The sequence below is a fragment of the Rana temporaria genome, chromosome 4, assembly GCF_905171775.1.
Source record: "Rana temporaria chromosome 4, aRanTem1.1, whole genome shotgun sequence".
Taxonomy (NCBI): domain Eukaryota; kingdom Metazoa; phylum Chordata; class Amphibia; order Anura; family Ranidae; genus Rana; species Rana temporaria.
The window spans coordinates 213,095,435-213,239,613 of NC_053492.1; positions in this window are offsets into that span (position 1 = coordinate 213,095,435).

Below are 144,179 nucleotides of genomic sequence, written 5' to 3' on the forward strand. Positions count from 1 at the left end.
ACAGTAAGAATCACTCCCTTAGGTCACACTTAACCCCTTCAGCACCCCCTACAGGTTAACCCCTTCACTGCCAGTGTCATTTTCACAGCAACAGTGCATTTTTATAGCACTGATCGCTGTAAAAATTACAATGGTCCCAAAATATTGTCAAAAGTGTCCGATGTGTCCACCATAATGTCGCAGTCACGATAAAAATCGCTGATTGCCACCATTACTAGTAAAAAAATTTTTTTATAAAAATGCCATAAAACTATGCCCTATTTTGTAGACGCTATAACTTTTGCGCAAACCATTCAATAAACGCTTATTGTGTTTATTGAATAAGTATTGGCCTAAACTGGGCGAAAAAAATATTTTTTTATATATTTTTGGGGGATATTTATTATAGCAAAAAGTAAAAAATATTGCATTTTTTTTTCAAAATTGTTGCTGTATTTTTGTTTATAGCGCAAAAAATAAAAACCACAGAGGTGATCAAATACCACCAAAAGAAAGCTCTATTTGTGGGAAAAAAAGGACGTCAATTTTGTTTGGTCTCCACGTCGCACGACCGCGCAATTGTCAGTTAAAGCGACGCAGTGCCAAATTGCAAAAAGGGGCCTGGTCCTTTAGCAACAAAATGGTCCAGGTCTTAAGTGGTTAAAACATTACTCACAAACGTAGCACCTAAGCAGAGCGGGCTCAGGATGCATAGAAACGACAAGATGCTCGCGGGATGACGTAGCCACTGCTATTTATAAAAGCGGGGCCAGAGGACATCGCCAGGGACTCTGGCAAAGATCACAAGAGTCCTCAGCACATGGATGAAGATAGTGATTTATTAGTGTTCGATGAATCCTTGAAGTTTTTTATACAGTATATTGAAAAACTATACTATCATTTTTTGTAGTTCTCATCACATTTGAAAAAAAACAAAGGGTCAGATTCACAAAAGAGATATGACGGCGTATCTCCTGATACGCCGTCGTATCTCTGTTTCTATCTATGCGACTGATTCATAGAATCAGTTAAGCATAGATATCCCTAAGATCCGACAGGTGTAATTGTTTTACACTGTCGGATCTTAGGATGCAGTACCGCGGCCACCACTGGGGGGGGTTTGCGTCGTAAACCAGCGTCGGGTATGCAAATTAGGAGTTACGGCGATTCCCCACGGATTTTCGCGTTCGCTACGTCACCGCTAGTCTAGTTTCCCGTCGCAAAGTTAGTCGTCGTTTTGGGTGCCCTAACTTTACACAGTGATCGTATTGCTATATAAAGAATGGCCGTCATTCCCGCGTCGAAATTTAAAAATGAACGTCGTTTGCGTAAGCCGTCCGGGAATACGGAATTATGCTACGCGCGTCGCCGTTCGAAAAAATGACGTCACTGCGCGCAAAGCACACCGGGAATTGCAAAACGGAGCATGCGCAGTAGGTCCGGCGCGGGAGCGCGCCTAATTTAAATGGCACACGCCCATTTAAATTACGCGGGCTTACGCCGGAGGCTGCCAGCGTAGTTTTCATCGCAAGTGCTTTGTGAATCAGGCTCTTGCGATGAAAACTTGCGGCGGTGTAACGTATCTACGATACATTACGCCGCCGTGATTCTACGTGAATCTGGCCCAAAGAACTTTGGGTGAGATTAACCAAAGGTAAAGTAGGTATGCTCAAATATGCTAAATAGTCTCCGTTTACTTCTTTATTTGCAGTAACTTTTGTAAAATATACTCACAAGAGAGAAAATTCACTTGCAATGTAACTGTAGATTTCCTGCAACTAATAAATAAGGAACACAATGGAAGTATAGAGAGAAGAAGCAATGTACAAATCCTTGAAAGTTTCATGTATGACTCAATCTTAAAAATGTATTTTTTATGGTATTGGAATAAATGTGCAGCAAAATGACATAATAATAGCTAGCAGTGGTTGGAATTGTTGCATCACTAGCTAACATAGCACAGGGTACAACTAGTATTAAGTTATGAGCCCATTGATATGGATGGACTGCGAGGAGATAGTGTCTTCTGCCTGCATTCAGTGGTCCAAGGTCAATGTTAATGAAATTCAGATTATGTTTGCTGACAAACAGAAAATGACAGTTTAATCAAATACTGTATGCAGGGATGGCTGTCAATTATATTACTGCTGACTTACTGTACCTGTCAGGCTATTATGTAAATCAATTCTCTTACCTGCATAGTATAAACACACACTATATCCTAGTGTTATCAACTTAAAAGTTTCTGTTCTGCTTCAGATTCATCTACTCAAAGTTTGTAGCAAAGTGAACAGTGAATTTAAAGTTTTGAAACATATTTTTATATGGGATAAAACACATTGGGGGAATTTTGTTTACAATGCAGACAGAATCCGGAGCAGCTGTGTATGGCAATCAGCTTCTATTGTCAGCTTAAGTTAAAACAGTTGTAAGGGCAAAGTTTTTTTTTACATAAACCAGATGTTTTACCCAGCTGCTCTGTGCAAGGATACTGCACAGAGCGGCCCCTTACCTCCTATTCTGGGGTACCCTGACAATGCTTCCTGTTGCCCATCCTCTCCATCTGCCCCCATATGAAGTAAATTTCTATGGTGGCACACATGCAGATGCACTCTCAAGCTGGGCTGTGTGGGTTTATAGACACACACAGTGTGGGTTGACCACTCCCCCTGTCCCCTCTTCACTGGATTTGACTGAAAGCAGCGAGAGCTAAGGGTTCCCATTGCTCTCTACCAAGCTTGTGAGAGAGGGAATAAGATTTACTTATGGGCTCAGTGCTGGATCAAAACAAGACTCAGGCAAGTATTTGGGAAGTATGGGGGGGGCAGCTACTGAAAGGTTATGCATTAGGCCAGGGGTGTCAAACTCAATTTCATCGTGGGCCGCATCAGCATTATGATTGCCCTCAAAAGGGCCGGTTGTATCTGTAAGATCAGATGTCCAGCGCATTCCCTCCCCATATATTAGATGTCAAGAGCCCCCCACCATCAGAAGTTGAGTCCCCCACTCTCTCTTACATCACAGTGCACCCCCTTTCCTTATGCTGCTGCTTGGAAGAAGCTGGATGCATTGCTTGAAAGCAGAAAGTAAGGGTCTGGAGGAAAACCAGAGGAGGTCATTTTGCTTAGGGCCCCAGGGAGGCCAGTATGGGCACTGACGCCCCCCCCACCCTGTCACACACACACACACCATCACATAGGGGGCTTCTGAGCCCCCCTATGTGATAGAATGCTCGTGCAAAGCAAGGGGCGGGTGTATTACTGTTATCTCTTGTAAGGGGCAGATCTGCAAGGGGCTGGTTTATTACTGTTATATGGTGTACATCCATAATACATGTTTAAATGCATCCCCTGTAGCCATTCTGTGGCGAAGGGGTTAAGACATAAGCATAATAACAATATACTCTGACAAGTAGTGAAAACGCCCATCAACATTTTTATCATCTCTGTCCATCATTTTAAAATTTGCCCTCTTCTGTAGCCATATAACAGTAATAAACCCGCTCCTTGCAGATCCGCCCCTAGCACAAGATAACAGTAATACACCCACCCCTTGCTCTGCGTGAGCATCGGGAGCGTGCCACTGCATCGTGGTCATTTTGCAGGCACCCTGTAACAGGTGACTCACAGTTATTCATCTCTGGCTAACTTCGGAGGCTCCGTTGTGGTTCGTACTGCACAAGCACTGCGCCTGCGCAGTACAGGGGGGGTTATTATCCGCTGGGGGAACTTTTTCGGCAGGACACCGCCCAGGACGACAGGATTTTTTCACCCCCCTGTTGCCATGGCGCCGCCCCTGCACCCACTGCCGCCCCAAGGCCTGGTCTTGGTGGCCTTGTCAGGAATCCGGCCCTGTGTGTCCTAAAGAATCCTAAAAGTCTATGTGTACATGGACATATAGGCTTTTATGTAGTTGAGTTTAGGGGCTTTAGCAAAAAAAGCCTCTAAATCTTAGTTTAAAAGCTGTAGTGTACATGAAGCCAAGAAGTAGAACTAAAGCCCTGCAATAAAAAAAAAGCTGATAGGAATTCAAGTTTTTTGTCTCTTTCTCCTGGGTCCCAGCAGTTTTATTGTTTCGATGTACATTGCACAAGGCAAATTTTCGCTTTTTTTGGCATTCTGACACACACACACACAGTGTACCTAGGTTCTGCATTAACATACCCCTGCAATTATAACAACATGCACAACTCAGCTGCCTTAATGCAAAACATTGGGTCCTAAAATGCGTGAAGGCAGATGTAAATTGCCCAAGAATAAGACTTTTTTTTTTTAAATAAAATCCAAGGGAGCAGATAAATCTATGTCAGATTTAAGCATTTAAATTCATAGATATAAAACATACCTAATGCCAGCTACAATTCCAGCAGGCATGACTTTCTTTGATTGATTGTACCTCAGACCCATTATTACACTAAGGCCCCGTACAGGCGACCGAACATGTCTGCTGAAACAGGTTCACGGACCAGTTTCAGCAGACATGTTCAGTCGTCTGTACAGCCGAGCGGACAGGATTCCAGCATGTTCGGTCATCTGTACAGACCTATCGTACATGTCCGAGCGGCCGCCATCCCTCGCATGCGTCGGATGACTTTGACGCATGCGTGGAAGCATTGAACTGGCAGGGCCGCGCACGTCACCGCGTCATCGTCGCGGCGACGGCGCGGCCTCGTCGCCGCGTATCGAGTACGCGCGGATTTCTGTATGATGGTGTGTACAGCCATCACACAGAAATCTCCGGGCAGACATGTACGCTGAAAACGGTCCGGCGGACCGTTTTCATCGTACATGTTTGCCCGTGTGTACAAGGCCTTAGAGAAACTGCAGCAACTATGAAAATAAAATACAATATATAGAATCAGTAATTAGACCATGCAATACACATCATCAACTAACTTAAACTAACCTGGAACTTAAAGTAAATCTGTCACTTTGCCCATTAAGAAAACATTGCCAGTTTTTTTTGATAGTCCAATCTCTCAATCACATATACCTATTAATCAAATGGCAGCCCGTTCACCTGTCTGAGCCCTGAGTCTAATCTCTTTGTAAGCTCCATGTCCTCCTGTGGTATAGCTCACAAGGTCGATGACCTTCCTCACAAGACGATGGGATAGATTTAATAAAACTGGAGCACTCAGAATCTGGTGCAGCTAAGCATGGTAGCCAATCGGCTTCGAACTTCAGGTTATTCAACTGAGCTTTAAAAAAAAAACTTGGAAGCTGATTGGTTGCTATGCAGAGCTACATCAGATGTTACACTCTTCGGTTTTAGTAAATAACCCCCATTGTCCTGTTGACTGGCAATGGAAACCCTTCTATTTATCTCTTCACCTGTTATTCCTGTGACTGCTAAAAATGTTGGAATCGTGATTACTTTCTGTTTCTTGAATAGTTGTTCTCAGGACAAATACAGGGAAAGGGTCCCCCCAGGACAGATACAGCAATAAAACCAGACATGGATTTAAAAAGCCTGTTCACACTAGATGCAATGTCGGAAAGTGTGTTCTTGTGGGACTGCCCACACTGCATTCCAATCGCATTGCCCTTGCGATCTGGGGGTGGGATCAGTGCAAAATTAACAGCATCCCAAACACAGGTCGCAAATGTGTGCATTTAACAACTTAAGACCCGGACCTTTATGCAGGTAAAGGACCTGGCCAGTTTTTGCGAATCGGCACTGCGTCGCTTTAACTAACAATTGCGCGGTCGTGCGATGTGGCTCCCAAACAAAATTGGCGCCTTTTTTTTCCCCACAAATAGAGCTTTCTTTTGGTGGTATTTGATCACCTCTGCGGGTTTTTTTTTTTGCGCTATAAACAAAAATAGAGCGACAATTTTGAAAAAAAAACAATATTTTTTACTTTTTGCTATAATAAACACCCCCAAAAAAAGATGTAAAAAAACATATTTTTTTCTCAGTTTAGGCCGATACGTATTCTTCTACCTATTTTTGGTAAAAAAAAAAACGCAATAAGCGTTTATCGATTGGTTTGCACAAAATTAATAGCGTTTATAAAATAGGGGATAGTTTTATGGCATTTTTATTAATAATTTTTTTTTACCACTAATGGCGGCGATCTGCGATTTTTTTCGTGACCTCGACATTATGGCGGACACATTGGACAATTTTGACACATTTTTGGGACAATTGTCATTTTCACAGTAAAAAATGCTATAAAAATGCATTGTTTACTGTGAAAATGACAATTGCAGTTTGGGAGTTAACCACTAGGGGGCGCTGAAGGGGTTAAGTGTGACCTAATTTGTGTTTCTAACTGTAGCGGGGAACACACGATCAATGAAGCTGCCACTGTGAAGAACGGGGAAGCTGTATTTACACACAGCTCTCCCCATTCTTCAGCTCCGGGGAGCGATCGCGGGACTCCAGCGGCGATTGGGTCCGCGGGTCCCGCGACCGCAGTCACGGGGAGCTGGGCACTTAAAGAGGACGTACAGGTACGTGCTTGTGCCCAGCCGTGCCATTCTGCCGACGTATATCTGCAGGAGGCTGTCTTTAAGTGGTTAAAAAAAATGGTGCAGTGCATTTTAAAAATGGTGCAGTGCACTGCAATTTCAGTCCATTCAAAATTAATAGGGCTGAAATCGCACTGCACAGAACTGCATGTGAATCGCACAGGAACTGCATAGTGTGAATGGACCCTAACATTTCCCCACTGCAGCCAAAACTAGGCAAAGGGTTTATACAAGGGGGGGCTAATAAATATTGAGCCTTAACCAGAAAATTGAGCTAGGAAGCTGTAATTTGCAGGGTGTACTGGCCAATACAACAATCAACTACCTATTTTAGCTTATATTTATTGAACATGGCAGCACCTCCAGAAAAATTCAATGTGGAAGAGCATGGGACCATAATTAAATTTTCTATTTCTCCAAGGGAATGGTGCGAAGCAGATCCATGATGGAATGTCACAAACTTTGGGTGACAGTGGCCCATCAGATGCAACAGTTATACGTTGGGTTGTCAATTTTAAAACTGCCCATTCCGGTGTTGAAAGTGAGAAACCCTGTTTCTGTCTCTGTGCCTGCAAATGTGAAAGCCATCCATGACATGATCATGGAGGACAGTCGAATATCAGCCAAATGTATTGCTACATATCTGGGAATATCAAGTGAAAGAGTTGGTGCCATTATCCACAACGACTTAAAGGAACACTAAAGGTTTGTTTTTTATTAGATCAATTGATTGCTGTAAGCTAGAGCATTTAAATATCACTTGCCTCGTTTTTCCTTTTGACCTCCAAAATACAGTAATCCAGGTTTGAAAATGCCATTTCCTGTCTCTCCTCTTCTTGCTTTCCACCAGCATCTGAGCCGTTTTGCATGGTGGAAAGCAAAATGTGCTCACCCCCTCCCTATGACTACAGCCCTGCGTGAAGATGCTCTCTTGTCCCTCACAGGCATGGAGGCCAGGCCCGGACTGGCCATAGGGCACACCGGGCATATGCCCGGTCGGCCGCAGCTGCCAGGGCCACATGTCAATTTCGGGTCTGACTGACTTCATGGGCAGCTGCTAGAGCCGGCCCTGCTCACCCGCTCCCGGCCTCTCTTCAGCCGGCTCTGCAGGGAGGGCCGCATCCATGTTCTTCTGGCCGGGGTCCCCAGTCGTCGTCCCCGCCAGAAGCCAAAGCATCTAGGCTGCTCCGTGGGTGGGGGCCGCTCAGCCGGCATCAACACGGCCAGCTCCGCGGCCGTCCGACTGATTATTCAGATTAGGGGGGGGGGGGGGGCGGAAAGGAAGGGGTCAGGTGACCATGAAGGGGGAGGAGCTGCCTGGAGGAATCCCCTTCTGCCTGGTGTATCTGCAGCCACTGGCACCAGGGCCTAGAGAAGACTGCTAAAAAGTAAGTAACGCCAGCCAGCCTGCCTGTTTGCAAAAAATTATGGTTTACACCTGCATTTACACAGCATGATAAGAGCATGCTTTGGTCTGGTCAGTGGTCTCTTTTACACAGTAAAAAAGAGTGATGCTAAACTCAGGTAGTTCAGCATCACTCTTTACTGTGTAAAAGAGACCATTGACCAGACCAAAGCATGCTCTTATCATGCTGTGTAAATGCAGGTGTAAACCATTGTGTGAGAGGGACATTTCTTGGGCCCAAAAGGTGCATTTAAAGTGTATGTATGATTTTTTTTTGTGTGTGTGTTTGTAATGTGGTATGTTTAGTACTGGTTGGCTGGGTAAGTGCAGTGTTAACAAAAAATCATATATAAACTTTAAATGCATGACACCTTTTGGATTGTTTTAGACCCCTTTCACACTGAGGCGCTTTGCAGGCGCTATAACGCTAAAAATAGTGCCTGTAAAGCTCCCTGATAGAGCCACTTTATTTACTCCAGTGTGAAAGCCCCTAGGGCTTTCACACTGGAGTGGTGCGCTGGCAGGATGTTAAAAAAACGTCCTGCAAGCAGCATCTTTGTAGCAAAATGAATGGACAGTATGGCCATACCGTGGCACTTTGCAGATGGATTTAACCCTTTTTCGGCTGCTAGCGGGGGGTTAAAAGCGGCCCGCTAGCGGCCGAATACTTCTGCAAAAATTACGGTAAAGCGCCGCTAAAAATAGCGGCGCTTTACCGTCACCGCCCCCGTGTGAAAGGGGCCTTATATATAGATTTGGGTAATATATTTTTAATGTGCCCTAAAATGAACTATTAACTGTTAACGACACTCCACAATCGGTTTACAAAACGCAGCACAGTTTATCGAATCGCATGGGTGTGAACACCCATGTAATCTGATTCTGGTGTGGACAATAAAGGGTCCTGCACCAGTGTGGTTTGAATGCAGTACGATTTGAGCCATACAAATCCATGGCTCAAATCGCACCCCAGAGACACCACATGTAATTCGCACAGGAATGTTGAGCAATTCCTGTGCGAATTACATGTGGTGTCTCACACCACAGTAGTGTGAACCCGGGCTGAGGCCTTAAAGCCAGCTGCAGCATTCCCCTTGGCAGGAGTGAGCTCAGGTGTGTTTGGATCCTAGTCTGAACTATCCTGAGCTTTTTAGCCAGCATAGCCCAGCAGCCGCACATATACACTCCTCTTGTATATGTACAGCTGCAGACCTGATTTTCAGGGCAAAAAAGTGCGCGGTATACGCCGATAAATACAGTATATATAAAAAAAATGGGCTGCTCAGCCTAAAATGCCCGGGCCTATTATTTGTCCCAGTCCGGGCCTGATGGAGGCTAATCCTAATGGGAACTGTAGTTCCCATTAGGCCGTGATGTAGCAAGAATGAATGCGCACCGCAAACCAGGAAGTTAGTGAGAATAACGATTCAGGAGTGCTGGAGGTGAATAAAACAGCTCCATTTCAACAGGTATCAAACTAGTTATAATGCAAAACATTACTTTTTACTTTATCAGCTACTGTCAGACTTTAATTTAAGAGGAAAATATTTTTGTCTTTACAACCCCTTTAAGCCCCATACACACGGTCACACTTTTTGCCAACCAACTTCAAAATCTGCAAGTTTTCTAATTTGTCGGACCGTGTGTACGCTCCATCGGACCAACTTTTTCGGGTTTCATCCGACAAAAAGTTGGGTCTGCAAACGGACCAACTTTTCAGCAACAAAAGTCCGATGGTGCCTTGTCTGACCGTGTGTACAGCAAGCCAACCAACTTTTGTACAAAGTGCAAATACGCATGCCCCCTCCCGCTCCTCCGGCATAACAACTGATCGGCTTTTAGCCGCATCGGTTGTTATGTCTGTAAAGCCGATCACCGGCTCTAAAAAACAGTACCGGGATGATGCCTGCAGCTGCAGGCATTATCCCAGTATAACCCCCGAAAGCCGAGGACGCATATATGCGTTCGCTCAGCGTGAAAGTGTTAAGCTTTGAAAATCAAAGATAGAAGCAGATTGGTTGGCATGCACATCTGTTCTATATTCTGGCTGATCGAGTATTGATAATTTCCCCTTATTGTGTGGCGCTCAGCATATAAGATATTAATATTAAAAGTGAATAGATGAATCTGGGTTGCTGCAGTGTTTGTAATAGCAGGGCACAGCCAAAACACCAAAAAGGAATGAATCAGATATAAGGTTAAGAACAGTGCTTGCCATCATCATTTGCACTTTTTATGACAAACACCGTTCTTAACTTTATTTCAGATTTTTTTTTTTATTCTTGTTAGTTTTTTTTTTTTTTTAAATAGGGGTGTATTTATCAATAACTCGCTGATTAAATTTGTCCAGTGAAAATAAAAGTAATTTTGCCCAAGCAAAATTTTATGAGATTTACCCAGCAATTTCTGGTAAGATTCATCTTATTTATTATATGACAATAGCTGGGTAAATCTTGTAAGTTTAAATCTTGTCAGGAAAAATTCTTGATACTACAGTAGCAGCAGCAGTGGCGTACTTAAAGCTGAGTTCCACCTAAAAGTGGGTATGGCTTTTTCTTACTCTACGCTACTGTTGCTACTGAAGTCTGGGAATCATGTTGCTGCATCTGATAACTAAGTTTGGCTAGATCCAGGGCTGGACTGGGACAGAAATTTGGCCCTGGACTTCATCCAGACTGGCACACTTTGACAGGTCTCTCCCATTGCGGCCGGACAAATCCCCCCCCCGGCCACCCAAGCCCCCTCTCCCCCTTCACTAGCCACTAGCCGTTCTACTTTATTAGAGTAGAACGGTTGGTACTGGTACTCTTATAGGCAGTACCAGTGGGAAAGCTAGACATTATTTCACCCGGGGCAAAGAATCAGTTCAGTGCCCCCCCTTATGGGACAAGATTAGGCAGAAGGGAGAAACTCCCAGGCCATAGGTGTCGAGTCAGCTGTCTGTCCCCTCCCACATGCTCCTCTGTCGACATCCCTGCTCCTCTAGTCCTCCCCCTGCTTCTTTGTTCCCCACCAGGTGAGCGCTGCAGGGAGGGAGAGGAGGTGAGCACTGTGGGAAGGGAGAGACAGAGGAGCGGAGGGGGGTGGCGGTCCATTGTCACTGAAGCCGGCCCACTGAGCCATCGGCCCACCGGGAAACTCCCTGTAGTCCCAGTGGCCAGTCCATCCCTGGCTAGATCTATACTCAGTCTTGGCCCCTGTGCACTGATTACTTCTGGCCCCTGCACTCTGTGTGTTACGTACTCTTGAGATCCACACATTCTGCATTACATACTCCTGAGCTCTACACTTTGTGTGTTAGCATTCCTAAGCCCTGCACCCTTTGTGTTTTCTCTCAGGATTACACACTCCTGACCCCTGCAATCTGGGCAGTATACATTTCTGACCCCTATACTTTCCATGTTATGTACTCTTGTGTCTAGTCACGTCTGTGGCTGACTATTGTTTATTTTTGTAAATTTGTGTTAATATTTTTTTGTAATAAATTGTTACATTTTATAAACTTATTGTCTCGTATCTGGGTGCCACAACAGTCCAATCACTACTGGCGAACAGGGTCTTATGTTGGAGTGACCCTAATGCATCTCCTTCCTCCTTTCCAATTTCAGAATTTAGGATGATGGCACCCACACCTATACTCCGACGGAGACTCTTTACCACATGATCAGCTGTGTCCAATCACGGCTGATCACAATGTAAACAGGAAAAGCCGGTAATCGGATTTTCCTCACTCGAGTCTGTAAGATGCGAGTAGAGGAGAGCCGATCGGCTGCTCCTTGGACAGGGGGGGTTTGTGCTGATCGATTAGTGCCGGTTTGTGCCGCCTATCCGTGTCCATCCATGCCGCCTATCCGTGCCCATCCATGCCACCTATCCATGCCCATCCGTGCCGCCTATCAGTGCCGCATAGTGCCCATCAGTGCCGCCTTATCAGTGCCCGTCAGTGCAGTACCATCAGTGACCATCAGTGAAGAAGAAAACATACTTATTACAATGTTTTATTACAGAAACAAAAAAAATACTTTTTTTTTTCAAAATTTTCGGTCATTTTTTTTTGCAGAAAATAAAAATCCAAGAGGTGATCAAATACCACCAAAAGAAAGCTCTATTTGTGGGAACAAAATGATAACAATTTAGTTTGGGTACAGTGTAGCATGACCGCGCAATTGTCATTCAAAGTGCAACAGCACTGAAAGCTAAAAATTGGTCTGGGCGGGAAGGTGTATAAGTGCCCTGTATGGAGGTGGTTAAATATGGAGTCAATCTATTAATGTCTATTCATATACTAAACTAAACATCTAACACATGTTTCCAAAGTAAAAAAAAAGTTTATTTTTTTATTTTTTTTAAATATATATATGTAATTTTATATTTAAAAATATATATTTTACAACAACCAAAAATATAAAGCAAAACCACAGGCTCAGAGCATTTCCAAAACTTCCCCTGATGAAAACAGTATGGATGTATGAAAGAGCATACTCGCCAGACCAATCGGTTAACTTTTGATTGAGCTTTAATCTGGATAGAGAAAAGGCCTGTGGATGTAGTGTATCTAGATTTATTCAAAGCTTTTGACACAGACAGTACCCCATCAAACCTTAAAGTGATTGGAGATCAGAAGGTGTTTTATCTTCATGCATTCTACAGTATGTACTGTATGAAGATAAAACGCCTTCTGTGTGAAGCAGCTCCTCTGAGCCCCCCTAATACTTATCTGTGCCCCCTCTAGATCTAAAAAAGTTGCATGAGACACTCGGCTGGCCAGGACTCCCCTCCTTATTGGTTGAGACAGCAGCGTGGCACCATTGGCTCCCGCTGCTGTCAATCAAAATCAGTTAGTCAATGAGGAGAGAAAGGGGGCAGGGCCAGGCGTGTCTGAATGGACACAGGGAGCTGTGGCTCAGTTTGGGTGCCCCCATAGCAAGTTGCTTGCTGTGGAGGCACTCACCAGAAGGGAGGGGCCAGGAGAGCCGAAGAGGGACCCAAGAAGAGGAGGATCCAAGCTCCTCTGGGCAAATCCACTGCACAGAGCAGGGCAGTATGACATGTTTATTATTTTTACCTAAAAAAAAGAGACTTTACAATCACTTGAATTCATAAAATGAGGTCTGTTGACATTAACAGTGTATGTACCTGGAGAGAAAACTGGTACATGAGCCTGATCAAAGGGTGGAGATAAATAGCATCTTTGGAATGGTATGGATTTCTTAGTGCAGTACCACAATGCGCTATCTGTTTAATTGGTTCATAAATGACATAGAGGCTGCTATGAATAGCTCAAACTCATTTTTTGCGTTACTTTAAAAAAAAATCATATATATAATTTTTTTTATAGGTACCTAGCAACGTGAGAAAATCAACTGCAAGTTATAAAATCCGGGACGCATGCTCTTCTTTTTGAGATGTATTAAAAGAAGAAGAATGGTCAGCGATCTCTGAGCTTTTCCTACAATGCTGCAATTTTCCTAACTGTCTTAGAGCAATTAATGTGAAGCACATCAGGATCATGAAGCCAATGGGTCGCTAATTCAATTACAAAAAAAATTGTCATTTGTTTAATGACAGTGGCTGATGCTAACTATTGTTTTTATTATGTCGATATTGGGGTCTATGGCAGCAACTCCAATTCTAGCATTTTTAGCCACTCATTATTTGGCCAGTTGTTGAGTACGGATAGACTGGACCTTCCGGGAAAGAGCCCACTCCTGGGAACAAATGGCCTGAGTGTATTTGTGGGGGATGAAGCATTTGCCTTGAGTGATCATCTGCTACAGCCATATTCTGGGCACAATTTTACTGTACATAAACAAGTTTTTAACTATAGGCTAACAAGAGCACAACAAGTTGTGGAATGTGTGTTCGGATCTTGTCGAACAAATGGCAGTTTCTGCAAAAACCAATTGTCCTCAATATGCAAAACGCAATCTGTTCTGTGAAAGCTGCTTGTTCTCTGAACAATTTTGTTAGGCAACGGGATAAATTTCAGTTTGAGGACTCATTACAACATACTATGGAAAGAGCTCATTAGATTGGAGTTTCGAGGAACCAGACAAGGTATACACGTCAGGGACATGTACACTTCCTACTTCATGTCTCCAGCAGGACAGGTTCCATGGTAGCTTAAGGGCATCGATAAAATGTACATTTTGACAAAAAAAGATTTAGCATATGTTATGGGTTATTAAATCATATTCCAAGCTGTGTTGAATAATTAAAATTTTTTTTATTTTTTACTGTATGTATATGTAGCTTTACTTCATCTTTACAATATCTATTCCAAAGACTGCAGAGACCATAAACATATATGCACAAAAACAGAAATGTAAGTTTGGGGCGAATGGACACGTACTTCAGAAGGATAATCATCACACTGAGGTAAGTTGAACCTAACACCAAAGAACCGCCTAATTAATGTTTGTAAATGTAGAGTTACAAATCGAATAAACACAAATAAACATGTTTAGAAGGACCAATAACAACTTTTTTTTTTTTTTTTTAACAAAACTTTACAAAACATTTTTTATAAAGAACCCATAAATGAAATATTTATTTAAAAAAAAATCTTATTTTTTTTAACAAAGGAACAAAAGCTCCAAATTATTTTTTCTTCACAGAACTTTAGCATAAAATCAGCCAAAAAATAGAATATTTTGCATAAAAACATTTTTTGTTTTAGAACAGCATCTAGTGGGTGGTGGCTGCACACTGTTGTACCTCTTTAGTGACTTATAAATAGGAGTAATAGTACAGCAAAGCAGTTTCCCACTGAAGAACAGATGGTGGGTGAATTTTGTTTGATGAAATGATTTTGTTTGATGAAATGAATCTTGTTTGAGCCAACTTTCAACAGACGAATCTTGTTTGAGCCAGATTTCTAAAGGCGAAATTTGTTTAAAAATTTGTAAACTGTGTTTGAAAAGTGAATCTTGAAAATAATAATAAAATGTACCCCATAGAAATATTTTTTTCTATGTCCACCATAAAATTTCATTTTAGACAGGATAAAAAAAATGACAAATTTTCTAAAATTCTAATGTTTTGTGATTGGGCATTCTCACTTATGATAATATGATATGAGAGATCTAGCCAAAAATGTGTACTGAAAAGAGAACAAAAACAATCAACTTTGTAAAAAATCTCTATAGACTGACAAATCAGATGACTTTTGTCTCATGCCACTATGACTTGTCCATGTGTGAAGACTCTTTAAATTTTAATATGTTTTGTTGTTATATGCCCTAATCCTGTGGCGCTTAATTAAAGAATTTTCTCTTATGGAGCCAGCATCATTTTTTTTGCCATCACTGAAGAGAACAGAGTAGCTGCAATAAAACTAATCTAATTGGTATTATAAAATAACAATTATAAAATGAAATTATGAAATGATAAAAAATGCAGTTGACAGTTTCAAGTTCACGCTGAAATGAATGTGTATTTCAGTAAATGAAGGAACACAACATGTTTATGTGAAATAAGATTGTCAAGAAGACTGATTTATGATCCAGAAAATGCAGCTGTCTCATTATTTCCATCACACTAATACATGTGCAATAAAATAGCATTTTTGATGTAACAAGAAGATATGATTATTTGGATGAGCAACCAGGACAATATTTGACAAAACACTAACATGAACTGAACAGTGTTAAACAATGTCAAACTAGCCTGATCACTGCCCTATATGAAAATCAGAGAGCCATATCAGACAACAAGTCCACATATGTGCTTTTCCTATTGTTTATGAATGAATATGTGTAAAATTGCTTTAATGGTGAAGAGACTTTATATGCTGCACAGCTGCTCTAGTTTTCAAAAAGCTGGATTGCCTTTATTTACCGTTGCTGTTCCCTACTATTACCACTAGTGGAAGTATATTGCTAATTAAAGCGGTATTAGTTGTAAAAGCTAATGTTTTTTTGTTTTGTTTTTTACCTTAAAGTGTTACTAAACCCAGGGCCCTGCATTTACTATATTTAGTCTCCCACAGAACATGGAAATGAAATTATTTTAGTAAATCTAAACTGCAAAAAAAAAAAAAAAAAATGTAGCAATACACACCAAACTGAGCATGTGCAGACTGACTCCAAAGGCTCTGTCTTACCCGAACCTGTTCTGGAGTCAGTGGAAGAAGAGGAGGATCAGCGAAGACAGAATCAAACAGACTTTTTACACAATGCACAGGGTTAACCCCTTAGGTTCCACAGTGTGTATAGAAAAGAAAATAAACCGCCATCACCCAATGGGGTGATGGCAGTGTGCCACTCGGTACGCCCGAGTGGCACACTGCCATCACCCCATTGGACTACTCGATACTACATGGGTTACCTGCATGCCGCTGGCCAGAGATGCAGGTTTAAGGCCTTTTTTTATGCTGCAAAATGTGAGTGTATTTCTTAACCATTTTGTATAAATAAAACGTTTTTAAATGATTTTACACTATCGAGGCATCTCTCTTTTATGCACATGTGACCATTTCCATTGGAGCTATTGCTGGAGGATCTGAGCTGAATCGCCTTCCTCTTTCTCCAAGCCCAGCCGTTTGCTGATTGCTAAATTGCTACATGCTGTATTTGGTCTCCTCTCACCCAGGGACCATTTCCATCTGGTAAGCAGACTTGCATATGCGTGTGGTGGAGGTCTTCAGCTGTATGTCACATCAGTGTTAACCACTATTTTCCTAAACCATTGGGATCTGACTGCACCTGGGTGGATGTCACTTTGTCTTCTTTTTGGACTTTAATAGATGAAAATTAGTTTTTGGGGAATCCTGGTTGCCCTTTTAGGTTGGACTACAGGGGCGTGTTGTGTTCAAGGACATTCATCAAGTTTTTCCTCTACTCACTGTGGACTGTTTTTTTGCACTGTTTTTTTCATTATTTATTAATACATTTGCATTTTTCACATACTTAGGCTTCATGTCTAATATTCATTGATCATCAGCGTGGTTTATTTTCTTTACACCATTATTCTGTTTATATGACACAGGTTAACCGCAGCTTTATTTGTTTATATTGGTTTGCATTGTCACATGCACGTGTGATTTATTTTATGTTCAACACTTTATGTAGATTAGCGCAATTTTACCACTTTTTTCCAATTTCCACAGTGTGTATAACAAGCATGATTTACTGCATTTACAGACTGATTTTACTGTTGTGGGTTTAGTAACACTTTAACCACTTGCCTACTGCTCGCATTTTACCAATGCACCTGTACCGTTGGCAAATGCACAGGGCTTGGTACAGAGGAAACAATCAGATATTTAGTAAAAAGCAGCACATACGGTATTACACACATCAACACTTGTTAGGTACACACTTAACCCCTTGATTACCCAGAGATGGTAACCCCTTATCACTGATCACTGCATTAGTGTCACTGGTGATGTCAGTGTCAGTTAGGCCCCTTTCAGACTGGGGCGGGAGCTGCGGTGGCGGTATAACGCCGCTAAAAATAGTGGCGCTATACCGCCGGAATTGCCGCGGGTATCAGCCGCTAGCGGTGCGGTATTAACCCCCGCTAGCGGCCGATAAAGAGTTAATATCGCCCGCAATGCGCCTCTATAGAGGCGCATTGCGGGCGGTATTGCCGCGGTTCCCATTGTTTTCAATGGGAAGGAGCAGTGAAGGAGCGGTATACATGCCGCTCCTCTCACCGCTCCAAAGATGCTGCTGACAGGAGATTTTTTTGTCTCCCGCCAGCGCATCGCCTCAGTGTGAAAGCCCTCGGGCTTTCACATTGAGTCTGCAGTGCAGGAGTTTTTCAGGCGGGATAGCAGCGCTATTTTTAGCGCTTTACCGCCTGAAAAACTCCTCAATGTGAAAGGGGCCTTAGTGTACCCCCCAGCCAGCATCAGTTAGTGTCAGATTTCCCACCCCACTATCACAGTCCCACTTTAAGTTGCTGTTTGTCGCCATTACTAGTATGAAAAAAATAAAAATAAACAGTATAGGATATATATATATATTATAGTTTGTAGATGCTATAACGTTCACACAAACCACTCAAAATACACTTACTGGGTTTTTTGTTTACCAAACACATGTTGCAGCTAACATTTTGGCCTAAGTTTATGAAGAAATTCTATTTTTGTATTTTTTTATTGGATACATTTTATAGCAGAAAGTAAAAAAATGTCCAAAATGTTCAGCCTTTTTTTTTTTTCATTTATATAACAAAAAAACAGTAGAAGAAAGAAAGTCACCGCTCCAGGTGGGTCTACTATACGTAGGGTTGCCACCTCATCCCTTTAAAAAGGAACACATCTGAATTACACAGGTTCTGAGGCTAATTTAATGCAGATAAGGCACCAAGTGAGTTTAATTACCACCTTAATCAGCCACAGAACCTGTGTAATTCAGATGTGTTCCTTTTTAAAGGGATGAGGTGGCAACCCTAACTATACGGTCACACACTGTTACAGGATTCCAAGGGTGCTGGCGGTGCACTAGGCAAGCACTCCAAAAACCGTACAGGTTGTCTTTTATTAAATGAACAGCAGATACATCACCAGATCAAAACAACAGGAACAGGGGAACAGCCGACGTTTCGCACAAAATCAGTGCTTATTCATGGCAAAAATGTCCAAAATGTTCAGCCTTTTTTTTTTTCATTTATATAACAAAAAAACAGTGGTGATCTAATACCACCAAACGAAAGCCCTATTTGTGTGAAAAAGGGATATAAATTTCATTTGGGTACACTGTTTCATGATGGCCCAATTACCAGTTAAAGTAGTGCAGTGCTAAATAGCAAAAAAAAAACTTCCGGGGGTGAAGTGGTCAATACATTTTCTGCATTAAGGTAAAAAAACCTTTTAGGTTCAGCTCCCCCCCAGCCAGGGGCGGACTGACAACTCATTGGGCCACCGGGCAATAGGAGATTATAGGGCCCCCGGGCAATAGGAGATTATGGGGGCCCCAGGCAATAGAATATGGGGCCACACAGTATACACACACACACACATACAGTATACACACACAGTATACACACACAGTGTACACACACACACACTGAAAAGGTACTGCAGAGGCGGGGCAGCTATAATCTTGGGATTTAAAAAAAAAATACAGATTTTTACATACTGTCTCTGGTTTTATTGAGGCTGGCAACCCTGATGGGGCCCCCCAGTGGTATGGGGCCCTCAGGCAGTGCCCGAGTGCCCGAATGTGTGTAGCACTACCCCCGGAGGAGCTGCTGGTTGTTTTGGGTGACACATTTACCTCGTGGCTCTTCCGAATTCCTAGGGGTAAATTGTGCATATAGCAGTAGTAAAGGAATGTCTGCAACAAGTGTCTTTTGCTGTGCTCTTTATTACCCAGCCGGGTAAAAACAATAAAACTTGTGGTGAGGAAAGTAAAGTTAAAGGAAGAAAGGAGAATAGCAAATTCAGGCGTAGCAATAGGGAAACAGTCCTGCTCCCAGGCGTAACACTTCTCTGCGCCACTCCTGCTTGAGTGGGAATAGCGTACCCGGACAGGCCTCTCTCACTGACCTGGCAGCCAGAGTATCGCTCGAACCTTTGAGAAAAAGTCTCTGCCACAGACCCTTCTGGAATGGACTTCAGGGAGACACCTCTGCCACAGGCCCTCTCTGGTTGCAAATACGGAGGTAATCCTCCTTGGTAGAATAACGCATGTATCTCCTTCTTAACGTCGCCCAGGTACCGACTGACAGGTGATCAATCCCTCAGTGTCTGGCTACCTTGATCCCTGGTGGTTTGTCGAAATCCTTTTGGATCGCCAGCCTCTCATTGGCGCTCTTCAGACAGACTCCCCACCAAACAGCTATACCGCTTGGGATCCTCAAAAGTGGGAACCCAGTCGATCACTGGGTCCCCGTCGCTGCTCAAATGTTCCGGACCAACATGGTCCCGAAACCAGGAACACTGTGTGGCACGCACGCCCCTGCCAGATAGGCCAATACCCCAGGGCGCCGTGATGTGGTCACCCTAAAGGTGGGTGCCACACTGGACGAAGAAGACCCAGAACCAATGGCGTCTGCCTCATAAATACACTCCCCCAGCATGCACAGCGAGGCTCAACCCTCCTGATTGGCTGCTGGGGAAGAGCACCCAAACCTTGACTCCACTGCTGCCATCTACTGCACTGGGGTTGGAAGAACACCCCAGTACAACAGAATGAGCCCACAGCACAGGCAAGCTGAGACAGAGACCCAATTTAAACATTTTAACCAGATCAGAGTTTAACTACACTCTGATCTCCCTCTAAATTTAAATAGCACCGGTACTTTGAAGTAACCAGGCGCTACATGTGATAAAGGTTTTACATAAATTAATAAAAGCTGGCCATTGTAAGCACACCTGTCAGTGGTAAATGGTTTGTATCAACCCTCTAACTGCTACCTTTTGCTGGACAGAAAAATGAATGCAGCCACTACATTTAACCACTTAAGACCCGGACCAAAATGCGATTCGGCACTGCGTCGCTTTAACTGACAATTGCGCGGTCGTGCGACATGGCTCCCAAACAAGATTGGCGTACTTTTTTTTCCACAAATAGAGCTTTCTTTTGGTGGTATTTGATTACCTCTGCGTTTTTTATTTTTTGCGCTATAAAAAAAAATAAAGCGACAATTTTGAAAAAAATGCAATATTTTAAACTTTTTGCTATAATAAACATCCCCCAAAAATATATATATATAAAAAAAAAAAATTCCTCAGTTTAGGCCGATACGTATTCTTCTACCTATTTTTGGTAAAAAAAAATCACAATAAGCGTTTATCGGTTGGTTTGCGCAAAATTTATAGCGTTAACAAAATAGGGGATAGTTTTATTGCATTTTTATTAATTTTTATTTTTTTACTACTAATGGCGGCGATCATCGATTTTTTTCGTGACTGCAACATTATGGCGGACACTCCGGACAATTTTGACACATTTTTGGGACCATTGTAATTTTCACAGCAAAAAATGCATTTAAAATGCATTGTTTATTGTGAAAATGACAGTTGCAGTTTGGGAGTTAACCACAAGGGGGCGCTGATAGGGTTATGTGTTCCCTGAAGTGTGTTTACAACTGTAGGGGGGTGTGGCTGTAGGAGTGACGTTATCGATTGTGTCCCTCTATAAAACTGATCACATGATCGATGACGCCGCCACATTGAAGAACAGGGAAGCCGTGTTTACACGCGGCTCTCCCCGATCTTCAGCTCCGGGGACCGATCGCGAGACTCCAGCGGCGATCGGGTCCGCGGGTCCCGCGGTCCCGGAGCTACAGACCGGGTCTGTACGTACATGTGCCCAGCCGTGCCATTCTGCCGACGTATATGTGCAGGAGGCGGTCCTTAAGTGGTTAAGGATATTCAAAAAAGTCGCCCTTGGGACTTTAAATGAGGTGGTCACAGTTTGCCACTGAGTAACAAAAATAGTAACAGTATAAATTTTTATTAAAATAGATGTACATACATGAATAATACAGCATAATAGCTCAGCCAATGGAAATGAATAGAACATGGATTTGCACATAATAAAGAGTAATTAAAATAGATACAAACGTTATACAAATGCACGCATCAGAGAACCCGATGCACGTTTTGCGAGATCATTGCTCGCTCATCAGGGGTGGATGCGGATGGGATGTATCTAAATAGATAAAGAGATGTGTCACAGCAGGGCCGTCTTTACCGCAGGGCAAATGGGGCAGGTGCCCTGGGCCCTGTCACTGTTGGGGGCCCAAAGCATCCCCCTTTGAAAAAAAAAAAAAAAAAAAAAAATTATTTTTTTTTTTTTTTTTTTTAGGGGTCCGGAGGCCCCCCGGGGCCCGGAGGACCCCAGGGCCCCAGATGGCAACCCCCCTTTTTTTTATTTATTTTTAAATAAAAAAAAAATTATATATTTTTATTAAAGGGACAATTTTTTAATATATTTTTATTTTATTTTTTATTAAAGGGCCAATTTTTTTTTAGAGGTCTGGGGGTCCCCAGGGGCCCATTGTTCCCCAGGGCCCCGGATGACAACCCCCCTTTTTTTATTAAAAAAAATCTTTTTATATATATATATATATATATATATATATATATATATATATATATATATATATATATATATATAAATGTTTGTTATTATTATTATAGGACCCAGAGGTCCCCGGGGCCCCGGATGGCAACCCCCTTTTTTTTATAAAAAACATTTTTTTTATATATTTTATTTCTTTTTTTTCTTTTTATATATATATATATATATATATATTTATTTATTTATTTATTTATTTTTATTAAAGGGCTCAGAGGTCCCCATGTGGCAAACACCCTTTATCTTTTTTATAAATGTTTATTTTTTTATTTTTGTTTATATATTTTTTTATTTATTTTTTATTTAAGGGCCCAGAGGTCCCCAGGGCCCTGGATGGCAACCCCCCCTTTTTTTTTATAAATGTTTCTTTATATATATTTTTTTTATTAAAGGGCCCAGAGGTCCCGGATGGCAACCCCCTTTTTTTTGTAATTTATTTTTATTAAAAAAAACATATTAAAGGGCCCAGAGGTCCCCAGGGCCCCAGATGGCAATGGCAACCCCCTTTTTAAAATATATTTTTTATTTCTTTTTTATTTTTATTAAAAGGGCCCAGAGGTCCCCAGGGCCCCGGATGGCTACACCCCTTTTTTATATATATTTTTCTTTATTTCTTTCTTTATTTCTTTTTTTGTAAAGGGCCCCCCGCTTCTAAATTTGCGGCAGCCCCCCCCCCCTGCTTCTCAATTTCAGGCGGCAGCACCCCCCATCCCGGTTCTCTGCTCCAGGGGGCCCATGCCTGAAGCTGTGTAAGTGGCCCCATAATTCCTGATGGCGGCCCTGCCGCCCGTTAAGCCCCTGTGCTGCCCACAAATCAGGCTGAAAATCATCAGCGACACGCAGCCAGTGACAGTACTGCTTCCCTTCCCAGTGTTTTAAAATGTACAGCACCCCTGGCTTCCCTTTAGACGCGCACTTCTCCCTTCCTGCCACTGGGTGCTGCTTGCATATAAAAGTGAATTAGAATATGATTTTATAACATCCCCAGTTTGCTCTTCCTGAGGCTGACTTCTTCATGTCCTGCTCCTCAAGTTATGTCACAGTTTGCTAATCTATATTGTAAATAGAAGTTTTCTGTAGAGTGTGCCCAAAGTCTTTATAATATTTGATGATTCACTGCAGGTCTGGTCAGTGTTTTAAAAAGTTCCTCTATTTTACACATGGCATGGCATGGGGTCACAGCACTGTCTGTCCATTCTGCTTTAGCACCATGGGACCCCATGCCATGCCATGTGTAAAATAGAGGAACTCTTTAAATCACAGACCAGACCTGCAGTCCAGGCTGAGTAAAGCCTCAGAGCACATGACATTACTGTCTGTATTTAACTGCTTGATGGGCTTTTTTTGGGCCTGGCTGGTTCACATGTATGTGTTTTGGCGGCCCACATTTGCGCAGGCACAGCAGCCCATTCATTTGAATGGGCCGCCATGCCTGCATTTCCTGCAAAGAAAAGCGCATGCCTCATGTAATAGGCTGCGCACACGGCACGCCTATGCCCATCAAGCACTGAAATACAGCACTGTCTGTCCATTATGCTGTCTGCTGTGACTTATCTGCAGTTCCCGCACTGTCAAACTTGCTGCATTTTTAGATGTTTAGGTCACGCTTTTAAAAACACAGTGCGTTTGTGTGTGCAAGAACTGCAGGTAAGTAGCATGGTGCAAGAACTGCAGGTAAGTAGCATGGTGCAAAAGCAGAATGGATTTCAAGGCAACTGTATTTTTAAAATGCTGAATGCACCTTTTTTCTGCAGGAAACGAAGGCATGGCAGCCCATTCAAATCAATGAGCTGCTGTACCTGCACAAATAAGGACCGCCAAAACATACATGTGAACCAGCCAGGCCCAAAATAAGCTGGAGGGGGGCCCAAAAAAAATGTTTGCCCTGGGCCCAAACCATATTAAAGACGGCCCTGGGTGGTAAATGCAAGAACAATGGCAGAATGGGCCAGAACAAACTGGCCCAATACTTACCAATGAACAAAACCAGTGTCTACCAGTGAACCCCCAAATGGACGGTAGCAGCCAAAGTGTGGCACGGGAGCTGAGGGGGAGAAAACAGACACAGATACCCCCAGGGAGGACGCCAGGCGGCAGACATGGCATGGGTGAAGGTGAATGGCCCTAATTGTCTCAGTATAAATACATTTTCCTGGCCAGTCCTCCCGTCAGCACATCATGGGTTAATCCCCTCCTCCGGTCCACCAGTACCACCTTCTTTTAGCTAATAAGTAGGGGGCCCCTCCTCCCAGTCCTTGTTCCTTTTTTTTTGGTCGGACGATCAGATCACCTAAGACTCTTCCAGACAATCAAGCTACGAATGAAGAGGAAGGAAGAAAACCCCCCTGCCGAACCATCCCCACCCAGGTTCAGCCTCTCCTCGGGTTGGAAGGTCCAGAAGTAATAAAGGTATGCCCCTTTATGACACTGGACGCTCAGGTGCATGAGCTGCGGGCATTTTTAGCTTATAGGAAGCTTACTGTAATCATAGAGGCTGTGGTGTGATTCCTGTCCTCTGCTAGGACATGCTGTGGCTCCTTCTCCTTACTCAGATCTGAGCTCCGTAGGAGCGCGCCGCCCCTCCTTCCTCTACTTTGTTAGTCGGCGGTGACTTCACAGGGGGGCGGGGCCGGGGGCGCGCCGTGGGCGTGCCCAAATCGACTTTAAAAGACTCTCCAGGACAGGAGGCTCAGTGCGGTCTGCCACTGTCTGGGAGAGGAAGCACTAGGTAAGCCTCCAGCTGAGGAGGATTGTGTGACATTGTGTCAGCGCTGCACTATGCTTTAAAGTACCTTTTATGTTTTTCATTTGTCTAATAGGGCTTGCATCCTCGGTTTCTAAACACCTGCTGCCACTGTGGATTTTTTCCCTTCTCTTTTAAGGTAAAAAAGAGGAGGTTGTAACAGTAATTTTGGGGTGCAAAAAAAAATAAAAAATTAAATAAATAAATAATAAAAAAATAAATACAAAATTAGGTATCAATTGCTACACCGCCTGATGTGCGTATCCTGCTTCTTTACACAGCATGAGCTCACCACAGCCTCAGGATGCACCAAAGTCACCGGACAGGTAGGAGGGGTCAACGGGGGCCACAACGTAAAAGAGTGCAATACCAAGAGCTAAAGGTAGTGGCCCAGATTCAAGAAGCAATTGCGCCCGTGTAAACATTAGTTACACGGCGCAATTGCTTACTTGCTCCGGTGTAATGAGTGCTCCTGATTCAGGAACCTCGTTACACCGACTGCAGCCTAAAATCTGCGCGGCATAAGGCTCTTATGCCTCGCAGATTTTAGGCTGCATTCTTGCGTGTGCCGCTAGGGGGCGCTCCCATTGTGATCAGCGTGTAGTATGCAAATTGCATACTACCAACTGATTCACAAACTTGCGCGGGCCCCGCGCAAGCCAGGTATGGAGTTTCCGTACTGCAACTTTAGCGCAAGGCTGCCCCTTCTAATAGTAGGGGCAGCCAATGCTAAAGTATAGCCGCCGCTCCCGCGACGTGAAATTTGAATTTCACATCGTTTGCGTAAGTGATTCGTGAATGGCGCTGGATGCCATTCACGTTCATTTTGAAGCAAATGACGTCCTTGCAACGTCATTTGCCGCAATGCACGTCGGGAAAGTTTCCCGACGGAGCATGCGCTGTACGCTCGGCGCGGGAGCGCGCCTAATTTAAATGATTCCCGCCCCCGGCGGGATCATTTACATTGCGCGCGCTTACGCCGGGCAATTTTGACGGCGCGCCCTCGCAATTTACAGAGCTACTGCTCCGTGATTCAAGGGCACAGGGCAAAATCGTTGCCCTGCTCCCCCGCAAATATCGCGCAAATGTACTTGAATCTGGGCCAGTGTTTCTTGGTTGTCTTTTTAGGAGCAGAAGCCCTAAGATAAGACAGGAACGGAGAAAAAAGTCCCACCACCGCTCAAAATCTCCGCAAGCGTCTGGCTCTTGGGCAACGCATAAGTCCCATTCTAGTCCAGCACGCAAATCCAGTCACTCTGCGACTGTAGCAGAGCCAAATGCATCAAGACCTCGTCCAGACGATGGTCTTTGTTGGGCATGTTCGGCACCATCCAAACCTGGCAAACTTCTATGCACTGGCTGCATTAAGGACGTGGCTACAGACAGGGAAGCAGAGGCAAGAAGAATTAGAGACTATATTCAAGACGCAGTGGCAGAGGGTATTCAGTCAGCCGCAGCCACCAAAACACCTAGAAGATCCAAAGTTAGTAGCGCCAATCAATCAGTGCGCGACGAATCACCTGCCCGGGAGACGCTATCACTAGGCTCATCGGTCTCTGAAGAGCCCTCAGAATATTTATTTGAATTTCAATATATTGAGAATGGTTCGAGGAGGAATGGGAAAAGCCGGAAAAGAGGGCAAACGTACAGAATCGCTTCTCAAGGTTGTACCCTTTTAAAGCCCCAGAAGCAGACCTTTGGGACTCCCCATTGGGCATAGATGCGGCCTTACAGCGCCTGGCCTGACAGGTCGCGTTGCCATTGCAAGATTCCACAACCTTCAAAGACCCAATGGACAGACGTGCAGACACAGACCTAAAAAAATGTCTACTCAGCTGCAGGTGCCGCGTGCCGCCCGGCTATTGCCCTGACCTCAGTCTCCAGAGCACTCAAGGTTTGGACCACGAGAACCCAAGCAGCCCTAAAAGCAGATACAGGGTCAGAATCAGTCATACAGACAATGGAGGAATTCGGAGGGCCCTCTGGTTGCGACATTGGGGAGCAGACAGCACCTCAAAACTGAGTCTCTGCAATATTCCGTTTAATGGCAATGTTTTGTTCGGAACGACCCTAGAAGAATCTATTAGTCGAGCTACAGGGGGAAAGTCGGGTCTAATGCCACAGAGACCTAGGAAGACACAGCAGGCCACCCGGCCAGCCCAACCAGACTACAAAAGGGCATATGACGCCAGGTCATACAGGCCAGGACGGGAATATACAAGGCCCTACTGGAAAAATCCACAAAATTATTTTCTGCGCAAGGTAAAGTCTAGAGTGGCACAGACCGCGAAAAGACCAGAAAAATCTTTTTGACGGGTTAACCGCCCATCCCCCCCAGGTGGGCACCAGGTTAATGTCCTTCTGGGAAGTATGGGCGGAAGAAGTCAAGGACCAGTGGGTCCGCAAGATGGTCAGATACGGTTACAAAATATCCTTTCAGAAGAAACCACCCAATACGGTGGTCCACACAAAATGGCCGACAGATCAGAGGAAACGGAACTGCTTGCAAGAATATTTAGACGGCTTACAGCAAAAGAATGCAATTTCGCCGGTACCCCTATCCCAACAAGGAAAAGGGGTATACTCTCCAATCTTTCTAGTTCCCAAAGCATCGGGGGATCTCAGACCAGTTCTGGACCTGAGAATTCTAAACCACTTCATAGAACCCAAGACGTTCAAGATGGAGTCTGTATTTACAATCTTCTCTGTGAGAGCCACCAAAGATATCTAAGATTCTTGGTAGGGGAAGATCACTTCCAGTTCAGGTGTCTGCCGTTCGGCATCAGCACAACTCCGCAAGTGTTTTCCAAAATCTTACTAGCCGTTATTGCCGTCATTCGCCTGAAAGGCATAAAAATATTTCACTACTTAGACGACATCCTGGTAGTAGCACGTTCGAGCGGAGAACTGGCGTCTCAACGCGAGATGGTTCTAGAAATCCTATCAAAATTTGGCTGGATCATCAACAGGCAAAAGAGCCAATTGATTCCCTCACAACAGATGGAATATCTGGGACTGTTTTTCAATACAAACAGAGGCCTTGTCCTCTTACCCGAACGAAAGAAGGCAGAATTGGTAGCCTGCGTCAGCAGCGTGATGAAGTCAACATCGCTAACGGCAATAGATTGTATGACCCTACTCGGGATGTTTACTGCAGCAAGCCCAACCATTCCTTGGGCAAGGTTCCACACAAGAGCCTTCCAGGCAACCTTCCTGAACCAATGGGACGGTACCTCTCTCCACCAGAGGATTCTCATACCAAGCCGGATTCGAAAGAACCTAGCTTGGTGGAAGTCATCAGAGAACCTGTCGCGGGGCATGCCTCTCAGCCCCGGGGACTGGGTTCCGATAACTTCGGGTGCCGGTCTCCGGGGCTGGGGTGCTCACTGCCTCAACAGGCAGGTGCAAGGAGTTTGGAGCAAGACGGAATCCCGACACTCCAACCTTTTGGAGCTGCAAGCAGCATATATGGCCCTGCAGGCCTTCGAGAAACTAGTACAGGGAGCTCGAGTCAAACTAATGTTAGACAACAAGACAGAAGTAGCATATATAGCCAGACAGGGCGGAACCAAAAGCTTGCCACTTCTGCAGGTGGCAACCAAAATATTTGTGTGGGCCGAAGCACATCTGGAAGCCCTAACAGCAGCCTACATTCCGGGCAGCCAGAATTCCATCGCGGATCATCTGAGTCGGGAGTTCCCCGACAAGAACGAATAGGCCTTGAACAAGAAGTTCCTAGAACCAATCTTTTCTGAGTGGGGGACACCCTCAGTGGATCTAATGGCGACCCGAGTCAATACAAAGACACCCCAATTTGTGTCCAGGTTCCGTTGCAACAAAGCCTTGACCCAAGATGCCTTCTCCATTCCATGGGATTTTCCCCTAGTTTACATCTTTCCGCCAGTGCCGCTAGTAATGAGGACTTTGTTAAAGATTGCGAGGGAAAAGGTTAATACAATAATAATTCTACCCTTTTGGCCGCAGAGGCCATGGTTCCCTCTACTCCTACACATGGCGTCTGCTCCCCCAAGACGTCTGCCGCTAAAGAGAGATCTCCTATGGCAGTGCCAATGGGTTCACCCCAGCCCGAACAGGTTGCAACTGACGGCCTGGCTGCTGAAGCAACCAGACTCCAGGCACAAGGCATTTCAAAGGAAGTAATCTCAACACTGTTAAAGTCTAGAAAGGCCTCGACCAATGTCACCTACAACAGGATCTGGGCAAAGTTTACAACTTTTGCGTTACAGAAAAATTTTGCTTCGGTGGATCCGAATGTGGCACAAGTACTGGACTTTTTGCAATCTGCTCTAAACAAAGGCTTAGCCTATAGTACATTGAAGGTACAAATTTCAGCTTGGTTGTGTTTTAAAGGATACAGGTGGGCAGACGAACCACTGGTAAAACAATTCTTAAAAGCGACCATGAAAATTAATCCTCCAAGGAAGTCTCTATTTCCGGCCTGGGAATTAGGCACAGTGCTAAGAGCACTGCTTCTACATCCTTTTGTACCGGCAGAATCTTGTCCATTCTGGTTTCTAACACTTAAACAGTTTTTTCTCACCGCCGTAACATCGGCAAGAAGGGTATCCGAGCTAGCGGCCCTGTCCAGTAAGGAACAGTACTGTATCATCCTTCCAGACAAAGTAATTCTGAGGCCTTCACCAATAGCAACGCCCAAGGTAGTTTCAAAATTTCACCTTAACTGGGAGGCAGTGCTACCCAGCTTTACATTACCTCCTAGGCAAGAAGAAAAACTGGACCTCAGACCTCTGGACATGGTCAACCTTTTCTCAATTTACCTGCACCCTTCTCAACAAGTGCGCAAAACAGATTCCCTTTTCATCTTACCATCTGGGCCTAAAAAAGGACAAGCCGCTTCAACAAGAATAATCTCGACCTGGATCACCAAAGTAATAAAGCTCATGTACGAGAAACAAGGGCTGACGCCTCCTCAGGCAACTAGAGCTCACTCTACCAGAGGGGTGGCAGCCTCCTGGGCAGCATTTGCCAAAATACCAGTTGAGGAAATATGCAAGACGGCCAGTTGGAGTTCCTGCAAGACCTTCGCAAAGCATTACAATCTAGACGTGACGGCATCTAAGGTGTCTAGTTTCGGAAATGCCGTGGTATGGGCACCTTTTCAGGCAAAATAAAGAAAGATTCACTTAAGCAGCATTTATAGTTGTCGTCCGAGTCTTATATACATTTTCCTGCCCTAGGGTGCTAAATTAAATCCCATGATGTGCTGACGAGAGGACTGGCCAGGAAAACGGAAAATTGTTGTTCTTGCCTCGGGATTTTCCTTTCCTGGCCTGTCCTCACATCAGCACAGCCTTTCCCTCCCTATAGTCTGTCGTCCGCCAAATTAGTGGAACAAGGACTGGGAGGAGGGGCCCCCTACTTATTAGCTAAAAGAAGGTGGCACTGGTGGACCGGAGGAGGGGATTAACCCATGATGCGCTGACGTGAGGACAGGCCAGGAAAGGAAAATTACCGAAGGCAAGAACAACAATTTTCCGTTTTCCCCACCCTAGCACTCACCTGGTGCTTCATCTGCATTCCCTGCACTTTCTTTGTTCATTTTAACAAAGGTTTTTTTTTCCTTTTTTCACACTATATGGATTGATTTCCCAGACAAACACAATCAGCTAGATTCACAGTAGATACGTCGTCGTAACTCTGAATCTAAGCCGTCGTACATTTAAGTGTATTCTCAAATTGAGATACACTTAAATGTAGCTAAGATACGACTGCCTGCGCCGTCGTATCTTAGCTGTCTAGTTCTGCTGGCCGCTAGGGGCGTGAACGCTGATTTACGCCTAGAATGCGTAAATCAGCGAGATACGCCTATTCACAAACGTACGCTTGCCCGTTGCAGTAAAGATACGCCTTTTACGTAAGGCGTTTTCAGGCGTAAAGTTAGTCGAACAAATAGCTGGCCTAGCCAATGTTAAGTATGGACGTCGTTCCCGCGTCGAATTTTGAAAATTTTACGTTGTTTGCGTAAGTCGTCCGTGAATGGGGCTGGACGTAATTTCCGTTCACGTCGAAACCAATACGTCCTTGCGGTGTACTTTGGAGCAATGCACACTGGGATATGTCCACGGGAGGCGCTTGCGCCGTTCATTAAAAACGCCAATCACGTTGGGTCAGGGTTTATTTACATAAAACATAGTTAGTAAGGTTTGATATACATACTCATGCCAGAGCATACATGCTCTCATACAAAAATATAATTATACTATATAACTTGGCATTTATCTTACTAATTTTGGCAAATCATTGAGACACATACATTTATGTTTACAGCTGATATCTATCAAGTCACATACTGAGACAATTAGGACCATTCACCTTCACCCATGCCATGTCTGTCGCCTGGCGTCCTCCCTGGGGGTATCTGTGTCTGTTTTCTCCCCCTCGGCTCCCGTGCCACACTTTGGCTGCTGCCGTCCATTTGGGGGTTTAGCAATGGAGACACTGGTTTCATTCATTGGTAAGTATTGGGCCAGTTTGTTCTGGCCCATTCTGCCATTGTTCTTGCATTTACCACTGTGACACATCTCTTTATCTATTTAGATACATCCCATCCGCATCCACCCCTGATGAGCGAGCAATGATCTTGCAAAACCTGCGTCGGGTTCTCTGATGTGTGTATTTGTATATACTGCATTTTATAACGTTTGTATCAATTCTAATTACTCTTTATTATGTGCAAATCCATTGGCTGAGCCATTCTGCTGTATTATTCAAGTATGTACATCTATTATAATAAAAATGTATACTGTTACTATTTTTATTACTCAGTGGTAAACTGTGACCACCTCATTTAAAGTCCCAAGGGCGACTCTTTTTCTTCATATGCATACAGAGATGGAGGTGGATCACCGGTGACTGCAGACCTTTTATTTTTATTCCTACATTTAAGGATAGGTAAACTGCAATATACTACTTTTGTTTGGTTTTTAGATTTAGATATGTTTTAAGAATATGCAATACAAGGCCAAGATCAAGGAAACAGTCAAAAACAACTACAGCAAGACACATGCAGTCACCAAAAATCAATGGAGAATGCTTACTTCCTTGGAGAGATCAATATGACATTTCCCAAGAGGTCTGGTTACAAAGGTTAGGTAAATTCAGTCACATTCCCCTGCCTAACCTTGTTTAGTTTTTATTTACTACACGCTTCCCAACTAGGTCAGTAATTTCTGCAGAGCAAATATTAATCAATGCAAATAAAAGCATTAGGTGAAAGTGCAGTGAATCTGTGACAGATGTGACATGAGGCTAATGGATAAGTGTCCAAGTCAGAATTTAAGTTGAAAACCTGGGAAACAATCCAAAAGTTGTTAAATTTAAGGGGCTAATATGAAAACAGCACTGATAATACTGTATGGGTAAATGAGAATGATTTATCACCACTTATAAATAAATCTAAGTATTTGTATAGAACCAACACATTTCACAGCATTCCAGCTGTATTGATGGGGCTTAACCCCCCTGACGGTAAACCCGAGCGTGACTCGGGGGTTGGTTTTCAATGCTAAAATCGGTATCCCCGAGTCACGCTCGGGGTGGACGTGCAGCGGCGCGGCTTACCTTTCGCTGGATCCACAGGCAAATTACTCACCTTGTCCCTGGATCCAGCGATGCCACCCCGCTGTGTGAGCGAGCGGGACCTCCTCGCTCGATTCACAGTCCCCGTGTGCCGCCGATCTCCGTTCCCTGCGACATTACGACGCACGGGAGCGGAGAACGGCGCCAAATTCAAAAAAGTAAACAAACACTTTACATACAGTATACTGTAATCTTATAGATTACAGTACTGTATGTAAAAAATACACACCCCCCTTGTCCCTAGTGGTCTTCCCAGTGTCCTGCATGTACTTTTATAAAAAAAAAAAATGTCATTTCTGCCTAAAAACTGTAGATTGTCCAAAAGTGTCCCTTTATGTCAAAAATGGTTTTAGATCAGCTAGAAAACAGCGATAATAAATTATAATCACTTGCAGAAATGTGCGATAGCGATTTGTGGGGAAATTCGTCATAAAAAAAAAATAATAATGACAGCGACAATTCTGCAACTGAGCAAATTTCAGTGATTTTGAGTTGATTACATTATTGAATAATTTTTATTATAATTATATTATTATTTGTTATAATTATTTATAATTATTTATTATATTATAATTTATAATTTTGTTTTAAAAAAAAAATCATACCCGGGATGCCTACAAGACTCTTGCTTGGTCAGATTTAAGTGAGTTATTTCTAAAAATTACAGGCCTACAGTATAAAACGCCAAATTTCCTTGCAAAATAATTGTACCGCTTTTGGTACGTAATTCCAGACAGAATCATACCGCCAGGGAGGTTAAGAAAACCCAAGGTACTCCTGGACACTTTGCAGAGTGAAAAGACGATCGGTCTTTAGGCGATCCCTGAAAACATTTATTTTCAGAGAAACCTACCTGCCTCCACCCAATGTACACACGATCAGAAAATCGTACAAAAAATACCGCTTTTGAAGCGATCGTACAATAATCTGATCGTTAGTACAGAGCTCTTGAGAGCCGATCAGGACAGTTTATCTGATATTATTTGATCGGACATGCACGAAAAAAAAATATGTACGATGCCAGATCGTTTAATCAGTACAGCTGTCGTTCGAAAATGCAATACAAATGCATTACAACTCATGACATCACGTCTAAATTTTTATCGTACGCAAATTTTCCTGACTTTAGTAAACTCAATCAGCAGACATCCCAACCTGCAAAAACTCATTTCAGGGAGGTTTCAAACTCATTTCAGGGAGGTGAAGCTTTGCGCCATTGCCGACCACCCCCCTCCCCCAATAAAGTGCAGCCTTACCAGTGCCCATGAAATGCAGCCTGATCACACAGGGGCTGGGCTGGTGGTCCTGGGGTCTGACTGCTGGGGCCAAGGTTCTGGCTGCTAGGGTCTGGCTGCTGGAGCTGGGCTGCTGGTCCTGGGGTCTGGCTGCTGGAGCTGGGCTGCTGGTCCTGGAGTCTGGCTACTGGGGTCAAGCGTCTGGCTGCTGGGGTCAAGGGTCCGGCTGCTGGAGCTGGGGTCTGGCTGCTGGGGCCTGGGGTCTGGCTGCTGGGGCCAGGGGTCTGGCTGCTGGGGCCTGGAGCCTGGGGTCTGGCTGCAATGGGGCTGGTGAGGCATCCTAGTCAGAGAATTCAGTACAGATCCCCCTCCCGCAGTACAAACCCTTTTCCTCAGTGCAGACCCCCTCCCGCAGTGCAGACCCCTCTCTCGCAGTGCAGACCCCTCTCTCGCAGTGCAGACCCCTCTCCTGCAGTGCAGACCCCTCTCTCGCAGTGCAGAATAGACCCCCCCACCATCAGCATAGACCCCCTCAGCATATACACCCCCTCCATCAGTATAGACCCCCAGTGAAGACCCCCCTCCCATAGCGCCCCCAGCATATGTCCATGTACAAATACAGTACACTGTTCAGACCTCAGAACAGCGCGGGATATGCACAGCGGCGTGGCCCTCCACGGACTCCCTCCTCCTGTGTACAGTAGTGTGGGAAGAGCTGCAGTGCAGAGGGCTGGAGGGGCGGGGCACCGATCTTAGCCGAGAGCCAAGGGAAACTTTCGGAGAGGGAGAGACACAGATCAGTGGGTGTGCGGATAGTGCGATGCCGCTGCCCACAGGTGTCACCCCTCGCACCCCCCACCCCTTTATAACAACGCCACTGCCTCTACCCACCCCCCCTTTTTCCCTACTGAATTGCCCGGGCCGTGTCCATGCAGCAGTCAAAGCAGACTGGGGACAGCAGTATGGGGTGTCCCCCTCTCTGCCTCAGCTCACAGCGCCTTACATCCGTCTGTCAATCAGCCACAGACAGAGCGGCCGTACTCCATTCGGCCGTTCGGGCTACTCTCTCTGTCGATGGCTGAGTGACAGGCACAGCCCTCCACTCACGGGTGTCCGGCAGCCCGGCTCGCGGGAGACTTGAGATGTCTGCATCAGATTCGATCTGAGATTAGCATGCAGAAAAAAAATGTACGATCCTTCATCCGATAATCTCATCGGGTGTACCAGGCATAACACCTGTACTTTAATTTTCTTCCTCGGCTCATCCCCCACAGTTGTCACCTTTTGTATCACTTGGCCCTCCCTTCTAGATTGTAAGCTCTAATGAGCAGGTCCCTCTGATTCCTCCTTTATTGAGTTGTATTGTAACTGTACTTTCTGCCATCACGTGGTAAAACATTGCACAAACTGTTGGTGCTATATAAATCATGTATAATAATAATAGGAAATTTAAAAAAAGGTGCCACAATCTACAGCATATAGTAGGTGTAGTCAACTATGAGTGTGGTTTAAGCAGATATTCTCAATTCCACCTTCTTGACACAAGGGAAGTGGTTCATCCAAGCAGACATGCCTGATTTTAAGTGAAAATTTGGTTGTTGGTAGCCAACAAAGATTTTACTATCAGATTAGAAAGGGGTTCAAAGTAAGTGTTTAAAGCATAAATCCACTTTTCTTAAGAAAATGTTTTTTCTCTCTGGGAGATCTATGTACATTGCAAGGATTTTAACAAACTTTGTTGCAGATTCCTACCTTTTGTTATTCTAAATAAATCACTGTTTGTTTCTCTGTGCTGAGGCTGAGTGAGTCTAATGGGAAAGGTTTCATAATTATCAACCAGCTGCTGCAGCTGCAGGGCTCTAATAAGCAAAACTGCAGGGTCTGCATGCCTATTGGGTGATGCCAAAAATCTGTATCTGTATCTGGGAAAATCAGTGAGCCAATTACACAAGCAAGAAATTATGTTTCTGTGCACATTCGGGGTTATTTACGAAAGGCAAATCCACTTTGCACTACAAGTGCAAAGTGCACTTGAAATTGCACTGAAGGGGCACTTGGAAGTGCAGTCGCTGTAAATCTGAGGGGAAGCTCTGAAATGAGGGGAAGCTCTGCTGATTTTATTATCCGATCATGTGCAAGCTAAAATGCTGTTTTTTATTTTCCTTGCATGTCCCCCTTGGATCTACAGCGACTGCACTTTCAAGTGCAATTTCAGTGCAATTTCAAGGGCACTTTGCACTTGTAGTGCAAAGTGGATTTTCCTTTAGTAAATAACCCCCATTGTGTACAGAACACCTCCATGCAGCCATATTGCATTTTATGGAAAATTAAAGAGCTGCAGATTGAAAAGGAAAGGTAATTTTTAATAACATTCAATTACCATATGACTTGTGACGCAATTCTATACGCAATAATATTTTTTCTTTATTTGCAATTTTTTTCCCATGAAAGTGGAGTTACCCTTTAAGTTTTAGAATACATTACTGCATGATGCAATAGCGGCAACATAACGAAAGAGTATCAAACAAAAGGTGTGCAAATACTTAATGTTAATATTCATTAGGAAGCAGGCTCAGCCTGAGTAGAAAAGCCTGTCACCTGTCAGAATGTTATAAAGAAGGGCCTTTGCTACCTTTGTGGACACAGATGCCTCTCTGCAGAGGTCTAACACATACCCTGCTGAGTTGTCGCTCCATTCAGCTCCATTTGCTAATTAGAAAGTTATAGATCTTTTTCAGCAGGGTGAGGATTTTAGAACCCAGTGGCGGCTGGTGCTCAAGATTTTGGGGGTGGCTGCTTACCCCCCTGTGGGAGACAGATGGGAAGGTTGCAATCAGAGGCCTCCTTACCTTAGGAGGCAAATTACAAGACTCCAGGGTAGGGCTCCTGCTCCTCGCTGCTACTCCTCGCTCCGGGGCCGTTGCTTCTTCTCCCTTTTCCTGACACTGGCCGGGAGTCCCCACCCTTTTTTGAAGCCAATTAGAGCCTCAGGTTTTAATCATGTGCTTAAAAAAAACCTCTATTAAAATCCATTCATCCGGCACCCTGCATGTAGATTAGGAGCCGAGCGCATAGATTAGGGGGGCGGCGCCCCTGCACCCCATATTGACGGGCCGCCACTGGTGGGACCTATGCAGTGGGTACACCGCTTCCTCACAGAGAAGCAAAGATCCTTCATTACAGCATGCTAGCAAGGGACAGGCTTTTCTGCTCAGGCTGTGGCTGTTTTCTAAAGAAAACAAACTTTACACACCTTATGTTTTGATGCACCTGAAATGTATTAGTACTAAAAGTTTAAATTGTGCTTTAAATGATAATATGGGAATATATAGACCCAGGGAAGTTGCACTTGAAGCCATGAAAACATTTCACCACCAGTCTGACAATACAATGCAAAGGTCTGACAAAGTTATACAAAGATTTGAGACAGTTCTTTACTCAAAATACAGGCATGTTTATATTGGCGCAGTGTTACAAAGGGCAGACTGTATGAATCAAACTCCTTGTAAATGTGTCATATTCTGTCTCTTTGCTCCTTTTTTTATTGCCTCGCTGTTTGGCATAGACTTGTATGCTTTTATCACCTAGGTGTGCAGGATTGTACACAAAGCAAACATCCCTGGTTCTGAACAAATCTCATTATCTCAAAGAGAAAACATGGTGAATTAACCCCACATGGATGGGAATTTCTGAAAGTGGTCATGGCCACTAACATAAAACATAAAACTAAATAAAATAGGCCAGATCAAGACACAAACACTTTTAATAATAGTGTGGGGCTGTGATATTTAGTCACTGCTACTGTATATACAGAAGGAAAATAAGTACTGAACACATCACCATTTTTCTAGGTAAATATATTTCTAAAGATGCTATTGACATGAAATTTTCACCACATCTCGGTAACAACTAATGCAATCAATACATATAAAAAAACCAATACATTTTAGAAATGATGTGTAATAAAATGGAATGGTACAGGAAAAAAGCATTGAACACCTGAAGAAAGGAAATTGCAAAAAGGCATGGAAAGCCAAGACACCAGCTGAAATCTATCAGTAATTAGAAAGCAACCTGCCCCTTGTCAGTGCAAATTAATATCAGCTGGTTCAACCCCAACTTAAAGCTATAAAAAGGTGTCCCGCGCCCGCATATGAAAACGGTGTTCAAATTACACATGTGAGGTATCGCCGCAATCATCAGAGCGAGAGCAATAATTCTAGCACTAGACCTCCTCTGTAACTCTAACCTGGTAACCGTAAAAAAAGTTTAAATCATCGCCTATGGAGATTTTTAGGTACTGTAGTTTGTCGCCATTCCACGAGTGCGTGCAATTATAAAGCGTGACATGCTTGGTATCTATTTACTTGGCGTAACATCATCTTTCACATTATACAAAAAAATTGGGATAACTTTACTTTTTCATTTTTTTTTAATTCATGAAAGTTAATTTTTCCCAAAAAGTTGCGTTTAAAACGCTGCCGCACGAATACCGTGTGACATAAAATATTGCAACAATTGCCATTTTATTCTCTAGATTCTCTGCTAAAAATATATATATATATATAATGTTTGGGGGTTCTAAGTAATTTTCTAGCAAAAAATACGGATTTTAACTTGTAAACATCAAATGTCAGAAATAGGCTTAGGCATGAAAGGGTTAAATAGATTTTAGTTAGCATGTTCCATACTTTTTCCCTACATCCTTCAATTTTATCACACAACTTTATTTCGGAACTATTTGTTTTGGTTTCTTTGTAAATATGGATTGCTTGGGTTGTTACTGACATGTAGTGAAAATTGCATGTCAATAGCACCTTTATATTTACCTAGAAAAATGGTAATGTGTTCAATACTTATTTTACCTGATCTATTTAAGGGACTATATAGAAGGAAAAAAGGCTGTTCACTTTGTAAGTGAAGTTGCGCTTTGCAAAATACAACTTCCCTTGCAAAGTGAACAACCTATTTGCCCATAGTAAATTAACTCCATAGTAACTAGCTGGAGATCGATTGATAGATAGATATGTAGATAGATAGAAAGAAAAAAATCAATAAATGTTTGGCCACATGTAGATAGAAAGACAGATAGATATCAAAATAAAACAAATAAATGTTTGGCTGCAAATAGGTAGATAGATAGATAGATATGAAAAAAAAAGTAATACATGCTTGGCCACAACTAGATAGATAGATAGATAGATAGATAGATAGATAGATAGATAGATAGATAGATAGATAGATAGATAGATAGATAGATAGATAGATAGACAGACAGATAGATAGGTAGATATTAGCATATTTTCAAACCAACACTGGCTTTTAAAGCTTTTGTGGGGCTACAAGTATCAGACTGCTATAATTTGTGTACCTATCAATACGATTGCATTTTAGTAAAGCAAAACTTTTGGGAATGTGTTAACTCCTATATGGCGACAGCTAGGAATCATAAATAACTCATTGTCCCCACACACAGCCCCAGCATATAAATGACTTTACAACAAGCCTGCTTCTTGGCAAGAGATTTGTGTTCACTCTCATTCTCCACTAGCTCTTGCATATCAGATCAGACAGAGAAAGACAATCACAGAAGTAAAAATCATGTGCCCATTTGTACCTAGCTTCCTTTGCCACAATGCACTGTGCTTTTTCTATGCTAGGGCATATGACTATTTTCCCTGCTCACTGTTTGTCAATTAGTGTGCACTGCATTACTAAAGAGCAAGAAGAGCACAGAAATATAGGGTTTCACCCATGGGCGTAGGAACCGGGGGGGATGGGGGGGACACATTCCCCCCAGGAAATAATGCGGCGGGGACAGGTATGGTAAAATCCCCCCCAGGTTCAGGGCCGGATTCCGACTTCCATATTAATCCCGGGACAATACAGTGAAACTCACCCCACCTCCGCCTCTACCTGATATTCTACTGGATATTGGTTGCTACAGCCGCCCGGCGTGTAGCAACCAGTGACGTCATGGATGCGACTCCCTGCTCAGCACTCAAAGCGGAGGAGGAGTTAACTTCCTCCTCCTCCGCGCCAAGTGCTCTCCACCATGCTGCATCTCCTCATCCATCGTCTGGCAAGTGCATCTGGGCTGTCAGTGGGGGCCCCACTCACGGCATCCCACACAGGAATCTATGCTGCTTCACTTCCGTCTCCACTGGGCACCTGAGTCTGACTGACCCTTCACAGCACGAGCAGCAGACACCAGCGATGTTCCTGATCACACTGCACAGTGAGTGTTATTGTAGTAGGGGGGGGGGGGGGGGGCCCTGCCAGCCTCTGCCCACACCAAGGAGTTTTAGGAGTTTTTGGTGTGGACCTGTCTGTTTGATGGATGAGCCTGTGCCTCCTTGTCAGTTACTTTCTTTATCTCCCCCCTCCCTAACCTGCCAGCTTGGAATGCTCCGCGGTGGCCGTGCTAGAAGAATCATAAATCACTGTGAGGGGAGCATGAACGAGTGCTCAGGAGGGAGGGAGGGGGGGGGGGAATGTACAGCTGTCAGTGTGTTTGTACATGTCTACTGCCTATGTGTGCTACACTGAGACACAAAACTGGCTGTGTGCAAAGAGACTGCTCACCCAATCACAGCATGTCACTGTACACAGAGAGACAGCCCCTGACCTAGAGACCAGCCCCCCTCCTTCACCCACTACTGTGTATGGCAATATCCCTGTTTTAGAAACCTACCCCCCTGTTCTTTTATTGTCTTCTGTCCCTCTACCAAGTAACTATCATAGTTCTAATCCCTGATCGATAAGCATAGTCCCTAATGTATGGAGGGGTTCCATGTTATAGACAGTCCATTAAAGAAACAGTCCTTATTATCCACTTGCTCTCCGAAAGATTTACCCCTCCTTAATGACTAGGCCATTTTTTGCAAAACGTCACTGCGTTATTTTAACTGACAATTGCACAGTCATGCGACACTGTAACCAAACAAAATTGGTGTCTTTTTTCCCCCCCACAAATAGAGCTTTCTTTTGGTGGTATTTGATCATCTCTGCGGTTTTAATTTTTTGCGCTATAAACAAAAAAAGACCAACAATTTTAAAAATGTGTGTGTATATGTATGTGTGTATATATATATATATATATATATATATATATATATATATATATATATATATATATATATATATATATACTTTTTTTTTTTTTTTTTTTCTGCTATAAAACATCCAATAAAAAAATCGCCAATACGTATTCTGCTACATATTCTTGGTAACAAAAATCCCAATAAGCGTATATTGATTGGTTTGCGCCTATATGGTTATAGCGTCTACATGGAACATTTATGGAATTTTTATTTATTTTTCTTCTACTCATAATGGTGGCAAATAGCAACGTATAGCGGGACTGTGATGTTGCAGTGGACAAATTGGACACTCTGCATCTGGTGACAAGCTCAGGGTTCCCACTGATTCTGCATTATGGTGAGTTCAACTATTTCATTATATATTACAATGTAGTAACAGAAATAATGTGATTTGATCATCCTGACACCATATCAAGCATGGTGTCAGGATGAATAAAGTGCTAACACCAGCCATTAACCCAACAAATCACCCGCTGCCAAATTCCCCATCAACTCCAGAGACTACATTCCACCTCGCACGCCACCACCCAACCGCCAGTTGCCTCCACCCCCTCGGTCATTGGAAAAAGTTTGTTCCACGAAACAGGTCCCTCAAGAAGGGGGGGGGGAGTGGTGTCCCTGAATGGCAGTTTGGAAATGTGGTCACCCTAAGCGCGGAGGTAACAGGGGGGGTGAAAAATCCTCTCTACTGTCACTTGTAAATACAGATGCGCTGCTGTATTTACAAGTGACAGCGATCTCCTCCCGATGGCCGTTTAGAACCCTCTATGCTCTACAAAACACATTCGGGGTTATTTATGAAAGGCAAATTCGCAAACAACTCCCAGTTTACTGAATAAGAATATACCTGGCGAGTAAAAAAGCTGTCCCCCCCAGATTTGTAAGGGTTCCTACACCCATGGTTTCACCACATAACACTGGTGTGTTGGTGAAGGAGGATGTTAGGGCACCATAGCATTAGCAGTTTATCCATGGCACTCATACAGATACTTGTGGCATGCCGCATGTGCCTGCTGAAGATGCAGAGGATTAGCAATGCCATTGCAGTGTTCTACAGAGTACCGAAATCCACATCAGTCTTGTCATCTGGATAAGCTTACATTCTAAGATCACTTAAATACACACACATTTGAGGCCCAGTCCAGTCAGAAATAGTCCAACTTAGTATGTGGGAGCAACCAGCAGAGAAAAAAATTAGAAAATAAACACACTCCATGCAGATAGTTCCCTGGCTAAACTAAGGGCTCAGGGCTGCAAGACTCCAGTATACTGGCCAATCCTCTATGCTGCCCCTAATATTATTAAGGCTGGGTGCACACTTTTCCACTGTGGTATGTTGTGGTAATACTTGTTAGCGCACCACACCAGAGGAGTGTAATCCCTGCCTTAGTATTTGCATTTAATTGCCTAAATAGTAGATAATATGTCTCCACTCACTCCATCTTCTTCTTTCAATTACTGGTGGCAGTGCAGTTCCACAATTCAGCAACTCCTTGCAGTACCAGCAATGTCTTATCATTATTTAATTAGGGATGTTTGTACACAAGCATGCTTATTAAATTAGGCACAGAGCAATGATGAGTGCAGTGAGCCATAGCAAGCAATTAGATTTCAATTTAGTGTTGCCACGTCGGTAAAATATGACTTCTGATTGGCCGATATAGGTTATGGATTTGCATGGGATCATTGATCTTTTCTCAGCTTTCTTAATTTTGTCCATTAATGTAACTATTTAAAGCTGAACACCGGGCAAAAATAAAAGGCATCATTTAATCCAGGTCTGTATATATTTGAATAAAATTAAATCTACTTTTACAAAAAATGATCATAAATACCTTAATCTGACATGATATTGGACTCCTATATTCAACTGTCAATGAGACTAGAGTCAGAGGTCAAACAGGGGGCCACTGTATACAAGAATGCTTACAAGGATGACCTCAACAATGTGTTGCTACTTCTAAAATCCCAACTTGCTTCAATACTTACCTTTAATTCTACACAGTACTTCTTCCGCCTAAGAAGTCCTCAGACTTCCAGGTTGAGTAATATAAGATTCCATTCAACCTGGAAGACTAAGGGAAGATTTTGAGTGCAGAGCATCATGGGTCCCTTTCCTGAGCACAAAACCCTGCACTTACAGTGTTGGGGTGAGGAGCGCTCATGTCACTCTCTGCATCATCCATGACTGCCCATGGTCATAAGAAAACAAAAGAAAAAGAAGATCCAACATATCATGTGACTGGCCAGAACATATGAGAAAAAGGTATGTAAAAGACAAGCTAAACATATTGCTGGGAATGTAGGGGCACTTCAGGGAGGTTCGAGGGCACTGAGGTTTTGATCTGATTGTCCGATCTCAAGCTGAGTGGGTTCTATGCTAGGTTATTTTTTATAATAGGCAAAATAAACTCTGTACTAAGTGTAAAGGGAAAAGTGTAAATGAACAAGATAGGAACAGCTGCAATCAAAAATGTCAGAATACAAAATATATACCACATAAATTAAATAAGTTACGCTAATTCCTTAAATTTCATCAATTTACTCCCATAAACAAAATCATATAGGGTAAAATAATGATAACAATTCAAAAACTCACACAAAGGGGGCGTGGTCTAGCCGGGACTGAAGATGGTGGCTTAGTTTGACAGCTCCCGTTGCTGCGGACCTGAATAAGCGAAATAGAGCGTCGGTAAGCTGATTTTGGTTCAAAAAAAGACTGGATCGGGAATCGGTATATACCGGAGCACACATTGTCAAATTAGCGGAAAGATCCGATAGGAATTGACTGTTTGGAAGCCCCTAGTTGTACCGCTCCGGTGCTACATTGCCTAATATGATGGAGACCATGAAGGGGTTAACGCATCACCAATCTGGTCCTGAGGGGACATTATCCCTTAATGTTGATGACAATACCGGGGCTGTAAATGATCTATCACAAAGACCCAACTTGAGCGACCTCCATTCAGTTGCGGAGGACATAAAAAAAACTTTAGCTGCAGCCATAGCTGAGCTTAGTATCGATGTACGCGCAGTTACAGCGCGAGTATCAGAGGTGGAAAAAACAACTGCGCAACAGAGCGCAGTGATGAGACATGTTAACCGCAAAGTGGATGCTCATACCTTGCACCTCAGAGACCTCCACCGTCAAGTGGAGAATTTGGAAAACCATAGTAGACGTCACAATCTGAGAGTTAGGGGTTTACCAGAAGCAGTAGAAAATGATCAATTAACTCATGCGATCACTGGCATATTCAACAACCTTCTGGGTCGCCCCCCCTTGACTGTAGTCAAAATGGACAGAATACACAGAGCCCTTAGACCCAAAGGCAGAGCTAATGACCCACCGAGGGATGTAATTTGCTGTCTGAGTGACTATCAACTCAAAGAAGAGGTATTAAGGAATGCAAAACTCAGGATGAAATGTATGTTTGAAGGCGCATTGATTCAAATCTTCCAGGACCTTTCTCACATAACACTCCAGCATAGAAGAGATCTGAAGCCCCTTCTGGAAGCCCTGCGCAGCAGGAATATAATTTATCGCTGGAAATTTCCATTTGGTTTGTTAGCCACTAATCAGGGCCATTCAGCCCTATTGAGAGTGCCTGAGGATTTGCGTCCCTTTTGCATTGCGATGGATATCCCCTACATGGATGTACCTGACTGGTATGCTGATTTTAGGTTTAAATCTACTAAAAAAGACAGTATGCATGAGGATTCAATGGATGCGGCTCCCACAAGATTTAGAAGACGTCGTTCACAATCTGCGGACAGACTGCCCATCTCCTCTAAGGATCCACCCTCCGATCTCCATTCACCAGCCTCATCACGCTACAGAAAAGCTAGAAGAGAATACTGAGGACTTTCTGTTGTTTATTTTTTCCTTCATTTTTATTGTTTTGCAGGTCTCATGTATGACACATAAGTAGCTGATTCCTTTGACATATACACCTTTGCTTTCTTTGTTTCCATCCGGGAGTGTTTAACACCTCACACTTTTAGTCAGCACACTATTATCCAGTTTGTTGGCCATGTACTATATGTAATTTATACTACTGTTGAGTCTATGCCTGCAGGTAGGAATGTGTGTGTGTGTGTGTGTTTTTTTTTTCCTCTCTACCAATTCACTTTTTTTTAAGGGTATGCTGGATACTCTATATATACTCTTTTTTCCTCTTCCTGCTGTTAATTCTCTGGCTGGAATTGTTTGATGGTTTTACAGGGGTCATATGTATCTCTTTTTCTTTAAGATATTTTTTAGCCCATGTTAATATTGCTTATTTTCCTTGGGCGCTGTTAGATTGTCATGACAATGTAACTAGTATACAGTGAGGATAGAATTCTCTCTTGTTATTTAAATGGTGGAAATGTATTTGTTTGCCTCCTTTTTTTTTTTTTTTTTTTTTTTTATGTTCTCTAAGGTCCACCTGTGTTTATGATATATATACTATGTATCTAAATGTCCTGAAGTTACTTACACATTGTTGATATACAGTTAATCCCCAGGACATTTCATTCACTCATGAGTGTTTTTGATGTGTCTTTAGGCTTACTCTCTCTGTTTCTTTTATGAGCATTTACTAAACTATGCTGGTCTGTAGTGACGGGTAGTATGGTGATTCTGTGCTCTATCTTGGTTCTGTTTCACTCCAACCCCCATATAGCAGAACTTACTGTCTCCATTCCACCCTGGTTTGCGACGGGAAGGCTCTGCTATTTATCTTATAGTTTTTACTTCCCTTAAGGGTTGTTTCTATTTATTCATATTTTGATATTACTCTGACTGTTTATAGATACTTCTAATTTTACATTTTTCTTTTTCTGTTTTTTTATTTTTTTATTTTAATTATTCATAGTTAGACTTTGAATACAGCTACCCCTCATTCCCACTACTTTTCCTGTGTTCCCCCCTTTTTTTTTTTAACCCCATGGCTCTTCCGAATAAAGTCTCTTCGAGCCCGCTTCAAAAAATCAAATTTTTTTCCATGAATGTACGGGGCCTTAATGTACCGGAAAAAAGATCCAAGTTGCTATGGCTACTGAAAAGGTCAAGGGCTGACATTTTATTAATCCAAGAGACTCACTTTAAAACTGACAACCTTCCAACATTTAAAGACAAAAGATTTCCCCAAATCTTTAATGCTACTAATCCTGATTCTAAGACGAGGGGGGTCTCGATTCTGGTGTCTAAAAACTGTCCTTTTCAGCTAACAGACACCAAAATAGACGCCGAGGGCAGATTTCTATTCATCAAAGGCTCTCTATACAACAAACCTGTCACCATCGCGAATATATACGCACCCAACAAATTGCATACCCCATTTTTTGTTCAGACATTAGAAACGCTTAATTCTTTTACAACTGGCATGCTAGTGGTTGGGGGAGATTTTAACCTGGCCCTCAATCCCTTATTAGATACTTCCTCTGGGTCTTCAAAGATTTCATATAAAGCTCTGAGAGTGATTAAAGATTCATTACACAAATTGACGTTGCATGATACGTGGCGCACTTTATACCCTAACTCTAAGGATTTTACTTTCTTTTCAACCCCCCACAATACGTACTCAAGGCTTGACTATTTTTTAATTTCTCAAAAAGACCTGGATACACTTGTAGAAGCCACGATAGAGCCAATGACTATATCAGACCACAACCCAATAACTATATCCCTAACCTTTAAAGACAAGCCTATTGTCCCCAGAATCTGGAAGCTGGATAATTCTCTGCTTAATGACGCTACATGTGTAGAATTACTGGGTTCTAAAATTACCCAATACTTTGATGAAAACGGATCGACTGATGTTCATCCTCTAAACATATGGCTTGCCCACAAGTGCGTGATTAGGGGAGAATTGATTGCTGTAGCTGCAAGGAGAAATAAGATAAGACAGGCCTGCATCGATACTCTCACGAATAGGATTCATTACTTGGAAAATAAACATAAACAATCACTAGCTCAGGATACCCTTACAGAACTTCTGAAAGTCAGGGAAGACCTTCTGTTGTTGTTAGAAAAAAAGATTAAACGAAATTTGCATTTATCGCAGAAGATTTTTTATGAATTTGGCAACAAGAGCAGCAAACTTCTGGCTAGTTCCCTTGATTCAAAAAATAAAAAGAAATATAATAACATATATTCTATCTCTGATTCTAGTGGTCGGATCTACAACAATTCTAAGGACATTGCAAACCAATTCCATGAATTTTACTCCAAATTGTACAATTTACCCTCTATTACCCCCTTAAAAGATTCACCTTGCAGAAAAGATTTGATTTCTAATTTTTTGAAATCATATAGTCCTAAGCCTATTGATTCGAAAGTTGCAGACAATTTGGAGAAACCTTTGGAGCTCTCTGAGACCCTTTACGCCCTTAAGCAACTAAATACAGGCAAATGCCCGGGGTCAGACGGTTTTACAGTAAATTATTTTAAAACCTTTGCAGATACAATTATCCCAAATTTTTTAAAAGCCTTCAATTCTATTCCTGCTCCCCCCCCTATTACCAAGAATTTATTAGAGGCTCATATAGCAGTCATCCCTAAACCGGATAAGGATTTAACGCTGGTTTCCAACTACAGGCCGATATCACTCTTAAATGTGGACATAAAATTGTACGCTAAAGTTATCGCCAATCGCTTGCTACCCTTGTTGCCTAATATTGTCTCCCTGGATCAGGTGGGATTCATCCCTGGCAGAGAGGCAAGGGACAATACTACGAAAGCAATCCTTATTCAAAAGTGGCTTCAAAATTCTAAATCACCGGGATTTTTACTGTCCCTTGACGCGGAGAAGGCCTTCGACAGGGTAGCCTGGGACTACATGCACGAAGCACTAAAAGCTCTGGGTATAAAGGATCGTTTGCTTCAATTTATAGACTTATTATACTCTACACCCACAGCCAAGATTAAGGTTAATGGAGAACTGTCGGAGGCCTTCTCTGTGTCAAACGGCACAAGACAGGGATGCCCACTCTCTCCGTTAATATTTGTGCTCATATTGGAACCGTTTTTGTGCAAACTAAGGGCAAATACTGATATTAGGGGTGTCACCATTAAAGATAAAACATATAAACTAGCAGCGTTTGCGGATGATATCCTCCTATTCTTGTCCAACCCCATCACCACAATACCTAATTTATTGAAGGATTTTTCCTTGTTCCGCAATATCTCTAATCTGAAAATTAATTTCGCCAAGTCAAGAGCCTTGAACATCTCTTTACCTAGTCCCACGGTTGACTTATGCAAGCTAAACTTTCCCTTTAAATGGGAGACAGAATGTTTGACTTACTTGGGAATTAAACTGACACCTAATGTGTCGGATTTATACCACAAACATTTTGTACCCATGCTCGAGAAGGTCAAAACTGATCTACTTAAATGGGGTTCAGGATTTTTCTCATGGTTTGGTAGAGCGGATATAATTAAAATGAACGTTCTTCCAAGATTTTTATATTTACTACAAACTATACCAATCAATATTCCTGGTGCTTTTTTTAAGAAATTTCGACAGATGTGTTTGAAATTTATCTGGAACATGCGACAACCTAGGATCAGATGGGATAAACTGATTATCCCCAAATTATTGGGTGGGATAGGTCTACCAGACCTACAAAAGTATTATTGGGCATGCCATTTGACCCGAATTGTTGATTGGCATCTTCATTATGATATTAAGGATTGGATTTCTCTAGAGGAATCCTCCTGTTTTTACCATGCCCCATTTACACATCTCCCATGGATCAATCCTCGTAAGCTCCCGCAGAGGATCGCCTCCCACCCCATAACAGGAACCACATTAAAAATCTTCAGATCACTTTGTAAGAAATTCTACATCTCGTCTATATGTGGTCCCTTGACCCCATTATTATACAACCCAGATATACCTTTGGAAAACACTGCCGTTATCACCGCTGCTCAAAGGCGGACTGATGTGTTAAGGGCTGGCACACTTTATGAAAAGAGTACTGTCATATCTTATGTCTCCTTCCTTGCTAAACACCCCTGCTCTAAAGTATCTCTGAATGATTTTGAGACTATCATACAATTCTTACAAAGACACAATAACTGCAATGACTGGCACAGACCTAAAACTCCATTTGAAAAGATATGCCTTCAAAACTCCCCCCAAAAGCATTTAATTTCCACAATGCACGCATTATTTTATTCAGACTTTGATCTCAAATCGGATGTGACGAATCTCAAATGGGAAGAGGAATTAAACACGTCTTTTTCGGTAGACCAATGGGAAACTATCTTCAGAAGGTTACATAAAGGTTCTCTTAATGTGCTAACCCAAGAAAATGGATACAAACTATATTCAAGGTGGTATAGGACCCCTCAGATTGTTAGCAAATACAATTCAAATATATCCCCTTTATGCTGGCGATGCAAATCTGCTCCCGGAACACTGCTCCATATATGGTGGGAATGTGTAGAGATTCAACCTTTCTGGGAAAAAGTCCACGACTTGATATATGAAATCACTACCTTTACCCCTGATCATACCGCACAACAATATTTATTGCATCACTCCACCTTACCACACTCTGTATACAGAGATTCGATAGTCTTGCACCTTATCAATGCTGCTAGGCTGTGCATCCCTGTTAAATGGATGCAACCTACTCCTCCCTCTATCTCTGATTGGTTGCGTAAGGTTCAACACATTGCAAATATGGAAGATCTAATTTACCAATCCTGTAATCCCTCCGGAAAATTCCATAGCAAATGGGCGTGCTGGTTACAATTCACAATGTCTAGTAGATTTAGATTTCTGTTGGACAACTAATTTTATATAGGGTTCGAATATTTTTTTTTTTTTTTTTTTTTTTTTTTTTATTTCCTTTCAACATCTCTATTTCATTTGTTAAGTATCTTGATTCTTGACGGAAGAGTTCACTACCCTCATATTCCTGGTTCCTATGTATGTCTTTCCCATTCACGAGTCACGATATATACTCGTTTATTTTTCCTACATGATTGTACTCCCCCCCCCCCTATTCTGGGATTACATGATTATTCACTGTTTGATGTTGCACTTCTGTATTAATGTTACAAAAAAGTTGTAATGTGCATATGTATTTCTATTTATTTAAAACCTAATAAACATATTCGAAAAAAAAAAAAAAAAAAAAAACTCACACAAAATTATGGAAAATGCAATCATTATAATGATGCAATAACCATAAAATGTCCACACATCTTGTAAATATGCTGTAGTAACACAAACGACTGTGTCTAAATGCATACTACACCACTCAATTGCACACCAGCTCCTTACTGGATCAACATTACCTCACATGCATGAGATCCTCAGGAATTTGGTAGAAAAAAAAAGTAATGCTACATACAGTAAGTGTTGACTGGCCCATTAAGAGCACTTTTGCAGAGATCCAACACAAACTCAACAATACTCAAATGATCCAGGGCATATGAGAAAAAATGAATATACTGGTTATTGCAAAGCAAAGATGGGATTCACAAAACAACTTTGAAAAAACAGCATAGCTCTTTTTTTAGCTTCCATTTTTATACATTGAACCTAATGGGTGCATTTTCTGGCTTAGCCACAAAATAGAGCCAATTGAATTTATTTACATGTAATATGTATAATTATATTGGCCTTACCCTTTCCAAGTCGTATTATTTAGTGAACTCTCAAGAGGTAAGCTATATAAAGTTAATTTGAAAATAGAGGGTAAACTGTGCCTGCGTGTTATACACAGGGGGCTTTGGAAAGTTTTTTTCCTGAAACTTCCCTCTTGAAGTTAGGGTGCATGTTATACGCCTGTGCGTGTTATATGCCGATAAATACGATATTAATGGTGATGTGGATTTTTACATTGAACTGTCTAGAGGTGGAGTCCCTCTCTTTGCTTGTCTTCAGTTCTGCATATAATGCAATGCCATAAACCAATCAGAGTCCCCTGAAGACGTCCTGCGTGACGAAATGCATTGGGCGGGGCTTGGTTGGGAGTCATCCTTTGGCTTGAGCGATGTATTGTCATGCTGTTTTCTCCCTCTCATCCTGTAATTTACTCTTTAATTTCACTTTTTTCACTATATATGTTTTTTTTTTTATGGGAATCAATTTATGAAATAATTAGCACAACTTTTTTCTTGTATTTATGCTGCTTAAATGCATTGCTGCAAGAATTTCCGGGACCTGGCTTTCTGGCAAGGGTGTCTGTAATACATGACAAGCTGAACAGAATTACAAACCCTTTTGTATGTTCACATTATTTCATCTTTCAAGTGTATATTTAGCAGTCTGACTTACGTTCAGCTTTAAGGCATATGAATATTAGCCTATGCATTGGCAATAACCTTTATTAGGTAATGTTTGTAGTCATAATGAGGCATCGCCGTATTATAATTTTCAGTCTAATTTGGTATAAGATTTAAACATAACCAATTTAGGCTGCAGGGGAATAAGCAAAGAAAAACAAATCATAGGGCACATACATAGTTAATGTGGCGACAGAAGGCAATTACACTGTGCTGATCTGATACAGTGTTTTAGAATGAGATCAAACTTAGAAAAAAGCTTCTTGTCGTACAGCAGTCCAACAACTCAAGCCATTTGGAAGAAGAAATGTGACTTTTCATTTGACTTCACAGGTGCTGATCAATTGCTAATTATCCTTTAACCACATCGACCTGTTCCCGCAGTTTGTGCCGTATAGATTAATGAATGGCATTATAGGCGAAACAATATTGCACACGCGGAAGAATTCTTGCATGTATTATTCAGCCCACATAAATACATGAAATGAAAAAAACAGAGAGATTTAATAAAGGGCCAGCAGAAAGTTTGATACTTGTTCCCGCTATGCCATGCTTGGAAGTGTTTGACATGCTGACGACAGTTCTTCCATGATTTCATCTCTAACGTGAATATTGGTAAATGTAGGTGTAGCTTGTTAACACTTGTAAAGGTTGGCCTGTGCTTCATCTGTCACGCATTTCTCATTATGTTGCAGGAACATAGGCTTGTCACGGCTGCTATCCTGGCATCTCTGACACAAATAATTTTTATAAGGCTAAGGTGGAAATAGAAAAACCACACATGGATGGGAAAATTCAAAATTAATGTATATATCCAGATACAGCCTGGGGTTATGCAATACTCTGTAGAAAAAACAAATAGCCTGGGTCTGACCCAAACTCTCATGTACATGACATTTTAAAGGCAATGCAGCTTTTCAAGGCAAATAGCTAAACACACAGCTAAAGTAAATGGATAGACACTGTTTTACCTGCTAAAGGATTTAGATTTTTTTAAAGGCCAGATCAGAAATTGATAGAGTTCTGCTAAATATTGTAGCCAGTTTGGTGACATCGTTTTTTTAAATATTATACAGTAGTCAAAACTGTATTAACCACTTGATCACTGGGCACGTAAACCCCCTTAATAACCAGACCAATTTTCAGCTTTCGGTTGCTCTCACAATTTGAATGACAATTACTCAGTCATACAACACTGTACCCAAATGAAATTTTCGTCCTTTTTTTCACACAAATAGAGCTTTCTTTTGGTGGTATTTAATCACCGTTGGGTTTTTTATTTTTTGCGCTATAAGAGAAAAAAGACTGAAAATTCTGTAAAAAAAAATGAATTTTTCTTTGATTCTGTTATAAAATTTTGCAAATTTAGTATTTTTTCTTCATTCTTTTGCATAAATGTGAAAGATGAAGTTATGCCGAGTAAATAAATACCCAACATGTCACCCTTCAAAATTGCACACACTCGTGGAATGGCGCCAAACTTTGCTACTTAAAAATCCCCATAGGCGACGTTGCAGGGTATTGTGGGGTATTGCAGAGTATTGTGGGGTATTGCAGAGTAGTGTAGGGTATTGCAGAGTAGTGTGGGGTATTGCAGAGTAGTGTGGGGTATTGCAGAGTATTGCACAGTATGGGTATGGGATGGCTGAACAGGGATGGATGGCTGGCTGGATCTGTGATTGCATGTGTCACAGATCCAGCCCACAGCAGCTGCTGCTGCATGCGCTCTCTCCCCCCCTCTCCTCTCACACTGTACCGTTCGGTACAGAGAGGGGAGGGAGGAACCGGCGTCATCACATGACGCTTGTTTGTTTACAAGTGATCTCTCCGTCATTGGACGGAGCGATCACGTGGTAAACCTCCGCTATCAGCGGCGATTTACCGTGATCCGTGATGCGCCGGGTCCGGAAGACCCGGTGGTCACGGACATGCCTGTGTGCGCGCCCCAGAGGGCGCGCGGGAGCACGATTCTGGGAGGACGTCCATGGACATCCTCCCAGGGTTAAGCAACCGCCTTGTAGATGTATATCGCCTATAGGGCGGTTGTTAACTGGTTAAACCCCAAAACATAAATGTAATATATTGTAGCTTAATCATTTTTAGATGTGGCGTCTGCATTGTTTTGTTTTTTTTGCCTTACCTAGTGATTCTGCCAGTAGCTCTGTTATTTTTCTTCTTTTTTTTATTCCCCAAAAAATGTATTTGTAAAGAGAAAAAAAGATTACAATGTTTACAAACAAAGTTTGCAAGACAATAATTTCAATACTTTCGTACAGCGAAGCAAGTAACATCAATTGCAAAGTATTTCAAAGCCAAGTATACAGAGTGGATCTCTGCAAGAGAGATACTGTATGGTTGTACTAGGTTTGCTAATTTATAGTGTTTACTATAAGAATAATATTTCTGTCTGGTGCTAATAGAGGTTCTATGAGCAATCTCTGAATCAAGGTGGGGGTCAAAAACTTAGCATGGTAACAACTGATTCTGAGCGTAAATCTTCGACTGTATGTCGTATGGTTAGGCCAGTCGAGCATTGGAATATAATAGAATCAATCACTATTAGATGTAGGTCATGATACAATTCCTATACATGGGGAGAGGAAGAGGGAGAGAGAGGCAAATAGGAAGAGAGAAAGAGAAAGGAGAAGGAGAAAGAAAGAGGAAAAAAGGGGGGGGTGTAGAAACAAAAAAAAAGGGGGGGGGGGCAGAATTGCGGAAGGGCCGGAGTAAGTAGGGGGTTGCATAATTAGAATCTCAGTCTCCGCCACCAAACCCAAGGGGTCAGTGTAAGATGGGTAGGTTAGCCTAATCTGGAATTCTTTTTATTTCTGTTATTTTTCAAATTCCTTTAACAGACCATACTGTCCAGCAAAAGTGACTGTTACAGGGATGAGAAAAAACATTTTCCCCTGACAAAGGTGCTCACAATAATCATCTTTTAATAATTTATCCCAAAAGGAAAAAGACGTTGGTGTAACTAATGTGTTAGCTGATGTATAGCTTTAATTGTTTGACAAGTCCATGTAACTTTGCCACTATCTGCTATTACCATCTCCCCAGATTGACAGTGTTCCTGTCCAAATATGTAATTGTTGCTCCTTCATCCAGTTTGGGAACACACTAAGATAGAAAGTGTGTCTTTGGCCATAATTAAAAATAAGATAATTAATATATTTTTAAATTGCAATTTCCATGTGATTCAAAAACATGTTTTGCTAATAGCAAATGCTATTGGTTAATGCTCCATGTGCATTAACCAAGCCTTTTTCTTTAACAAAAGTTTTATTGAAAAACAATCCAACATATAACGACAGCAGTAGGATGGTTACAATGTGTAATGAGTAGACATAAAGTCAAACGTAAAAATATTAACAAATAATTAAACAAATAAATAAAGTTTTTTTTCAAACAAACAAACAAAAAAAAAAACATCTGTCAACCCGATATCCACATCAACGGAATGCGTAAAGCATATTGAACGGAAAAGATAACAAAGAAAAAATTAAGGAAAGAACAGGAACAAGAAGAAGAAAATGGAGGGAAAAAGAAAGGGGAAAGTCCATGGGGGAGTGCTAAATTGAGAGGAGTGCACTGTCAAAACGGGAAGGATGAAAACATGTGATCCACGGCTGCCGAACTCTGAGAAATGTATCATGCTTATCCAAGAGAATAGCCATTCGTTTCTCATTTTAACACAGTTTTTTTCAACCAGGGTGCCTTCAGGTTTCTTCAGGAGTACCTTGGCAAAATGTCTAAAAAAATTGTCCAAAAATGTTACACAAGCCAGCAGTTGGATCAAGCCTGTCTTTTAGTTACACAAAGCCACAGATTGTCATTGTTCACCATCACGACCTTCAAGCCACCAGCGTCCTAACACCCAATGACATCATCAGCTGATACAGAGGATGTTGGTTGACTGCACAACATCCTTGTTTGCCCCTCCATTGCACTGGGGTCACATTAGCTGAGAGATGGAGAGGAACTGAGGAAGAAGAGAAACGGTGGAAAACTAGTCAGTACCAGTGTGCAAAGGTGTATTTACTGTGGAAAAAATATAAACCTCTAACGTTGGGAATCCTACATGTGTGGATGCATTATCAAAAACTACTAGAATCATTTTTTTACATTTTAGCATGGGGTGCCTCAAAACTGTCCATAATTTTAAAGGGTGCCTTGACTGAAAAAAAGGTTGAGCAACACTGCACTGAACATCCACAGAAAAGTAAAAAAAAAAATTAACTATACTTTTATATTATCATTCTTATGCATATTGTTATTTCAAATGTTTCTAAAACTCCAAGCCTTACTCTTCTTCAATGCATTTCGTAAACAGCGTTCACTTCATCAGAAGGAGATTTACATAGGATCTGGAATCATATTCAGTAATATAAAAGCAACAATGTGCCATTGTGTAAGCTTTTAACCCAACTCCAAGAAAAAGCAGGCGATGGAGGGAGAAGATAATTCAAGAACCCACTGAGGACATCTCAGAAAAGGAAGCAGCTTCTATTCTTATGTAGCACTACCCCCGAAGGAACTGCTGGTTTGTTTTGGGTGGCATGTTACCTCATGGCTCCTCCGCCGTCTAGGGGTGTATGGGGAATATAGTAGTAACGGAATGTCCACGACAAGTGTCTTTTTCTGTGCTCTTTTTTTACCCAGCCGAGTAAAAATAATAAAACTTGTGGTGATAGAAGAGTTGAAGTAAAAGGAGAAATAGCAGATTCAGGCGTACAATAGGGAAACAGTCCTGCTTCCAACAACACTTATGCCTAGTACACACGAGAGGATTGATCCGCGGAAACGGTCCGGAGGACCGTTTCCACGGATAAATCCTCTGGCGGATTTTGATCTCATGGTTGTACTAACCATGAGATCATCCCCGCGGAATTCCCTCCGCAGTGACGTGTCGCGCCGTTGCCGCGATGATGACGCGGCGACGTGCGCGACGCTGTAATATAAGGAATTCCACGCATGCGTCGAATCATTACGACGCATGCGAGGGATGTAAATCGGACGGATTGATCCGCTGTGTCTGTACAGACCAGCGGATCAATCCGCTGGACTGGATTCCAGCGGATAGATTTCTTAGCATGCTAAGAAATTTTGATCTGCTGGAAATCCATCGCAGGGAAAAATATCCGCGGAAAAATATCCGCTGGATCGTACACACCAGGGGATCTAACCGCCGAAACCGGTCCGCGGATAAATTCCAGCGGATAGATCCTCTCGTGTGTACGGGGCCTTCGTCTTCTTGGCCACTCCAGCCGGAGTGGGTATAGCGTACCTGGACAGGTCTCTCTCACCTGGCAGCCAGAAAAGTCTCTGCCACAGACCCTCCTTAGGATTGAGATAGCGGAGGTGATCCCCCTTAGACTTCGGCCTGGATCTCCTTCAGGTAGTTTGCAGGTTACTGACTGACAGGTGACCAACGTCCAGCCTTTCAGTAACCGGTTACCTTGATCCCTGGTGGATTGTCAAGACCCTATTGGATTGCCAGCCTCTCTTGGCTCTCCTCAGATGGACTCCCCACCAAACAGCTTCCTCTCACTGGGAACATGCTTGGGATCTTCTCAGGATTGGGGGCCCAGTCGTAATTTTGACTGTCCGATCATCCTGGACCACAAACCTTCCTCACTGTACTATATGTTTTCTGCTGTACCATTGGCATGGTTATATCTTCTTAGTCCTCTCCATAAAATTATCAGAAATTTGTGCTTAAAGTACTATAGGCAACACTTTTTTTTTTTTTGGATAGAGTAAGGGAGGGTTATAGCCCCTGTCATTTTATTTTTTATCATTGCTGTCCCATTTCAGAGATTTACCTTAACTTCCTGCCCAATAGCCAAACAGAAAGTGAGAGGAAATCTATGCAAATTAAGGGAATCCAATGCTCCCCCCAGACCCTAAGAAATAGTGTCCCCAATTTCAGGGCGGGTCTTAAACAGAAAGGGGTGTGGCCTTGACAGGAAGGGGTGGGTCATATTTAAATTAGGGGTGCACGAGTTTAGTCGGGCCTAGGGCAGCACAAAACCTAAATACACAACTGCCTTCATGACGATTTTTCTAACCAAAAATTTATTGGAAAACATTTACCTTCTTTATAAAGAAAATTTGCACAATCATCCAATATTTAGCAAACATTCACCCACTAAAAATGATATTGCCTAATAACATCCCCAGGCTTTCTTACTTGTTAGATTACCCATTTCTGCAGAACTGCAATCCTGGCATGTGTAACTGGCGTTAATACTGTCTCTGTGGAATTAAAAGTTCCACAATTTCCTTTCCCTGCACTGAAAGACACATCCCACATCACCAGACTAACAGTCACATCCCACTTGAAACTCCCTGTACAGACAACTACAGTGATTGCAAGTCTGCATTTAGATTTATTTGTTTAACATGCATCTAATATGTATTTAACAATAAAAAAAATTAAAAAAATGGACAAATAGGAGGATATATATATATATATATATATATATATATATATATATATATATATATATATATATCACACACACACACACACTATATTGCTAGAAGTATTGGGAGGCTTGCCTTTACACGCACATGAACTTTAATGGCATCCCAGTCTTAGGCCCCTTTCACACGGGGCAGATCTCCGTTGATCCCCGTTGAGCCGGCGGATGACAGGGCGGTCCCCGCACACTGTCTTTTCTCCGCTCTCCCCTATGGGGGGATCGGATGAACACGGACCATATGTCCGTGTTTGCCCGATCCGATCTGCCAGACAATGGAAAAGTCGTTTTTTTCTCCGTCACACTTTGGCGGATCGGAGCGGGTCGGATGTCAGCGGGCATGTCACAGCCGACATCCGCGGCTCCATAGAGGAGCACGAAGTGCCCGTTCAGGTCCGCCTAAAAAACTGGCAGGCGGACCTGAACGGGCCGCCCGTGTGAAAGACCCTTTAGTCTGTAGTGTTCAATATTGAGTTGCCCCACTCTTTGCAGCTATAACAGCTTCAAGTCTTCTGGGAAGACTGTCCACAAGGTTTAGGAGTGTGTCTTTGGGAATGGTTGACCATTCTTCCAAAAGCACATTTGTGAGGATAGTCACTGATATGGACAAGAAGGCCTGGCTCGCAGTCTCCACTCTAATTCATAGCAAAGGTATTCTATCGGGTTGAGTTAAGGACTCTGTGCAGGTCAGTCAAGTTCCTCCACCCCAAACTTGCTCATCCATGTCTTTATGGACCTTGCTTTGTGCACTGGTGCGCCGTCATGTTGAAACAGGAAGAGGCCATCACCAAACTGTTGACACAAAGTTGGTGACTTGTGGACAGCCTTCCCAGAAGAGTTGAAGCTGTTATAGCTGCAAAGGGTGGGCCAACTCAATATTGAACCCTACAGTCTTAAGCCCTGTACACATGGTCGAATGTCAGTAGACAAGGAGCAGTACAAAAAAGGGCTGACATTCGCCCGTGTGTATGGCACCCTATCTGACAGAAGCCAGACGTTTGGTCGGATAAGTATGCTGGAAAACCAGCAATGGCGGAGAGCGCTGATTGGAGTGTTCTGGTTGGGGGGGGCATCCCCCTGTAAGAACACAACAGCCCATTGTTCTAACTTTGCATAGCTAGTAGAGTGGCTGACAGTTTTGGTTAAATGAAAAAAAAAACAGTGGCCCGGATTCAGAAAGAAGATACGACGGCGTATCTCCTGATACGCCGTCGTATCTCTGAGTCCGGCCGTCGTATCTATGCGCCTGATTCATAGAATCAGGTTACGCATAGATCTCCCTAAGATCCGACAGGTGTAAGTGACTTACACCGTCGGATCTTAGGCTGCAATCTCACGCTGGCCGCTAGGTGGCGCTTCCGTTTGTATACGCGAGGAATATGCAAATAAGGAGTTACGCCGATTCAGAAACGAACGGCCGCCCGGCGCTTTTTTTTTACGTCGTTTGAGTTCGGCTTTTTCCGGCGTATAGTTACCCCTGCTATATGCGGCGTATCGAAAACAAAAAATGCAGCGCTGAATAATAAAAGATAAACGATAATGTCTATATAAAACACATGTATGTGTAAACAGAAGAACAAAAGTCTATAAATTGGTGCAAGAGTTCTTTCAGGTGAAAGTGTCAATCAGTGTGTTGAAAACACTGTAGGCATATGTTTCACTTTCAATGAATGTAAGAGTCCATAAAAATAAATAAACGTGAAATTAAGGTGAAATGGTCAATCAAATGACAGTGACACGACACCCACAGTGATTCAGAATAGACTGGAATATTAGTGATAACGCCCGCCACCATTGGAGGCTTACCGGATGCGATGGACCCTAGTGAGCTTATGCCCAAAGGATCAATAAAGCTTATATGTAGGTTGGATGTGAGGGTAAACCGAACCACACCAAAAACATACGGCCAACAGACAACGATGACGTTTTCACTGGATGGCAGGTGGAAAGGGTAACGCCAGCTGGGAGATATCTCATAGATGTAGAGGAACTTGCCCAGAGTATGTGGAGGAAAATAAAAGGCACATAGCGTAACTCCGCAAAAAAGGGGAACTTTAATACTGGTTAAAAACACTTACAGTTATGTAGGCATAAAAGGACATCAATGTAGAATGGTGCATGGCAGCAGTAGAGTCCCGACGCGTTTCGCTACAACTAGCATCGTCTGGGGTAAGACTCTACTGTTGCTACCATGCTTAAATGTAAAATGTGACCTGTGTGGGAACACTCCCCTGGGGGGTCACCCAATGAGAGTGCACTTCCGGGTCAAACAAGTGTCTTGTACCAAACTGGATATATGAGAGACTTCTGTTAAACAAAATCTATAACAGTATAAGTATGACAATAAGATGTGGCCAGTTAGATGTTTAGAGTCCACTGACCTGATATGTAAATAGTATGGACCTAATGGCGCTTGATGGTGGAGTTGGCTGGAGACACATGACTTAATCACGTGTAAATCCGAGGTTAACTAGGACCAATGAGAAGGATCCACGTCACCACAGAGCACCGCACTGTAAAAAGACAGCGAATGAGCGTGGCCGTCGTCCCGGTCACATGACCGTGTCTACAGGGCGCATAAACAGATCGTCATCCGGCGCGCCATACGTCCCTTAGATCCGACGTGGCGTCCTATGATGACGTTCATGATAGGCATTCTCTTAATATTTCAGGACGTCAATACGTCCGTGCATGTATCCGTGTACGCGCGTTGCGTTCCAAGGTGGTTAGTCGAGGAACGCTGCGCTCCACTGTGCGTTCCGGAAGTTTAAAATAACCAGCAACGGAAACGCCCTGGATGTTGGATGATTATAGTGGAACTACAAAGTAAAAAGAAAGTGGAAACAGATATTAACTGCCACCGGGTGTATGTATTGTAATTAAAACGTTAAAATCGTGTCTGCTGTGTTATATCTATAACACCAACAGGGGACAAAAAACTTTATGCGGAAAATGCTACATATTACCAGATGTCAATACACCTGGATATTAAACATTACGATTCTTATAGGAAAGGTATAAAAAGGATAAAAATTAAAAATAACGTTTCTATCCATAAATATAAAAAAGACTATTGCCTATATATGCAAAGAGCAATATATGCAATGTTATGTCCAGGAAGTGACTCTGTATTGGACGGACCCCCATGACAGGTGGTACAATAAAAAATATATATGAATACAATACACTCAATATTATGTATTTACATGGGAGAGAGATATCTAAAAATGGTTAAAACATATATGCAAGAAAGAAAAGAAATAGATTATACTTCACAAACCCGCATTGTATAAATCACAAATTCAACAAAATAAACCCAGATGTACTCAGACGACGCCAAGTCGGTTTAATTTATGAAAAAATTGTGAAACAATAGGGGATGGTAGATTGGGACTTCATATAAGTATTAAGACTTATTATATGTGGCGTATCCTATGTTAAGTTTGGCCGTCGTTCCCGCGCTGAGTTTTGAATTTTTTACGTTGTTTGCGGAAGTCGTTCGCGAATACGGATAGACGTAATTTACGTTCACGTCGAAACCAATGACGTCCTAGCGACGTCATTTAGAGAAATGCACGCTGGGAAATATGACGGACGGCGCATGCGCAGTTTGTTCGGCGTGGGGATGTGCCTGATTTAAATTTTACACGCCCCCTAGCCGCGGAATTTGAATTCCGCCGGGGATTTACGATACGCCGCCGCAAGTTTACAGGCAAGTGCTTTCTAAATAAAGCACTTGCCTCAAAAACTTGCGGCGGCAGATCGTAAATGAGATCTAAAGATCCGCTAACCTATCTGAATCTAGCCCCCAGTGTGTACCAGGCTTAAGACTAGGATGTCACTAAGGTTCATGTGCGTGTAAAGGCATGTGTCCCAATACTTTTGGAAATTTACATATATATAATGAAAAATGGAATATACCTATTAATAAAAATGCTGTGGGGGCTTGAGTTCATGTAGTTTTGCACAGAGATCCATTGACCCTACACAGCTGAACTCATAACGCAGAAATGGCATCTTTCTGTGATGCATACAACAGGCTTTTGGTTTATGCACGTCTCTCTTGGTAAAGCACAGACTGTAATTTAGCACGTAGAGTGACCCATGAGGGACACCAAAGAAATGTTACGAAGCAGGATTTCTTCAAACGTGAACAAGTTTTTCTGTTCAAGATGTATATAAAATAGAACATATGGCTATAACATCTGTTTACCTACTGTTTGTTGGTAATTAACATTACTGTTCATGTTATAGGGGGTTAATTTTTACATCTTAGCCAAGATTGCTTCTGTTTTTTCACTATATGCTGATTGAAATCATTTGTTTTCATACAGTTTTACAACAAACTTCCATCACAGCTTGAAGCGGAACTAAACCCCCCTATCCTTTAAGCCAAGGAAGCTACCATTTTAGCCTCTGTTTGAACTGCATTTGCCATGGTAATGCATATGTAATGCCTTTGAAATGGTGGACACGGTCAGGCTGCATTGTGGGGCACAGATGAGGCTGCACTGATAAGCACTGATAAAGTTGTTAATATTTATTTTTAGAACTTAATTCTGCATAAAACATTTATGTGTCATTTCATGAGATAATTTATGAGGGAGTGTTTAGGGGAGAAATTAGGGGCAAGGCAGGTTAGGGGTTGGGTGGGGCAACTGGTGGCGAGTAACCCTTGAGATCTGGCTAGTACACCTATACCCACACCAGCTAACTACTTAGCTCCATGGGGCAGCTACTCCCTGCTCCATCTTCTCTGGACACAATCCTCTTCACCACTGAATGGATCCACACATTGAGCCCTTGCACAGTGTTGCATTCTGAGCATCTCCAGTCTCACAAGAGAGTGGCATGCAAGTTCATTAGGTATCACTGTGCTAGTGGCCAGCCCTGAAGAGCCCAAGGAAATATAAGAGAAGTGAAAACCACAGCAGTCCTACTGATGTAAAGGAGTTGAGATGGAGTGTTTCAGTGTAGACTAGTTCAGGAGTAGGTAGGATGGGTTAGCATAATTTTTATTAAAAGCTAGGTTCTCCTTTGTAAATAAGATACACTATGCAGTTAAAGTGGTAGTAAACTATTTACTATTACTTTTACCTACAGGTAAGCCTATAATAAGGCTTACCTGTAGGTATAAAGAATATCTCCTAAACCTGTACGGTTTAGGAGATATTCCCCTTGCAGCGCCAATCACAGCCAATCACAGCGCTGGAGCGGTGATATCCGGAAGACACGCCGAGGCAAGATGACATCTTGCTCGGCGTGGACCAGGTAAGTTCTCTACATCGCGTTCCAAGGTAAGTATTTCAGAATGAGCTAGTATGCGGTGCATACTAGCTCATTATACCTTTTGCCTTGCAGGTGTAAAAAAATAGTAATAATTATTGCGGGTATACAACCGCTTTAAGGGGCACCAGTAGTTTTACACTGTGTAGCTTTACAATGTGAAGTTTTATATAAAATGCCATGCCTATAGACCCATCATGGTTTACCCACAGCCTGACAGAAAAACTACTAATGGAAGAGATTTGAGTTGTCCTGCCTGTGATCCAGGATGCCTCTTATTTTTGACACACCCCCATTAGCACTAAAACAAGTGCCCTGCCTCTTTAAAGACCCATGCATATACAGTGCTCTCTTATCATCGCTGTGATCGAGTTCAGAACTATAGCAACAGGGGAGAGAGAGTGAACCGGACGTATGCAAAACTTAAAAAAAGGAAAAGCGTTCATTCCGGTGATGCTAGGAGTGTGCCCAATGTACAGGGCACCCCAGATCACAAGCAGAATGGCACAGGTCTCTCCTATCTGTAGTTTTTCAGCTAGGCTCTGAGTATGTGGCAATGGACCGACCAATAAAACACTTAAACTGCATACTGCAATATATTCCAAAGATAAACGTAGCATTTAAAGCAGGGGTTCACCCGCACATAACACTTTTTCCCCTTAGATTCCTGCTCGTTTTGTCTAGTTGTTTTAAAATATGAGCTGTACTTACCGTTTACGAGATGCATCTTCTCCGCCGCTTCCGGGTATGGGCTGCGGGACTGGGCGTTCCTATTTTGATTGACAGTCTTCCGTAAGAACCCGAACGTCGGTGCGCAGGCGCAGTATAGATCCGCACCGACATTCGGCTTCTTTCGGCTACTAGCGACGCGATGGATGCGACCGTCAGAAGCCTCTCGGAAGACTGTCAATCAAGAAGGAACGCCCGCTCCCGAAGACCCATACCCGGAAGCGACGGAGAAGATGCATCTCGAAAACGGTAAGTACGGCTCATATTTTAAAACAACTAGCCGATTCCCCTAGACAAATCGAGCATCCATCTAAGGGGAAAAGATAAAAAAAAAACATCATTGGGTGAACTCCCGCTTTAAGGGGTCAGACGTGTCTTAAAGTAGTTGTAAAGACAGGAGGCTTTTTTACCTTAATGCATTGTATGTACAGAAGCCCCACTCGGCCCCCCTAATATTTACCCAAGCCCCATATAGATCCAGCGATGTTGCACAAGAGACCCAGCTATCCGGGACTCTCCCTCCTCATTGGCTGAGACAGCAGCGATGTGCCATTGGCTCACTGACTTTGACAGCAGCAGAAGCCAATGAGGAGAGAGAGGGGCGTGGCAGAGTGTACAAAGGGAGCTGCGGCTCGGCTTGTGTGCCCTCATAGCATTTAACAGGTGGGAGGGGCCAGGAGCTCCGAAAAAGGACCCAAGAAAAGGATGATCTGGGCTGCTCTGTGCAAAAAACAAGACTTTAGTATCACTTTAAAACTGAATTAAAGTCCAAAATACTTGCCTCTGCAATGTCCTTCGCCAGCATCTCCTCTGCTTCTTCCGGGTGCTGGTCTTCAGCCACCTTGATGACATCACTCCTACATACAGTATGTGCAGGAGTACAGTCATCTCGGCACTGTATCTGGACATAAACTGAGCTCTACACAGGCACATGTACATTCTACAGATAGCTGTGAATGGGTTTTATTTATTACTTGTCTCTTCTGCACTAAAAATTCCTGTCTACTTTTTTGTTTTTTTTAGACTTTAGTTCCGCTTTAAAGGAAACCTGTACCAAATGAAATAGGGGTTTTAGACCCCCTTCACACTGGGGCGTTTTTTTAGGCATTTTAGCCCTAGAAATAGCTTCTGCTAAGCGCCTGAAAACCGGCTCCCATTCACTGCAGTGTGACTTTTCACACTGAGGCTGTGCGCTTGTGGGGCGTTACCAAAAGTCCTGCAAGCAGCATCTTTGGGGTCGGTTGGGAGCACTGTATTTAGCACTCCCAAAACGCCCTGCCCATTGCAATGAATAGGCAGCGCTTCCAAAGTGCCTTGAAAGAGCTTTGAAAGTGCCGCAAAATGGGAGTTTTCAACCAGGGGTAAAGTCCTGGGGGAAAAAGTGTGGGAACTCCCAACCAAGATCCACTCCCCCACCAAAAAAAATAATGATACGCTCATATGCATAATTACTAAACCGCAAGTTCTTTCTAAAACCCGCGATAACTCGCGGCAGACCTCCGCAATGTCTCCTGGGAACAATGACAAAAGCTCCCAAGAGACATTGCGGCATCGAGGAAGTGACGGAATACCCGCACACTACCCGATTAATCCATATACAGGAAGCGGCCAGTAACATAAAGGATTATTAAGGTTCGCCTGCCCCTGACAGTGACTCGAGCTGGGCATCGCCGCTTAGTGAAAGATTGGCTCGGGCGGCTCGGCTGCTCTCGGCTGCTCTAGTCCTGCAAAGGGAACCGAGTTCCTGCTGTGAACAAAAGTGCAGGAACTCCATTCCCACGCGTTCCCGCAGGACTTGAGCCCTGTTTTCAACCCTTTTTTGGGGGTTAAAACCACCACGCTAAAACGAGAGGCGCTTTAGCTCTAACGTCAGTCGCTGTCAGTGTGAAAGGGGTCTACTAATTTTTGCTGACATGCTAATACTACATGCCAGTGGCAAGCAAGGTCATAGTGAGTTTAGAACAGTGTTTCTCAACTCCAGTCCTCAAGGTGCCCCCAACAGGTCATGTTTTTAGGATTTCCCTCAGATGAAATGGCTGTGGTAATTACTAAGGCCGTGAAACTGATCAAATTACCTGTGCAAAATTATGGAAATCCTGAAAACATGACCTGTTAAGGCACCTTGAGGACTGGAGTTGAGAAACACTGGTTTCGAACATTCGATCTTCAGAATCGTTGAAGATCAGTGACACAAACAATCCTGAAGACTCTGGATCAACATGCTGTATGGGAAACAAACATTTTCAGAAGAGGTTAGTAATAGCAGCCCTCATATTTTCTCAGAACAGAATTCCCTTTTAATCAGTCAAAAAGAACAAGAGCAAAATGAATGGCACTATAAAGCCGCGTACACACGATCAGTCCATCCGATGAGAATGGTCTGATGGACCGTTGTCATCGGTTAACCAATGAAGCTGACTGATGGTCCGCCGCGCCTACACACCATCGGTTAAAAAAACGATCGTGTCATAACGCGGTGATGTAAAACTCAACGACGTGCTGAAAAAAAATAAGTTCAATGCTTCAAAGCATGCGTCGACTTAATTCTGAGCATGCATGGATTTTTAACCGATGGTTGTGCCTACTAACGATCGTTTTTTTCCCATCGGTTAGGAATCCATCGGTTAAATTTAAATCAAGATTGCTTTTTTTTTACTTATGGATAAATAACCGATGGGGCCCACACACGATCGGTTTTGACCGTTAAAAGCGGTCCATCAGACCGTTGTCCTCTGGTTAACCTATCGTGTCTACAAGGCCTCAATGATTAAAAAACAAAACTTTGCTGAAATATTCAACTTCAGTCCAGTGATTTTCCCCTTCATAGTCTTTTCCCCCATAAGAGCATTGTGATGAGCTAATCTCTCTGTCTCTCTGCTTTCTCCCCTAACTAGCATGCTTCTTGTGAGCACAGGAACTGCTGACAGGTTGGGTCTGTATGACAGAAGAGACCATATTGGTCTTTTCTGACATAAACTTTACATAATCCCCCTTTCCTTGGTGGCACCTCCTCCTAGGCACCAGCATCACTTTTGGCCTCCAGTGCTGTGGGAGGGAGAACCCCATTTTTTGGGAGAAAACTCTCAAAGCAACCCCCTGAATGGCATGCAGGCTGGTATCAATATAGCAGAGGGGCTGCTCCCTTCCCAAAGCCCTTGCTTCATGCCTAGCTGGCTTTAAAAAAAATGTTCCCCCTTTAGAATTATTAAAAAAATCATGTATATAAACTATCATTGCATTTTGGTAGAAATCACAAAAATCAGAAACTCAGATTTAGATTTTAATAAAATGTCAGGCAAATTCCTAGGGAATGTACCATTCGCTCTTTTGTTTAATGGTGTGAATGTTTACTGTAGAGATCTTTTTTTACAATTGAAGAACAGATGTTGTTGAATGTCAGATAATGTAATTTGTTACAGAGTGAATGTCCATTAATTTAGCTTGATACATGTTGTGACTGTTCCCCATTGAATTTTGGGTGAATGTAGGGGAATTTTGGGTGAAAAATCAAGCAAAATCTTTGAGAAATATACCCTATGAAATATCTTTTTTATGTGACAAAAATCCTTATTGTAATAGTTTGTGAAATACAATCACAATGTATGTGAATGCACAATGTATATGTAAAGCGCTGCATAAATTGACAGCGCTATATAAGTACCTGAAATAAAAATATTTATTGGCATATAACACTCACTTTTTCACCCTGCAAATCGGTTGCAAATAGTGTATGCGTGTTATATGCCGATACTGCAATTTGGGCTGCCTTGGAGAGAACGGGGAGGGGGGCAGGACGAGGGCCGTCAGATTACATACAGCGAGAATCTCCTGCTTACTCAGTAATAGGAAGTCCCGTCTCCTGGGCCGGCATTGGACCATTGTTCTGTCTATCATAGAAGCCGGTCCAAAAAGCGGGATCTTGTATTAAAGAGGCCGCTGAGTAAAACAGGAGATTCTTTCTGTATGTAATCTGACAGCGCTCATCCCACCCCCCTCCCTGAGATGGGCATTGATCAGGCTGCATTAATGGCAATGGGGAGGCTGCAGATGGGCATTAATCAAGCTGCATTGATGGGCAATTGTGAGGCTACAGGTGGGCATTGATTAGGCTGCATTGATGGGCAATTGTGAGGCTATAGATGGGCATTGATCAAGCTGCATTGATAGAAAATTGTGAGGTTACAGATGGGCATTGATTAAGCTGCATTGATGAGCAATTTTGAGGCTGCAATGATGGGCACTGACCCTTATTTTTCTTCAGAGTTCTTTATTTAAAAAAAAAAAATCTTGTAACTTGCCTCTTAAAATGAAGGTGTGTGTTATACGCCTGTGTGTGTTATATGCCGATAAATACGGTAAATAAAATAAATGTATTTGGCAAAACTGCTTTATGCAGCCGATTTCAAAAGGAAACATATACTGAAAAATTACACTGTGACTTTAAGGGAGAAATGCATGTCATCTAACTTACATATTATGTTATATACACATTATAAATAAATGTAGCTTTGTAAATACCTCTGTATTATTATAATGTATTCACAGTATTCTTACATCTACAGGCTGTCAACAGTTTGCTATCATGGCTTCAATGCATACAAAAATGTTTATTTAACTGGTTGGCTTTTGAAGTTATTACAGGCAGTTAGGGAGTACATATTTTCCAAACAAACAATACAATAATAAATATATATATATACATACACACACACACACACACACACACACACACACATATATATATATATATATATATATATATATATATATATTTGTTTTTATTTATTTTTGTTACTGAGTGTTAGAGTGGATCTCTTATAAGGCTTCATATGGCTGTCCAACTGGGCTTTCATTTGAATGACACAATACACAAAGTGCAGCTGTAATTACTGAGTCCTATGCAACTGGAAAATAATTACAGACCTCACACTGTAGCACTGCTTGGCAAATTATGCCCTTGGACAGTTCCGTTCTAACTGCACCGAGCCTCTGAGACATGATATAAAAAGCTTTCTTCCTGCAGTCTGTCCAAAATGTATAATCATACACAGCTATAACAAATGAAGAAAGGCCACGTTTAAGCAGTAAATCAGAATGAATAATAAGAGTGAGCAAAAATAAGACAGTCTGAAAATGGATTTTTATTTATAGTAAAATGTGCAAATGTGCAAATCATTATGACAGACCTCTTACAGCAATATTTCGCATAACATCTGAACTATAATTCAAAAATTACAATGTAGAATTCTGCAAATAATATTGATGTGTTACTATGCCATAGAGATGAAGAAGAGAGAATGTGCTGATTTTACATTTCTTCTTAAGCAGCCTATTTTGCTCTTCTGTCTTACAAATCGCATTGCCTTTCTCACGTTCTGCAGCAGAGCAGCACCACCTAGCCGCAGCTCGATCCTCTAGCAATGGAGTTGTCTCTGTACTAAAGATAGAGTATATCCTTAAGGAACACTTTAGTAAACATTGCTGTTACTTCAGCAACACCCATTTCATTTCCCCTGAATGCGCCAGAATTTATAAGTGCATTATCTGTAATTATCATGTTTAGCTTAACTGAGACATTCAATCTGATACCCCACTGCATGCTTTTTAATATTGTATAATCTGATGAAATATTTATTTGAATTCGTATGTACATAATAGTCCAGGTTCATTATATATTTAATCAATTCTCTTGCTCCTCTGTTAATGCAAAAAAAATGGCAAGTAACAGTCTTCTAAAACCAGAAATTGCTTACATAAGTAGCTGATCTCAGCCATTTACAAGCATAGATCTATGCATAACTTAGATAATTAAAGAACTCAGCTAAGCCTTATTTGCACCTAACTGTATATTATAATACAGTAATTTGTAAAAAAAAAAGGGGTTTTCTTGAACTGTAAGGGACAAAACACACCTTAGTGCATCAGTGCGTTGTAGTGGTATTCATTTAATTTTGAATGGCACTATGACAATGCAGATTTGATGCCCATGCATGGTTTCTCAGCACAAGACACAAAGAAAAGGCTGCATGTTCATTTATATCATCCTTACCTGCTCTGTGCAATGGTTTTGCACAGAGTGGTCTGCTTCCTCCTCTTCTCGGGTCCCCTGCTGGAGTTTCAAGCTCCTCCTCTTCTCAGTGTGTATGAGGGCACATCAGTGGGCTCAATCCTGAGCCGCACTGTATACGTTTATAGACACACTTAGTGTGGCTTGGCCCTGCCTCTGAACTCTGCTTAGAGGATATGACTGACAGCAGTGGGAGTCTGAGTCCCTGTAAGACCAAGAAGAGAGGGAAGAGAAGAGAAGACCTGAAGCCAGGACAGTGATGGATCACTGACAGGCTCAGGTAAGTGTTTGGGGGGGGGGGGATGTTTACCTTAATGCAGGGAATGTATTACAGTAAAAAAAAACAAGGCCCAGATTCTCAAAGGAGATACGACGGAGTATCTCCAGATACGCTGTCGTGTCTCCGAGTCTGGGCGGTCGTATCTATGCGCCTGATTCTTAGAATCAGTTACGCATAGATTTCTATTAGATCCGACTGGCGTAAGTCTGTTATGTCCTCGGATCTTAACTGCATATTTACGCTGGCCTTTTCTGGGAGCGTGTACGCTGATTTATGCCTAAAAACATGTAAATCAGCTAGATACGCGAATTCACGAACGTACGCCCGGCCGACGCAGTACAGATACGCCATTTACTTTAGGCTTTTCCCGGCGTAAAGTTACCCCTGCTATATGAGGCGTACATGCGGCATACCAATGCTAAGTATGGACGTCGTTCCCGCGTCGAATTTTGAATATTTTACGTCGTTTGCGTAAGTCGTCCATGAATGGGGCTGAACGTCATTTACGTTCACGTCAAAACCAATACGTCCTTGCGGCGTACTATGGAGCAATGCACACAGATATTCCACGGACTGCGCATGCGCCGTTCGTGAAAAACATCAATAACGTTGGGTCACAAGTTATTTGCATAAAACATGCCCCCCTGTTCCAAATTTGAATTAGGTGGGCTTACGCCGCCGCAACTTACGGAGCAAGTGCTTTGAGAATACAGCACTTGCCCGTCTAAGTTGCGGAGGCGTAGCATAAATAGGATACGCTACGCCGGAACAAAGATACGCCGATCTACGAGAATCTGTACCCAAGGCTTTAGAAGCACTTTAAAACATGAAGACGTGTGCAGCCAGGGCTTCTTCGCAGTGTGTGATAGAGGGTGTTTATCAATGAGAAAAAAATTAAACGAAAACTGACATTTTATTGCCTGTACTCATCCACCAGTGATGATGATGCAGCAAAAATTATTATTATAGTATTCTATATAGCAGCAACCATTTACATGTCATATTTACCTACCAGCATGTCTTTGGAGTGTGGGATGAAAGCCATGCAAGTACAGGGGGAGGATGCAAACTCTATGCAGATAGTGTCCCTACTGGGATATAAACTAGGGACCCCAGTGCTGTAAGTAAGTCAAGCTGACGACTAAGCCGCTGTGCTGCCTGAATTAAACACAAGACCTAACTCCCTGATTATAAAGAAAGACCACAACAAATAATTCTGGTGTAGAGAATAAGCTGAAACAAACATGTTTTTTAAAAACCCACAAAACTTTGCTATTGGAAATTATAGACAGGATTTTTGTTTAAATAAAGTGATACCTCTCTTAAGAGGTATATCAAACAAATATTAACAGCGCTGTCGAGGAAAATTAAATCCTCCTAAGTGAAGATTATACAAAATAATGTGAAAAAAATATATATACAAATGTATAAGTTGTGAAAAAATACACATATATATGTATAGATAAATCACCTTTGCATAAGTGTAAATACAGTTGAATCTCTTAACAGAACCTGCGCACACTATATCATGTGAAAAATAAATATAGTTCATAAATAAATAATCCAGAAACCTTCACAGGCTTCCACCACACCACAAGTGTTCAGTGTTTCCGTCACCCGTCAAAATGGACACTCACCAAAACTATATGCCTCACACTCTCGTGCTTTGTTTATACTAGAGTTGTATTTTTTTTTTTTGCACTCTTTAGTAATTAAAACCCCATTTTCACAAGCTTAAAGTAAAACGTCACCCAAAAGTGGAAGTCCTGCTCTTCCACCTCTCAGCCCCCTGCTCTATCACTTTTGGAACAAAAATATTATTTTGGAGAGTGGATACCTGGTTTTGACAGGTAATTACTCCCACTTCAACTCAGATTGCTGAAGTGCCCCCCCCCCACCTTTGCCCGCAGCCTTCTTGGACATGTCACAGATCTCAGAAGGCTGCCGGACCATTCACATTCCTGCACAGGTAAGTGTCCTTTTATTAAATGTGAGCAGCTATAGTATTGGTATCTGCTGACTTATTTTTTTGGGGTGAGGAGACTGAAGATCTTCTTTAAGTAGGTGCATTCTCTTTTAGTCTAAGATTCAGTACATCATATCCTTTGAACTTAGTAGACTGTCACACACTGCAGAAAATAGGCAAGAAGCACATAGTGAGACAATAAAGTGAAAACAGTGCAGTGCTAAGAATCAAATGTTGAGTATTGACATATCCACATACTGTGATATACAAAATAAATGATGATTAGCATACACTGTAAAAAAAACTCTAACACCATCGTCTGATTGATAGTGTCTCTAAATAAAGTGCACTATGCAAATTGTAAATCAACATTGGTAGTCTAGTCCCATTGGTGATTAAAACATTAATCCATGAGTATGTATTGATAGGAAGGTATCCAGGAGTGTAGGACTAGAGGAGTCCCCACCGTGTGTGCATCCACCACCCAGGGGAGAAGATTATATATGCTTACCAGACGGTAGCATTAATCAGGCATGTGATATCAAAGCTCAGGATAGTGAGTGCTGCAATTCCTTCTCCTCAGCTGAGCCTCCTCAGACAACCTTGACCCGACATGTGAGAATATGGATCAGGATGGCAATGTCCCAGATGGTAAAAAACCTCCTTCCACCACAGAACCGTTTAGTAGGTTTATGGTTAACAGCATCCATAAAAAACAACAGAAAGCCTCCACATGTGATCACAAAAGCATAAAATTCAAAAAGGCACAATGGCATGGAAAGGACTCATCAAACCCGACACATTTTGTCTGCAAAGACTTCAAAATACCCCAATTGAAGTCTTTGTTGACGAAACATGTTGGGTTTGATGAGTCATTTCCATGTGATTGCGCCTTTTTGAATTTTATGCTTTTGTGATCAGAGAAGATTTTTTACTTGATGCAATACATCTTGGAATCTATGTAAAGCCTTTGGAAGGAGGTTTTTTAGCATCTGGGACATTGCCAACCTTATCCATATTCTCACATGCCGGGTCGAGATTGCCTGAGGAGGCTCAGCTGAGGAGGAGGAATTGCACCAGTCGCTATCCAGAATTTTGATATCACATGCCTGATTGATACTACCGTCTGGTAAGTGTATTTAACCACTTAAGGACCGCTGCACAATGATATACGTCGGCAGAATGGCACGGCTGGGCAAATCAACGTATATGTACGTTGCCCTTTAAGCCCAGTCATGGGGTCGTGGGCGCGACCTGGTCCGAAGCTCCGTGACTGTGACCGCGGGACCGGCGGACCCGATCGCCGCTGAAGTCTCGCGATCGGTCCCCGGAGCTGAAGAACGGGGAGAGCTGTATGTAAACATAGCTTCCCCGTTCTTCACTGTGGCGGCGTCATCGATCGTGTGATCCCTTTTATAGGGGGACACAATCGATGATGTCACACCTACAGCCACACCCCCCTACAGTTGTAAACACACTTCAGGTCACACATAACCCCATCAGTGCCCCCTTGTGGTTAACTCCCAAACTGCAACTGTCATTTCCACAGTAAACAATGCATTTTAAATGCATTTTTTGCTGTGAAAATGACAATGGTCCCAAAAATGTGTCAAAATTGTCCGAAGTGTCCGCCATAATGTCGCAGTCACGAAAAGTGACGCCGCCATTAGTAGTAAAAAATTTTGTTTTATAAAAATGCAATAAAACTATCCCCTATTTTGTAAACGTTATAAATTTTGCGCAAACCAATCGATAAACGCTTATTGCGATTTTTTTTACCAAAAATAGGTAGAAAAATACGTATCGGCCTAAACTGAGGAAAAAATATGTTTTTTTTTTAATATATTTTTGGGGGATATTTATTATAGCAAAAAGTAAAAAATATTGATTTTTTTTCAAAATTGTCGCTCTGTTTTTGTTTATAGCGCAAAAAATAAAAACCGCAGAGGTGCTCAATTACCACCAAAAGAAAGCTCTATTTGTGGGAAAAAAAGGACACCAATTTTGTTTGGGAGCCACGTCGCACGACCGCGCAATTGTCAGTTAAAGCGACGCATACCCGATTTGCAAAAAGGGGCATGGTCCATTAGCTGCATTTTGGTCCGGGGCTTAAGTGGTTATTCTTCTCACCTGGGTGGTGGATGCACACACAGCAGTGACTCCTTTAGTCCTACACTCCTGTATTCCTTCCCATCAATATATACTAATGGATTGACGTTTTAATCACCAATGTTGATTTACAATTTGCACAGTGCACTTTATTTAGAGACACTATCAATCATATGATATATATGATATGTTTTTTTGTATATGCTAATCACAATTTATTTTGTATATCACAGTATGTTGATATGTCAATACTCAACATTTGATTCTTAGCGCTGCACTGTTTCCACATTATTCATTCCCACAGTTTTTGTTAAGATTGTAGTGCTGGATGCTATTGTTTATTTATGTGTATAGCACAGTATTTTTATATTAATTCCTTGTACATAGTGAGACAGACATGCTTTTCTAAGCTAATCAAATTTTTCTAGACATTTTTATAACGTCTTTTTTTTTCTTGTATTTTTTTACTTACACTGAACTGTAATATCTATGTTACCTTTCGTATTTATTGATGCCATTATGTGATACAGTAAATCACACTATATTTGAAGTCAGCTGGTCATCATATGAGTGCAATCATCTTCAGACATCTATCAAATATAATAGGTTTTGCAAAATTCTTCATGATAAGTCAAATTCAGGTAATTACGCTAGTTTTGAAAAATACATTTAAAAACTTGTTAATGAATACACAGCTGCCTGGAATTCAGTTTTACCACTTAAGGACCTTGCCTGTTTTTCAAACTTGGTGTTTACAAGATTAAAACAGTTTTTTTGCTAGAAAATTACTTAAAACCCCCAAACATTATATATTTATTTTTCTAACACCCTAGAGAATAAAATGGCGGTCATTGCAATACTTTTTGTCACACTGTATCTGCGCAGCGGTATTACAAGCGCACTTTTTATTGAAAAAAATAAGACAACAGTAAAGTTAGCCCAATTCTTTTTATATTGTGAAAGATAATGTTACGCCAAGTAAAATGATACCCAACATGTCACACTTCAAAATTGCGCCCACTCGTGGAATGGCGTCAAACTTTTACCCTTAAAAATCTCCATAGGCGACGTTTAAAAAATTCTATAGGTTGCGTCTTTTGAGTTACAGAGGTCTAGGGCTAGAATTATTTATCTCGCTCTACTGATCGTGGTGATACCTCACTTGTGTGGTTTAAACACCGTTTTCATATGCGGGAGCTACTCATGTATGCGTTCACCTCTGTGCGTGAGCTCATCGGGACGGGGCGCTTTAAAAAAAGGTTTTTTTGTTTTCTTATTCATTTTCATTTATTTTATGAATTTTTACACCTAAAAAAAAAAAAAAAAAGGGTCACTTTTATTTCTATTACAAGGAATGTAAATATCCCTTGTAATAGAAACAAGCATGACAGGTCCTCTTAAATATGAGATCTGGGGTCAAAAAGACCTCAGATCTCATATTTAGACTAAAATGCAAAAAAAAAAAAAGTAATTTGAAAAAATGACAACAAGAAAATATGCCTTTAAAGCGGAGCTCCACCCTAAAGTAGAACTCCCGCTGATCGGAACCCTCCCCCCCTCCGGTGTCACATTTGACACCTTTCAGGGGGGAGGGGGTGCAGATACCTGTCTAAAGACCTCTCTATTTGCACCCACATCTGGCCACTCAGTCTGTGGGTAGACTGCGGGCAGGATGTCACCTCCCGTCCCCCCGTTGTGTTCTGGAAACACTCGGCTCCCAGATCACAGCGGGAGCCATTCGCAGCGCAACTCGTGCATGCACCGTAGGGAACCGGGCAGTGAAGCCGGAGCGCTTCACTTCCTGGTTCCCTCACCGAGGATGGCCGGGGGGCAGCATAGTGACGAGCGATCGCTTGTCCTCTGCTGCGGACGGCGCTGGACTTCAGGACAGGTAAGTGTGCTGATATTAAAAGTCAGCAGCTGCAGTATTTGTAGCTGCTGGCTTTTAATATTTTTTTTTCTGCGGACATCTGCTTTAAGAAGCATGGGCGGAAGTGACGTTTTGACGTTGCTTCCACCCTGCTATGCTATGGAGACGGGTGGGGGCCATCTCACACAGGACGCCATCGCCTCTGCCGCTTTCCCGACGGCTCTGGTAAGCGGCGGAGGGCACGGGAGAGCGGCAGGAGGGGGGCCCTTTCCCACCGCCAATAACGGTAATCTAAACGGTGAATTTGCCGCAGAGACCACCGTTATCGTTTAAAGGACTGCTCACAGGAAAGATGGATATCTCGGTTGTGGCAGCGGCTGCTGCCGTTACCGAGATATCCATCTTTAAAGTGATGACGTATATATACGTGAGCGGGTCCTTAAGTGGTTAATAAGCCCCATTATTATGTATGCATTATAAAGTAAATCTAAATGTATAAATAAAGGATGCCAACAATAAAAATAATAACAATAATACTAATACATGATAAAGTAGTGTAAAAAAGGCCTATAATACACTGCTTAGCGCCACTTGGATGAATACCTATACAAAACCTAGAGTAAAAGAAAAAAGATCTAAATCTTAGGTTAACTGCTAAATGAATAGCAGACAACCTAAACAAAAGCAGCTGTTTAAAAAGAAAAGCATATATAAAAACAAGTACTCTAATGCCTCGTACACACGGGCAAACATGTACGATGAAAACGGTCTGCCGGACCGTTTTCAGCGGACATGCCCGCCCGGAGATTTCTGTATGATGGCTGTACACACCATCATACAGAAATGAGAGACAATCCGCGTGGACAGACAGCGCGGTGACGTGTTCGCGCCGCGACGATGACGCAGCGACGTGCGCGACGCTGAAAGGTCAATGCTTCCACGCATGCGTCGAAGTCATTCGACGCATGCGAGGGATGGCGGCCGCTCGGACATGTACGGTAAGTCTGTACAGACGACCGAACATGTCCGACGGACAGGATTCCAGCGGGCATGTTTCTAAGCAAGTTTAGAAACATTTGCCCGCTCCAAAACGGTCTGGCGGGCAAATGTACGCTGGAATCCTGTCCGATCGGCCATACACATGACCGAACATGTCTGCTGAAACTGGTCCACGGACCAGTTTCAGCAGACATGTTCGGTCGTGTGTACGGGGCCTTACACTTATTGAAAAGGTAAGTCCATTCAACAAAAATAGCATTGTTGTGCTTTATTTTTGTTGAATGGACTTACCTTTTCAATAAGTGTTAGAGTACTTTTTATAAATACTAATACATGATAAAGATTTATGTGCAGTTAAAATAAACAACAACATAACAGTTTGCCTCTTTGCACAATGCATACACAGAGTAATACCTGCTGCGGCTGTTTATCATGATGATTTAAACATTTAAATTAAAGAATTGCAAAATAAAGACTAAATGGTTGGCAAACCAAATAGAAGATTTAGATGACTTGATCCAGAAAATACTTTACAAAGCAGTGGTGCAAAAAATAGTAAAGGGTCTGATTCATCACACCGTGCAAAGTTAATGGAGCTAGTTACTCATTAGCGTGACAGCTTCTAACTAGCACAAGACTGTGTGACAGAACAGCTGCTTGTCTCTAAAGGCACAAGTAGCTGCCGTGCTGTTTGCAGAAGAAGGCATGGTTGAGTTGGTGCTCACACTAGGAGACACATCCAGCCCTTGCCCTAGGCTAGAAAGCTGGAACTAACAGAGCTTTGCAGGGTAAAGATCGTATTTAGATTCAATGGACTTTGTGTCAATCTGTTTTCCAATGCATTAACTATTTGTCTCAAACAATCTCCAGCTAATCAAAATCAAGAAAATACTCATTATTAAAAACTGACAACCGTTTGAAAGACAATTACAGTACACAATCTAAAAATGTGCAGTAAGTCTCAATCTGAGCTAACGTAAATAGCAGTTCCCATAGTAATTTCCATTACAATTTATTTGAGCGTGGACGCACTGGAAAAGTGTAGGGGGGGGGGGGGGGCATTTTAATAATAAAATCATAAAATGAATTGCATTCACAACTAAAAAAGAAGAAGCAGAGTTTATCTGTATCTGGGAGAGTTCAATAGGAACTGTGGTTAGCTGAATGAAATCTAATGTCAACAGGTTGAAGGTACTGTATGGTAGGTAGGATGTTGAAAGTCTGCATCCTCATTCCAACTTTGTTTTTCAAAGTATGGGATTGTTGGAGAGAGGACATGAAGGCTAGCATATGGTAAGCAAAAGGGAAAGAAAAATATCCTTTATTGATAAAGCTAACAATATTAAATTGGAATTATAGGTAAAAAATAATTGGGATAGAGTGAAGAAGGATTAGAACGCCGAACAGCAATATAGGAGACATTTTTCAGTGGGGACACTAGTTCTGGTAACCCTGTTACAATAGGTGGCAAAAACAACTTGACAGGAGTATAACACTGCCTTACTCTACCAAAAATGAATAAAAAATTGCATTTGGTTCTACTTTAATATTATAGTAACAACATAAAATTTACGTCACAAAGTAGTCTGTTGTTCTGACATTATCATGTCAATTTTTGAGCATTGCAAGTAATACGTCAATCAGTTGCTTGATTGCACATTCTAAATTTGTGTTAAAAACTCTCAGTTCCAACCACATGTACATCACATTTCATTCAATGTGAGAGCATACAGTACATCATAAATCGAAACTACAATGTATTTGGAATAACCTTGAGCTCTTTCAAAGTTGTGAGGAGTTTTGTACTACATATGCCGTCAGATGTTAACAATGAGCCAACCACTGAAGCATAGACTTTGAGGTTTATAGTCTACTGATATGTATGTGCCTGTGCACTTTGGACCTTGCCAGTGCCACATTTATATCAGAAATAGGCTAGTAGCAGAAAAATCCACTTGCAAAGCATTTTCCTTCAAACCTATATAGTGCTGAAAAAAAAACATCTAGATTGTTCCATAAACTGCAAAATATGAAGCAGCATGGGGTGTAAGTGGCAGGGTAGTCAACCCAAAATCTACCTTTTTATAAGCTGATTTTGAATTAAAAAAGTGCTGTTATAGAGAATATTTAGAAATGTTAACTACCCTGAAAAACACACCTTTTGTATTTAATCTCTGCTTAAAAATGTCAATACGCTCCCTGGTAAGTGAGGGTACATAGGCACTCCTGTGCATACACCCTCTTCACTATATATCTGCAATGTATGATCTAAGACAGACAGCCAAGAGATATTTGTATTGGTGTATAATTAAATCACCTGCGCTCATCCAAACCTTACAACCTTACCCATCCCCCCAATATACCTCTTAGCTGCTGATAAGTGTACACCTCGTACATTCAGTATCAGCAAATAATTAAAGTACAAGGCTCGAAATAAACTACAAATTAAATCAATTCCCTAAAAATGCTCAAGATGTTACATTCTATGTGAATTAATTGCATAAAAATACACATGTACTATAGAGATTGTGTATGTACAGTATGTATTTAGTTAGTGGTTTATTTGGCACTGAACTATAATTATTTTCTAAAGAGATATTTGAAGCAAGGTACTGTTCTTCTTGCTGGAGGCTCTGACATGAGGAAGCAAAGCCCTGCTTCTACCAAAATGGCTAACTTCAGACAAACATGCAGTACAAGGCATAGTTTATTAGCAATGGGGGACAAAACAGCTACTGGGAGAACACAGACAAATACCGGTGATTAGTCGTTTGTCCTCTGCCAGCTTCCAGAGTTCAATTCCTCATTAAAGCCCATTTTTGAAAAATTCGAGTTATGTCTTGCAGTGGGGTTGCGCTAGCACTGCAGAGGATAACATCTGATTCTCTGCTCCCTGAGCAGATAGTGCCCCCCTCCTCCGGTGATGGACTGTCTCTTTGTGTCAGAAAGTTCAAAGCACTGGATTCTGCATTGTTCTTGGTAACACTAGGACCTTAGATCTCTGGAGTGTGGGGTAGAAGATGCTCCAGTGACCGGTCTAACAGCATTTAAGAACATAGGACCAGATAAATAGGTCTTCTGCTATATGTCCCCTAGACCTAAACAATCAAATAATCCTTGCAGTGTGGGTGCAGCTATTGACCCTGCATTGTTCTTGGTGATGCCAGGACCTTAGACCTCTGAAGCGTGGGGTAGAAGATGCTCTGGGTACTGGTATAACAGAATGGAAGAGCAAAGGACCAGGTAAATAGGTATTCTGCTGTATGTTCCCTAGACCTAAACACGCAATAAATCTATGTAGTGTGGGTGCAGCTATTGACCCTGCTTAGATATTGAATGATGTCAGGACCTTAGACCTCTGGAGCATGGGGTAGAACATTCTGTGGGCCAATCTAACAGCATGGAAGAGCAAAGGACCAGGTAAATAGGTCTTCTGTTATATATTCCCTAAACCTAAAAAAGCAATTAATCCTTGCAGTGTGGGTGTGGCAGTTTCCTGTTGCTGAGCTTTAAAGTAAAACCAAAAGTCAAAAGAGGTTATAACTCCCATAGCCAAAACAGGAAGTAGGAGGAAATCCCTCCAAAGTGAGGGAAGCCTTGGTTACCACCAGAACCAGCCCAGGTGAATAAACAATAAGAAGCAGCCTCAGCCTATATTTGTTTGGTGTGGTGGAGACAGGTAGGCTGAGGCCACTCCTTATCATTTATTCACCTGGGCTAGTCAGGAGCAGCAGCGATCCTTTCTTCTTGTTAAATTGCTAGACCTCTGGATTGGCATCAGGATAAGCCTGCCACCCTATGTCCTGGAACACAGGAATATGCTTTTACCTCCTATATACATACATATATACATATATATATATATATATATATATATATATATATATTATATATATATATAGAGAGAGAGAGAGATAGAGAGAGAGAGAGAGAGTACATTTCTAGTACTGTGGGCTGTGATTATGTGAGACAGAGTATATAGTTACAGGTATGGGACCATGAATGCATGTCTTACACTATGCATTACATATTCTGGAAATTTGCTGTGTTCCTATTTTATATATGTATATTTTACAGATCCTTGCACAGATATGTTATTCAAAGTCGTACATCTCTTGTTGTATGCCTATTTAAGTGCCCGTGCTGCTTAATGTACATGAATACGAGCTTGAGACAAATGAGCTAGAGAATAGGTGAAACACCCCGGGGTTGTTAAAAAGACAGATACGATCTTTAAGCTACTGGAACACCTTCAAATTAATCTTACAGATAATCTTAATCAAATGAGATTTATTGGATCAGAAAGAGCTGCAACACTGAACAGATGCCTGTTCTCCTTCCTGCATCTTTCATGAAGTATTTGTAAGGAAACAAATGAAACGCAGTGCTTATACTGGATGTTCTTTTATCTTATATTATATGATACTGCTTTTAAGGAATTACAATTACAATTATCCACAGCTCCAGCAGTGTTGTCTCATGCAGATCAATGCTGTCATCTTCTTGCTCCTTGTAATAATCATAACCAGTGTCCCGAGGTTGGTTGGTAACTGATCTGGCTGTGATAGTAATAGGACTAGTGCTTCCTGTTCTTTAAAAGAGAGAGCAACATTCCTCCTTGCAAGCTTTGACAGTATGCAAACAGTGGCTTAAAGAGTTACCATTTTTGTCAAAGGAAAATGCAGTTTTTACTTACCATATACCTCACTTCCACAGGATTCCTCTTCTCATTTTTTGATCAATAAAGTATTCTGAAGAGGAGAATGCCAACTGATGGGGGAGGGTAAAAGGTAAATAAAAATCACATTTAGCCACTTGCCGACTGCCAGAAGTATATTTACTGCTGGTGGCCATCTCCCCTAGGTACCACGTACGTCGCAGTGCACCCTGGGGCGAGCAGCAGTGCAATCTGCAACCAGATACAGTGGATTGTGGTGCTCGGTATTGGGCCACTGGGAGCAGTTTGGATACCAGGTGATCGCTGTGTGATCAAATGACATCTAGTAAATAATGGAATCCATTGATGACATCATTGTTTACTACTGTGTGTGATCTGTGTTTGGTCACCAGTGATCACATCGTACCTGGGCCAATCACAACATCATGTGATAGCTGTGGGCAAATTGCAGCATCACAATAGTAAACAATGACTTAGTAATGAAAGCCATTCATGACAGTTCAAATGATTGCTATGGTGACATTGAACTACTCTGATGAACTAAGAACTCACCATGCCTCTTACTAAATATCACAAACTGTCTAATTTCAAAATAGGGGTCATTTCAGTGGCGGCTGGTGAAGTTTTAGGATGGGGGGGCGCAAGACCCCGCCCCTCCACATGTGGTCCCTCCCACTTCTCATAAGCCACACCCCCTATAGAATACACCCACTTCGTCCCCTGTATTCCACTTGCTTCCACTCATAGTGTCAGGAGTATACAGCTCAGCATCACAGCACAGAGTATATAGCCCCAGCATCACACATCATGGTATACAGCGCAGCCTTACAGATCGGCGCAAACAAACTAAAAAATTACACTGTTAGTTATGAAGGACTCTAAATGGGCATGAGATTACCAGAGACTGCGGACATACTGCACAAGATTACCAGAGACTGCGCACATACTGCACAAGATTACCAGAGACTGCGGACATACTGAACAAAATTACCAGAGACTGCGGACATACTGCACAAGATTACCAGAGACGGCGGACATACTTCACAAGATTACCAGAGACGGCGGACATACTGCACGAGATTACCAGAGACTGCGGTCATACTGCACAAGATTATCAGAGACTGCGGACATACTGAACGAAATTACCAGAGACTGCGGACATACTGCACAAGATTACCAGAGACGGCGGACATACTGCACAAGATTACCAGAGACGGCGGACATACTGCACAAGATTACCAGAGATGGCGGACATACTGCATGAGATTACCAGAGACTGCGGTCATACTGCACAAGATTACCAGAGACTGCGGTCATACTGCACAAGATTACCAGAGACTGCAGACATACTGCATTACTTGTCCTGCATGATTTCCAATGAGAACCGTTCATATCTGTGCGACTTCAAGTCACAGCGACTCAAAGTAGTCCCTGCATTACTTTGGTCCCACTTTGATGCAACTTGAGGTCCATAGACCTCCAGAATACACAGGCATTGCTTTAAGTCATATCAAACTTTCAGACTGTGTTAGCCTGAAAGTCGCAAGATTCTGCCACAATTTTTTGCGGCGATTTTGCAGCGACTTGAAGCAATGCCTGTGAATTCTGGAGGTCTATGGACCTCAAGTCACATCAAAGTGGGTAAAGTAATGCAGGGACTACTTCGAAAGTCGCTGTGACTTGAAGTTGCACAGATATGAACGGTTCTCATCGGGTCCGACTTATCCTGCAACTTTACAGTCCCAAGTCGCAGGGCTCCTCTTTACATTATGGTACACCTTTACAATACAACCATAATATACAACACTGCCCCCTTTTACATGGCAACCCCCCTTTATATTGCAGTCCCACTGTTTACATTACAGCCCTCATTCTAAATTGCAGCTTTCTTTACATCACAACACCCCTTTACTTTGCAGCCCCCCTTTAAAATACATTATAGCACCTTCCTTTACATTAGTCCTGATTTGCATCACACTCCCTCCATATACATCACAGTAAAAGTCATCAGCCCGTGCACTGCCTGATCCCCACCCATCCACCTCAGAGCCTGTTATTGTAGTTAGACTGCTGGGACTTGTAGTTCTCCATCTTCTCCTGGGGCTCATGGAGAAGATGCAGATTGGAGAACTACAAGTCCCAGCAGGTTTTACATACAATAAGGCTCTGAGGTGGATGGGTGTGGATTGCATGCACCTATCAATCCCCGGGGGGGCAGGATCGGATAACAGTGTTATCTGATCCTGCCCCCCCCCTGGGGATTGATAGGTGCATGCAATCCACCACACCCATCCACCTCAGAGCCTTATTGTATGTAAAACCTGCTGGGACTTGTAGTTCTCCAATCTGCATCTTCTCCATGAGCCCCAGTAGAAGATGGTGAACTACAAGTCCCAGCAGTTTAACTACAATAACAGGTCAGAGTGATCGGTATAAGGCAGCCATCCAATTGAATGGTCAGTCCGATGAGATTTAGTGCTGTGGTAGCTGCTGATATAAACTTCAACCATCTCCAAAGTTCTATCAGTAAATTTTGCTGGTCAATGTGAGCCAGACAGGCAAACAGCTGAGCTATAAACACGCCTGCAAACAGCTATAAAACATTGAGAAATACACAAAGTAACAAATGTGACAATATCATCCCACAACAGAAGTATCTGGATCAAATGTCTGTAAATCTAAACCCACCGAAATCTCCCTCAGGCTTTCTCTCTTTCTCCATCTGCTTACCTAGCCACTCAGCTCCGCTCCGCTCAGGCTGTGTAAAGTTGTGAGCTGCCGCATGACGTCACTTCCGTTTTTCGTCTGTAAGACGAATGGCCGGAAGTAAGGCGCCCATAATAGCACTGGCACGGGAAGCTTATCAGCGCTTTCAAATGCGCTCAATAGGCGGGATAACAGCCCACAAATGAAGCGCCATGTATGCAATCTAAAGATTGCATTGACGTGGCGCTTCATAGGGCAATAGTGGCCGGCGCTCAATATAATTTTAAGTAAAGGATTTTTTTTTCTTAAGTTTCTTAAAGGGGCCACTGAAAAAAAATACATATATATTTTTTTTTTTGTGCCTACAGGAGGGGGGGCGGCGCCCGGGCGCCCCCTATGGGCGGGCCGCCACTGGGTCATTTGGGAGATGTTTGTACTGTCTTGGCTTTTTAGGACCTAAAGAAATGAGATAGGCAGTAAGGATTGATCAATTTGCAAATACTCTATCAAAAGTATTGGGGCACCTCAATCAGGTTGAAGTCAAGCTCTTCCACCCCAAACTTGCTCATCTATATCTTTAAGGACTTTGCTTTGTGCACTGTTCCAAATAATTTGGTGGAGAGAAAATTATGGTGTGGGTTTGTTGGTCTTGGCCCCTTAGATCCAGTGAAGGGATCTGTTAGGGCGTCAGCATACCAAGTCATATTGGACAATTTCATGCTCCCAACAGATTGTGGATGGCCTCTTCCTGTTTCAACATGAATGCTCACCAGTGCACAAACAAGGTCCATAAAAGACATGGATGAGCGAGTTTGGGGTGGAGGAACTTGATTAGCCTCCACCCGACAGAACAACCCTTTGGGATGAATTAGAGCGGAGACTGCAAGATAGGCCTTCCCGTCCACATCAGTGCCTGACCTTACAAATGCACTTCAGGAAGAATGGTCAAACATTCCCATTGCCACACTCCTTAACCTTGTTGACAGACTTCCCAGAAGAGTTGAAGCTGTTATAGCTACAAAGGGTGGGCCAACTCAACATTGAACCCTACTGACTAAGACGGTGATGCCATTAAAGTTCATGGCCCAGATTCTCAAAGGAGATACAACGGCGTATCTCCAGATACGCCGTCGTATCTCTGAGTCTGAGCCGTCGTATCTATGCGCCTGATTCTTAGAATCAGTTACGCATAGATTTGTATTAGATCCGACCGGCGTAAGTCTCTTACGCCGTCGGATCTTAACTGCATATTTACGCTGGCCGCTAGGGGCGTGTACGCTGATTTACGCCTAGAAATATGTAAATCAGCTAGATACGCAAATTCATGAACGTACGCCCGGCCGACGCAGTACATATACGCCGTTTACGTTAGACTTTTCCCGGCGTAAAGTTACCCCTGCTATATGGTGGCGTACATGCGGCGTACCAATGTTAAGTATCGACGTCGTTCCCGCGTCGAATTTTGAAAATTTTACGTTGTTTGCGTAAGTCGTTCGCGAATAGGGCTGGGCGTCATTTACGTTCACGTCAAAACCAATATGTCCTTGCGGCGTATTTGGAGCAATGCACACTGGGATATGTCCATGGACGGCGCATGCGGCGTTCGTTAAAAACGTCAATCACGTCAGGTCACATAACATTTACATAAAACACGCCCCCCTGTTCCACATTTGAATTAGGCGGGCTTACGCCGGCCTATTTACGCTACGCCGCCGCAACTTACGGAGCAAGTGCTTTGAGAATACTGCACTTGCCCGTCTAAGTTGCGGAGGCGTAACGTAAATAGGATACGTTACGCCCGCACAAAGATACGCCGATCTACGTGAATCTGGGCCCAAGTGCGTGGAAAGACAGGTGTCCCAATACTTTTGGTAATATGGTGTATATATACCATGTAGATTCTATAACTTTCACACAGTCTAAATCAGGGGTCTTCAAACTATGGCCCTCCAGTTGTTCAGAAACTACAATTCCCAGCATGCCTAGTCATGTCTGTGAATGTCAGAGTTTTACAATGCCTCATGGGAAGTGTAGTTCCGCAACAGCTGGAGGGCCGTAGTTTGAGGATCCCTGGTCTAAATAATATACACTGATTTGGGTTAATTTTACCAAAGAGATGCAGTAAACTACATTTTGGCCTAAATTTATGAAGAAAGATTATTTGATTGCAATATTTTTAAACAGGAATTAGGAGAAACTAGTTTTATTTTTTTTAAATGATCTGTAATTTTTCATTTATATAGCAAACAATAAAAAAAAAACCTGTGGTGATTAAATATGACCAAAAGAAAGCTCTATTTGTGTGAAAAAAAAATATATAATTTTTTTTGGATGCAGTGTTGCATTGCCAAGCAATTGCCAGTTAACCTCCTGGGCGGTGTTCCCGAGTCTGACTCGGGGTGAGATTTTTGGGCTAGGATCGGTAACCCCGAGTCAGACTCGGGCTCGCCTCGCTGGATGTACAGGGAGTTTTACTTACCTTGTCCCTGGATCCAGCGATGCCACCGCGCTGTGTGAGCGAGCAGGACCTCGCTCGATTCACACAGTGCCTCCGTGTGACGCTGATCTCCGTTCCCTGCGACGTTACGACGCACGGGGACGGAGAACGGCGCCAAATTCAAAAAAGTAAACAAACACTATACATACAGTATACTGTAATCTTATAGATTACAGTACTGTATGTAAAAAAAACACACCCCCCTTGTCCCTAGTGGTCTGTCCTGTGTCATGCATGTCATTTTATATAATAAAAACGTTTCTTTCTCCCTGCAAACTGTAGATTGTCCATAGCAACCAAAAGTGTCCCTTTATGTCAAAAATAGTTTTAGATCAGCTAAAAAACAGCGATAATAAATTATAATCACTTGCAGAATTGTGCGATAGCAATTTGTGGGGAAATTCGTCATAAAAAAATAAAAATAATGACAGCAACAATTCTGCAACTGAGCAAATTTCAGTGATTTTGATTTGATTACATTATATTATTATTTGTTATAATTATTTATAATTATTTATTATATTATAATTTATAATTTTGTTTTAAAAAAAATGTCATACCCGGGATGCCTATTAGAAGCTTGTTTGGTCAGATTTAAGTGAGTTATTTCTAAAAATGACAGACCTACAATATAAAACGCCAAATTTCCTTGCAAATAATGGTACCGCTTTCAGCATGTTTTTTCTGAAAGAATCATACCGCCAGGGAGGTTAAAGTAGCACAGTGCTGAATAGCAAAAAATACCCTGGTCATGAAGGGGATAAAACCTTCCAGAGGTCAAGTAGTTAAAGCTAAACTTCAGTTATTGCTTTTTTGCATAATTACTGTAAATCTATGTAGAAGCTACTACTAAGGTAATCACCATTTTTTCCCCCGATCGCTGCAGATTGGCATAGCACGCCTGGGGTTTTTCGCCTTCCTCTGGACCAATCAGGGAGAGAAGACTCAACGAGTGACGGCTCACTTGGACAGTCTTCCACCCATCACGTCCGGCGTCTCGCGGCTCTTCACGCATCCGCGCCAGACCAGGCCTCATTTGCGGCCGCCGCAATTAGGAAAGACTGACGACAATGTGACTGGCGACAATGGCTAATCTGCGATACTCTGCGGACTCTATTCGGGGTCTGAGACAATTCGCAACAGCATTACCAGCCGTCACCAAAAAGGCCTTAAAAATAGAGCAACTTTTGAGATTCGATCGACGATCGACCATCAAAAATTTTAACTATTTAACCCAGCTCAAGCACATATCATGTGCTTTGATCAACACAAGATCGGCAGTAAAACACCGATTAGAAATCCACGATTTCTTACTACAAAACGATCTAGACTGCCTCTTTATTACAGAAAGCTGGCTCTCAGACGACTGCAACACCATTCTCGGAGAATTGGTGCCAGTAAACTATCGCATTATAACGGAAAATAGAATAGGGCAAAGAGGAGGAGGCCTGGCGGTGATCCACAAGAATCACATTACAATCACTAAGCCAGCCCTTCAAAACCCTCTTCCATTCATGGAAACCCTTACTCTTCAACTTCAAACTTCACCCCAGGAGACTGTTCACATTCTCCTCTGCTATAGGCCACCTGGGCCAAAATCGCAGTTTTTGCCATCATTAACGGAGTTTATATCCACTTATACCCTTAACAGCAAACACCTTTTGCTGCTCGGGGACTTTAATCTGTGGGCCAACTCCGCACAGGATCCCATTGCGGACGCCTGCATCGATCACCTGGAGGGATTAGGGCTACAGCAACTTATATGCGGGCCAACACATGCTTCAGGTCACACACTCGACCTAATTTTCAGACAAAATCTGAAAATAAGCATTTTAGAAAATGAACCATTGCCATGGACAGACCACCATGCAATTAATTTCATAATCTCCAAAATTCCCCCAGTGATAAAAGCACCCAAGCCGGTGACAATACACTGGGCTAGATCTCAGAAGAAGCTCCATTCGGAACTCTTCAAATTTACCTTGGGAAACAGAATCAAAACAATCCATCCACATCAAACAGCCGCAGATACACTGGATGCCATAAACGCAGCCCTGCTACAGTCAGCCGATTTAGTAGCACCGAAACGCAAAGCCTGCATCCGAAAAAGAAAGTCCGGCTGGTTCAACAACCAGCTGTCGCTTCTGAAGCAAGAGCGCAGAAGGGCGGAAGCCGCCTGGAAAAGAAGCCCTGCAGAGGATAACCTCATCATCTACAAGGCAATAACAACACGATATCATAAAGAAATCTTCAAAGCCAAGAAACATCATTTTTCTATGGCGATTAACAGCGCCCTAAACCGCCCCCGCGAACTCTTCAAGATGGTCACCCAGACCATGAATCCAGGATGTCTTGAAGTCCCCAACTCAGACACCCAAGAGTTCTGTAATGAACTATCGGATTTCTTCATCAACAAAATTGAAAGAATCCGGGAAAGCATCATGCAAAACAATACCCCCCTCAACCCCACCTTCAATCAACCACAAAACACCCACAAAAACACTCTACAATCAACAAAGTTCACTCTGGAACCGATCTCCATCGATACCACAAAAAATATCATTGGTGCTTTGCGAAACAGCACATCGCCCAATGATATCATCCCCACCAAACTGCTGAAGGAATGTGCCGACATCCTGGCACCACCCATCACACAGCTTATAAACCAGTCATTTAAGGAAGGCACAGTGCCATCCCTGTTGAAAGAGGGCACAATCCAGCCCATCTTGAAAAAACCTAACCTGGATCCCAAGGACCCAACTCACCGCCGTCCCATAACAGGCCTAAATGTTCTCTCCAAGATAATGGAGAAAGTAGTGGTACAACAGCTGCAACAGCATCTAGATACCCACAATCTACTGGATCCATTACAATCAGGCTTCCATCCCGGACACGGGACAGAAACGGCCTTACTCAAAATATGGGACGATGCCCTCGAGGCCGCAGACGAAGGAGAATCTTGTCTCCTGGTTCTGCTGGACCTAAGCGCAGCCTTTGACACGGTAGACCACAAACTGTTACTGATGTGACTGGCTGAGGTAGCCAGAGTCGAGGAAGGTGATTTACCATGGTTTTCTTCCTTTCTTGAAAACCGATCACAAACAGTTAAATTGGGTTCTTTCACGTCGGAAAAGCGCACGGTGTCATGTGGAGTCCCCCAAGGATCCCCCCTGTCACCGGTGCTTTTCAACATCTATCTTCGCCCTCTCTTTGATATTATCAGTAGCCAAGAACTACTCTATCACTCTTATGCAGACGATACGCAACTGTATTTTCGCATCTGCAACAAAAAGGATCATCATCCCAGTTTAGAGAAATGTCTCTCTTTGATAGAAAACTGGATGACTAAGGCCCCGTACTCACGACCAAACATGTCTGCTGAAACTGGTCGGCAGACCAATTTCAGCAGACATGTTCCCTCGTGTGTACAGCCGCGAGGACAGGATTCCAGCAAACAATTGTCTGACAGACCGTTTCTGAGCAGACAACTGTTTCCCGGACTTGCTTTAAAACAGTCCGCTGAAAAAACCTGTCCGCCCGGACATGTACGGTCGTCTGTACAGACCTACCGTACATGTCCTGCCGCCCGCCATCCCTCGCATGCGTCGAATGACTTCGACGCATGCGTGGAAGCATTTTCAAGGCAGGCCGCCCACGCCGGCGCGTCATTGTCGCGGCGACACCGCGTCATCGACGCGTCGACACCGCGGACACGCCCCGCGTATTGTTTACGCGCGGTCTACTGTTCGATGGTGTGTATAGCCATCGAACAGAAGTCCCCGGGCAGTCCCCGGCCAGACATGTCCGATGGAAACGGTCTGCAGACCGTTTTCATCGGACATGTCCTGCCGTGAGTACTCGGCCTCAGAGTTATCTTAAACTCAACAGTTCAAAAACAGAACTCCTTATGTTTCACGCCAGCCGAAAGAGTCAACTGGCAACAACCTGGACACCGCCGCCCATTCTGGGCCAAATCATCACCCCTAGCTCCAAAGTCAAAAGTCTCGGGGTCATCTTCGACACCTTCATGACAATGGACGCACAAATAGGGTCAGTAGTCAGCAGAGCGCACCATCTGTTGCGCCTACTACGCAGACTTATTCCATTTATCCCCAAAGAAGACGTAGCAGTCGTGGTGGGAACAATCGTGAATTCCAGACTGGACTATGCTAATGCCCTGTACCTCGGACTCCCAAAGTACCAAATCTCCCGTCTGCAAGTCGTTCAGAATACGGCCGCCAGACTGGTGACTGGGAAAAAAAAATGGGAATCAATCTCACCTTCGTTGAGAACCCTTCACTGGCTGCCAGTAAAAGACAGAATTGCATTTAAAGCACTCTGCCTGACACATAAGTGCATCCATGGGAAGGCTCCGCAATATCTTTGCGACAAGATAGAACCTCACAATTCGAATCGCGTTCTGCGATCCACCGACCAAAATCTGGTCAGGGTACCAAAAACCAAATACTAGTCCAAAGGAGAAAGAAGGTTTGCTTTTCAGGGTCCTAGACTATGGAACGCTTTACCAACCAGCATTCGGTTGGAGGAAAACCACCTGACTTTCAGAAGACAGATCAAAACTCTGCTCTTTTGATGTCATGAGACACGAACAACTAGCGCCCAGAAGCGATTCAGTTCGCATGCGCCGCGCTTTATAAGTTTTTCATTCATTCATTCATTCACCACTGTCTTCCAGTTACCATGCTGAGATGCTGCCCTTGTGCCATAGTGAACAGAGTCACTCAATTAGCATGAGCACCATTTACCGAATGGCTCGCATATTTCTCAAGGAATGCAAAGGGTCCTCTTATTGGACAAGGTAGAGACTGTAACATCATTGCCTTGCCTCTCCATTGCGTCCAAAAAATATATATATATATTTTGTGACATTATAGTAACATGCACAACAGCACATTTCACTTTTCAATAAATTCTTTATTGCAGGGTTTCTGGAAAGGATACAAATGCCTTTCACAATAGACAATGGTCACTATAAAATAGACGTCAAGTAAATAAGCTGGTATACATGTTTATACAAGGACACGGTGAACTACATCTGACACATAACATCTGTAGTAGAAAAATCAATAAAGACTTTCTGTCAATCAAACTATTGTGTATGTCTTTTACTTTGCTGTATATGTTTTCTGTCGCCCCAAGGGCAACTTTCAAATTTAAACATTCAAGAACATTTAAGGACATAATAATAAAAAAAGGTTTAAAGCACCATCTATTTTTTCAGAAACACCGTTTCCCTATCTATGCAGAGTAACAGCATCTCTGCAAAAGGCGTCCCCCAAGTCGATGCTTAACTGTGCTCCCTTGCAGCTCCTTGCTCCTTTGCAGCTGGCACTGAGAATTTGTTTGTGACCCAGGGGAGTGACAGGGGCAGTCATTAAGCCAGTGACAAGGGCTGGAATGTGGTGATTTGAAAAAAAAAAAAAAGAATACATTGAAGAAGTGTATGGACAATTAAACAATAAATCCTGCTATGAAAGATGTGCTGAAAATCCCATTCACACCCTTGTCGCTGAAATTAATTACAAGATAGAGAGGGCATTTACAATGGGGTTGATAAAGAAAAAAGAATGGGACTATCTGCAAGTAGAATTGTATAACAGCCCTACATTTTACCAAAAGTGCACAAAAATGCATGAAGAGCACCAGGGAGACCCAAAGTCTCTGGAGTGGGTGGACCTACTGAGCATTTGGAACAATATGTTAATAGAAAGATTAAGCATTTGAGTGCACAGGTGCTGTGAGTGCACAAGTGCTGTGAGTTCACGTGTGCTGTGAGTACACAGGTGGTGTGAGTTCACGTGTGCTGTGAGTACACGAGTGCTGTGAGTGTGCAAATGCTGTGAGTACACGAATGCTGTGAGTGCACGTGTGCTGCGAGTACCTGTTTATTGTATTGTTGAGTACCTGTGTATTGTTGGGTATTAGTGTCAGGAAGCTAGTTGTTAGTTAATTTTGACAGGGTATAATCCCCAATCCCCATTAAAATAGTGTGAATGTCCGGCGGGTGTGGAGCTGTGACTCGGTGTACATCTTGCATCATATATGCATTCCTTGATCATATGGTTGAGGGCGAATACTGCTGTGCAAAATGTAAGCACATTGTTTCCCTGGAAGCCCAGGTTCTGAATCTAGGGAAGCAACTGTCAACACTGAGAAGTACCTCCATAATAAAGGAGAGTTGGGAATGTACCAGGCAGGTGCCCGCAGGGGCCAGCACAGAGGCGGGTGGAGATAAAGAGGAGCAGGCACCAGAGCAGAGTAGATGGGTTACAGTCAGGAAGGGTGGAGGGGAAAGTGCCATGGAAGTCGCTCCTGGGCTGGAACATCCCAACAAGTATGCCCGATTTCGCGACATTGGTGAAACCAGTCAGGGACCAGCATTGCTGGTGCAGAATGACGGTGAGGATGGAAGTAAAGCCAAGGGAAAAGAAAGACAGATTTTGGTGGTAGGTGTCAGGGCTGGGCTCAGCCCTTCCTTCCTTCTCTAATCTTTTCACAGTGACTCACCTGGTGATGATATCCTGCTCATCAGTCCTGCTGGCTACTTAAGCTGCTCAGTTGAGATCTTCTGGCCCTTCGCCTTTGTCAACATATCAAGAAACTCTCTGCTGTGTTCCTGTTTAAAGACTTGCTTGGCTTTACGTCCCTTCTGGTTCCTGATCCTGTCTGCTGTGCCACTACACTGATCCCCAGTTTCCTGATTTCCTGGCTTGTTCTGAATTACGCTGATCTCCGGCTCCCTGATGTCCTGGCTTGTTGTGACTACCCAAATTGGTTAATGAATTCTGGCTATTGTTACCTATTTACTATTATATTAAAAGTGTGATTTTTTTACTGCACTTCTGTCTCAGTCTTTTATGGTTCCTGACAATAGGGGATTCAATTCTTAGAAGAATAGAGAGGGCAATCTGTCACAAAGACCCGAAGCACCGAACTGTATGTTGTCTGCCGGGCGCTTGGGTTCTGGTGGACAGATTACTGGGAGGGGCTGGGGAAGACCCGGCTGTCATGGTGCACGTTGGCACCAATGACAAAGTTAGAGGAAAATGGAGTGTCCTAAAAAACGATTTTAGGGACTTAGGAGCTAAATTGAGGAAAGGGACCTCCAAGGTAGTATTCTCAAAAATACTACCAGTACCTCAAGCCACACGAGAAAAGCAGAAGGAGATTAGGAAAGTAAACCAGTGGCTAAGGAGCTGGTGTAGAAAGGAGGGGTTTGGGTTCCTGGAGAACTGGGCTGACTTCTCAGTCGGTTACAAGCTTTTTAGCAGGGATGGACTGCACCTAAATGGGGAAGGTGTAGATCGGCTAGGAGTAAATATGGCCGATAATTTAGAGGGGCTTTAAACTAGACGACGAGGGGGAGGGTCCAAAGGTAGAGATAGTCAACACGGAACTAATTCCAGAGGGTAGTATTGGGGGCATTAGTGGTAGGTTGACTAAAGCACCTAAACCCGAGGTAAGTAAAGTAAAAAGTCCTATTTGCAACCTCAGAACAATTAATAAGGAGATAGTATGCGTCCAGTCTAAACTATGTGGCATGTTCACCAATACCAGGAGTCTGGCGGACAAGACGGGAGAACTCGAGCTACTGTTGTAAAGGAGGATTTAGATTTTCTAGGAAGTTCAGAGACTTGTTTCAACAGCTCTTACGATTGGCTGGCAACCATTCAAGGGCATTCCCTATATTGCAGGGATAGAGAGGGTAAAAAAGGCAGAGGGGTATGTCTGTATATCAAAAATGATGTACAAGTAAATGTAAGAGACAACATCACTAATGGAGAAAGGGAGGAGGTAAATGGGTAGAAGGAGATGGAAAAGGAAACTAAGGGGAAAGTAATGCTGGGCATATTCTATAGGCCCCCTAACCAGTGGGAGGAGTGGGAGGCGGACCTCTTATCACAATTTGGATTAGCAGCAAGGATGGGAAGTGTCATTATAAAGGGGATTTTAATTATCCAGACATAGACTGGGCAGAAGGAACCATGCATTCATCTAAAACTCACCATTTCCTAAATGTCTTGCAGGACAATTTCATTAGTCAGATGGTAAATGCACCATTAAGAAAAAAAATCATTGCTAGACCTACTGATTACCAACAATACAGACCTGATCACAAATGTGGAAATATGGGGCAATTTAGGAAACAGCGATCACAGGTCAATTTGTTTCAGTATAAATCACACAAATAGAAAACATAAGGGGAATACAAAGACACTGAATTTCAAAAGAGCCAACTTCCCTAAACTACGATCCTTGCTAGAAGATACTAAATGGGATAAAATCTTTGGAACACAGATGTGTACGCTTTAATAGCATATTAAATAAGGGTATTAGCCAGTGCATCTCAATATGAAACAAATTTAAAAGACCTAATAAAAGTCCTGGGTGGCTTAACTCCAGCATATAAAAGCAAAGGAGAAGGCCTTCAAATAATACAAGGCTGAGGTATCATCATCAGCATTCCAACTTCACAAAGAATGCAACAAGAAATGTAAGGGCGCAATCAGGGTGGCTAAGATAGAACATGAAAAGGCACATAGCGGATGAGAGTAAAAAAAATCCCAAGAAATTCTTTAAGTATATAAATAGTAAGAAAGGGATCATAGATCATATTGGCCCCATAAAGAATGATGAAGGGAATCTGGTTACTATAACTGGAGAGATGGCAAAGGTATTGAATTTATTCTTCTCCTTAGACTTCAAAAGAGAATCGGGGGGAATCAGTAACCAAAACTGCAATGTTTATCCTCATGACGCGTCACAGGAAACACCCTCATGGCTAACAGAGGATAGAATTAGAAATAGACTTGAAAAACTTTAATAATAATAACATTAATATGTCACAGAGACCAGATGGCTTTCACCCAAGGGTACTTAAAGGAACTCAAGTAATTTCCAGGCCATTGTTCCTAATTTTTATGAACAATCTACTGACTGGAATGGTACCAGCAGATTGGAGAAAAGGGACTATATACAAGAGCCGTAATCAGCATGGATTCATGAAGAATCGTTCTTGCCAAACCAACCTATAAACCTTCTATGAGGAGGTGAGCTGCCATCTAAATAAAGGATACAGTTCACTATAAATGTTTACTATACAAAATAAGGTCTGTTGGTATGGACCATAGGGTGAGTACATGTATTGAAAACTGGCTACAGGGGCGAGTTCAGAGGGTAGTGATAAACGGGGAGTACTCAGATTGGGCCAGTGTGAAAAATGGGGTCTCCCAGGGTTCTGTCCTGGGACCAATCCTATTTAATTTATTCATAAATGACCTGGAGTATGGGACAAACAGCTCAATCTCAGTATTTGCGGACAATACTAAGCTAAGCAGGGCAATCATTTCTCTGCATGATGTGGAAACCTGCAAGAAGATTTTAACAAATTAATGTGGTGGTCAACTACATGGGAAATTAATTTTAATGTAGAAAAATGTAAAATAATGCATTTGGGAGGCAAAAATATGAGCACAATCTACTCACTAGGGGGAGAACCTCTGGGGGAATCTAGGATGGAAAAGCACCTGGGGGTCCTAGTGGATGATAGGCTCGGCAGTGTCATGCAATGCCAAGCTGCTGTAAGTAAAGCAAACAGAATATTAGCATGCAATAAAAAGGGGATTAACTCTAGAGATAAAATGATAATTCTTCCACTCTACAAGACTCTGGTCTGGCTGCACCTGGAGTATGCCATCCAGGTCTGGGCACCGTGCTCAGGAAGGATGTGCTGGAACTGGAGAGAGTCCAGAGAAGGGCAACAAAGCTAATAAAGGGACTAGATGACCTTGGTTATGAGGATAGGTTATGAGCACTGAATATATTCTCTCTGGAGAAGAGATGCTTGAGAGGGGATATGATTGCAATATACAATGTTCAGGAGTGCAGGATTCAGGAGTTCAGGAGTGCAGGGTTCAGGTGTGCAGGGTTCAGGAGTTTGCTGCATACGGAGTGCAGGGTACAGAAGTTTGCTGCATACAGAGTGCAGGGTACAGGAGTATACTATGCACTGTGTGCAACATCTGACCTCTGCACCCTCCACTCTCCTTCCATCCTCCCACCTCTGCCCCCACAGCCCTCAAACCCACCCCCATCTGTGCTCTTTCCTACCTGGCCCAGCTCTGGTATCTTGCTGTGTATGAGGAATGGATCTCTGTGTTCAGCACCCCAACACTGCAGCAAGTCCTCAAATAGCCTGCTCTTAGGCTGCAACCCGCTGGATAAAAAAAAACATAGCAGTCAGAGCTGTCAGGAACCTCCAACACTGACAGGCCAACCGTGCATGCGCTCAACTCGGAAACAGCTGCGCTGCTAGAGGTACAGAGGAGGAGAACGAGCGCGAGATGTTCCCTTGGAGATCAGCTGGCCGCGCATGCGCTCACACAAAGCCGTGACTGAGGATGTTTACTCTTGTTACCTGGGAAACAAAAGAGGTGGCGACCGCCGGCCATTGCGCGGGCCACATGACAAGGCCACCTGTGGCGTAGAGGGTTCTTTACTGTGAGAGCGGTGAGGTTGTGGAATTCTCTTCCACAGGCAGTGGTTTCAGCAGGGATATACAATGTAATACTAACATAAAAGGACACACACAGGTTGGACTTGTGTCTTTTTTCAACCTCACCTACTATGTAAGCATATGGTAGAAGAACTGCTGTCATTTGTCCTTGATCTCTTAAGAATACTGATGGACTTGCCAAAGAATTGTGTCATGGCGGGGGTGGACGTGGACTTCTTACACACATCCATATCACCCCAGATGGGGATGCAGGCTGTAGCAGAATGGCTGGATTTGAGACACCCCTTGTCTGGCACACATAATGTGTTTTTGGTAGAGTTGCTAGAGTTTGTATTGAAGAACAACTTTTTAATTTTTGATAAAATGTTTTATCGCCAGACAAGGGGTGTTGCGAAAAATACATTGTGTATAACAACCCGAGATATCAGAAACATTTTGTGATGCAAGTCCTCTAAATGGATGATGTGCTGGTGGCGTGGAGAGGCTTAGTGGATGAGTTTCACCTGTTTATAGGTAAGTTAAACAGCAATGAAAGGAATATATTCCTCATATATAAAGTGGACCAACAAGAAATAAAATTTCTAGATTAACCACTGCCGGACTGCCGCTCGCCGATATACGTCGGCACTTTGAAGAAGGATATCTTTGTTATGGCAGCAGCTAGCTGCCATAACCCCCGGTATCCTCTTCTTCAGCGGGCAGTCCCTTTTCCAATAATAGTGGTCTCTGAGGCGGAGGCTTTTTACCACGTGATCAGCCGTGTCTAATCACGGCTGATCACAATGTAAACAGAAAAAGCCGGACAGACGCGAGTATAAGAGAGCCAATCGACTGCTCTCCTGACAGGGGGAGTCTGTGCTGATAGTTTATCAGCGCAGCCCCCCCTCGGATGCCGGCCTAGGACCACCAGTATGCTTCCAAGGACCACCAGGGACGGGCATCCACACTGAACCACCAGGTATGCCTCCTAGACCACCAGGGAAATGCCAATCTGTGCCAAGGCACCTAACAATCAATGCCCAGGCAGCTGCCAACCAGTGCCCACCCAAAAATTCCTACTAATGCCAGTGCCACCAGGGATGCATATCAGTGCTGCATATCAGTGCCCAACAGTGCCATGTATTAATGCTCATCAGTGCCCCATCAGTCCCGCCTATCAGTGCCACCCACAAGTACCCATCATTGCAGCCTTTCAGTGCCACCCATGAGTGCCCATCAGTGCTGCCTATCAATGCCCATCATTGCCGCATATCAGTTTCCATCATCAGTGCCCGTCAGTGCCACCTCATCGGTGCCACCTTATCAGTACCCATCAGTGAAAGAGAAAACATACTTATTTACAACATTTTATAACAGAAGAAAATAAAAACTTAAATTTTTTTCAAAATTTTCGGTCTTTTTTTTATTTGTATAGCAAAAAATAAAAACCGCAGAGGTGATCAAATACCACCAAAAGAAAGCTCTGTTTGTGGGAACAAAATTATAACAATTCTGTCTGGGTACAGTGTAGCATGACAGCGCAATTGTCATTAAAACAGCGACAGCGCAGAAAGATGAAAATTGGCTTGGGTAGGAAGGGCGTGTAAGTGCATGGTATTGAAGTGGTTAAAGGGGCATTTTTTATTTATTTTTTCAAATGAGAAATTTTTTTATTTAATTTTTTATTGCATTTTAGTCTAAATATGAGATATGAGGTCTTTTTGACCCCAGATCTTATATTTAAGAGGTCTTGTCATGCTTTTTTTCTATTACAAGGAATGTTTACATTCCTTGTAATAGGAATAAAAGTGACACAATTTTTTTTAAAAGAACAGTGTAAAAATAAAAGGTAAAATAAATAAGAAAAAAAAAATGTAAAACGTGCCCTGTCCCGCCGAGCTCGCGTGCAAAAGTGAACGCTTTCATGAGCAGCACCCGCATATGAAAATGGTGTTCAAACCACACATGTGAGGTATCGCCGCGAACAGTAGAGTGAGAGCAATGAGAATCATCGGCACGTCTTTTGGAGGGGAGTGGCCGGATGCAGGAGTGTGTGAGTGTGGCAGTGTGAGCGCGTGAGGACATCCACCTCCCCGCTCTCTCCCCCACCATGCAATTAACACCGTGATCATCGAATCCTCCATGCCCGACTTCTAGTTCCAAGACAGTGCCAAAATAGCACAGTACCTCTCCCGGTGTCCGTGCACGTATCTGCTTTCGCTGTGTCTGCGCTGCGAGCTTCACTCATCGCCCTCCCCGCTGCCTGACGTCTGGCGCCGACGTTGTTCACGTGGTCCTCGGCGGCCCTCAGCGCTTAATTCGATTGGCTGGCTGGCTGGCTGTGGTTGCAGGAGAGCTGCGGGGAAATTGGAGCCTCGCCGGCCCCCGTGTGTCAAGTGCGGGCGCCTGCCGCGAGTGTATGACTGTCCATCAGGGACCCTGGATCCGGGAGTTGTGCCGCATTGAGTGCGGGCGTGGAGGAAACAGGGACCGGAAACGGAGCACCTGACAGCCTGACAGCCGTGATCCTGGTGAGGTCTGCATACATGGGAGTGAGTTTTTCCCAATTTTTTTTTTCTTATTTCAGCACAGCACCAGCACGCTGGTTCATACTCCCAGGTATATAGGTCCACATTAAACGGACAAGATAATACTTGCTTATCTTCATCTTTTTCATTACATTGCAATATTGCAACAATGTACTTAGGACATGACCTGATACATCTGCTCTAGAATTGCCTGAATTATATTAATTTGCTGACTTTAATCAACTATCCTACTATACTTTGCTGGGGTGTTCTTTATTTTGCTGGAATTTGATTTACCCCACAGGACTTTGCGGACTTTGCTTTGCTTGGCTGGGCTTTACTCAGTTTTTTTTTGCTTCTCTGAATCAGCTGTTGCTATATTGTCTCTTGTCTTGGCGATTGGTTAGCTGAGACAGGGATAGTAATAGTATACTTGGGTCGTATGTGTAACTGCGCTACATCATACATAAAATTAACGAATTAAAAGGGGGAAAGGAAAAAAAGGAAAAAAAAAAGGTAATTGTCCGTATGTTTACCATGTCCAAAAGTACATCTAGTGCAGACGGGGCCCCTGTCACAAGATCCACCAAGGACAAAGATAAGGATAAAGAGAGAGGCAGCCAAGCAGCGGCGGCTAAACTGGACCGTTTTTTTCATCCCCCAAAATCCAATACTCACTCCCCAGGTAAGGGGGGGACGGCACCGGCCGCAGCGCACCCTAAGGGGGCGCCAGTTCCAACGGCTGATAGGCGCAGTTTGGGGTCAGGATCAACAGTGCCCTCTAAGACATCTAATGCAGCTAATCCATCCGGCCCTAAAACTCAATTTAATAAAGGCCCTGGTGGGGGGAGAAGCGAGAGTGGGGCAATAGCAGCTGAAGAGATCATCCCAGGATCTAACGTAAATAATGATCTGGATTTACCCCAGGAGTGTATATTAAAAGACGCTAAGTCTCATAAAATAATTATGGCAACTGGAGCAAGAGTCAGCGAGGGTGAACCCACATTGAAAGACCTCCTTTATGCCATAAATGCATGCAAGGATTCAATATCTGGTTTAGAGACTCAGTTGAATGGCATTAAGGAGGACCTAACCTCAATGGGGGACAAACTGAGTAAGACCATGGAAAGAACCACCATCTTAGAAGAAAGATTAAGCACAGTTGAGGATGATTTGTTTCCGCTTAAGCAAGAAATTATAGAGTTAAAGAAACAAATGGACATGCAAGGGGCCAAGATTGATGACTTGGAAAACAGAAGTCGTAGAAACAATGTTCGTATTATCGGCATTCCGGAGAGAAGCGAGGGCACTAATCCTATTGAATTCCTTGAGGGCTGGTTGAGGGAGACTTTTGGGGCCACAACTTTTTCATCTTTTTTTGGCATCGAACGTGCCCACCAAGTCCCCTTTAAACCACGCCCGCCTAGTGAGCGCCCTAGACCATTGCTTGTTAAAATGTTCAACTATATAGATAAAGTTACCCTACTCCGTAAGGCCAGAGAAAAAGGGGAAACTTTGTATAACGGGGTCAAAGTTTCATTTTATCAGGACTTTTCTCCCGATTTGCAGAGGCGCAGAGCCGAATTCATTTCAATTAAACGAATCCTTCAAAAACGCAATCTTCCGTATGCCCTGCTTTATCCAGCCCGCCTATGAGTTTCTGCTCTAGGGGGCACTTTCTTTTTTGATTCACCGGAAAGTACAGCGAACTGGATCGAGGACAACAAGAGAGACCTTTGAAAAATTTATGAAAGACTTACGAACCCCGGGATTTTTTTGTGCCCTTTCCCCCCTTCCCCCCCCCCCTTTTTTTTTTTTTTTTTTTTTGGGGCTAGGCTATTTACGGCACAGTTTTAATATGTTTATATGTTCACGAAGTCGGTAAACACCGGTAAATACGGTAGCATGGAAATGTGCCGAACACTATTTTGTTAAATTACAAGGAATTCCTCCCACTATATTATAAAATAGCACTAAATTGCACATATTAGGAAGAAGAGAAAGTAAGCGGCACTGCAAGGTAGTTGGAGGGGGGGGCGGGGGGGAGGGGGGGTGGGAGGGAGGTAGGGTTGCGATTTGTATAAAGAGGTATGATTGGTTCACCAAGGGTGAGTAATATGGAGGCCACAGGTAGCACCCCTAGGGGTGGCCCAGGAGGGCCAAGGGTGGGAGGGTTGAATGGAATGGGTAGGGATGGGAGGGGGGGACCTTGTGGGGGAGGGTGGGAAGGGCGGGGGAGGGGAAGATGGGTCGCACACTACCACTAAATATTTGACAAACACTTGTAATATTTGTATTTTTTTACTCAATCTGTGTTTTACTGGGTTCTGTTTTTTCTTCTTTTTAAGGTATGATGATGTGGGTAAATGTTTATTGGGGTTTTTCTCCTGTTTCTCAAAGAAAGGAGGGGATAGAGAGACAGGGGGGGAACAGAGGAGAGGAAGAGGGGAGAGAAGTAAAGAAGTGTACCCGGGGGAGTTTCTCTTACATAACCTGTATCCTATTCCTAGACGCCTATGCACCCCGAGGTGTTACTTATTGGGCTCCTTTTTAGCATATAGAAACTCGAAAGTCGTTCAGGTTTTGGTCCTCCTTTGCCCCTCTCGTTGCCAGGTCTCCCTGATTTTTCTAGATGTCCCAGACCCAAAGTGGGCAAAGTTAAGGATTTATATACTTTATGATTGTGCCAATTTCTCTTTTTTCTTCCCTGTTTTTCTCTTGAGATTTCTTTTGCGGCAGGACAAAGAGAACAGAGTGGCCATTATCAAAATTCAACCATAGGATATGGTAGATAAAACGTTCAGTATAAAATCTTTGAACGTGCGCGGAATGAGGGACTCTATTAAGAGAGCGAACATTCTAGACATGCTGGGGGCAAGAGGAGAAGGGCTGCTCTGTCTGCAGGAGACGCACTTAACTGTAAAAACAGCCGCACAGATGGGCGGTTCCAAATTCCAGTCCATATATCACTCTTATCACACATCCTATTCTAGGGGTGTGAGTATACTGGTGGGAAGAGGACTGGCATTCTCCTGCAGAGAGAGCAGGATAGACGATCAGGGAAGGTTTGTATTTTTATCTTGCCTGATCGAAAATAAACCATTTGTGATAGCCAGTGTTTATATCCCCCCCCCCATTTAAATTTGAAGTCTTACACAAACTGATTGAGTACACACTGGATAAACCTGGGATTCCGGTACTTATTATAGGAGACTTTAATGAAGCTCTAGATAGGACCCAGGACAGGTTCCCACCAGGAAACAGACCTAAAATAAAAGGAGAGGACAGATTAGCTCTCTTTCTGGATGAAGTTGGACTATGCGATGTTTGGCGCAGACGTTATCCGTTTGAACGCCAATATTCCTGTTTTTCAAAGACTCATCATACTTTATCTAGAATAGATATGGCGTTGGGTAACGACGAGGCAGTAACACTGGTATCTAACATAGAATATGGCCCAAGAGGAATCTCTGACCACTCGCCGATTGAGTTGACAATAAAAAACCAGGGGTAAATGGTACCCCAACGAATGGAAAATGAGTCCTCACTGGCTCGAGCTAATCAGCGAACATAGTACGGTGATATCTGCTCTTAAAGAATTTTTACAGATAAACGTGGGAACTGCCTCAGTGGGGGTGGTATGGGACACCCTAAAAGCTCACTTACAAGGTCTCCTGATCCAAAAGATAGCAGGGATTAAGAGGAGGCATAGGGAAGGAGAGAGCATTATAAGGAGTCAGCTGCTACAGGCAGAGAAGAGATATGTAGAGGCCCCAACCCTGCATAGTTTAAAAGAGTGGTTAGAAAAACAACAGATATATAAAATGACTATATTAAAAAAAACAGAGGGAAAACGAATATCTCAGAGACAGAATCAGTTTGGAGATTATTAGAACCAATTCCCCCCCATCCACTGTCACAGCAGTCACGTTAGCAAGAGGGGTAACTTCCACTGATAAAACGGTGATATTAAATACTTTCAGAGAATTCTATGTATCCCTGTATAGTTCTAAGAGAAGGGAGGGGACCGAAGGGCCGGGAAATTTTTTCCTGGGAATGACCGTCCCGGCACTGTCGGAGGAAGATAACATCGATATGGAGGCCCCAATTACTATATCGGAATTAAAACAGGCAGTAGCGGGGATGTCAAATCAAAAGTCACCTGGTCCAGATGGGCTGCCCATAGAGATCTATAAAAGATACGGGGATATTTTGTTACCAGAACTTCTTAATACACTAAATTGGGCACTGATTCATGGCGCACTCCCAACATCCATGTTAGAAGCCACTATTATTGTCCTACATAAAGAGGGGAAGGATCCAACTGAGGCCTCATCTTATCGGCCCATCTCATTACTATGCACGGACGCTAAGATCCTGGCTAAAGTCTTGGCAACCCGGCTAAATCGGAATATCCAAAGGCTTATACACTCTGATCAATATGGCTTCATCCCAAATAGGTCAACCAGTAGTAATATCAGGAGAACGTTCCTGAATATGCAAATTCCAACAGAAGGGGGGGGTTCCAGAGCGATTTTAGCCTTGGATGCCGCTAAGGCTTTCGACAGTTTGGAATGGGACTACCTATGGCAGGCCTTAGAGAAATTCGGGTTTGGCCCTAGGTTTATTGGTTGGGTGAAGCTGCTATATAACCAGCCAAGAGCTAGAATCAAAATTAACAATGAACTTTGTGAAGCCTTCGAGTTAGAGAGAGGAACTCGACAAGGTTGTCCCCTCTCCCCCCTTCTGTTTGCGCTGGCGATGGAACCATTGGCCATCAAGATCAGAGAATCAGAAGTTATACAGGGGTTCCGCAGACCAACCATAGAGGATAAGATCGCATTGTATGCGGATGATGTCCTGTTTTTCTTGGGAGACACCGGAGCATCATTAAAGAACGTGATTAAAACGGTGGGCGAGTTCGGGTTATGCTCCGGGTTGGTTATTAACTGGGAAAAGTCATCATTACTGCCAATTGATTCCCCTGGCGTCCAGATACCCCACGATATTCCTCAGTTAAAAGTAGAAACAAAGATGAAATATCTTGGAATATGGATCACGCGGGACATCAATAGCTTTGTTCCAAATAACTTAGCCCCTCTTCTGGATAAATGGGAACACAAAAGAGACATCTGGTGTAAACTACCACTTTCTATAGCGGGGCGATGCAATCTAATAAAGATGTTGTGGCTGCCCCAGCTACTTTACATACTCCACAACTCCCCAGTTTGGATAGACCAAAAATGGTTTAAAAGGATAGAATCCATTTTTAGAGACTTAATCTGGAAGAAGGGACAAGCCCGGATTTGTCTCCAGACCATGCAGCTACCAGTTAAAGAGGGTGGAATGGCAGTTCCACACCCGAAAACATACTTCCTAGCTTCGCAGCTACAACATGTTGCGAACTGCGGATTGGAGGGAGACGGGAATCTTGGGACATTGATGCTAATAGGGGCACCACATAGGACAATACTGGAGGCACTTGAGGCTGGTTCGTTTTTTCATAAATGTCCAACCATAAAACTCATCCTTAAAGTATGGCAAATAACAAAAACACTGCTGGGCTATGAGGGAATAACAACGTTTGCCCCTCTTTGGTGTAACAAAAACCTAAAGGAATTAAAAGACATTGAGAGATGTAAGGAATGGGAGAGACAAGGGATAAACCGTTTAAGCCAATTATATGAGGGAGAACATATGAAATCATTCGCAGACCTGCGACAGGAATTTAATATAGCAAATAAAACATTTTATAGATACCTCCAGATCCGGCATGGCATTCAAGCCCAGTTTGGGTCACAGCCCACTCCTACTCTTCTGAAAATAATTTCTTCAAAAACAACTAAAGGCCTGATCTCCGAACTATATTCCAGAATAGGAGCTAGAACAATAAGCAGGGCAGGCCCTATTAAGAGCAGGACAGGATGGGAGAGAGATTTAGGGCAAATGTCTACGGAACAGTGGAATGCGATTCTAAGGAGGGGGGTACTGGTTTCGATCTCTCCATCACAGAAAGTGTCACACCTGTTCCTCTTGCACAGAGTATACTACACCCCCAGGAGAATGTTTAATCTTGGGTGGAGAAGAACTGATGAATGCCCCAGGTGCAGAGCGACAGGCAACCTTATCCACATGATGTGGAAATGCCCTAAACTATTCAGATATTGGGAGGAGGTGATAGATACAATAAATAAAGCCTTTAAAACGAATTTGGAAACCGAGTCAAAGACATGCCTATTGGGCAGTATTGACGAGGATAGAGTGCCTGCTGGGACCCTTGAGGTGGTGCTGAGATGCCTTTTCCAGGCAAGGAAGTTAATTGCGTTGAGGTGGCAGGCCCAGATTCCACCCACTGCTAAATCATGGGTTGAGACCATTAATACAATGATCTGGAGCGAGAGAGTGACACTCATTAGACAGGGCAATGGACGCCCCTCTATGGGGAGGATCTATCCAATAAAGTAAATTAAATCAATTTAAAAACTGATCTAGGGTGCGGCAGGAGGGTGGAGGGTTGGGTGAGGGGTGGAGGGGTGGGGAGGGGAGACACTAGGGAAGTAAATTTGGAATTTAGTAGGCTTTTTTCTATTTAACGACAATGATTCAGGGGTAGGGGGAGGGTGTGGGGTGAAAAGGCCTGTTTGTTTGTGTATGTAATATGTTAAGTGTTTGCACGCTGGTGTATTAATTCATGTAATTTATAGATTCAAACAACAATAAAATGTTATAAGTAAAAAAAAGAGTGAGAGCAATAATTCCAGCCCTAGACCTCCTCTGTAAATCAAAACATGCAACCTGTAGAATTTTTTAAACATTGCATATGGAGATTTTTAAGGGTAAAAGTTTGTCGCCATTACACGAGCGGGAGCAATTTTGAAGCGTGAAATGTTAAGTATCAATTTACTTGGCGTAACATTATCTTTCACAATATAAAACAAAATTGGGCTAACTTTACTGATGTCTTATTTTTTAATTCAAAAAATACATTGTGACAGAAAGTATTGCAACAACCGCCATTTTATTCCCTAGGGTGTTAGAAAAAAAATGTATAACTGTTTTTAACTTGTAAACAACAAATCTCAGAAAGAGGCTTGGTCCTCGCAAACCAATAGCGAATATTGTGCTTCTCCATGCCACCATCCATGGCCACAAAAAAGGTATCCCATATGGACAGTTTTTAAGGAGCAGGAGGAGCTGCTCAAATATAGATGATTACCACAAACCTGAAGGAGAGGTTCAAGATGAGGTATTACCATAGTCAGTTCTGGATAAGAGCAGGATTCAGGCTTTACAGGATGCAAATACTACATAAGGGAGGAAGAAGCATGAACAAAAAGAGAAAGAAAAAGAAAGAGTTATGTCTGGTACACACGATCAGGTTTCCCGGCTGACTTTTTACTGCCGGGAAACCCGAGAACGGGCTCGGCAGCTTTTTCCCCCTTCACACGACCGGTTTTCCTGGCAGGAAAACTGCCATGAGAGCTTTGGCCGGGAAACCCGGCCGTGTGTATGCTACCCCGCAGGCTTTCCCCATAGGAAAACTGCTGGGTTAAAAACCGCAGAGAAAAAGGGAAACATGTTCTCATTTTTCCTGCCACGATTCCCGGTGGTTTTCCTGTCAGGAAAACTGCCATGAAGCATACACGCAGCCAGTTTTCCCAGCCAAAAGCTGTCATGGCAGATTTCCCCGACAGGAAAACTGGTCATGTGTAAAAGGCTTGAGGTTGGTTACCAGATATCACACACACTGGCACCAATTGCAGTCATTGTTGAATAAACACTGGCATATATTAATTCTGGATATAAGATTGGAAAAAATATTGGGTAAGAGACCCTGGATGATAGCCAGAAAAGCACCTACTATCGGTGACAGATTGGTGTGCAACTTATTTAGGAGTATGCATGAGCCAATGTATATTCAGCCTCCTCTAAAAGGGAGGTTTGTGTGCAGACACTGTTCTGTATGCAAATATGTGGACAAAATAAAGGAATTTCAGGACACGCAAGGCAGATTGGCGTAATATATAAACTCTTTTCTCAATTGCTCATCTTCGTGGGTGATACACAGGGTAGTATGTCCATGCCAAAAAGCATATATAGGTAAGATACAGTATGTAGAGAATTTAGACTATGGGGTGAACCTTGCCAATATAATTGGTAAGGATGATCAATCACCACTGGCGGTTCATTTTGAACAATGCCATAAGTTGTCCCTGATGGGCCGTACACACGATCGAACATGTCTGCTGAAACTGGTCCGCGGACCAGTTTCAGCAGACATGTTCGGTCGTGTGTAGGCCCGAGTGGACAGGATTCCAGCATACATTTGCCCGCCTGGCCTTTTTCCAAATATTTCTGGACTTGTTTTAAAACAGCCCGCTGGAATCCTGCCCGCTCGGACATGTTCGGTCATCTGTACAGACCTACAGTACATGTCCGAGCGCCCGCCATCCCTCGCATGCGTCGAATGACTTCGACGCATGCGTGGAAGCATTGAACTGGCAGGGTCGCCCACGTCGCCGCGTCATCGCCGCGGACACGCCCCGCGTATTGTTTATGCGCGGATTTCTGTATGATGGTGAGTACAGCCACCATACAGAAATCCCCGGGCAGACATGTACGGTGAAAACGGTCCGGCGGACCGGTTTCATCATACATGTATGCTCGTCTGTACGCGGCCTGAGGGGAATAACATGTGCTGACCTATATCAATTAACCCTATCAGAAAGAAGGGATCATACAAAGTCCTTTTACAAAAAGAGGCAAGATTCATTTTTTTGCTTAACACTATGTCCCCTATGGCAGTGGTCATCAACCCTGCCCTACAGGGCCCACTAACAGGCCAGGTTTTATGTATTACCTTGAGGAGATGCAGTCTAGAATACTGCAATCACTGAGCAGCAAATTATATCACCTGTGATGTATTTCAGTTATCTTGCAAACCTGGCCTGTTAGTGGGTCCTGTAGGGCAGGGTTGATGACCACTGCCCTATGGGATTAAATAACAAATTATCATTGCAACCATTTTTGTGAGAGGCATATATAGTTTAGGTTTGGAGGCAAACAGTTTGGCTTGCCCATTAAGGGGTGTAAACGTGGAAAGTTTTGGAGAAAGGATACATGTATGGATATGTTGAAAAAATAATAGTTGTACATCTTTTTAAATTAGGCTACACAGTCTAGCTAAATAACAGCGCCCACAGTGTGCTTTGACAGAGAATATCCAGTGGAGGTGACTTTAACAGGTGTAACATAGGCTTCACAGTTGGGTATATAGAGAATCAGCCATCGACCAAACCCCAGCTACACCCTGAGAAATTCCTGGTTAGTAGGAGGGGCAAAACATGTAGGCGGCAGGGTATACGCTCCCACTCACAGCTCCTCTGTTATGCTGGAGTACATGGCGTTATGATTGACCCGCATGGAGGTAGCATACTACCGCTGCAGTCGGACATACTGTGAAATCAGCTAAGCTGTTTATCGGACACCACTCATCCTGGCTACATTTTACAGGGAAAGGGACTCGTATACCGGCAGATGGGGTGAGACTGATTTGAGCACATCAGTGCCTGCCATAGTTTAATGCCTCCAGTTGTACTCCACCAAACAAGCCAAGGGTCAATCAGCTGCTACACATATCTAATTGTTTTGCATGGCAGTCTGGACCCGGCTAAGGAGAGACTGCTGCTGCATATAACCTTGCTGTTACAGATTATTGGAATTTCATATCTGTCATCTGTTATTCAGTTCAGCATAGAAAGTGCTTCTTTCACAAGAACTGATACATTTTGTGTTAGATCACATACAGTGCCTTGAAAAAGTATTCACACCCCTTGACATTTTCCACATTATGTCATGTTACAACCAAAATCGTAAAAAAAAATTTTTTTTGTGATAGACCAACACATAGTGGCACATAATTGTGAAGTGGAAGGAAAAATTAAGGAAAAATATAAATGGTTTTCAAAGTTGTTTACTAATAAATATGTGAAAAGTGTGGCGTGCATTTGTATTCAGCCTTTTTAGAACTACCTTTGCTGCAATTACAGCTGCAAGTCTTTTTGCACATCTAGAGAGGGACATTTTTGTCCATTCTTCTGTGCAAAATAGCTCAGGCTCTACCAGATTGGATGGAGAGCGTCTGTGAACAGCAATTTTCAAGTCTTGCCACAGATTCTCAATTAGATTTAGGTCTGGACTTTGACTGGTCCATTCTAACACACAAATATACTTTGCTCTAAACCATTCTATTGTAACTTTGGCTGTATGTTTAGGGTCGTTGTCCTGCTAGAAGGTGAATCTTCACCCCAGTCTTGAGTCGTTTGCAGACTCTAACTTTTCTTCTTCAATTGCCCTGCATTTGGCTCCATCCATCTTCCCATAAACTCTGACCAGCTTTCCTGCCCCGGCTGAAGAAAAGCATCCCCACAAGAGGATGCTGCCACCACCATGTTTCACAGTTTGGATGGTGTGTTCAGGGTGATGTGCAGTGTTAATTTTCCGCCACACATAGCATTTTGCTTTTAGGGCAAAAAGATCTATTTTGGTCTCATCTGACCAGAGCACGTTCTTCCACATGTTTGCTGTGGCTTCTCACAAACTGTAAACAGGACTTCTTATGGCTTTCTTTCAACAATAGCTTTCGTCTTGCCATTCTACCATAAAAGTCAGATTTGTGGAGTGCACAACTAATAGTTGTCCTGTGGGCAGATTCTCCCACCTGATCTGTGGATCTCTGCAACTCCTCCAGAGTTACCATGGGCCTCTTGGCTGCTTCTCTGATTAATGCTCTCCTTGTCCGGCCTGTCAGTTTAGGTGGAGGACAATGTCTTGGTAGGTTTGTAGTTGTGGCTTACTCTTTCCATTTTCGAATGATGGATTGAACAGTGCTCCGTGAAATGTTCAAAGCTTGGGATATTTTTTTTTATACTCTAACCCTGCTTTAAACTTCTCCACGACTTTATCCCTATATTGTCTGATGTGTTCCATGGCCTTCATGATCCTGTTTGTTCACTAAGGTTCTCTAACAAACCTCTAAGGGCTTCACAGGACAGCAGTATTTATATTGAGATTAAATTACACACAAGTGGACTCTATTTACGAATTAGATGACTTCTGAAGGCAATTGGTTCCACTAGAGTTTAGTAAGAGGTATTAGAGTAAAGGGGCAGCATACAAATGCTTGATTTTGCAGATATTTATTTGTAAAAATAAACCATTTGTAATTTTTCTTCCACTTCACAATTATATGCCACTTTGTGTGGGTCTATCGCATACAATCCCAATAAAATTAATTTACATTTTTATTTGTAACATGACAAAATGTGGAAATTACAAGGGTATGAATACTTTTTCAAGGCACTGTAGCGGCCCATTTGGGTCTCCTGGCATTACATCTGAGGGGAAGCTAGGGGTGTATGAATGAGGAATAGGTAGGGGCTGGGTGGGTTTTGGAGAAGGGTGGAATGGGGTGGGGAATGCTGGGGGTGTTTTTGGGGGGAGAAGTGGGTTATGCCTTTGGTGGGTTCTGCAGATTTAACCCTGAAATGTTATGATGTTTTATTTCAAGAATTCAAATAAACTGTTTTGGTAGCCTAAGAGGTGCACCTATGTGGTGTTTTTAGCAATATGATCTTATGGATGCATCTAGCCTGACAAGGGTTTTGGCACCACCATTACAGGATTTCTCCAAGTATAGAAAGGTTTCTTCACAGTAAGAGCTGTGAAAATGTGGAATAGACTGCCTCCAGAGTTGGTTCTGGCCAGCTCAGTATATTCCTTTTCTAAGTGCACACAATATAACTGGGTACTGAAATTTATAGGTAAAGTTGATCCAAGGAAAACCCAATTGCCTCTCGAGGGTTCAGGAAGGAATTTGTTCCCCTGCTGTAGCAAATTGGATCATGCTTTGCTAGGGTTTTTCACCTTCCTCTGGATCAACTGTGGGTATAGGTTTGGGTATAAGGGATTGTTTGATATTATTTTTTATTACATTTTATGGTTGAACTAGATGGACTTGTGCCTTTTTTTCAACCTGACTATGTAACTATGTAAGATTTTGGTCTTGAAAGTTTTTGAGTGGCCTAACTCGGACAATAATAAAAAGGTAAAGGAGTCCAAAAAAGGGGGAGGGTAAGAGAGTAAGTAGGGACATTTAAAAATTAATTTGAAAAGAGATACTGACTGTTTCACAGCTAAGGTTTCAGTTTCTTTTTAGGACTGTAATTTTAGCTTTGATGCAAAGAGGCACCAAGAATGCGTATATATTCTGTTGCTTGACTATATTCTTTACAATAGTACCATCTCTTCCAGGAAGTTTCTTCTGTACAATTAATGGCGGATGTGAGATTTCCCCATACTTTTAATATTGGTTATAGTAAACCACTGGGCCACTGTGGGGGGTCTGGTTGATGCTACAAGGCCAGGGCACAGGACCTTGCCGCACTGATGAAATGAATGATCATTTGTTTTATCAAGTATATCTTTTGAGATGTATTGTTGTGGAGAAGGAAAAAGGAGGGGTTATCGGGATTAGAGTAATTTATCAATTTCTGAGATATTTCCCTAGCTGCCTTCAGAAAGTGTAAAAGAAATACCACATAAGACATAACCATCATGTTTTTAGGATCAGGGGAGAAAAGGTGTGCAGCACCATCAGGGCTCAACAACACTGTGTAAGTAATTTATAACCTACTCCCTTATAAGTGTTGCTTATGTAGCGCCCCCTTACTTCCAATATGGGCACTAAGCTAAAGTTAGTGGGGAATGGGAGAGTTATTTTGCTCCCATTCACAATTTGTTAAATTTGGGCTGCTGTCATCCCAGAAATGTCCTGTAGGTCAGCCTGCGCTCCAGAGGTGTTGTCTCCACCTCTGGGCGACAGGTGGCGCTAGAGGGGTTCTGGCAGAGCGACTCTCCCTCGTGGAGCATGCTGGGGAGGGGTATATCTGTGGCAGACGCCATCTTTATTGAGTCTTCGCGGGGTCCCGGTTCCAGGTGCGGCATCCACCTTTAGGGTGCGCGCATCCATGGACCCCGCTGGCGTGGCCCACCTGGCCGGAGTCGCATTCTACACGAAGCTCCATCCTGATGGAGAAGGGAGCCCCAGTGACATACTGGGTCCCCAACTTTTCTAGGAAGATCCTAAGCCGAGGGCTGTACGGTGGGGGATCGGCTCAGGGAGAACCCAGAAGCGGGTTATCCAGGAGATTGTAACGAACCATCGAGGATCTGGTCACCAAGATATTGACAGGTATGTGGCAGCTGTCAATCGGTGACCTTGTTTGACTTATGCGTAAGTCTACTGGGAGGATTCGCTCAATTTGTCCACTTAGCTCATCCAAAGTAATAGGCCTGTGGCAGAGGCCCTAGAGCCGGGTCTGTGAGAGAGATCTGTTCCTCCCAGCAATCTAAAGTGACACTTCGGCTGCCAGGCTTGTGGCAGAAGTCTGTCCGGTGGCAACAAACTGCAAATTGGTACTACTGAGAACAGGATTGCTCGGTTCTTATCCAGGCCTGATACTGCAAGGTTCTCTTTTCCTTCATCAACCTTTTCTTCCTATTTGATGTTGATGTTGGCCGTGTTGGCCTGGAAATAAAGCATTGGAAAACCTTTTATTCACTGTCTGGACCTTCGCTCAATACTCTGTTCTCCAACTGCACCCCTAGACAACATTGAGGTAACTTAATACGCCGATCCCAAAACAAACCAGCGGCTCCTTCGGGGGTAGCGCTACACTTATAGATGATTTGTTGAAGAAGTGTCTTATATATTTGTTCTTGGGAAAGGGAGGCCTGCAGATCTTTGTCCTATTTTTATAAGAAGGAAAATTTTGGGAACAACTGCGCTAAGATGATAGGTTGAGATTGATAAGCAGCAATTAAATTGTGTATAAACAAATTATGAACAAGTGAAAAAAGGGGGGGGTAATTGCGCTAAACTCAATTGTGCACTTGTGTCAGATATGTGACCAAATATGTGCGTTTAACAAGTGAATCTACACTGGAGGTATAGATTCGTCCTGTGGAATCAGGGGGGCGTGGCCACCTGTTCCCACTGAACACTGATGTGTATAAACCCAGTAGTCAAATGACACTGGGATGTGTCAATCGTGACTGCAATATTTGCAAATTAGCAGAATCAGGGAGCTGTGGCTGCCAGTCCCTCCCAGGCAGTGGCTGGTGTGAGCCCAAAAGACTGCAGTGATTAAACAATGTAACACAAATAATAACACAAATAATAAAAATAATAATAAAAACCGTGATAGCAGTATTGCTGAAATTATTCACAGAATTAATATTGTGTAAAAAAGTCCATAAAGTCCAAATTTAGAAAATTAGATAGATAAGTCCATGTGGCTATGAAGACACCCGTGAAATTCCAGAAATGCTGTAACTGAACACCAGATGTGAATCCACCACCAATTATGCAGCTGCTTACCAGAAATTCAGGTCCTGCCGGACCACTATCAACATATCTCTTAACCAAAGATTTTAAGGCAGTAGTAGATCCTCCACTTGCACCAGAACCCAGCCGTATCCAGCGATGGATATAGAAAACAAGACAGAGCTCCACATGGCATAAAATCCGGGTGATTTATTTAAAATAACATTAAACAAATATACAACTCACATTTGTAGATAAAAAAACAGCAATTGGCCTGTAACGCCGGCCGGACGTATCCAGGAACAACAGCCACTCGTTTGGAGAAAATGAAGGGGATGGCGTCCACACGTCACTCACTCCACCCACATGCTGTGTTTCTGCACAGTGCCCTGTATCTCTGAATGGCCAGCCAAATGAAGAAAAACTAATCACGCTAACACAGATTAGCTTCTGTGCTTTGTCTGGTTAGTATAGAACAAGGAAGAAAGCTGACTGGCAGGATCAACAAGGTATTTCAGATGGAAGAAAAGTGAAAACGATAGAGATTATGATTTATAAAATACACATATGTGACCACACACATAGAAAAAAAAATCTTTAGGGTAGCATACACGCTAAATCCGTATCAAAGATAGAGTTCTAAAGTATAAATATAAAAAAATAATAATTTTTCATGCCTGGACCACAAGCCTTAAAGGGTCACTAAAGGAAAAAAATTTTTTTGCTGAAATGACTGTTTATTGGGTATAGAGACATAAAAGTTAACTGATTGCTTTTAAAAATGATTAAAAATTTAATTTAATCTATCATATAATGTGCCTCTAGTTTCACTTTCTGTTTTAAAGGACATGCATGAAGTTCCGGGTGAGAGGTGAGTCGGGAAGACTCACAGAACAAAAACAAACAAATCCAGGGCAGTGTTTTGTTTTTAAAATGAATCTGATTGGTTCTGAGGAGTTTTAGACACACAGTAATGACAGCTTAGACCACCGTGAAAATCTCCCAGTACCATGGTTATAAGGAAACAGGCAACCAGGAAGTGTGGAGATCACAGCAGAATTACAGCTACTTCAAAGCAAAAACGAACAATGAGGACATGAAACCAGGACTGCAGTAAGGTAAAGGAAGCTATTAAGCTAAAAAAAAAATCCTTTAGTGACCCTTTAACACTCTTCTTGCTATCATAAAAAAATATATAAAATAATAATAATATAAAGAACCTCATATAAGGCTTTTTCAATGCACTGTGAGGTTTTGTGCTGTTAAAAAATAATAATCTTATTCACTGTTTTTTTTTTTTTTTTCTCCTGAAAAGTATACTCTTTCATTCATTTAAGGAATTAGATGGCCATTAATTATAATTTCAAGCATAATAATTGCACAAATAGGACAGTAAGAAGAAATCCCTGTGGGTTTTCAATTACCATCATTATAAGAAACTGGAAATGTATTAATATATATTTTACAAAATAGCCATAGTGAATATTGACCTACATGCTTCTTATACTGCACATACTGATATCTGTATATGGAAAAGCGCACCAGCCTTCGGCTAACTGGCCACAGAACTACATCTTACAGCACACTTGGATATATGATCAGCAAATGGCATCCAGTATGTTTCTGACTGCACTTAATGGAATCTAGTGCGTATGACCTTGGAGGACCATGTTGAGCATGATCCTTTTACTACTAATGTAATAAGCTGTTGGAAATGATCTAGGGAATAAGAGGAGTTATAGAAGGGCAAATCAGCTTGATTAATGTGCCTTTTTGTTTCAGACAAGATTGTAAAGAAATGTAAAGAGGAAAGAGAACATTAGTGTTACATTTTCACTTTGTTTTGTTTCACAGTTAGTGTCAAAGCTTACAAGATTCTATCTTGCAAGCTGATATGAGACTATTTATTGTGCTATTCCCATCAGAAGATTTTCTGACCCTTTATAACACTACAGCTTTCACTTCTTGCATGTTGTATTAAATCGCTGTATACAGTATCTCAGACACTTCACACATCAAAAATGAAAAATAAGAGTTTTATCCAAACGTAATTTTCTTTTATTAAAGTGTATCTAAACCCAAACCCAAAAGGCCCCAATGCCGGGTCCTTCAATGATGCCCCCCACACATACACACACCATCACATAGGGGGCTTCTGAGCCTCCCCCCCCCCCCTATGTGATAGAAATGAGGTTAAAAAAAATGTAAAAAATGTGATTACATAAAAATCCCCCCCCCCCGCCAAATTCTATAGTGAAATACAGTACTAAGAACTTCGCCCATCTGACTGTTTACATGTTGAATTTTAAAAGCAGATTAGCAAACCTGTGAGATCAGCAGGCTTGCCGCTGCTTTTAAAATTCAACAGTCAGATGGAGTTCTAAGTTCTGTATTTCACTATAGAACCTCAGTTTACTATAATAGGTGGAGGAGTGTGGAGTGGAGCAAGATGGCGGTGATTCGTCGCGTCTCAGCGGAACTACACTTCCGGAGCAAACTGTGCTGGGTAGCCATATGTGACGAGACAAAGGGCGGATGCTTTTCTGAATACAGACCTGCCAGTGTTCTGCCGATGAAGGCCCCCCTGGCGGATAAGGACCCCCCTGTACGCCGCAGGCGCGGCGCTTGCACAGTACGAACCTCAACGGAGCCGCCAAAAATAGCTAAAGACGTAGAGCTGAGAGTCAGCTCTACAAGGCGCCTGCGCAATGACTATGACACATGCTGCATGGCTCCCGATGCTAGTGCTACTCTGCAAGGGGCGGGGGAGATTTTAGCAATAAAGTACACGTCTTAGCAGGGCGTGTTAAAACAAATGGAGGGCGGGTTTTGCAATGTTGATAGGCGGGTTTTGCAATGGGGTGAAGTCATAAGCATAATAAGAATAAACTGTGACAAGTATTGAAATTGGCCATCAACATTGAACTACTTGCCCTTATCATCTCTGTCCATCATTTTAAAATCCCGCCTCTTTTGTGAGTTAAATCGTTCGTGCAAACCCGCCCTGGAGGAGGATGTAAGGGGGCACGCTGGAGGATGTAAGGGGGAACTCAGTACCTCCAGAGTTTACCCTTACATCCTCCAGAGTGCCCCCTTAGTACAAGTACTAAGGGGGCACTCTGGAGGAGGAGGAAAGGTGGAACTACTGTACTAAGGGGGCACTCTGGAAGCACTAGGGGGGCACTCTGGAGGATGTAAGGGGGCTCCCTGGAGGCACTAAGGCGGCACTCTGCAGAATGTAAGGGGGCTCTCTGGCGACAATAAGGGGGCACTATGGAGTATGTAAGGGGGGACTCATTACCTTAAGATTTCCAGCTTACATCCTCCAGAGTGCCCCCTTAGTACCAGTACTAAGGGGGCACTCTGGAGGAGGATGTAAGGGGGCACTCTGGAGAATGTAGGAGGAACTACCGTACTAAGGGGGCACTCTGGAGGATGTAAGGGGGTTCTCTGTTGGCACTAAGGGAGCACTCTGGAGAATGTAAGGAGCCCTCTGGAGGCACCTAGCGGGCACTCTGGAGGATGTAATGGGGTACTCTGAAGACACTAAAGGGTGGAACTATCGTGTTTGCAAAGGTCGCACTTGTGACCAGGCCCTGGCATTCTACCACTGTACGGGGGCCCCAAGACGGCAGGAAAGGGGCTCACTTCAGGACATGAGAAAGGGCTCTAGGACAGGGTGGGAGGGGGCTCTTCATGGTTTCTTGCAACAGGGCCCTGATGGTTCTAGGTACTCCCCTGACAGTAGGTATGTTATTGTCCAGGTTTTTGGGTGAACACAGAGGGGAAAGAAGCCAAAAAAGAAAACCAATGCAGCCACCACATCTAATGATTGGTCCTCCCTAGTACTTTCATTATTTTATTATTTTGACTGCCTTTTTATGAGGTCAGTGGCTTTGCAATGGTCTCTCCTTGCCAACTTGCCTTTTTACCCATGTTTTTTTAACCCATGCAGATTGATAATATAATGTATTATAGTTAGTTTAAATCACTATTTGGGTCCGGCTGTACTAACTCACGTGTTTTTATCTTTTATTTTTTGTAATATTCTTTATTTTCGTTTTTTGGTTAATTAGCTGAACACCATCATGTGGGGTGGTTCGGCCAGATATAAATGACCTGCTTGTACATGTTGTGCTCTTGAAGTCTTTCATGATTTTTTATGAATAAACGTGTTTTGGATCTCAGCATTGGTGTGCAGCCATCTGGATTTTTTTTTCTCTGCTCTTTGTTTACAATGGAGCGTTGCAGATCACGGAGTTGCTGCTCAGTCCACCAAAGCACCACAGTTTACAGTGCTGTCAAACACGACAGTTTATAGTATACCAAACACCATTAACCGCCATACAGTTCTTTCAAAAGGAATAAGTCTCACATTATCGGCATTGTATATGATATGCCTATAGAGAGAGGCAGAAGTTCCCGTGCAGCTATGATGGGGAAAGCAGCCAAAGTGTCCATAGGCCAAAGCAGTGGTCATGGAGATGTGGCATTACCGGTATCTACAAGTATGTGTGTTCTTTTTTAGCATGCACTGGGCATGCTATATATATATCAAGAGCCAGAGCATGAGGAGAAGGTGTTGAAGTGGCTAAGTCTTCATCATCCCACTCCTCTGTCACCCAGAACTAGCTCTTAGTGCTCTGCAGCTGCCAAAACACGCCATTCTGCCTCCTCATCCACAGCTACCTGTTGCCTCCCCCACTATTTACGACTCTTTCTCTTCAGTAACTTGGAAAATCAAGAATATTGCTGCATGCCTTGGTATCTTTATTGAAGCATTAAAATCACAGGTATGACAGGAACAAGAAAGGCAACGTATTTTGCGCTAAAGTCTCCTGCGATATCGATGGCAGTATATTAAAGGGTCTACCTTATGGCTTCACTAGCAGGAAAATGGGTCTAAATAGGGCCACACAAAGCAAAGTAGAGACAAGGTAAGTTGCAGCCTTGCTTTGATTCAGCCAACCTCATCCCACCAGCTGTAGCATTGAGCAGGCAAATTTTGCTGTCCCAGCAGGAAAAAAAAAATACACCCGGCCAGCTCCTAAATGTCAAATTGGCTAAAACTCCTGCCTTTTCCAGCATCCATTTCTTCACCTGTAAGACCATCTGTGGCCTTTACCATCACATAGAAGACAATGTTTTTGCCTCACTGAACCACATGGTCATCATTAGGGTTGTCCCGATACCACTTTTTTAAGACCGATTACAAGTACCGATACTTTTTTTCAAGTACTCGCCAATACCAAATACCGATACTTTTTTTAATGTCATGTGACAAATTTAATAATGGGTATGACAGGGGGCACTTACGGATGGATGGCACTGACAGGGGGGCACTGACAGATGGATGGCACTGACGGATGGATGGCACCGACTGATGGATGGCACTGACAGGGGGGCACTGACGGGTGGATGGCACTAACAGGGGGGCACTGACGGGTGGATGGCACTGACAGGGGGAACGGCACCGACGGGTGGATTGCACTGACAGGGGGCACGGCACTGACGGGTGGATGGCACTGACGGGTGGATGGCACTGACAGGTGGGGGGCACTACTGACCACTGCTCTGTCCACCACACTATATACTGACTTTTCTAACCTCTCTCTTTGGCTGACAGTCTCACCTGCAGCTTGTGTGTTCAATCAGCCTGGAGGAGGTGAAGAGAAGGTGTCCGGAGGAGAGGGGGAGCCTGGAGGATGGGAAGACAGAATATCGTCCGGAGGCGAGACCAGCTCCACCGTGATCGTGGATAGGCTTGCCTTGCCCCGCCGTGATCACGGATTGGCCAGCCCCGCCATGATCACGGATAGCCCAGCCCGCCCGCCCCGGTACATGACTATTTACAGGGACACAGGAACATTAAGGGGACGGATCCGGCAGTGACACACACTGCCTGGCGTCCCCCTAAATGTATGCACCCGGCGCCGTCCACGCTACCCCACTGGCTCCGCCCCCTCTCCATCCGCCGACTTCCGGGTATCGGATCAGGCACCGGGAGCATTTGTGCGAGTACAAGTACTCTCACAAATGCTCTGTATCGGTCCCGATACCGATACTAGTATCGGTATCGGGACAACCCTAGTCATCATAAAGGCCCACATAACCTCATGCCGTGTACACACGGTCATTTTTTGTGATAGAAAAAAAACGACATTTTAAAAAATGTAATTTAAAATTATCGTGTGTGGGTAAAACGTTGTTTTATGTCTTCTAAAAAACGACCAAAAATAAATTCGAACATGCTTCAATTCTTTATGTCGTTTTTCAAAATGTCGTTTTTTGTGTCATAAAAAATGATCGCGCGTGGGCTAAAACGACGTTTAAAACAACGCATGCTCAGAAGCAAGTTATGACGCGAGCTTGAATGAAACAGAGTGCCGTCGTACGTGTTGTACGTAACAATGTTTTTTTCCAAGACAAAAAACGACCGTGTGTACGCGGCATTAGACATGTGGTCCCGCAAGTATAGGCAGGCATGCTATATATCATTTATGTCCCACTGGGTAAATCTGCAGGCATTCAGGAAAGATGCAATACAGGGCACACTGTTGAAGATTGTTCAGCTGCCCACATGCCGGTAGCTAATGCTGATGGCACCAGAGTGGTCCCCTGCTCTTCCCATCCCTCCTCCTCAATCCCATCTTCTGCTGAGTTGTCCTCTAATCCAACAGTCCCCACTTTTTCTGTTAAATTTGAGACAATCCCACTATATGTTTGTTAAGTGTTCCCATTTACACAGCATGCCTAAACAAAGAAAAAATTCTTACCTTTTAACTGTTTCTTGGGAAAATGTGTCATGACTGACTGCAAGTTTTTTTTTAACAAAGTTAGAGTGAGCCGCAGGTTTCTCGTCCCACCCTCTTTTCCTGCAGTCGGCAATTGAATTTGGGGGGACCCCACGCTTTTTTTTTTTTATGAATGAATTCTCTCTGAATTGCCGGGAGCCGACAATTCATTATAGCCACAAGTGATTTTTAAATGACTTTTTTTCCTTCAGAAATTACACTTTGTGCAGAGACAGTTCTAAGCACGGGAAACATGCACTGCTTTACAGGCATACTTTACACCCCCCTAGGTACAAAATTTAAAGGAATATTTCACTTTTATTGTTTCACTTTAAGCATTATTAAATTCACTGCTCCCGAAAAAAACTGCCGTTTTTAAAACTTTTTTTTGCATTGATACATGTCCCCTGGGGCAGGACCCAGGTCCCCAAACACTTTTTAGGACAATAACTTGCATATTAGCCTTTAAAATTAGCACTTTAGATTTCAAACGTCCCATAGACTTTAATGGGGTCCAAAAGTTCACACAAACTTTTGGTGATTTCGCAGGTATTGGTGCGAACCAAACGGGGGGGGGTGTTCGGCTCATCCCTAATTGTGATGCATTGCAGGAGAGAACAGTGGAGGCACTGCTGCTGAGAGGTATATGGTTGACTGCAAGGGATTTTGCTACAGACAGCTACATGTGTTTGATGTGCTGTGTCTGGGGTAAATATGCCAAAGAGCCCCAAGACCACTGCTGCAACGTGTACCAGTTATTCCAGTTTCCTGTGGTTTCAGTGTTCCAGTTGTTCTGATATCTTGCTGTTGCAAAAATTATCGCTGCACACATAGAAATGCTGCCGGGAGGGCACTTTGTTTTTCCTTATGTAATGAACAAATTATTCCACTGGGTAGTAAGCATGCCGCCCCAAGGGACCAATACTGGCAGGACTGCATTAAGTATGTCACTGGCCAGTGGTAGACAGGGCTTGTGATTTAGTAGTTAGGACTCAATGCTGATGCTATTTCTGTTGTTATTCCTTGGGCAATCTCGATCCTTTACTTCAGCCTGGTATGTTCTGGCCAGAGGGGAACAAACAGGACTAGATGGGTCATGTATAAAATTTATTGGTACTTCTGTCAGGCTGGACCATTTTTTGACAGTACAGGGACGATGGCTTAACAATCATGGTAAAAGTTGGGGAATAGGGAGCAGCTGAGCAGTGTCTGCAAGAAGAGAGGCAGTAGGAATGGATGCAGGGAGAAACACAACAGGAGTGTGTCTCACGCACTTTACAGCAAGAGGTTACATAAGATGCATGTAAATACATAGAAATCCAGTTATGTATTGTCAGAATTTGAGGCTAAGTAAAAATTTCTGCATGAATTTAACAAGCATTTAAGGAAAATGCAAAAGTCTAATATGTGTTCTTTATAGATGAGTGAAGAAAAAATTTGGAGCAGCAGAATAGAAAAAAGTAATTGATGCAACTGAAAATATATAAAGTACTGACCAAAATTTACATTTGTTCAGTAAACAAACAAATTCTTGTAGCCAGTTTCAGTAATTTCAGTAATTACAAAGTATCAAGGTAACTTTGCCAGATGGTTCATGTATGTTAATGTATTTACAAAAATACACAGGCTTATTAGTAGCACATTGAGAGATAATGTGTAATGACTTGCTAATAGGTCATCAGTTACCCCCTTCTATAGCACAAGATGTCTCACTAAAAATATAAGGAAAATACGAAAATATCATGAATGCAAGCACAGTAAGAAGTCTCCATTATCTAAAGCTACCAAATGCTCAAACACTTTAACATATTTCTGTTTTTATTGTTAGCTTGCCATGACTGCTGTTTGCCATTTATGATAAATCACCTATTTAAAACCATTTAAAAAAAGCAGATATTTTGCCAGGATAGCAGAGACTTCCAGCATGGACAGCCTGTGTTACTATGTAAATAACTTTAGTTGCCTTTAAGCAACAGTGAACACATTTCAGAATGTTTGCTTTTACATAAGAAGATAATTAATAAGTATTACTATTATTCGTATTAGTATTATTAACCATAAACCTAAATGTACAGTATTATACATTTATATATTTTGTTTTATATACATATATATTTTTTAAATACTCTATAAGGACTACTGGGCTATCTCCAATATCAGCAAAGGGTGGAAGATGACACAAAGAAAGTATATATTTTTAATTTATTCAGTGGGTGCATCACCACACGTGTATCTGCTTTATGATGATTGATGATAAAGATGATGATGGAGAAGACAGCATTGGTTAGGAAAATAGCATAGCATCCGTAGTATCTGGAACTTGGTTAGGGAGGCTGATGATGGTGACGAATAAGTAGAGATTTTTTTCAAGAGCATGGTAGAACTACAGCACTAAAGCATGTTCTATAAGGCAAGAAGGTAACAATGGGAAAGAAAAAAAAACATAATTCCTTTTTATTTCATTCAGGATGTTAAATTGGCAGCTAGCACCAGACATTAGGGTCAACAATGAGCTTGTCAGATCAGTAGATGATAAAGAACACAAAAAATATATATTTTGTTTTCAGGGAGCAGCAACACCATCATATTGGAGGATAGAGGATATAGAGGATTTGTTAAAATATGTTTATATAATGTATATAATAAATGCATCTTGGTGGTGGTAACCTGACAATATAATCTCACTCCCATCTTACATCCCTCTCCATCCTTCTCCTACTAACTTCCAGGGATATTTCCCATATTCTTTGTTCTCTGCTGTCTCTCACCCTCACACCTGTCACCCTATTTATACTGGCAGCAACCCACTTGATTACCCGTTCTGTCTGTAAAAATCTCACCTCTGTCCATGACCATTTTATCTTGCCATTAGTGAAACCTGGCTTCAGGAGTCTGACTCTCCAGCATGGTGGCCTTTACTGGTGTCAATCTTCTTTGATGACTTCTATGCCTGGCTATGCAGCCGTCTCTGAAATATCCCCTTCCACTATCATTCTTTGTGACTTTAATTTTCCCTTTAACACTAACACCAGGCTAAATCTCTACTTCTTAACTAACTTTTTAGTCAAACTTGAGAAAACCCCACTATATGTTTGATATGTGTTCCCATTCACACCACATGGCTAATTAAAAAAAAAATCTTACCTTTTAGCTGTTTTTCAAGAGAAGGTGTCATGGCTGACACAGTGTTCAAATCTAGTCACTATTCATAATGAAGCTATGCCTGCATAATGCAGACAGACTTAATTATGGCAAACAAGAGAACTATGTTGGATTTTTCCTTGCTGGAGGGTCTATAAAAGAGCATCTAAAAATGGTAGGCTGCAAGTTATGCTATGTGAAAGGGCACATGTAACAAATATACAGTAGGTGTTATCCCAATTTGGCTGCAAAAGTGGAAATACATTTTAAGCTTAACTTTTGACCTAACACAATAGACACATACTCCTACTTACTCTGATGGTGACACTCTTGACCTTGTATTCTCCTGCCCTTGCTCCCCTTACTTCACACAGACTTAGTCTCAGATCACTACAATCCTGGCAAACCAACACTACAAAAAGCCTAAAAAGACATAGCCACACTCTCTTAAACGATTGCTGTGTACAGCTAAAACCCATACACATTTCTGTTCTAAAATATAATTCCTCCTCCCATGCTGCCAAACAGACCTAAACTGATATAAACGCCCTCTCAACCAGTCCTCATTAACTCTTTTTAACCTTTAACTCCCTACTTCATTCCCCATCCTATCCGCGGCCAACTCATTCACAGCCCAGGACACTACCAATCACTTAAAAAAAGTAGATGCAACTTGCATAGTCTCTACTCTCTGGACCCCCCCCCCCTGAACATACCATGCCGTCTACCACATTTAGTGCTTTCCTCTTTTGACCATGTTACTACTATAGAGCAGGTTGCAATACTCTACATGGATGCCCACATAACCACTGGCATCCTGGTGCCAGTTCCCTCGCAATTACTTTGGTCACCCTTTTTCTCTGCTCTCTAACTCACGTCTTTAATCTCTTCTTCTCTACAGGCATCATTCCCCTCCCCTCTAATATATGCACCGATCACCCCATATATTATAAAAGCCCTTCCTGAACCCTATCAGTCTGGACAACTTAAGACCCATCCACATTCAAACTTTTAGAACACCTAGACTACAAGCATCTGAGCACCTGACTGACAACAAACCTTCTCAAACCCTTACAGCCTGTTTTTCGCCCACAACACTTCACAGTGACTTCACAGTGACTACTAAAATGCACTTAGCATACTACTTATTGCTAAAACCATGGTCACTACCTGTTTTCTTTCTTTTATACATTTGACCAACCACTCCTCGTAAAAAAAGAAAAAAACTCCACTCCCCTGGCCCCTAAGCAACTGTTGTTTCTTGGTTCTCCCCCTACCTACTTAAAAACTCTTCAGTGTTACATATAACTCTATCCCCTTCATTGCTCTTCCTCTTTCTGTAGGGGTCCCCTAATTCTCTGTCCTTAAGTGATAACTTTGGATATATATATTTTATGCTGATAACTGTACCATATTTTGTATGGAGTAATAATTAGAAGTTTTGCACAGAGTTTTCTAAAGACAGCGTTGGGTCCACACACCTTGGCCTGGATTCAGAAAGAAGATACGACGGCGTATCTCCTGATACGCCGTCGTATCTCTGAGTCCGGCCATCGTATCTATGCGCCTGATTCATAGAATCAGGTTACGCATAGATATGCCTAAGATCCGACCGGTGTAAGTGACTTACACCGTCGGATCTTATGCTGCAATTCTAGGCCGGCCGCTAGGTGGCGCTTCCATATCTTTTACGCGTCGAATATGCAAATGAGCATTTACGCCGATTCAGGAACGAACGACCGCCCGGCATTTTTTTTTACGTCGTTTGTGTTCGGCTTTTTCCAGCGGAAAGTTACCCCTGCTATAGGAGGTGTAAGTGCGGCGTATCCTATGTTAAGTATGGCCGTCGTTCCCGCGCCGAGTTTTGAATTTATTTACGTTGTTTGCGTAAGTCGTTCGCGAATACGGCCGGACGTAATTTACGTTAACGTCAAAACCAATGACGCCCTTGCGACGTCATTTGGAGCAATGCACGCTGGGATATGTTACGGACGGCGCATGCGCCGTTCAACTAAAACGTCAAAAACGCGGGGTCAACATAAATGTACATAAAACACGCCCCCTACATCCCCATTTGAATTACGCGGCCTTACGCCGCAACACATACGCCGCTCTAACTAAGGGCGCAAGTTCTTTGTGAATAAAGAACTTGCGCCCAAAGTTAGAGCGGCGCAACGTATCGGAGATACATTAAGCGGGCCGGACAGATACGCCAATGTATCTGAATCCGGCCCCTTGAGTTTTCAAGGATCACCTGAAGGCGGACAGGGTAGGAGCTGTTCGTACCATCGTACCAATGCTACATCCACCTAGGTAAATATGATTCTTAAAAAAAAAAAAAATACATTGTGTAAACATCTAAAAAACACATTAATTTAGACAAACTGACTATTCGGTTCAGCATTCAAATGACAAGAGGGTTGAGCTGAAAGGTGGAACTACTATTAAAAGCTTTTTATTATTACTATATATTCTATTTTAGTATTAAGTTCACTATTAAAAGCTACTATTAAAAGCACAACAAATTAAAAAATCTTTTTTTTTTTTTCATACAAACATAACTGTGTGGATTTTCACTTTAGCTGCACTTGAGACAGGCAGATTTTCAATAAGTAAATTTTCACTTTAATAAATAAATAGATAATTGCACAAAAAATCCAAATAATGAAGAATATTAATAGATGCATCAAGCCCAGAGTCACTGATTTTAACATTTGCCCCACTTTAATTGATTTCACAAAGTCTTCTTTTTCTGCATATTTTAAACTTGCCTGAAAAATCTGATTAATTAGATTGAGTAATGAAAAAAAAAAAAAAAAAGAACAAAATGCCACACAGAATGATCTGTACTGTTTGAACAAACAATGCTTATAACTTAATTCAGCTTTTGTGCTCTAAGGAACAATAGAAACAACTGGATTCTCATCTTACTAAATCAAAACAGATCAATGCTTCTGGTCATAAACATAGAATGAGGAGTGTCATTAATCTTTGAGCCAGATCAACTGAACGTTGCTTCAAGGAAGCTGAAACTTCATCTTTTCCCTATCCTTAAATAACTTTTCATTTCGGATTAAGTTTCGAAAGTCACCTGAAAACTTGAAATGCAGTAAGCATCTTGTTAATTTCCTGATAGGTATAAAATTTCCTTCAGGATTTTGCACATCTGAATGACACAGATAAAGATCAGACCTGGCAAATAAAGAGGTGCCTGGAACCATCGCAACAAAATGAAAAGAGAAATATTAACAGCAACTATCTTGCTGCATTGCATGCATTTCCACTGGTTCATTGACGGCACTGTAACAAAGTAGCTTGTAGAATTCCATTACAGTTAATGTATGACAGGGTTATTTGCATGTCACCTTTCATTTGTTTGCAAAGGCATTTTCATGTGAAAAGATATGCATAAAGATGTAAGGAACCATTATATATTTAGAATAGTCAAGCTCTCTGGACCAGATTTAAGTGAAGGTTTTCACTATAGCAACCAGTAAAATGTTAGTTGTCATAGAAATGCAATTCATGCCGATTGGTAGACCTGGGAAACTTTTCTGCTTTTCTTTCCTCCAGCCTTCATACAGAAGAGTTTGTGGAGCAATACCTGAATAGCACTCATATATAAAAGGTACTAGGTCATCTGATGCAAATTTCCAAGACACAGAGCTCCTGCGAACCCATAGACTTGAATAAAATGTTACACAACTAGGCTGATGCACTAAAGGAGGTAAGGGATGTTCACTTGATGAAATATATGACTATTTACTTTTAGAACCCAATTGTGTGCCAATGGAATAATATAAAATATATATATATTTTCACAGTATTGACTAAATGGAGCATTTACACAATATATTGTGTGAACATTCTCAACTTCCTTAGTAACTCAACCTTGATGCTTCATTTACGTTGGTTACAATGTTCAACTTCCCTGTTGCCATTTCAATCCCATACACAGTGCTGAGAAATTGATTTACTAAAGGAATTGAGACTGTTGACCTAGCAAAGTGAATGTTCATTATGGAAAGCACATGTTCACTTTGCAAAGTGGATGTCAGTGCATAAAGTCGAGTTGAGTTTATAGTAAATATCCAATCATGTGCTGGCAAAATGCAACCTGACCTCACGAGAATACCATCTGACCAAGCTGTCTGTCTGGTCTTAACAGAGACTCTACCCTTATGCCTTGTACACACAACCGGTTTTCATGATGAGAAAAAATATTTTTTTATATTGGTCGTGTGTATGCTCTGAAGCAGTTTTCCCGCAAAAAATTTAAACCAGCTCTCTTTTTTCCTCGTCGTGTTTCCCGTTAGTCTTTTTCTCATCACGAAAAATGGTCATGTGTATGCTTTTCAGAGGGGAAAAAAACGTGCATGCTCAGAATCAAGTATGCAGCCCAAAAGGTGGCGCCATTTGAAAGGAACTTCCCCTTTATAGTCCCGTCGTACGGGTTGTACGTCACCGCAATTTGGTCCGACGTTTTTTTGCATGAACGCGTGTATGCAAATCAGTCTGGAGAGGAATCACGTCAGGAAAGACTTTTTTTCCTGCTGAGAAAAATGGTTGTGTGTACGAGGCATAACATTTGATCTGGCTGCCACTGTGTTGTTGGTGTGCTTTTGGACTACCCTATTAGTGGACAGTGTGTACAAGAAACCTACCGTACTTCCAACCTAATATAAGTTACATTGTCTCTAGTGGAGTCTCTGTAGGAGCTGAAAATTAAAGGTTTCCTGCTAAATACCTTAAAGCCAAGAATTAGAACAGTATTCAGACAGAAACTGATATTCTGGTTCCTTACAAGAAGCAATGGATGGTTAAAGCCACATCACATTTCTTTTACCCAGGGCACAAGGTTTGTAGATTGCACTTTTGTGGCTATTTACTAAAATAAATTACTCTGAACATGTAGGGCCAGATTCACAAAGAGATACGACGGCGTATCTAATGATACGCCGTCGTTTTTTTGAGATCCGACGGTCAGATCTATGCGACTGATTCATAAGAATCAGTTACGCATAGATCTCCCTTAGATCCGACAGGTGTAAGTGACTTACACTGTCGGATCTTTGGCTGCAATCTTCCGCTGTCCGCTAGGTGGCATTTCGTGTTTTACTCGCAACGAATATGCAAATGGGGAGATACGCCGATTCAGAAACGAACGCCCGCCCGTCGCTTTTTTTTTACGTTGTTTGCGTTCGGCTCTTTCCAGCAGATAGTTACCCCTGCTATATGAGGGGTAGCTAATGTTAAGTATGGCCGTCGTTTCCGCGACGAGTTTTGAATTTTTACGTCATTTGCGTAAGTCGGTCGCGAATACGGATGGCCGTAATTGACGTTAACACCGGAAACAATGACGTCCTAGCGACGTCATTTGGAGCATGCGCACTGGGAAATTTCACCGGCGGGGACGCGCCTGATTTAAATTGTACACTCCCCCTAGCCGCGGAATTTGAATTCCGCCGGGGGAGTTACGATCCGCCGGCGCAAGTTTGGAGGTAAGTGCTTTGTGAATACTGCACTAGCCTCGCAAAATTGCGCCGGCGGATCGTAAATCACATAGATTACGCGGATCTAAAGATCCGCTAATCTATGTGAATCTAGCCCGTAGTCTTACTGTCCACCAAAAAAGATAGATCAGGTCATAACAGGAATTTTTTTTTTTTTTCGCAAATGATACATTGCTTTTATAAAAAATTAGACTATACAGTAAAACCTTGGATTGCAAGCATAATTCTTTCCAGAAACATGCTTGTAATCCAAAGCACTTGTATATCAAAAGGAATTTTCACCATAGGAAATAATTGAAACTCAAATGATTTGTTCCAAAACCATTTATTCATATGTAGGTCCTTCAGTTTATAGTCCATGTAAAAAGATTATAGCAACGTGATAGGTTGTGTAACCATAAAATGTCCATCCACAAATGGAAGCCTCCCCAAGGGGATAAGAAGCAAAATCCAGCAGGAGCCACAGAGTATAAAAGAGAAGAGAGGCGCCTCTAAGGCCCCGTACACATGGTCGGACCAAACCGATGAGACTGGCCTGTCGGACCGTTTTCATCGGTTCACCTCTGAAGTGGCCGTACAGCCTGATATGTGTACACACCATCAGTCCAAAATCCGATCGGGTCAGAACGTGGTGACGTCAAACACACGATGTGCTGAATAAAACAAACTTCAATGCTTCCAAGCATGCGTCGACTTGATTCTGAGCATGCGCGGGTTTTGAACCGATGCTTTTCTGTACTAACCATCGGTTTGGTCCGATGGGGCAGTGGTCCATCGGTTCAGTTTTGAAGCATGTTTAGAAATTTTGGACCGAAGGAAACCAGACCGATAGCTTATACACACGGTCAGTTTGGTCCGATGAAAATGAACTTCGGTTCATTCTCATCGGACCAAACCGACCGTGTGTACGGGGCCTAAGTGTAGCAATATGTTGCTAAATCTTGTACCTTCATTAAATGTAACCATATTGCTACACTTAGATGTGCCTCTCTTCTCTTTTATATTCAGTTGTGACACGACGCTGTATATCAAGTCAAATTTTTTTTAAAAAAATGTAGCTTGTCTTTCAAAACGCTCTCAAACCAAGGTTTTCCTGTATAAACCCCTGTTTTTAATGCACTGTTAGACAGGTGAATTTGGTTGGTTGCTGATTGGTTAGTAAGTTGAGCTTGGATATTCTGTGTGTTTTGCAATGTGTTCGCCCTTTCCAGTGCTCCTGGCTGTGAAGACCAGTCATAGGTAGGGGCAGTGACAGTTGTTTTTTATATTGTTGTCATTGTGGTCAGGCAACGCGCTAGCACCTTTGCTGCCATTGTGCAATGTGCTGCCATTGTGCAATGTGCTGGGTGTTTAGTGTGCTCTTGCCCCTTTAAGGAGGGTTGGGCTCTCTCCAGTCATCTGCCCTTCATCTATCCATCAGCATACATGTGCTTCCACTGAGGAGACTTAACATTTTAGAGTTAGGACTGCAGTACACAGGGAGCCTTGACGGGGGCCTGCAGCTTACACATGTATTTGCAAATGCGTGCAACTAAACCCCTGTTTTTAATGCACTGTTAGACAGGTGAATTTGGTTGGTTGCTGATTGGTTAGTAAGTTGAGCTTGGATATTCTGTGTGTGTTTTGACATGCGTTCGCCCTTTCCAGTGCTCCTTGCTGCAAAGACCAGTCATAGGTAGGGGCAGTGACAGTTGTTTTTTACTGTATATAAGTTTGAGTATAATTAGCTAAAAGGTAGACAATATTTTGCATGTAAACTATTTGTTTTCATGATCATTTCATGATGATTGTCCAAATATTTTTTCAGTACAAGGTTTCTTGTATTGTTTGCACCTGAAGACTACTCTGTCCACATATAAAGGAAAGAATAAACAGAAAACAGAGCACAGGAGAAAACATAGTTACAAAAGCAAACAATATTTATGTAACATTATATTTTTAAACACAAAATAGCTACAAATAACTAAGATTACACCCAATTTACCCCAGCTATAAGCTATTAAGACACCAGAACTATGTTGCTGTCCCCTGGAATCCCAGATAAGAACCCATGACTGTAAAATCCTTCTCATTTTGGCAGGTATAGCACTTTTTTTTAGCAGTGAAGGGCAGCAGGAAACACAATTTGACATAAAAAAAGTTAAGAAATATTACAACCGTTGCAAAACAAACTGCAAGAAATCAGTAGTCTTTTTATCCTCACTGCTTACAAAATCTGAAAAAAATACCTTACGGAAAAGGATTAAAAGAGTTTACCTGTCTGACCAAAACAATTGTGTATATGTAAAGATCAGAAAATGTACCAGTATGATATATTATACATACTGTAAAGAGTATTTGGTTTCAATTGTGTCTGTAATTTTGACATGGAAAATCTAATTCTGTTCAGCAAGAAAAGTACATGGTTCTTTTGACCTAGAAGCATTAAACTACCTTAGCAATTTGCCAATTTACTTTCTTACTGACCTTGAACTAAAGATGCCAAAATCATTATTAGCAAATTGTTTGTCTGCTACCAGGAACAGGTTTTTGTACAGGCATCTCTTTCATCTTAACATATTAATGAATAGCTCCATATGCACTGAGAATTTAGTGCAACATGCACTTTGCCAATATAATTTATTACAGTAAGTGGATTAGGTTTCAAAGCATCCTGTCTTCATATAATGTCATTATTGAAACTGAATCGCGAAAACGCAACAAGGGTTTTTGTTCTTCCCAAGATACAATACCATTTTGTATGGAAATATAACATGTTGATACCGGCTGTCATGCAAATTGCAATTTCTCTCAGACAATCCTATCATGCAATGTCATCCTAAACAGAAATATTTGGCTCCTGTTCAGTCAATGAAAGGACTGAGAAGATATGATAGGAAATAGAAGAGCAGCAATGACAGAGGCAAATGCTTACCACATGGGGGAGCAATAGCAAATGTGCCAGGTCCTCTAACCTAAAATTACTTGATGGTCTAACCTGCCCGATCATTTTTTTCTGCCTAATGCCCCGTACACACGATCGGAATTTCCATTGGGATAAACTTCAACGTATTTTTCTGACGGAATTCCGTTCAAGCTGTCTTGCATACACAGTCACACCAAATTCCGGCCGTCCAAAACGCAGTGACGTACAAAACTACAACGAGCCGAGAAAAATTAAGTTTAATGCTTCCAAGCATGCGTCGACTTGATTCTGAGCATGCATGTTTTTTTCTCCGTCGGAGTTCCATACAGACGAGCGGAATTTCCGATAGAATTTTTTTTATCTTAAAAAAAAAGAGAATGTTCTCTTTCTAAGTCAATTGGAATTTCCGATGGAAAAACTCAGATGGGGAACACAAACGGTCGGAATATCCGATGAGAAAATTACATCTGACTTTTTCCATCGGCATAAGGCATGTACAAGGCATAAGAGGGATCGACTACTGGGGGATACAGGCATTGAATTAAAGATCAACAAGAAAATCATTATTGGGACTGGTAATGCAAACTAGAAAATATTGTGACGTTTAAAGTCAGAAAGTCCATCAAATCTGAATTAATATATAATAGTTTATATCAATCTTCCATGATGTCATGTAGTGAGATTGATCAGGGTTCCACAGAGTATCACTGAGTGAGACTGCAGCCTCCTTCCATTATAATCTGTGCTGTGCAACCTCCTCTAAACAACTACACCCCCCCCCCCCCACATGCACACTGCTTGTCTAAAGTAGTTAAGAATTTTCACACAATGAATGAATGAAAACTTATATAGCGCAACACATGCAAACTTAATCGCCTCTGGGCGATAATCTGTGTGAATATTCATTTCAATTATTCAATTATGTGAAAAGCAAATTTCCTGTTTACTTATTTCAACTGCACATTACTGAATATCTCAAGCAATTATTCACAAAGATAACCTGTCCAGGTTTAGTTCACAAAGTTTTGCGAGTCCTGAGTGAAGTTTGCAAATTTTGCAGCAAACCCTATTTAAGTCTGTGGAAGGCAAATCTTGTTACTCAATTAGGGCCATTTGTAGGGCTCATAAACAAGTTCTTGTCAGCAACAAGACAAAAAATGGGGAGCTAGACACTGCCATGGGGGTGCACATATTAAAGCATCAATAACAGCACAGTGCTGGTGCTGTGTAATTCTCCCCCCCCCCCCGTATCACCTGTAAATACCTGGCTGATCCTGCCTGGCTATACGCTCCCCCCTGTAAACTGACCATGATATATCACCGTGGTCAGTTTACGTGTGTCTGTCATCCGCTGCTATCTGCAGCTCCCCCTGTGTCTCCATCTATCCTCCTCCGCCCTCCCTGCCTGTCGGCTCTCACTAGTGCTGCTCTGCTCCTCTCCTCTCTGCTGCTTCAAGTAATCATTATATCATCCCCTCTGTCACATAAAAATCTGTATCCTAGTGCTTTATAAAGAAAAAAAGTAGATTTCTACCTGTTTTAACAGTGTCTTCCAGTGATCGCATAACTCCAGGCTCTCTGCTCCTCTCCTCCCTGGCTGACATTAGCAGGGTAATCTCAGCCCTGTCCGCTGGAGCTGTCAGACGGGGAGAGCTGAGAGCCTGGAGTCAACTTTCTGCTGTAAGACACTGTTAAAAACCTGTATCCTAGTGCAATATAAAGTTTTATGTGGGGATGATATAATGATCCATTAGTGCAGGGGTCTGCAACCCCCGGTCCGCGGCCCACTACCGGGCCGCAGCCTGTTTACTGGTGGGCCGCGAAGCCTGCGGTGCGGTGGTGGCAAGCGAGCAGAGAGATCGCCACCGTCACCGCACTTCCGCCTACACAGCACCGCCGCACTTCCGCCCACAGCCCCGCCGCTGTTAGGGGTGAAGCAGGCGAGCAGAGAGATGACATCATCTCCCACTGCTCGCCCGCATCACCGCTGTTCCGCCCACATAGCCCCGCCAAAGTACCAAGGGGGGCGAGGGTGCATTATGCACTGGATAGCCCAGCCCCCCTACGTGAGTGAAGACAGGCAGCAGCGACAGCGCTCGGCGCTGTGACATCCAGGGCAGGGAGATAGGTGAGCTGTGGCAGGGGGGTCAGTATGTGCGCTATCACATTACACTGCACAGCGGGGGGGGGGGACAGTGTGCAGAGCTGGAGAGGGTGGGCAATGTGCAGGAGTCCAGAGCTGGTGGTGGGGGGGGATTGTGCAGGGGTCCCAAGTCTGGGGGGGGGGCAATGCGCAGGAACTCTAGCAATCTGCATCTGGTGGCATGTGACTGTGGCATTTGGCAATCTGCATCTGGTGGCATGTGACTGTGGCAATCTGCATCTGGTGGCATGTGGCAATCTGCATCTGGTGGCATGTGGCAATCTGGTGACAAGCACTGTGGCAATCTGCATCCGGTGGCATGTGACTGTGGCATGTGGAAATCTGCATCTGGTGGCATGTGACTGTTGCAATATGCATCTGGTGGCATGTGGCAATCTGCATATGGTGGCATGTGGCAATCTGCATCTGGAGGTATGTGGCAATCTGCATCTGGTGCCATGTGGCAATCTGGTGACAGGCACTGTGGCAATCTGCATCTGGTGGCATGTGGCAATCTGCATCTGGTGGTATGTGACTGTGGCATGTGGCAATCTGGTGACAGGCACTGTGGCAATCTGCATCTGGTGGCATGTGGCAATCTGCATCTGGTGGCATGTGACTGTGGCATGTGGCAATCAGCATCTGGTGCCATGTGGCAATCTGCATCTGGAGGCATGTGGCAATCTGCATCTGGAGGCATGTGGCAATCTGCATCTGGAGGTATGTGGCAATTTGGTGACAGGCACTGTGGCAATCTGCATCTGGTGGCATGTGGCAATCTGCATCTGGTGGCATGTGACTGTGGCAATCTGCATCTGGAGGCATGTGGCAATCTGGTGACAGGCACTGTGGCAATCTGCATCTGGTGGCAATCTGCATCTGGAGGCATGTGGCAATCTGGTGACAGGCACTGTGGCAATCTGCATCTGGTGGCATGTGACTGTGGCATGTGACAATCTGCATCTGGTGGCATGTGACTGTGGCATGTGGCAATCTGCATCTGGTGGCATGTGGCAATCTGCATCTGGAGGCATGTGGCAATCTGCATCTGGAGGCATGTGGCAATCTGGTGACAGGCACTGTGACAATCTGCATCTGGTGGCATGTGGCAATCTGCATCTGTTGGCATGTGACTGTGGCAATCTGCATCTGGTGCCATGTGGCAATATGCACCTGGAGGCATGTGGCAATCTGCATCTGGTGGCATGTGGCAATCTGCATCTGGAGGCATGTGGCAATATGGTGACAGGCACTGTGGCAATCTGCATCTGGTGGCAATCTGCATCTGGAGGCATGTGGCAATCTGGTGACAGGCACTGTGGCAATCTGCATCTGGTGGCATGTGACTGTGGCATGTGACAATCTGCATCTGGTGGCATGTGACTGTGGCAATCTGCATCTGGTGGCATGTGGCAATCTGCATCTGGAGGCATGTGGCAATCTGCATCTGGAGGCATGTGGCAATCTGGTGACAGGCACTGTGGCAATCTGCATCTGTTGGCATGTGACTGTGGCATGTGGCAATCTGCGTCTGGTGCCATGTGGCAATCTGCATCTGGAGGCATGTGGCAATCTGCATCTGGTGGCATGTGGCAATCTGCATCTGGAGGCATGTGGCAATCTGCATCTGGAGGCATGTGGCAATATGGTGACAGGCACTGTGGCAAGCTGCATCTGATGGCAGATTCGGCATTATGGTGAGTTTAACTATTTAATTTTATATTACAATATAATAAAAATAATGTGCTTCAATCATCCTGACACCATATTAACCATGGTGTTGTGATGATTGAAGTGCTAACACTAGCCATTTCCTGACCAATTGGCCGCGAAAAACCGCATCGTTGGCCCGCATTATCGGGCCTTGGCACAATTTTCATCCACAATGCCGATCCCCGGTGCCAAAAAGGTTGGGGACCACTGCATTAGTGGCTTAACAACCACTTTAAAGGGTCACTAAAGGAAAACATTTTTTTGCCTAAAATTAATGTCTGCAAGGGAGACAGACAGAATAGTGTAATGGTTCTGTTAAAAAACAAGTAAATACCTATTATATTCCTTCATCTATATCACCTACGGCATTTTAGTTTCTGTTCTCTCATTCACTTCCTGGTTTGCATCGTTTGTTCATGTAAGAACTACATTCCCCAGTATGAATTGCGGCACGCCCAGTAATTCACACCTCCTTGAAGTTTCTAACACGTAGAGAGCGTCCTGCCGCACAGATGTAGTTCCCAGGAGGGGGCGAGCACGTTACTGACCACCGCAGTAAAGCCTCCCATCACGGTGGTGAGTAAAATCAGACAAGCAGGAAGTGAACAGAACAGAGAAGAAATAGAGCAACTTCTGAGCAAAAATGAACAATGAGGAAGTGAAAAGAGGAATGTCTGCAGGTAAAGGATGCTTATTATGAAAAAAAAAAAAAATTCCTTTACAACCCCTTTAAGGATAGTGTCCATATGAAGCCATATATTATTGCATAGCTGTTTTGCTCCTTTTAACCACTTAAAGCGGTGGTTCCCCCTAAAACAAATTTCTAACAATACATTCGTAAGACTGCTTACACTGCGGGTAGGCTGGCTTTTGTTTTGTTTTTTTAGTACATACCTCGATATCGCCGTTTCGTCCCTTGGCGGTGGGCGTTCCTAGTTGATTGACGTTCCTTTGACGGGCGCATACTGCGCGTCACGACTTTCCGACAGAAGCCGAACGTCATTGCGCAGGCGCCGTATAGAGTCGGCTCTATACGGTGCCTGCGCAGCGACGTTCGGCTTCTTTCGGAAAGTCGTGACGTCACGTATGTGCCCATCGGAGGAACGTCAATCAACTAGGAACGCCCACCGCCAAGGGACGAAACGGCGATATCGAGGTATGTACTAAAAAAAAAACCAAAAGCCAGCCTACCCGCAGTGTAAGCAGTCTTACGAATGTATTGTTAGAAATTTGTTTTAGGGGGAACCACCCCTTTAAGCCCCGGCCCATTTTGCTAGTCAAAGACCAGACCACTTTTTGCGATTCGGCACCGCATCGCTTTAACTGACAATTGCGCGGTCGTGCGACGTGGCTCCCAAACAAAATTTACGCCCTTTTTTTCCACAAATAGAGCTTTTTTTTGGTGGTATTTGATCACTTCTGCGTTTTTTTTTTTTATTATAAACAAAAATAGAGCGACAATATTTTTTACTTTTTGCTATAATAAATATCCCCCAAAAATATAAAAAAAAAAAATGTTTCTCAGTTTAGGCCGATTTGTATACTTCTACATATTTTTTGTAAAAAAATAAAAATATCGCAATAAGCGTTTATTGATCGGTTTGCGCAAAAGTTATAGCAGCTACAAAATAGGGGATAGTTTTAATGGCAGCGATCAGCGATTTTTATTGTGACTACGAATTCATGGCGGACACTTTTGACACATTTTTGGGATCATTGTCATTTTTACAGAGATCAGTGCTATAAAAATGCACTGATTACTGTAAAAATTACACTGGCAGTGAAGGAGTTAACCACTAGGTGGCGCTGCAGGGGTTAAGTCAGTACTTGGGCGTGATTCTTACTGTTAGGGGGCGTGGCTACACGTGACACATCACTGATAACCGTTCCCAATCACGGAGAACAGCCATCAGTGACAGTGTCACTAGGCAGAATAGGGGAATGCCTTGTTTACAAAGGCATACCCCTGTTCTGCCTTTGCCGACCGCGGGACGCCCGCTAACGTCGAGTTTCCGAGACCCGTGAGCACGCACTACAGGGAAATTTAAAGGGACGTACAGGTACGCCAATGTGCCTGCCCCTGCCATTGTGTCGACATACATCTGCGTGCGGCGGTCGGAAAGTGGTTAAAAACAAAATAATAACAGAAATCACCCAAATGGCCCTGATCAAAAGTTTACATACCTTGAAATGTTTGGCCCTGGTATAGACACACAAAGGCTAAAATGGCAATTAAAAGTACATTTTCCACATCTGTGGCTTTTTAAAATGCAATTAATGTCTGTGTACTCTATCACATTAATGGTAGATCTAATGGAGATTGTACAATCAGATTGTATAGTATATGGTGAGCTTTACAGAACCCAAAACACTCTTCTCCTGTTTTCAATACTACAGCTCTATCCACATTGGCTGTTATCTGATCACTCAATCAAACGATCTATGCAAGATGAAAGTTAAGGTAGAACAAAAAAATGCCTGTATATTTAGTGAGTACAGTGATCACTGATTAATTGTATTTCATTTAAAAAACATGCACCTGGAAGTGAGTGGTAGGTAGGAGGATGGATGATGCAGGGTGTATGCCAATGAGGTCAGGTGGTTAACTTCTTCCTGTGTCATGACCTATAGAAGGCAAGTGTGTGCAGGTAAGTGTGTGCAGAATAAATGGAAAGCTTTATTTCTGAAAAATAAGTACATTAATGCTATATTGGTACATAAGGGAGCTGGAATTTAGAGAAAAAAAAATTATCACTGTATTAATGTCACTGGTCCCTGCAAAGTCTCAAAAGTGTCAGTTAGTGTCCGATTGTCTGCCACAATATCGCAGTTCCGCTATAAGTCTCTGATCGCCGCCATTACTAATATAATTTTTTTTATAAGAATTCCATAAATACTTACCTCAGTTTGTAGACACTTAAACGTTTGCATAAACCAATCAATTTACAGTTGTGCTAATAGGATACATACCCTGGCAGAATTTATGATTTCTTGGCCCTTTTTCAGAGAATATGAATGATAACACAAAAACTTTTCTTTCACTCATGGTTAGTGTTTGGCGGAAGCCATTTATTTTCAACCGTGTTTACTCTTTTTAAATCATAATCACAACAAAAACTACCCAAATGACCCTGATCAAAGTTTACATACCCTGGTGATTTTGGCCTGATAACATGACACAAAGGGGTTTGAATGGCTATTAAAGGTAACCATCCTCACATGTGACCTGCTTGCTTGTAATTGGTGTGTGTGTATAAAAGGTCAATGAGTTTCTTTACTCCTGACAAACCCTTGAATCTTTCATCCAGTGCTGCACTGACGTTTCTGGATTCTGAGTCATAGGGAAAGCAAAAGAATTGCCAAAGGATCTGCAGAAAAAGGTAGTTGAACTGTATAAAACAGGAAAGGGATATAAAAAGATTTCAGATAGGAAATGAGGGAGTCTGTTGAAACCAAACCACGGTCAGGCAGACCAACTAAAATTGCAGCCACACCTGCCAGTAAAATTGTTCGGGATGCAAAGAAAACCAAACCCCACAAATAACTTCAGATCAAATACAGGACTCTCTGAAAACATGTGGTGTGGCCGTTTCAAGATGCACATTAAGGTGGCACTTGAAGAAAGATGGGTTGCATGATCGAGTCGCCAGAAGAAAGCCAGTACTATGCAAATGCCACAAAGTATCCTGTTTACAATACGCCAAACAGCACAGAGACAAGCCTTAAACCTTCTGGCACAAAGTCATTTGGAGTGATGAGACCAAAATTTAGCTTTTTGGCCACAACCATAAACGCTTCATTTGGAGAGGAGTCAACAAGGCCTAAGATGAAAGGTACACTATTCCTACTGTGAAACATGGAGGTGGATCGCTGAGGTTTTAGGGATGTGTGAGCTACAAAGGCACAGGAAATTTGGTCAAAGTTGATGGCAAGATGAATGCAGTATGTTATCAAAAAATACTGGAGGAACATTTGCAGTCATCAGCCAGGAAGCTACGCATGGGACGTACTTGGACATTCCAACATGACAATGATCCAAAACACAAAGGCCAAGTCGACCTGTCATTGGCTACAGCAGAATAAAGTGAAGGTTCTGGAGTGGGGTATGTAAACTTTTGATCAGGGTCATTTGGGCCACAAAACAAAAGAGTGCGACACCAGGAGGTGTTTTGTCTTTATAGGAGCAGAAGCCCTAAAACAAGACATTTGCGGAAGAAAAAGTCCCGCCACCGTTCAAAATCTCCGCATGCGTCTGGGTCACGCACAGTACATAGATCCCAATCAATGGCCAGTCCAGGCCGCAAAGCTGATCAGACCGCGATGGTGGCAGAACCAAACAGGACAAGAGGCCGTCCTGAAAAGGGCCGCTGCTGGGCATGTTTAGCGCCATCTGCCCCTGGAAAACTCCGATACGCAGATCCACAGATGATTCTATGTTTCCGGCATCACTGTCATTATGGCCTTGAATCAGTATAAAAATCTTGCAAACTTTTTTTTTTTTCTTCTGGAGATTCGGTGCAACCACATACTTGTGAGGTAACCTGTGCGATTTCATTTCTCTGCCACGGCAGACTGCATGCAGGCCCAAAATGCACCCTGAGCTTGGCAAGGCATCTTCTATCATGCTGGTATAAACGCATGGGCCAATCTCCTTTACCTGGCAGGACTGCACAGGGAGAGAAGCCTTCTCAACTGCAGACCTCCAAGATCATTTACCCTATTGCATGGGGTCTGGCAATTCATGGTACGGGAAGACCATTTCCATTTCAAATGTCTACCCCTCAGGACCAGCACAGCACCTCGAGTCTCTCCAAGAATTTGCCAGCCATCATCGCCGTTATACGTTTGAGGGGCATAAAGATCTTACACTACCTAGATGACGTTTTGCTAGTGGCCCATGCAAGCGAGGAGTGGACAGCACAACGATACCTAGGGCTTGTTTTCAATACAAGCAAAAGGCCATGTGTCGCTACTATTACGCAAAACAGCCAAGCTAGTAGCCCGTGTAAACAGCTTGAGGGAGTCCTCATCGCTGTCGGCAAGGGACTGTATGACGCTTCTGGGAATGTTCACCGCAGCAATCCCAGCTGTTCCCTGGGCAAGATTCCATACAAGGGCATTCCAGGCGACTTTTCTGAGCCAGTGGGATGGTGTATCACTTCACCAAAAAGTCTGCATACCAAGAAGGATCCGCCAGGGCTTAGCATGGTGGACAGCACCAGAAAATCTGTTGCGGGGCAACCTTGGGTGCCAGTCTCCGGGGCTAGGGCGCTCACTGCCTCGGCAGACAGGTACAAGGCGTATGGGGCAAGATGGAATCCAGACACTCCAACCTCTTAGAATTGCAGCATATCTGGCCCTGCGGGCCTTTGAGGATCTGGTTCAAGGGGCCTGGGTCAAACTGATGTTAGACAACAGAACAGCAGTGGCATATATAGCCAAACAAGGTGGAACCAAGAGCTTGCTGCTATTGCAAGTGGCGACCAAGATATTTGTCTGGGCCGAAGCACATTTGGAGGCCCTGACAGCAGCCTACATTTCGGGCAGCCAAAATTGCATTGCAGATCGTCTGAGTTGGGAGTTCCCCAACAAGAACGAGTGGGCACTGAGCGAAAAGGTCCTGGAAACAATCTTTTGCAAATGGGGGACACCCTTGGTGGATCTAATGGCGACCCCAGACAATGCGAAGACACCCCAGTTTGTCTCAAGGTTTCACTGCAACTAAGTGATAGCCCAAGATGCCTCCTCTATTCCGTGGGATTTTCCCCTAGTCTACCTTTTTCCACCGGTACCGCTAGTAATAAAAACCCTGTTGAAAATTACGAGGGAGAAGGTCCATGCAATTGTAATTCTACCCCTTTGACCATGGAGACCATGGTCCCCTCTGCTCCTACAGATGACGGCAGTTCCCCCAATACGTCTGCCACTGAAGAGAGACCTCCTGCAGCAGGGCCAGTGGTATCATCCCAATCCAGGCATCTCAGAAGAAGTAATCTCAACTTTACTGAAATCTAGGAAGGCCACGACCAATGTTACTTCTCCAAACAGAATTTGGAGAAAATTCACATTTCCTTTACAACAAAATTTCTCCCCATTGGACCCAAACATCGCACAAGTGCTGGACTTTTTACAATCGGCACTAAAAATGGGCTTAGCCTATAACACAGTAAAAGTACAAGTGTCAGACTTAACATGCTTCACAGGGCACAGATGGGCAGATGAACCACTAATAAGACAAATTTTTAAAGGCGGCCATAAAGTTGAATCCACCAAGAAAATCTCTGTTCCCAGCCTGGGACCTAGGCACGGTACTAAAAGTTCTTCTCCTACATCCATTCGTGCCAGCGCAGACATGTCCGCTTTGGTTCTTAACAGTCAAGCTGATTTTTCTCACAGCCATAATGTCAGCAAGGAGAGTCTCCAATCTAGCAGCTCTATCCTGCAAGGACCCATATTGCTTCATTCTCCCGAATAGAGTAATCCTAAGGCCCTCATCGGCCATAACTTCTAAGGTGGTTTCCAAGTTTCATGTGAATTGGGAGGCGGTTCTACCTAGCTTCACACAACCTCCAAGGCAAGAAGAGGAGCTAGACCTCAGACCGTTAGACATGGTCAACCTGTTTTCAATGTATCTACACCGCTCTCTACAGGTGCGCAAAACGGATTCCCTTTTGGTCCTGCCATCAGGACCAAAAAGAGGACAAGCCGCCTCAACAAGATGCATATCTACCTGGATCACCTATCAGTCTTACATACGAGAAACAGGGGCTGACACCTCCACAGGCGATGAAAGCTCATTCTACCAGAGGGGTGGCAGCCTCATGGGGCAGCGTCTGCCAAGATACCAGTCGAAGACATATGCAGGACCGCTAGCTGGAGTTCCTGCAAGAACTTTGCGAGGCATTACAGTTTAGACGTTATAACGGCTAATGCATCGAATTTCGGGAACGCCGTAGTATCGGCACCATTTCAAGCAAAATAAAAGATTCACTAAAGCAGCATTTCCAGTTGTTGTCCGAGTCTTATATATATTTTCCCCACCCTAGTTGAGCTAAATTAAATCCCATGGTGTGCTGACGTGAGGCTGGCCAGGAAAACGGAAAATTGTTATTAATACCTACGGTAATTTTCCTTTCCTGGCCTGTCCTCACGTCAGCACAGCTCTTTTCCCTCCCTATAAGCCTGTCGTCCGCCAGTTAAGTGGAACAAGGGCAAGGGAGGAGGGGCCCCTATTTATCAGCTAAGAAGAAGGTGGTGCTGGAGGTGACAGTAGGTATTAATAACAATTTTCTGTTATTCTATCAGATCCTTCTCTAGTCCCATAGTCTTCGAAGCAAAATTTGGCCAAGTTCCTTGTGAATGAGCCAACTGTGAAAAGTAGCATCAGTAATATGCATCCTACTCGTACAATACATAATTAAAGCTTATTAGTGGTTTTACTTTGTTTCTAATTAAGTGGAGCAGATCAAGATAATGAACAGGAACATGGGACACCACACAGTGTATTTCAGCTAAATACCTTTTGGCTGTATAAATCACCATAAACATCTCTGTATTTTATTACACAATTGCAGTCCTGCTGTTCAGACATTTGCTATATAAATCAGTTTAAAACTGAACTTTTTTTAAGGGTTTTGATTGGAGAAGGATTGGTGAACAAGTGTAATTTACATTTTTACAAACTACTTTGTTTAATCTTTCATAATTTCTATAAAAATAAAATAGTTATTACAAATGCCGCCATGAAACTTTTCTGATGGTTACTGGGATGCTAGCACCAAACAAAAATAAATATATAAGTTTGAGTTACAAGATTTTCCTGATTTAACCATTTCAGCCCCGGAAGGATTTGTCCCTTAATGACCATTTTTTTGCAATACGGAACTGCGTAGCTTTAACTGACAATTGTGTGGTCGTGCGACGTTGTACCCAAACAAAATTCACGTCCTTTTTTCCCCCACAAATAAAGCTTTCTTTTGGTGG